This window comes from Lacerta agilis, chromosome 14 (assembly GCF_009819535.1).
Source record: "Lacerta agilis isolate rLacAgi1 chromosome 14, rLacAgi1.pri, whole genome shotgun sequence".
Classification (NCBI taxonomy): Eukaryota; Metazoa; Chordata; class Lepidosauria; order Squamata; family Lacertidae; genus Lacerta; species Lacerta agilis.
In genome coordinates this window covers 23,300,300-23,442,140 of record NC_046325.1, presented here as the reverse complement: position 1 = coordinate 23,442,140, position 141,841 = coordinate 23,300,300, and the positions used below count along the sequence as shown (strand labels likewise).

General features: G+C 41.2%; 13 protein-coding genes across 13 annotated transcripts; 9 read left to right on the top strand and 4 right to left on the bottom strand.

The window, feature by feature from the left end:
* The first annotated feature begins 347 nt into the window (after positions 1 to 347).
* On the top strand, positions 348 to 6,668 carry LOC117057811 (vomeronasal type-2 receptor 26-like). Its single transcript, XM_033168653.1, has 4 exons — positions 348 to 602; positions 3,749 to 3,961; positions 4,377 to 4,503; positions 5,764 to 6,668. The coding sequence occupies exons 1-4, from the start codon at positions 348 to 350 to the stop codon at positions 6,666 to 6,668; spliced, it is 1,500 nt and encodes a 499-aa protein (XP_033024544.1).
* A 4,484-nt stretch (positions 6,669 to 11,152) lies between these two features.
* LOC117057810 (vomeronasal type-2 receptor 26-like) lies at positions 11,153 to 18,111 on the top strand. Its single transcript, XM_033168652.1, has 4 exons — positions 11,153 to 11,263; positions 14,363 to 14,575; positions 15,626 to 15,752; positions 17,207 to 18,111. Exons 1-4 carry the CDS (start codon positions 11,153 to 11,155, stop codon positions 18,109 to 18,111), a joined length of 1,356 nt encoding a protein of 451 aa, XP_033024543.1.
* Positions 18,112 to 20,561: 2,450 nt separating this feature from the next.
* Positions 20,562 to 21,500, top strand: LOC117057809 (olfactory receptor 6F1-like). Its single transcript, XM_033168651.1, has one exon. It carries the CDS (start codon positions 20,562 to 20,564, stop codon positions 21,498 to 21,500), a length of 939 nt encoding a protein of 312 aa, XP_033024542.1.
* A 12,204-nt stretch (positions 21,501 to 33,704) lies between these two features.
* On the top strand, positions 33,705 to 34,649 carry LOC117057808 (olfactory receptor 10A2-like). The gene has a single exon (XM_033168650.1). It carries the CDS (start codon positions 33,705 to 33,707, stop codon positions 34,647 to 34,649), a length of 945 nt encoding a protein of 314 aa, XP_033024541.1.
* Positions 34,650 to 46,900: 12,251 nt separating this feature from the next.
* On the bottom strand, positions 46,901 to 50,280 carry LOC117057807 (olfactory receptor 6F1-like). The gene is made up of 2 exons (XM_033168648.1): positions 50,220 to 50,280; positions 46,901 to 47,724 (listed from the first exon to the last, which is right to left on the bottom strand). The coding sequence occupies exons 1-2, from the start codon at positions 50,278 to 50,280 to the stop codon at positions 46,901 to 46,903; spliced, it is 885 nt and encodes a 294-aa protein (XP_033024539.1).
* Positions 50,281 to 55,365: 5,085 nt separating this feature from the next.
* Positions 55,366 to 56,301, top strand: LOC117059154 (olfactory receptor 6F1-like). Its single transcript, XM_033170702.1, has one exon. It carries the CDS (start codon positions 55,366 to 55,368, stop codon positions 56,299 to 56,301), a length of 936 nt encoding a protein of 311 aa, XP_033026593.1.
* Positions 56,302 to 62,533: 6,232 nt separating this feature from the next.
* LOC117057806 (vomeronasal type-2 receptor 26-like) lies at positions 62,534 to 69,797 on the top strand. Its single transcript, XM_033168647.1, has 6 exons — positions 62,534 to 62,751; positions 63,117 to 63,408; positions 64,534 to 65,391; positions 66,144 to 66,371; positions 68,032 to 68,158; positions 68,887 to 69,797. The coding sequence occupies exons 1-6, from the start codon at positions 62,534 to 62,536 to the stop codon at positions 69,795 to 69,797; spliced, it is 2,634 nt and encodes an 877-aa protein (XP_033024538.1).
* Positions 69,798 to 74,108: 4,311 nt separating this feature from the next.
* On the bottom strand, positions 74,109 to 86,036 carry LOC117057805 (vomeronasal type-2 receptor 26-like). Its single transcript, XM_033168646.1, has 6 exons — positions 85,819 to 86,036; positions 84,869 to 85,160; positions 83,314 to 84,174; positions 82,225 to 82,452; positions 75,823 to 75,949; positions 74,109 to 75,007 (listed from the first exon to the last, which is right to left on the bottom strand). Exons 1-6 carry the CDS (start codon positions 86,034 to 86,036, stop codon positions 74,109 to 74,111), a joined length of 2,625 nt encoding a protein of 874 aa, XP_033024537.1.
* Positions 86,037 to 89,837: 3,801 nt separating this feature from the next.
* On the bottom strand, positions 89,838 to 97,495 carry LOC117057804 (vomeronasal type-2 receptor 26-like). Its single transcript, XM_033168645.1, has 6 exons — positions 97,278 to 97,495; positions 96,342 to 96,633; positions 94,425 to 95,276; positions 93,444 to 93,671; positions 91,761 to 91,887; positions 89,838 to 90,748 (listed from the first exon to the last, which is right to left on the bottom strand). The coding sequence occupies exons 1-6, from the start codon at positions 97,493 to 97,495 to the stop codon at positions 89,838 to 89,840; spliced, it is 2,628 nt and encodes an 875-aa protein (XP_033024536.1).
* Positions 97,496 to 101,232: 3,737 nt separating this feature from the next.
* On the bottom strand, positions 101,233 to 104,693 carry LOC117057803 (olfactory receptor 6F1-like). The gene is made up of 2 exons (XM_033168644.1): positions 104,666 to 104,693; positions 101,233 to 102,182 (listed from the first exon to the last, which is right to left on the bottom strand). Exons 1-2 carry the CDS (start codon positions 104,691 to 104,693, stop codon positions 101,233 to 101,235), a joined length of 978 nt encoding a protein of 325 aa, XP_033024535.1.
* Positions 104,694 to 107,108: 2,415 nt separating this feature from the next.
* LOC117057802 (vomeronasal type-2 receptor 26-like) lies at positions 107,109 to 115,632 on the top strand. The gene is made up of 5 exons (XM_033168643.1): positions 107,109 to 107,414; positions 109,051 to 109,911; positions 110,727 to 110,948; positions 112,364 to 112,490; positions 114,728 to 115,632. Exons 1-5 carry the CDS (start codon positions 107,109 to 107,111, stop codon positions 115,630 to 115,632), a joined length of 2,421 nt encoding a protein of 806 aa, XP_033024534.1.
* Positions 115,633 to 118,441: 2,809 nt separating this feature from the next.
* LOC117057801 (vomeronasal type-2 receptor 26-like) lies at positions 118,442 to 128,388 on the top strand. The gene is made up of 6 exons (XM_033168642.1): positions 118,442 to 118,659; positions 119,059 to 119,350; positions 120,254 to 121,094; positions 121,922 to 122,151; positions 123,463 to 123,589; positions 127,484 to 128,388. Exons 1-6 carry the CDS (start codon positions 118,442 to 118,444, stop codon positions 128,386 to 128,388), a joined length of 2,613 nt encoding a protein of 870 aa, XP_033024533.1.
* Positions 128,389 to 128,994: 606 nt separating this feature from the next.
* LOC117057800 (vomeronasal type-2 receptor 26-like) lies at positions 128,995 to 137,935 on the top strand. Its single transcript, XM_033168640.1, has 4 exons — positions 128,995 to 129,212; positions 130,898 to 131,189; positions 134,868 to 134,994; positions 137,040 to 137,935. The coding sequence occupies exons 1-4, from the start codon at positions 128,995 to 128,997 to the stop codon at positions 137,933 to 137,935; spliced, it is 1,533 nt and encodes a 510-aa protein (XP_033024531.1).
* Positions 137,936 to 141,841: the final 3,906 nt, after the last annotated feature.

The window sequence follows — 141,841 nt, the reverse complement described above, 5'->3', positions numbered from 1 at the left end:
TCGCTGGGGGTTTTGTATCCTCTTCTTAAGAGTGTCAAAAGGTGAAAGTTATAATTCAGAACCAACTTGCTGTATGGTAGGCTCATCCAGTCAATATGCTAAAGAACCTGATAGAATTGGTTTTCACATAGTTTTCAATTTTATGTTCTTATTTTATTTTAATAAAGGGGCCCTAATTTTATCCTATACTGTCTCTCTCTCTCTCTCTCTCTCTCTCTCTCTCTCTGTGTGTGTGTGTGTGTGTTCCTTGACTATTTGTTAATGCATAATATCTAATTGACCTTTGTAAATCTCAGTGTGAACCTCATTGCAGCATAAAGTTTAAACATTTTCAACATGTCCTCGCCATGATTTTTGCCATTAATGAGATCAACAATAACCCACGGCTGTTGCCCAATATCACACTGGGGTTCCATATCTTTGACAACCTATATAACTCAAGAAGAACGTACGAGGCCACCCTGGATCTCCTTTTCAAACAGAAAAATAATATACCAAATTACAAGTGTGGTAGGAAAGATGTATTTTCTGTTATTGGAGGACTCACTTCAGAATACTCCATGCAGATGGCCTCCATCTTAAGTAACTTCAAAATTCCACAGGTATGTGCATGCTTGCTGTTCAGTTATACCCTCTCAATTTTTCCTTTCTTTGGTAAAAAAAGAGGAAAAAGTAATTGGTTCACATAAGTGCTGATTATTAATAGTCTGGGCAGCTCAATGTGTTTGAGAACTGCAGTTTCTTCTTCAGGAACAACCTGAAGATAAATAAAGGATGCAAAAGTAACTATTACTATATATACCAATTACTGTAAAAGTTTGTAGAATAGTTTATATATATGTCAATTAGAAAGAAAATATAATCATAATTTCAAAAAGTAAACATCATTTTGAAAGGTAAACATCAATTTTTGAGCCATGCACATGGCATATCTGCTGAAATCCTGTACCTTCTTATACCAAAGATATTATGGGTTGTTCTATCTCACTTTGACGGCAATAATGTAATTACATTGAATATATCACAAAAAGTAATTAAGTAGAATTAATCTACTACCAACACACTGCTTTTGTTTCAAGACCATATTGCAGATTACACCCACAATAAAACACTGGTTTGCAAGAGCCCTGGGCTTACTTTTATATACTAGATACTAGTTTAACAGAGACAGGTATTGTAAATCTTTATTCAGCAGAGTTATTGATCAACTTTTGAAATGAAGTATCTAGAACATTAAAAGAAAGATTTTTTTTCATTCAGCATTTCCCAAGAACTAAAAAAAAAGACATTTGTGAAAATTTGCACATTTGTGAAAATTGGTATATTAATGGAGGAGACCTTTCCCATTCTTACCGATAACATTGTTTTGTTCACAGATTGTACACACATTGAAAATAACCGTAAGTGTATAGCTCAACTATTGTGTAAACAAATACACAAATTGTACACTTTTTGAATGTCATGTGTGAAGATAGTCATCACCTGGATGGGGTCCTTTGGTTGCAGATGCTTATAAAGGCATTTTTTTAAAAAATCTTGAGTTTTAAAAGAAAATATATGTTTGTTCATTTGTTAGATCACCTTTGACCCATTTGAAGCCACATTGAGTGATAAAAGTGATTTCCCTTTTTCATACTGGACAGCACCAAGAGAAGCCATACATCATGTTGGCATCATCCAGCTACTCCTACATTTTAGATGGACATGGGTTGGCCTCATTGTATCTGATGATGATGCAGGGGAAAGCTTTGTGCACAAGCTTTCTTCTTTGTTTATCCACAACAAAATATGTATTGCCTTCTTGATAAGGGAAATAGTAACTCATTTTTTTCTTAATGGTTACTTGAAACCTGATTGCACTGAAAGAATCATGGAGTTAATGCAAATCTTTATTTCAAGCAATGCCAGTGTGATTATTCTCAAGGTGGATGCTCTGTTGTTGAATTATTTAACACGCTTGATGGAAATAAATGAATTCAAGATGAACACCAATGTAGGGAAGGTTTGGATAATGCCACTTCAGTGGTATTTCAGCACCTTCTTAAAAGGAGAATTGATTGGCAGAAACATTTTCTTTGGTGCGTTTTCATTCTTTGTCCACACAGATACAGTTCCAGGTTTCCATGATTTCCTTCTGAATGTAAAGTTTGATAAAACACTAAGTATGTTCCTCTGTTTATTCTGGCAATTAGCACTGCTACGGTGTGAAAACTGTAGAGAGGGATATTTAGAGGATCTTCCTGCCAACGTTTTTGAGATGGATATGTCTGGTGAGAGCTACAGCATCTACAATGGTGTCTATGCTGTGGCACATGCTTTGCATGCTATATACTTTTCCAGACCAAAAGCTATGTTGCATAAAGTCAATGTGGAGCATGTGAATGTTCACCCATGGCAGGTAAATTAATCACTTTGAGGCTGGGAGTACCTATTTGTAATTCACAGTTTTGAGAAGATGTTGTGGGCACCAGTCACAAAATGGCTACCATGATTATTAGGTAATAGTACAGCATGGCTAACACAGCAAAATACTGGGAAAAGAGAAAGGAACACAAAACTGTATGGGTATATGCCTCCATCGGGGGGGGGGGTGATCTATATCAGCATTCACTGTGCTTGCTGAGAAAGAAAGAAAAATATTTGCCTGTTTTCTCTGTTTAGAACAAAAGGTAGGCTAGGTACCGAATCCTGGTCATTACTTGGAGAGAATCTATATATATAAAACCCAAGTGTCTCTGCGTCCATTCCGTGTGTCCCTGGGTTTGCACTACTGCGCATGTGCCCCACGGACACAGGGATTGGATCGGAGAGACATCGTCCAGAAGCAGCGGTGGCAGTTGAAGCGGTCGTTGAAGCAGAATGCTGGTGCTCCAGAGGACGAGGGGAGGCCGAGAAGGGAGGCCACGCTGCCGCTTTCGCCACTGAAACCAGAGCCCTGAGGCCTAGCGGCCCGGGAGCGGCCCAGAGCAGCCTGCCCTGCAGAGCGCCGGCATTCCGCTTCAACTGCCACCACCACTGCGTCTTTTTGCTTCTTCAGCTCTCCAATTCAGAGCCGGTGAGCAGGAAGGAGCTGTCCCGCCAGAGAGGCCCAGTGCCTTTTGCCCAGCAAACAGCGAGCGAGCAAGGGAAGCGTGCCTCTTTAACCCCCTTGGGGGTGGGCGTGTCCGCGCTGCCGCCGCCGCCGCTGCCACCGCTGCTTCCTGCTCACCGGCTCCGAATCGGAGAGCTGAAGAAGCAAAAAGACGCAGCGCTTTTTGCCTAGCGAGCAGCAAGGGAAGCGTGCCTCTTAACCCCCTCGGGGGTGGGCGTGTCCGCGCCGCTGCCGCTGCTTCCTGCTCGCCGGCTCCGAATTGGAGAGCTGAAAAAGGAAAAACAACGAGCGGGCGCTGGGTGGGGAGAGTAAGCAGCCACCCAACCTCTTCTTATATAATCATCAGGGTAATCAAGGAGCTTTATGCAGCCTGGTGGGGGGGGGCAGCTTATGATCACTACCTTTAAAAAAATATATCTTGCTGTACGTCTGTTGAAGTCCACATATGTTCTAGCGCCCATTATTTTAACGGGTTTAAACCACTAGTTAAATCATAAAACTGCTACCCATAATGTGTGGAAATAAGGTAACAGACAGCTCTGTACTTCACTTCAGGTGTAATTTAAAATGCTTGTAAATGACCGAATGGCATATTGAGGGCATGCATAAACTATGGATACCATTTTATAAAACTCATTTTATTTTCTTCCAATCCAGCTGCATGCTTTCCTGGAAAACATCTGCTTTAACAATGGAGCTGGCCAGGAAGTCTTTTTTGAGCACAAGGATTTGTCCATTGGATATGATATCATCAACTGGGTCACTTTCCCCAATGAGTCCTACCTAAAAGTATTGGTTGGAAGGGTTTCATCAAGTCAGAACTTCAGCATTATCAAAGATGCCATTGTGTGGAATACAAGACTGAAGCAGGTAGGAATCAACTGTGGATGGAGCTGCTATTGGCACTCCTGCTGTGGAACTTTCAGTCTCTTATTTGTCTTTAATAATCTCTGAGCCCCACAGAGGTAGACTGGCGCAATGAAACTAGGTTTCTTTTATACATATTCAGGTTCAGTGTTTCTCCACAGCAGACTGGGTTGCTCATTTGTTGCAGCAAACAGCTGGCAACCGGGCTCCTTCCCGGCTGGCAGGGCTTGGACCTCTGCTTGCTCTGGGAGCCAATCAGCAATCTTGACTAGCTCCTAGGAGTGCAGCCAGGGCACAGAACAGAGGGTAAATTGTGCTCCCTTGGTCTGCGTCCAAGCTATAAAAGGAGATCAGGGCTGTAGGAAGACAGGATTCATGAGATAAATATGGTTGAACTCATACATTTTTTTATGAATAGGTTCCACCACATTCCATATGTGTTGAAAGCTGCCATATTGGACAGAGCAAGATAGTTCAAGAAGGCAAACCACTCTGTTGCTATGACTGTACTGCATGCTCAGAAAACATGATTTCCAACGAGAAGGGTATGTGGCAGTACACAGCTTTGCAAATGGGGGAAAAAATTAAATAGGAGTTTCATGTTTTTATATACTTTGTCAGGACCAGGAAAGGGCAAAAAGCTCTTCCTAACCTATGCAGGCCTCCAAGGAATTTCAATTTGCAATTTTTAAAGATTCACATACTGCAAGACAAAGTTTATATAGGCTGCAAGACAAAGTTTATATAGGCTGACACCAGGTTATGCAGAGAACTGAGGATTTCTCAACATATACATATACATATACATATACATATACATATACATATACATATACATATACATATACATATACATTTCTCAATATATACATATAGAACCAAGGAGTCCCCAATACCTATCCATCTCCTGTTCCCCAGAAACAGAATCTAGGAGTCCCGAACCAGAGCAACCAACCCCGGGCAAAACAAGGGGTTAACATGGACCTATTTGAATTAGTTTGTAGGTAGGTCTTATTTTAATTAGCATACAGCCACCAGAGGAAAGAGGTGTTGCTCCGCTCTCCCTTCTCCCTCTCAGAGAGAGGTGGCTTGGAAAGGAGCAGCTGTGCAGATAGAATGAGTGGCTCTGCTTCTGCCCCTTAACAACACACAAAAAGATGAATCATGCGATGGGCTGCTACCTTCTTCCAGTGGTCAGGGTAGATTTCAGCCTTTTCATTCAGTCCCCCCTCATCAATACATAGCCTACTTCTCCTTCCTCCTTGGTACCCCATCCCCTAACAGGTGCAGATTGCTCTGTGTGATATCATCCAACCTGACAGATAAGGTTATGGAAGTATAAGCATCTCATAATAATAACTTGATTATTGATACATATGTCAAGAAAGGATACGAATCACATTTTGGACCACCAAATATTTCAAACCAGGCTGTGGGATGAGTAAGCTAATGGCTAGGCTGTGGGATGTACCTAGCCCATCCCTCATATTTTTCTTCTCTTATTCTCTTGTTAAATTTATTTCGTCTGTGTGTGTGTGTGTGTGTGTGTGTGTGTGTTCACTATCCATTCTTGCAGGTCACTTTCAGCTTCTTTGCTGAAGACAGCAATTAGGCAAATAATCCTTCCCAACCTTTCTTAAAATGAAACATCAGAGAAGACATTCCTGAATTAAACTTTCTTTTGTACTTAGTATAAACATGTGGATTGAGCCATTTTTGTCCAGCATTAATTAAGCATTATGCCGTTTCTTCCCTTCTGCATAAAGGGTGTCATCTATATGATATATCCTATTCATTCCTTTCAGATGCAACTCATTGTTTCAAGTGCCCAGAAGATCACTATCCAAATGAGAACCATGACCACTGTATCCCTAAGGTTATATCATTCCTCTCCTATCAAGAGCCCTTGGGGATTGTTTTGGTTAGTGTTGCTCTTTCCTTTGCTGTGATCACTTGTTTTGTGATACAAACCTTCCTAAAGAATTGGAACACACCCATTGTCAAAGCCAACAACCAGAACCTCAGCTGTGTTCTTCTCATTTCCATCCTGTTGTGCTATCTTTCTTGTTTGCTCTTCATTGGAAAACCTGGGAAGGTGTCCTGCCTTCTTCGACAAATGACTTTTGGCATCATTTTCTCTGTGGCAGTTTCTTGCTTGTTGGCAAAAACAATCCTTGTGGTCTTGGCCTTCTTGGCCACAAAACCAGGCAACAGGATGAGGACATTGCTGGGCCAAAAAGTGGCTACTTCCATTGTTTTTTCCTGCTCCCTCAAACAAGTGTGTATTTGTACCATATGGGTGTTGACCTCACCACCATTCCCAGATGTTGACATGTACTCACAGGCTGGGAAGATCATACTGGAATGTAATGAAGGTTCCATCACCATGTTCTACTGTGTCTTGGGCTACTTGGGTTTTCTAGCCATGATCAGCTTCACAGTTGCTTTCTTAGCCAGAAAATTGCCTGACACTTTCAATGAAGCAAAGTTTATCACCTTCAGCATGCTGGTGTTTTGCAGTGTTTGGATCTCCTTTATCCCAGGTTACCTCAGCACCAAGGGAAAATATATCGTGGCTGTGGAGGTTTTTGCCATTTTGGCCTCCAATACAGGGCTCTTGGCTTGCATCTTCCTCCCCAAATGTTACATCATTATTTTCAGGGCTGATTTCAATACGAAGATGCTGCTAACCCAAAAAGGATATGATTGATCAGTTTTTGTTTGCTACATGTTTTTTTTTTTCCAGAGGGGGTACCAGTAAAGATTTCTTTACTGAATTTAGTAAACTTTGTAACTGCACGTCGGCTAATAACTTTCCATCGTTAAGCCACTGGGAGAAGGAAACCATGTCATAGTTTAGGTGTCAGGTTAAGCAATGAATTCATACTAGAATGAAATGAAGCCTGTGTTACCATGTTCTAGAATTAGAATTGTCCATTCTCACTGTTGAAAGATACAGCTTTATTGTACCTGAAAATTGCTTAGCACATTCACTGAAGCCATGTTGATAAACCTTGACATGCTGTTATTTTGTTCTGTGTGGATTTCCTTCCAACCTACTTACCGGAACACCAAAAAGGTGGATATATAGTGATAGTGGAAGTTTTGGACATTTTCACTTCCACCAGAGGCCAATTTTCCTACATCTTTCACAATAAACACCAGACTACCCAGCCTGTTTTAGCCCCATCAGTCACCTCAGGTTCAAAGCCAACCCCTCTTCCCTTCCCTTCCCGGAATGTGCAACATGAACAGATATTCACATAAGTGTTGATGGTGTCAGAAGCCCCCTTGAAAGTCCCATTCTGGCTCACATGTGTGCTGCACTCCTCCTTCTCTGTTTGCTCACTCAACTACCAACTGGCCTGCTGCCCCCTGGTGGTCTCCTCTGATGATGGGGGGCCCTTCCTGACCACCTGCAGAGCTGAGCCACTGCCCACCTTGTGATGAGGGAGCCACATTTTCTCCATTGTGCCCTCCCACTCTCCCCCCCCCAGGTCTCCCAGAGCACAGATGAGCTTGGCTGACTTGTGATAGGAACAGAGACTCCACTGCACCCCGTGCCTGCCTTTTCGTGATCTGGGCAATGAGGCAAGCCATTCTACTTCCATGGTTGGTCACAACCAACCAAAGAATAATTGTTTAGTTTTGTAGTTTGGTATATATGATTGTTATTATTTGCATCTTTTGGATATATAGATGATATGTATTGATCTTCCACAACAAGTAAAGACTCCTCAATGCAAACAGTTAACTTGTATGAATTGTAAAGTGACAATATATGGGATAGAGCTGATGTGCTTATCCTTGTCCCCCACCCCCAATATTCTCAGTTAATGTCGGGGGGGGGGGGTATAATTATAAGGCCTGCAAAAGAAGTTTGAAAAAGAGAGGAGCTTTTTTATCATCACCCCCCCCCCCACGGTTTAATAAGAAAAAAGTTTTTCAATGATATTCATGGGAGCAATATTCGAATTGAGACATACCATTGTCACACTTTTTGCACAGCTTCACTATTTTGCCAATAAAATAGAATTAAAAACACCTGTTGCTTCAAACTCCTAACTGTTCAGTTCTCATAAGAGAAAATGCCAAAACACTGCAGTGGAGTCCCATGAGGTTCTGCTCTGCTCAATACCAGTCTGGTTAACATTACTGATGTGTGAAATTGCAGAATCTGTGTTGGCATCTGCTGGATGTAAATTCCATTACTGTTCCTTCATGATATTCCCATTTATTTGGGATAAGGCAATCACATCTTATGGTCAGTAAATAGTTAATGTAAGGCAATGATCTTACACCCAAGAAACTGGTGTAAAGCAAGCGCAGCATAAGGTGACCTGCATACAGTACACCAGGTGCAAAGGGGCTTGCCAGGAAAGAAGGGGCTACTGTTGGCTGAGCTAGCCTGGGCATGGCAGAGGAAAAACAGACCTTCAAAATAGTATTTGAGTTACACCACCCTTTTTCAAAGTCAAATTATTTATTGCGTTAGCATTTAGCCATAGCATAAACCCAACAAAGCAAAACAAACAATGCCGAATACAAACAGCAGAGTACACTTGTCAAATTGACTGCACACATGATGTGTCATAATAAAACTTGAATTACAATAAAACAGAAAGAACTAATATCTAAAACACCCGAGCCAATTATTTAAAATTACTAATTTAACTAGCAAATAGGAACCTGGGGTAAGCTCTGGAGGTTAAACTAAAAGAAGAAGAAGAAGAAGAAGAAGAAGAGGAGGAGGAGGAGGAGGAGGAGGAGGAGGAGTTTGGATTTGATATCCCGCTTTTCACTACCCGAAGGAGTCTCAAAGCGGCTAACATTCTCCTTTCCCTTCCTCCCCCACAACAAACACTCTGTGAGGTGAATGGGGCTGAGAGATTTCAGAGAAGTGTGACTAGCCCAAGGTCACCCAGCAGCTGCATGTGGAGGAGCGGAGACGCGAACCCGGTTTCCCAGATTACGAGTCTACTGCTCTTAACCACTACACCACACTGGCGAGGATGATAATAATGGTCATAGTCTAGGTCACACTCCCTAACAAGGGAGCCCTGAGTTTCAATGCCTGCACAATAAAAATGGCCACTCCGCGAGAGACTTGGGGGTTTGCATCCACTAGTAGGTGTTTCAGACAGTCACCCTTAGAAATAATGGAGGGCGGGATCAGGAAAAGAAGTTTGGGTCTTATTGAATCGTATAGGGGGAAATAAAAGAAGAAATTTAAAAAGTCCTTTATCTCTTTCATATTACAGGGGCAGAAGCGCTGATCAATAGGGATCTTGAAGTGTATACCCTGGAGGAAGGTCGTAGGAAGGGTATGAAAGTGGGCCATGGAGAACCACCACCCATTTTTGCTGACTTAACAGAAAACAGGTTACCAGGTCACTTGACTGACCTGAATCAAAATCGAATCCAGTCTAAATCCTACCCCCCACAGTCCTTAGAGGGACATAAGTATTGGGCAGTGGGAATGGATACAAAATCCCAATGGATCTTGCTTTAGGAATGCACCCAAAATCAGGGATGGACAATATCCTGTACTACAGATGTTGTGGGATTGCTACTCCCATTCACCCCAGCCAGCATGACTATTAATCAAGGATAATGGTAGTTGTGGGTGAACAGCATCTGGAACACCACAAACTCCTCATCCCTGATCTCAATATTGTAAGGAGAACCAACCGTGTTCAGACAGTCTCACAGTGAAGCAGGTGGTACCTTGGTTGTGTCTGTGAAATATTTTCGCTATTTCCCACAAGCAGAGAGTATTATCCTACTCTGTAATTATGCAAAACACTATTATTCATATGTAACCCAAAAAAATGCAACAAAGAATTAAATAAAAGAAACCAGGGGTGGGTAAATGCTGAACTCCTTTGAGTGCTAGTTACAATGTGCTACTTAGAGCTGGGCGTTCGGTGATATATGCAGGAAGGATAAATTGACCACCTACTCTTCTCACTGTATGTAATGTAAAGCATTCATGCTGTTATGGGAAGGCATGTACGTAAATGCTGGTGTTTGCTGTTGCTGTTTTTGTGGCAGCTACAGACCCCCCCTCTTGCCTGTAAGGAAATGACAGGAGAATGCAGAAACACCCAAGAACATTTGTATAAGCCTGGAGAATTAATCATTGGTGGAGTTGTTTCTCTAAAACAACAGTGGGTTTATTTAATTGATTTTAAAGATGTTCCAGACAGAAATCACGATATTGGTTTGTAAGTTTTGTACAGTTTTGTCTACTTCTACAACCGGTTAACAACATTAGATTTGCCAACAATTGCATGGTAGAAGTTTGTCTGGAATTCCAAGAAGTATTCCTTTTCATAACTGAAGTGTCCCTCAGAAAACGTGGATTATCAGTCAAAATCCTGTCACCTGTAGGGAGCAATGTCCAAAAGATTCTCTGTAATGGGTTAGGATTTTGACCTCCCCACCCCCAGTGTTTTCTAGGGAAAGCTCTTCAAAACAGCCCACTTTATAATGTTGGGTCCCATTATATTTGCCCCCACTAAAAAGGAAAGGAAAGAATGAAAGCCAAGCCAATTCACTGCCTTCTCACTGCATGATATGCATAGGGTAATGCATGACTCACTAGGGAAATAAACGAGGCAGGAAGAGAAAGAAGTACAGGGTCTCACAATGGAGTACCCATAGCTTTCTCCACTCCAAACTGGCTGCTCCACTGGCAAGAATGATCTAATGTTAATATATTATGTCCCGCTGATCCAAAGGCAAAAAGCTAATAAATGGGATAAAGTGCTTAATTCTGGTTGCATCTGCCCTGGGTTTACAATGAATTACCCTATCTATTCCCCCTTCGTCTGACTCAACTGAACAATTATAGTGTCAGATATTGAACCAAAATACATTCATTTTAACTTCCCTTTCTCCAGCTAGTAGAAAGTTATTCAGCAGCACTTAAAAAAAACCAACCTGTACTGCTAATAGCAAATTGAACAATCCCAAACTCACCTTTATATATCTCAATGTGAACCTCATTGCAGCACTAACTTCAAATATTATCAACATGTTTTCACCTTGATTTTTGCCATTCGTGAGATCAATGACAACCCACAGCTCTTGCCCAATATCACCCTGGGGTTCCATATCTTCAACAACTTATATAATTTAAAAAGAACATTCAAATCCGTTCTGGATCTACTTTTCAAGCAGAGAAAGAATATGCCCAATTACAAGTGTGACACCAAAAATGTATTATCTGTTATTGGGGGACTCACTTCAGAATATTCCAAGCAGATGTCTACCATTCTAAGCAACTACAGGATCCCTCAGGTATGAACACTCAAGCTTTGTATGAACGATGTCCACTTGCTTTTCAATTATGCTCTATCAATCTTCCTTTTTCATAAAAAGAGTATGTAAAAAATGAGAAGTTGTTTCTCAAAAGTGGAAATAATTAATGGTTAATGGCAATGTGTTAGGATACTGATTAAAAACTAAACTTCTACACATATATTAACACCTAAATATGATTATATTTGCTCTTCGTTACATTCCTACTAGAACCATTTAAAACCATAGACTTAGATTACCTTAATTAATGAGCTACTGCAACAAATACCTTTGGGCTATTTGTGTTGCACAAAGACTAAAGGTAACAGAAAAATATTTACCTGCTAACAAACTCTACATGGTAAAATCAGCAATGCTATGCTTTGGAGTAATTAATTACTAATGAACAGATCTATACAAGAGACTGTTCTTATCCTTTTATACAGGGATGCAACTGTTCTTATCCTTTTATACAGGGATGAGACTGTTCTTATCTTTTTATACAGGGATGCAACACAAGAACCCTAGAGATCTCTCCAGACTTTTTATTATGCACTCATAATGATTTGTGCTCATGATGCAATTGGAGGGATCATACAACATCCCACTTTCAGTACCATTTGTACCTGTAAAAGTTTTGGCGTGGTCACATTGCTTCATTTTCAATCAGTGCACTTCCTGTAATGTCCTGAAATCCTGTAAATTTCCAGGCCACAGATACTCTGGGTTGTTGTAGCTTTTATCCCACTTTTGCTGTGATATTGGGGTCCTATTAGAAGTATAACAGGACAACTAATAAAGCAGCATAACCCCCCCCCCAATATATTTGCATCAAGAACCTGCTGCAGAATACACCTTCAATAAAACACGGGTCTGTGGGAGACCTGGGTTTTCCTTTATCTACACAAATTCACAGACTAGCGTTGTTGAATGTAATGTGTTTCCAGAGTGACCACATGAAATGTGTCCTTGGGTGCAGTTGCTTATTAAGGCAGAGTTCTCTTGCTTTTTGTTTGTTTGTTAGCTCACTTTTGGTTCATTTGAGGCTACAGTAAGTGGCAAAAGCGATTTCCCTTTTTTGTACCGGATGGCAGGAAGAGAAACCACATATCATATGGGGATCATTCAGCTTCTTCTGCATTTCAGATGGACATGGATTGGCCTGGTTGTATCTGATGATGATGCCGGGGAAAGTTTTGTGAGGAAACTAACACCCTTGTTTGCCCAGAACAGTATATGCATTGCCTTCTTGAAAAGAGAAACAATAACTGACTTTATTCTTAACAATTACATGCAATTGAATTACATTGTAAGAATCAAGGACTTAATGCAAACACTTGTTTCAGCTGATGCCAATGTGATTGTTATCAATATGGATGCATTGTTGTTTTCTACTTTAGCACAGTTGATGGAAGCAAATGAAATCAATGTAATGAGCAACATAGGAAAGGTTTGGATAATGCCTCTTCAGTGGGATTTCTACAGCAAACTAAGCGGAAAATTGATTGGCAGAAACATTTTCTTTGGTGCCTTTTCTTTCTCAGTCCACACAAATGCAATGCCAAAATTCAAGGAATTTCTTCGGACTGTAAAGCTTGATGACACTTTAGAGATGTTCCTCTGTTTGCCATGGAAAACTGCATTTAAACTGTGTGAAAGCTGTACAGGAGAGGAGAATTTGGAGGAACTTCCTATAAAGATTTTTGAAATGGAAATGTCTGGTGAGAGCTACAGTATCTATAATGCTGTCTATGCTGTGGCACATGCTTTGCATGCCATATACTTTTCCAGACAAAGAGTTATGTTGCATAAAGGCAAACCTGGGCATGTAGAAGTCCAGCCATGGCAGGTAAAGTGTAATCACTTTAAGGCTGGACAGTGCTTTTTTTCTTTTGTAGAAAGAAGGGCCACTATTCACATTAAAAAGTGGGGGAGGGGCACAGATGGGGGAGGGGCCAGTGCATGGGGGAGGAGTGTGGCCTGATGCCAAGGCTGAGCAGTTAGCTGTATGACACTCCATCACTCACACACAAACCTACTGGGGCACTGCAACCCAGATGAAGAAACCTAACATGGCCATAGCCACCCAGAAAAAAATAGTTCCTAGAATTGTGTTCCACTCCACCAGAAAAAAGCAGTGAGGCTGATGTTGTCTATCTGGAAATTTGAGACCATGCCTTAGGTAACATTCACAAAATGACTGCGATGGTTAACATGGCATAACACAACATTGCAACATAGCAAAACACCAGAAAAAGAGACAGGGATGCAAAACTGGAGGGGCATATTCCCACCACCACTGCCTGACATTGGGCAAAAGAACCTACATTGCCACTCACTGCACTTGCTTGGAAACATATATTCCTCGCCCACCCTTCTTTGTTCAGAACAGAAGGCAGACTAGATGTCAAATTTTGACACCAATGAAATGTGGGCTCATCTAAACAGTGATTTTCAATGTAGCGATTGAGCCTGTGCAAACAGGAACTCAGCAGGAAGAACAAACTAACTGTCATTCACTGTAAATTTTTGAGAATATACCGTATTTTTCTGTGTATAAGACTAGGTTTTCCCCCTAAAAAATAATGTCAAAAATTAGGGGGCATCTTATACATGGGGGCATCTTATAGATGGAAAAATATGCTATTTCCTGAGACCTTTTGCAGCTGCCCCAGGATGTACTGGTACATACACTGGCACTCAACCCCTGGAGAATATAAATTTTTGCTGACTATTTTGTGGCACATTTGTTGCCCTAAGGACTGATAAATTGATGAGGAACTGAGGACAGTCTGCTTTACAGTTCATTTTAACAGTGGTATATCTGTAGAAAGCATGCTGAGAAAGCATGCCGAGAAAATGGATTCCATATTTATATTTCTTTTAGTTTCTCCCAATTGAGCTTCCGGATTAGTTCACCTTCACTGTTATCTTTATTATGTGGAGGTAAAGTGGCAGAAATCTTATGAATTTGATTCCTCTGTGTTTCACTTCAGGTCCAATTTTGAAATGTTTGTAAATGACCAAGTGGAAGATTGAATGTACACAGTAACTATGGATGCCAATTTATAAAAGGTGTTGTGCTGTCTCCCAATCTAGCTCCACCTTTTCCTGGAAAACCTCCACTTTAACAATGGAGCTGCCCAAGAAGTCTTGTTTGAGAACAAGGAATTGTCCATTGGGTATGATATCATCAACTGGGTCACTTTCCCCAATGAGTCCTACATCAAAGTCTTGGTTGGAAGGGTTTTGCCAAGCCAAATGTTCAGCATTATGGAAGATGCCGTTGTGTGGAATCAGAGATTAAAGCAGGTAGGAACAAATTGGGTATCTTAAAGGAATGGAGCTGCTGTCTGGGCCATTTGGCACTCCTGCTGCAGAACCTTCAGTTCATAATTTCTCTTTACTAATTTCCGAGCCTTCCAGAGTTTGACTGGGGTAATGAAATGAGATCTCTGTCACACAAATCCAAATTCACTGTTACTCTGCAGCTGACTGGGTTGCACTCCGAGTGAAGCAAGCAGCTGGGATCCTGGCAGTTTTCCAGCTGACAGGACTTTGGCCTCTTGCTTGCTCTGGGAACCAAATGGCAAACTTGATTAGCTCCTAAGGTCAGAGCTGTAGTGCAGTGCAGGTGGGAAATAGTGCTCCTTGTCAGGGAAATGGTAAATAACCTGTGTAAGGCAATTAATAAAAGAGGCAAAGTGTGGGGCTATATGCACTCTCTAGCACGTCATAGCTCCCAGCAGAGTATTTAAAAATCACAAAATGTGCAGCACAGTGAAGCATTATGAATATAGGCTGCTACATATCTTTAAACATCCCTTATAGTTTGCTTTCAGTGTTTCGCCATTTCTACCCCTTTCAGAAATGTGCATATAAACTTTTTGGTGAAACAAGGATCAAGTATGACTTGAAAACCCAGGGTGTCCCTGATTCCTGCTCATACACCTTGTTAATGTGATTCACCTCCAAAACTTAAGGTCATGACACGAATCACCCCAGTTTACCTACTTATTTGTCATATATATGATTCACAGCCCTATTTTGCGGCATTGAGCACTAATTCTGATGTGAGAATTATGTTTATCACCATAAGCATCATGTTTCAAAATGTTCAGCTTACAAAATTCCAAAACAGGCATAACACCTTAATAAGTCTAGATAAAAAGCAGGATATAAATAAAACACCTGGTTTAAACTTTTTATAATAAAAGCAAGAAGAAATTGCATCACCTCAGCACCACCACTAAAAAGACCCTGACCACATCAGATTTCATGCAAGGACAGAAATGATGGGCTGGCTCATGTTTGAGGACAATATTCATGCACTCTATCCCCCCCCCCTTTTTAAATGAATAGGTGCCACCACGTTCCATATGTGTTGAAAGCTGCCATATTGGACACAGTAAGATAGTTCAAGAAGGAAAACCAGCCTGCTGCTATGACTGCACTCCGTGCTCAGAAAACATGATTTCTAACAAGAAGGGTATGTGACAGTGTACAATATTTTTTTGAAACTTGAGTTTTGTGTTCTATATTTTATCAGGACCACAGCACAGCAGGAAAAAGTAAAAGACCCTTCCTTCTGCAGTGCATTCTTAATTCTATTCAGGTCCCTGAGAAATTACAATTTGCAAGTCAGTGTTTATGCAGAACGGCACTACTGAGGATTTCTCAACATAGCAATAACAACAACAACAACAACAACAACAACAACAACAACAACAACAACATTTCTGTAGTGTATAGGGCTATGCACTGACATACAACACAAATCTCCAATCCAAGGCTCTTGAATCAGGGTTAACCACCTGCTCTACCTTTGAGTATTTTAGGGAGGAACTTATTTTGAATTAGCATATAACAGGGTAGGGGAAGCAGGAAGGAGCTATTGCTGTCTCTCTCCTGCCACCTCCAAACTAGGAGAAGGAGTTCAATTCTCTGACAAGCTTTTTGCATAGCAGCACCCTGCCACATGCAGAATCGGTGCCTCCACTGAACAGTTGCTCAGCAGATGTGCCAATCCTGCTCCTTTACATGTGGCTTGACAGCAGGGAAGCTGCTTGCAGAGAAGCAGCATACACCAGACAAGATTCACATCTCAGTTGTTCAGCAGAGGTGTCAATCCTGCTTTGTGCATAATGCACTTTTGCAAGATGCTTCTCTACAGGAAAGCCACCAACAATGGAATGGCTTTCAGTGGGCACGTTTGACATCTCAGTTGAAAAGCTGTTCAGGAAAGCCCCTCCTCCTGCTTCACAGAGCCATTTGCAGTTCAGTGGTCAACAATGTCCAGGGCTGGATCTACACTGACCTGTTTAATGTCATTTGCTATCATTAGAACGTTGATAGATATGTTGTTTTAAAACATCACAGGGCATACTTATTAATTAATATGTCTTTTACCTTGGTTTTTGCACCAAATGTATGTAATATCCAGCCAAACCATTTTCCTAAATGCTGTTCTTTCCCTACTGCTTCCCACAGGTAGCTCTGCTCTGGCCCCTGGTGTCACATTTTAATTCTTCCTCCCTCTCTCTGCTGCCTGAGGAAACTGGCTCAGTGTGGCTCAGGGGCATGGTGGGCTGACCCTCCTTGGCACAGCCAAACACTTCCCATTCCAAAGGCCATGACAAGCTATAGCCCCAAGGCTTGGGCCCCACCTTACAGCAAGTAGGGAGGTCATTGTCCCACCAATAAGATAATTATTATTTTAGTGATCATTTCTTCAAGTCACCCTGAGCTACCTCACTGAATGTAACCCTCCTTTCTTTAGGCTTTGTTTTGTGCTCAGTATATATTTGGAATTGAGACATCTTCATCTGAACATTTGGATTCAATCATTTTTGTCCAGCATTCACTAGGGATTATGACATCTAATCCTTCCTGCTTAGAGCAAACTGTGTTATTCAAATGATATATTCTCTTTATATCTTTCAGATGCAGTTCATTGTACCATGTGCCAAGAAGATCAATATCCAAATGAGAACCATGACCAGTGTGTCCCTAAGGTTATATCTTTCCTCTCCTATCATGAGCCCTTGGGGATTGTTTTGGTTACTGTTGCTCTTTCCTTTGCTGTGATCACTTATTTTGTGATACAAACCTTCCTAAAGAATTGGAACACACCCATTGTCAAAGCCAACAACCAGAACCTCAGCTGTGTTCTTCTCATTTCCATCCTGTTGTGCTATCTTTCTTGTTTGCTCTTCATTGGAAAACCTGGGAAGGTGTCCTGCCTTCTTCGACAAATGACTTTTGGCATCATTTTCTCTGTGGCAGTTTCTTGCGTGTTGGCAAAAACAATCCTTGTGGTCCTGGCCTTCTTGGCCACAAAGCCAGGCAACAGAATCAGGACATGGCTGGGCCAAAAAGTGGCTACTTCTATTGTTCTTTCCTGCTTTCTCAAACAAGTGTGTATTTGTACCATATGGGTGTTGACCTCACCACCATTCCCAGATGCTGACATGCACTCACAGACTGGGAAGATCATCCTGGAATGCAATGAAGGTTCCATCACCATGTTCTACTGTGTCTTGGGCTACATTGGCTTTCTGGCCCTCATCAGCTTCATTGTAGCTTTCCTAGCCAGAAGCTTGCCTGACACCTTCAATGAAGCCAAGTTTATCACCTTCAGCATGTTGGTGTTTTGCAGTGTTTGGATCTCCTTTATTCCTGGTTATCTGAGCACCAAAGGGAAACACATTGTGGCTGTGGAGGTTTTTGCCATTTTGGCCTCCAATACAGGGCTCTTGGCTTGCATCTTCTTCCCGAAGTGCTACAACATTGTTTTCAGGGCTGATCTCAATACCAAGAAGCTGCTAACCAAGAAAAGGAATAACTGAACATGGGGTGTTTTTCTGTTTTGCTACATTTACATTTTATATACCTTTATATTATTCTTTACTGCAGGAAATTAAATTTGTGGCTTAATATTGGCTACTAAGTTTAAGTTTAAACCATTTGGTCCAGTGAACCATGTGAGAAGTGCCTTTTGGCTGTTAGTTTTACTGATCACATTATACTGGAATCAAATCAAGACTCCACTACCGGTACCATGTTCTGTCCATCCTCACTGTACAAAGTTGTACCTTTACTGCACCTATCATGGTTAGATTGCTAGATGCTGGTGTGTTTATTGTTTGTATTTCTTTTCTAACCAAATTCATGATCACCAGAAAAAGGGAATATACTGAGTTAGTGGAAGTGTTGGTCATTTTTGCTTCTGACACTGGCTAGTTTCTTACACCGTTCTTACCAAAAATTACATTTTTCTTCTATGAAGTGAACTGAATTCCAAGTAACTGATGTCTAAGAGAGGGAGAAAAAGCTTTATTCTACAAGGTTAGGAGGGCTTGTGCATACAAATAAATGTAGATCAGCCACAAGAGGCCTGAAACTCTGAAGGGAGAAACTCTGCTGGGTGATTAAGCTTGAAGATCATAATTATTAGTGGAAATAAATTAAGTAATTGACATTCAACTATGTGATAGTTTTCTTCTTCTTAATATCTTCTCAAGTATATTTGACACTGCTTGTAGTATTCCGAATGCTGGAAGAAAATGAACTTGAATTGAACTGTGAACTGAACTAGTGGGTAAATGTAGGTAAATATGTCCAGACAGTAGTTTTGGCATACATGTCCATCCTTCATCCAAGTAGGAAGGAACTACTATTCCATTCCAAAGGCATATTCCAAGCTTGCAAATGTACTAGAGAAGGGTGTGGACCAGGGCTCTCTCTCTCTCTCCTGATTTTGAAATTATGCAAAGGCTCATTGTGGATTTATCTCTTATATGCCTCTTCTTACCCTTCTTCCCAGCATCCTTTGTATTAGGTACTTGGAAGGAGAAATACATTTAAATTGGATTTAAAAGATGTTGACATTCCATCTTTTTAACTGATTGGCTGAAGCCAAAGTAGTAGAAGGATTACTAACATGACCCTGCAGTGGCAGTGTGCCTGAAAAGTTATGCTGATAGCTTTCTAATTAAATGAAGGAAGCAAACTGAACTGGGAAGTTTGGAATATAAGAGTTCCAAAATGGTGCACCAAGAAATTCAACACAATTCACACTAATTGAATGCTCAAGGACTATTAAAGAAATGACCTCTCTGTTGGGTACGATTTACCCATTGGTGGCATATTAGTTATAATTGGCCACATCTCTCCTTCATATCCTGTGGTCTTTTTCTTCACCTCTTTTAGAATTTCTATATTGAGAGATCTAGATGAAGACAGCAACAAATAAAACATCAAGAGAACAGAACACAAAAATAACTAAATGACCTTTGGTATCCCCCCCCCCCAATCCTAGGAAGGCAAGGTGAAATCTCAAGGTGGCTATGGTTTTAATGAGATAAATATTCATTATTCACCTATCTAGATTACAGATCCCATGGTGTTGTCATGGCCCTCTGTTATACTCTCTGTAGTGAAGGATCTGTGGGAGCCAAGCAATATAAATCCATGGGGATAATAGAATACAAAAAGTTTTTAAGTGACTTCAGGGATTCCCCACTCCCTGGTTTAGTTGTGTAAGAACAGTTAGAACACATTTTCAGAATTGAGAAGAAATCTCAGAGGAATCTTGTTGTTTTTTCTAATATCAATTTTAATTATTTGGCTACCTGCATTTCTGTTAGTAGCATCTGTTTAAGAGGGCACACTTATCCAAGTTTTCCACTAAATAGAACAAATAAGAGAATAAATCCATGTGTGTGTGTGTGTGTGTGTGTGTGTGTGTGTGTTAAGAGTGGAAGAAGAGTATATATGGATGGGTAGATGGAAATCTTTGTGTATTCAAAGTGGTATTTTGTCCATATTGATCCAAACAAATGAAATGGCAAATAGTAAGTAGCTCTACTTTTTAAACAGTTGTTTTAAATACTGTTTAAATGGCTTAAATTGGTTTTTATTGTTGATTTATTGCTCTTTTAATATGAATAGTGGAAGTCACCTTGTGATCTTGGAAAGATGAAATGCGGTTTATAGGAGGAAATGTAAATAAGGAACGAAGAAACAAACAAATAAATCAGCAAGGGTGTTGGGCAACTATCCCATTAGAACCACAACCGAGAAGAGACTTTTCACAGCAGCAACCCACTATACTTTAGATGATAAGATCATCCAGATGAGGGCCTCTGCATCTGACCAAAGTGCAATAGGTGATCCTTCGGAAGGTCTAAAGTCATGTAGATTTTTTCTGTCTGCATACTCCTTATCATCACATTCTTGGTGAATTATCCATGTGTTAATTGGGTGATTTCCTCCCCCCCCCCCAGCAGTTAAACTTATGGAAGAGAAGAATAAAGTAAGAAATGGAACAAAAGTGATGGAATTCATTCTTCTTGGCTTCCCGGGATCTCAGTATTTACAGATGTCCATCTTTATGTTCTTCCTTATCATGTACATATTGTCACTTCTGGGAAATATGTTCATCATTGTTCTTGTAATAGCAAATCGTCGTCTCCATACTCCAATGTACTTCTTCCTATGCAATCTCTCCTTTCTAGAAATATGGTACACAACAGCTTCTATCCCCAAGAGTCTTGCCATCTTTCTGGGGAGGGGCAGAAGCATCTCTTTCACAAACTGCATCATTCAGCTGTACTTTGTGTTTGCCTTAGGGTGCACAGAATACTTCCTCCTGTCTGTCATGGCTTATGACCGATATTTGGCCATATGTTACCCTCTGCGTTACAGCAGTATCATGGATAGCCAGCTTTCTTTGCAGTTGGCAGCTGGCTCTTGGCTGTGTGCATTCCTCATTATTCTTATACCAGCCATCTTGATCACAAGGTTGACTTTCTGTGGTCCCAATGTGATCAATCACTTCTACTGCAACATTGATTCATGGATAGCTATATCATGCACCAGCACCTTTGAGGTTGAGATAGCAGCTTTTGTTATATCCATTGTTGTCATCTTGGGTCCCTGTGTGATCACCTTTCTTTCCTATATATTCATTATCAATACCATCCTGCACATTCCTTCTGCACAAAGCCAGCAAAAGGCTTTCTCCACCTGTTCCTCCCATCTTGCTGTAGTGCTCATTTGGTATGGAGCTACCATCTTTCTCTTTGTCAAACCATCTAATCAGATCTCTTCAGATATGAACAAAATAGTCAGCATCTTGAGCACAATTGTGACTCCAATGCTGAATCCTTTCATCTATACACTAAGAAATAAAGAGGTGAAGGACACAATTAGAAGTTCATTGCACTGGGGTTGAACCCCACCCCACATGAGTTGTGAAATTCAAAAAGGGTATAAAAAGTATGTCACAAACATGTGTATAGACCAGTGGTGAGGATCTTTCAAGGGCCACGTTAGAGCAGTGGTACCTTCCAATCTGGTCCATGGTCTCCAAACCTCTGCCCCACCCCACATGAAAATTTGGCTGTAAAGGGTGAGTGATTTTCTTGAGTGTTGCAGCTGGGAAATAAAGGGTTAACTAGCATGCACTGGTATTAGGGGAGATAGTCCAATTCATGTAAATGAGACTTTATTATAAGTTTACTTGCTGCAAAGGGGGGGGGGTTATCCCTCATTTCAACAAATACCACCATATGCAGCAAATAGGCTTGGGAAATTGTCTGATTCATGATGCTGCTGTGGAGGGCAGTTTGGGGTGGGGAAGGTTATTAACCTTTTGTGTTTCAACAATGCCACTTTCCTGAAAATGATCCTATGGCTATTAGGCTTGCAGAAAATAGTTAAATTACTCAATTGTGCTGATTAGGGGAGGGAATAGGGTATGGAAGAAGATGAAGGGATGAGAGAGAGAAGGGTCAAGTCTGTGTTAAGTATAGTGGTTTAATTGACATGGAAATGAGAATGCCAAAATATGTATTGGTGAAAATGTTTAAGATGGGTATTTTCTATAAGGCTATATTAAAGCCAAGGAGAGCACTCTGAGCTCTTGCTGAGTTAATGATTGTTTTTCTCTGGAAACTAATATGTGAGTGTTGTAACCTTAGATAATGTGATGAATGTATTGAGTTGCAAATCTTCATTTTGAATGGAGTTGCTTTTATGTCTTTTGTCTCAAGGCTTTGTGAAGTCAGGACATGCAAAAGACCCTCTCTGACTGAGAGAGGGAGAAAACATACCTAGGCTAAAATGGATGTTGTGGGAAGAGACAGGCTTTTGTTCCTAGGTCTGTTGGAATTATTTCATATTTCAAAAGCTGCTGAGCCTGTGCTGGAAGCACAAGACATTGTAAGGATGTTTTGGATGTATAATTTACTATACTCTGTTTTGTTTCTGAAGAGTTCTGCTAGTAAAATTTGAAGAAGATTTTCATGGGTCTGGATAATGTTTCATTTCCAAAGGAGTCAGTTTTCGTGCATCCAGTCATTTCAAACTGTGCAATAATAATATTTGCAACAGTCTGTTTCTGCCAGCCAAGCAACTCCATGTCTTGAAGTTGTTGTGGCCAGCTTAGGATGGGGCAAGTTCAGGTTGCCTGGTGTGCATGGCCACAGACTTTATAAGTGTTGTCTGTGCCTCTCAGCATAGCATCAAAGCAAACCAAAAATAATATATCAAAGCAAGCAGATAAATATATGCACATCTGGGAGAAGATAGCTCCATCAGTAGAGCACGAGATTCTTAATGTCAGGGTTGTGGGTTCGAGCCCCATGTTGGGCAAAAGATTCCTGCATTGCAGGGTTGGACTAGATGAACCTTATGGTCCCTTCCATCTCTAAAATTCTATGATTCTCACAGCAGATACCAATTAGTTCCAGGCTTATATTGAATATAAAAGTGGTGTTTACAGGCCTTCCTGGACATTTTCACCATTTGGTTCTACACAGCTGGAAAGGGTGCAGTAACAACTTTCCTGACTATACACAAAGGGACATTAGGTCTCGAAGAGGGCTGGCAAAAGTTGTAGTAAGCTTTTATGAACTCCTCTTCCTTCTTATGTATTTCACCCTTGCCGTTCAACCACTATGGTTTCTCCCATTGGTTTATCTTTATGGGCATGGGATTTAAAGGAAACCTCTGGTTTTGGTGGCATGCCATATATGAACAAAAACAATTGTTAATTTCATTCCAAACTTGAGGAAATTTTCTAGACATTTGGAAGAAACCATTCTGTTCCCAACCTGCATAAATGGAGTGGTCTACCCTGGATTTCTCCCTAAATAAGGGATAGACAATATTTTCTCCTGCAGAATAATATTTTCTCCTCCCAACAACCGCAACCAGCATGACTAATAACCAGGGATGATGGTTGGTAGGCAGTTGTGGAGAACAACATCTGGAAGGTCACAGCCTCCCTATCCCTGGTCTAAATATTGTAAATGAAAGCAATTGTGCTCAGGAAAGCTCACTGTGGAGCAGGCAATATTTTCTCTATTTCCAACAAACAGAGGATATATGACATCAGGGAGGTATTTATCTACTTAGCAATTATGAAAAGCACTATTATTCATTTCCTTAGTCTGCAGCAACAAGAATATTATTTTTTTTATATAATAAGGAGCCTAAATTTTGAGCTCACATGAGAACTGGTTCCAGTGTGACACATAGGGTGGATGGTCTATGCAAGAAGGATAGGGATAAATGTGTTATCTACTGCTACTGCTGTGAGTGTAGTGAAACATTATGTTCTGCAAGTGTAGCATGGGTAGACATGTTTTTAAATGCAGGCACTTGCGGTTGCTACTATTGTTGCAGCTGCAGCTCCCTCCTTTTGCCTGTACAGAAATGACAGGAAAATGCAGAAATACCCAAGAGCATTTGTATAAGCCTGGAGAAGTGATCATTGGTGGCGTTCTTTCTCTAATACAACCTTTGGAGTATTCACCCAATTTCACAGCTGTTCCTGATAGCAATCATGATGGTGCTGTGTAAGATTTGTACAGTTGTTACTAGTAATCATTTTTGCCAGATGGTATTAGATTTGTCAACAATTGAAACTGCTGAACTTCAAGAAGTGCTTTTCATATTGTATTACTGAAGTTAATGGGAAAGCTGTAGCATTAAAATTTGTTCTTGTGATAGATTTATTAAATTGTTGACAAAGAAATGAAAGAGGAGCCTGTTCACTGAATTCCTACTATATGATAAACATTATAAGCATGGGACTAGGGTGGGAGAGAGAAAGCAGTGCAGGGTTCATGAAGAAAGTATCCTGCTCAGCCCCACTCCCCCCATCTCAGTATGAGAGTTCCACATCTACTGTTACAAATCTTCTGTTACAAATTTTAACTCCAGCTGATCCCAAGGACAGAGCACTGAATTTGGGCTGCATCTGCCCCAGATTTAGAATGAAATATTCTCTTCCTTCCCCTCCATTGAACAACTCTACTCACACATGCTGATTCAAAATACATCCCCCCTGATTCACACTTATTTTCTTATCTTAACCCTGATTTATCAAGCTAGAGTGTTTTGTTTTGTTTTGTTTGGCTTTGCTTTGCTTTTTGGAGGAGGATGTCTGACAGCTCTTATTTTATACCTGTGCTACTAACTGCAATTTATGTCATCTCTAATTGATGTTTCTAAGTCTCACTGTCGACCTCATTGCAGCGTAAAGTTAAAACATTATCAACATGTCTTTGCCTTGATTTTTGCCATCCATGAGATCAATGACAACCCACGGCTCCTTCCCAATATCACACTGGGGTTCGATATCTATGACAACCTGTTTAACTTCAGGAGAACATACAAGGTCATCCTGGATCTACTTTTCAAGCAGAGAAAGAATATGCCCAATTACAAGTGTGATAGGAAAGGTGTATTGTCTGTTATTGGGGGATTCGGTTCAGAATACTCTATGCAGATGGCCACCATCTTAAGTAACTACAAGTTTCCACAGGTATATGCATATCAATATATGTGTGAATGTATTCAGCAGTGTTTAGTTTGCTTTTCATTGTTAGTACGTTAGTGTTGTTAATAATGCTTTGTGGATTATAAGTGCTGTAATGCTTTGTGAATGTTATAATATGACTTTTCTTGTGGTTGCTTTATCTGTTTAATCTATTTTTAAAGTTTTTCTGTTAATAGTGTTTTATAGAAGGTGCTTATTCTATTTATAATTTGTTAATTGCTTTATATCATTTATGTTGCAATTGTGATGTTCTACTATGTTATTTTTTAGTGTATGTAAACTGCTTTGTGACTCATGTGAGTGGAAAGCGTCATAGAAATATAATAAATGAAAATGAAATGAATGATGTTCACTTGCTGTTCAATTATATTCTTTCAATTTTCCCTTTATTATAAAGAAAGAAAGGAGTAGTTGGTTCTCAAAAGTGCCAATTATTAATACTTATTGAAGCTCAATGCCTTTGAGAACTGCAATTTCTTCTTCAGGAGCAATCTAGAGATAAATAAATAAAGTAAAAATCAACTATTGACATGTACAAAATACAAATTTTGTAGAATATTCAATACTTAGATTTATCAAATAGAGAAATGATACCTATTTATTTATTTATTTATTTATTTATTTATTTATTTATTTATTTAAAATGCAGCCTTTATTTGGGACCAATATATGGCATTCTTCCTGTGGAAATCCCTTCCATCATTAAGGCAGCCGTGTATTGGGAATTTTTAAAATGTTAGATGTTTTATTAAGCCAGATTTTTTTGGGGGGAGGAGTATAAAGAAAATTATTATTAGGTTTATATACATTTATATTTGTTAGAGTAGAGCCATTTACCCAATGGATTTTCATTATTTCATTGATTTCAATGGATCTACTCTGAGTATGGCTAAAACTGGATATGACCCATTCGTTTTACACACGAAGAATTAAAAAAAAAATTATAAGCTAATATGTTTATAGGACCCTACAACAAATACCTTCAGCTGTTTGTCAAGAAGCATAAGAAATAATAAATGTAAGAGATAAGCTCCAGATTGTTAGCTTTTGGTGCAGTTTCCTATAATGGCAGGGTAGGTTTATTATTATTATTCTTTAGTGTTTTAAAATAATATACCTCTGTTTCTTAGCTCACTTTTGGTTCATCTGAAGCTACACTAAGTGGTAAAAATGACTTCCCCTTTTTGTACTGGATGGCACCAAGGGAAATTACCTATCATATGGGGATCATCCAGCTACTCTGGCATTTCAAATGGACATGGATTGGCCTGGTTGTATCTGATGATGATGCTGGGGAAAACTTTGTGCAGAAACTGACTCCTTTGTTTGCCCAGAACAAAATATGTGTTGCCTTCTTGCAAAAGGGTACAGCAAATGACCTTGCTCTTAAACATAACATTAAAAGAATTATAGTGATGGCACAAACACTTATTTTAAGTCAAGCCAATGTGATTATTCTTGCAATGGACTCTCTCTTATTCCATATATTAGTATTGTCCTTAGAAGGCATTGAATTAAAGAAGAAAGTCCTAATAGGGAAGGTTTGGATCATGCCACCTCGGTGGTATTTCAGTACCTCTCCCAATGGAGAATTGATTGGCAGGAACATTTTATTTGGTGCCTTTTCTTTCTCAGTCCATACAAATGTGGTGTCAGGATTCCAGGAATTTCTTCTGAACATAAAGTTTGATAAAACACTAAGGACATTCCTCTGTTTAGTCTGGCAATTTCCAATAAATCAATGTGAAAGCTGTGGAGGAATGGAGAATCTGGAAGATCTTCATTCACATGTTTTTGAGGTGGATATGTCTGGTGAGAGCCACGGTATCTACAATGCTGTCTATGCTGTGGCACATGCTTTGCATGCTGCATATTTTTCTAGACAAAGAATAATGTTGGATAAAGGAGAAGTGGAACATGTGGATTTTCACCCATGGAAGGTACAGTGAATAAATCACTCTGAGGATGGAATTGGCTATACTTCAAGGGATAATGGGCATGTTTTGAATTTTGAGAATGAGTCAAAGTCACCAGTCACAAAATGGTTTCCATGGGTATTATAGAACACACTTTTGGGTTCAATGGCATCCAAAGGTGCAATTTTGGCTCTCCTACTCCAGGGAATGTCCTTGTGTGATTGTCTGAAGCTGCTGGGGGGTGGTGTGTCTATTTTTTCCTGTTTAGCAAATTGTTGTAGGGAAATTCTCTTAAGATGTTAAGTAAAGTATTGGGGGGGGGGGTAGAATATATTTTTATCCCTCCTCAACCTGATGAAAGAGCTCCGGAGAAAATGGAATTTGCTGACTATTTTGTGACATTTTAGTTGCCCTTCTATCAATTTTGGATTTGCTTTTGTAGGCCAAGGTGACTACCTTTCTTTTATAAATAAAATAAAAACCAAATAACTGACACCAATGAATTCAAACTGAGAGGTTGTAAATTGATATGGAACTAAGGAAAATATTGTTTCCATGTTCATTTTAACAGTAGTTTGTATGTAGATGTCTGAATGGACGAGAGTAAGAAAATTCATTCCAGTTGATAATAATTGTTGTAGTTTCTCCCAATCAAGTTACACAACTAATTCACATTGCTATTCCCTTTCTTGTGAAGATAAAGTGATAGAAATCTTCTGAATTTGTACTTTGGGTCCAGTTTTAAAATGATTCTACATTGCAGAATTGAACAGGCAGAAACAATGGGTTCCATTTTCTAAAATTTATTGCATTGTCTCCAAAACTAGCTCCATCCTTTCCTGGAAAACATCCACTTTAACAATGGAGCTGCCCAAGAAGTCTTGTTTGAGAACAAAGAATTGAGCATTGGATATGATATCATCAACTGGGTCACCTTCCCCAATCAGTCCTACCAAAAAGTCATGGTTGGAAGGGTTTCATCAAGTCAAATGTTCAGCATTATCAATGATGCCATTGTGTGGAATAGAAGATTAAAGGAGGTAGCAACATGTTCCATATCTTAATAGAATGGTGCTACTCTCTGGGTTATCTGCATTGCTGCTGTGAAACCTTCAGTCCATAATTTGTCTTGAATGATCATAGACTGAAGCACTGTATCTAGATAAGTTCAGATAAGGTGTTTCTCTGCAAAGACAGATGCTGAATTCTAGACAAGGCAGGTAGCAGGGAATTGTTTTGGACCCTGGCCAGTGATGCTGGCAATATTTGAGTCTCTGTTGACCCTGTGAGACAATCAGCACCCATGGCTAACTCCTAGGGGCAGAGCTGGGGCATAGGCCTGATGGAACACTGCACTTCCTTAGTTTGTACCATGACTGTAAAAAATGAAGCAGCCTAGGCTGTGACAGCTTAAGCCCTGCTGTCATTGACACACACACACACACCTTTATTACAGCAAGGCTTTAATTCATAAGCCTGACTCGCATATGTCACAACTCAGCCAGGGAGGAAATTGGGCAGAGTCTCCCAAACTGAAGGTATCTGAATAAGTGTGCATGCACACGAAAGCTCATACCAAGGACAAACTTAGTTGGTCTCTAAGGTGCTACTGGAAGGATTTTTTATTTTTTATTTTTTATTTTGTTTCTCCCAAACTGGTATTGTTTGAGGCATAGAGCTGGAAAATAAATGTCACACACTTAAGTTCATTTGGAACCCATCTGATTCTGTGCTATTAGTCATATACCCTTTTGACTGAAGGGAGGCGGGTGGCACTGTGTTCTAAACCACTGAGCCTCTTGGGCTTGCAGATCGGAAGATCGGTGGTTCGAATCTGTGCAATGGTGGTGACCTCAGCTTCTGCCAATCAAGTAGTTACAAAACATACCAGTGCAAGTAGATTAATAGGTACCACTGCAGTTGGAAAGTAAACGGCATTTCTGTGCATTCTGGCACTCATCATGGTGGCCTGTTGCACCAGAAGTGGTATAGTCATGCTGGCCACGTGGCCCAGAAACCTACCTGTGGACAAACAGGCTCCCTCCGCCTGAAATGTGAGATGAGCGCCGCACCCCATAGTCACCTTTGACTGGACTTAACTGTCCAGAGGTCCTTCACCTTTTACCTTTTTGATAAACACACCTCATTCCTTTCTCAATGAACTGCAGGGTAAATCAGTACAGGAATGCATTTCTTAATGTATATGTACACATAATAAAAGTGTAAGGATGTGATTGTGCTGCAGTTTGTTTGACCACTGTAAACTATACTATGATGAGAGGTGGTGGATGGGTGACCCAGGCAAGCTGCTCAGGACCAATGGAAACAGGCTGCAGAAGCCTACCAGGATCAGCCCTGCTTATCTGCCTCATCCACCTGCTCCGGGATCCTGATTCCCAGGATGCATGGGACAACTTTATCCTCCCTGGTTATCTTGGGGACCCACTGCTGCCACATGGGATGAAGACTCACACAGATGGAAGCAGCAGCACAGGAAGGAGAAAGTGGTGGCCAGCCAACCAATCGCAGCTGCTACCCCCTGCATGAGCCAAGCTAACTCTTCAGCACTGCCACTGAAAAGGACCTGTCTGATTTCATGAAAGGATAGGATAGAAAGACCAGCCTCTGAAGCTGATTGTAAGTGGTGGGTCTACAACTCTCATGTGATTGGTCAGGCTTCTGAGGTGAGAAATTATATATTTTTATGAACAGATGCCACCACGGTCCACATGTGTCAAAAGCTGCCATACTGGACACAGTAAAATAGTTCAAGAAGGAAAACCAGCCTGTTGCTACGACTGCATTCCATGCTCAGAAAGCATGATTTCTAACAAGAAGGGTATGTAGCAATATAAAGATATGCACAGGGAAATTTGTTGCATATTGGTGCATACTTTGTACGGAGCACAGCACAGCAACAAAAGGGTTAAAAACTGCTCCTTGTACAGTGTATTCCTAATCCTAAACAGGAGGAACCCAAGAAGTTCATGATTTTAAAGGATTCACATACTGCAAGTCTGTGTTTATATACACTTTCTGTGAGGGGTTAGAGCCATTGCTTTCAGAATAGGTATTGTTCCATCCTGAGACTTCTCTCAATCTGGATATTATAAACAAAACTCCACAAAGCTCTAGAACATGCATTTTATTGAAGTTCACAAGGCACATGTAGAGATATTTACTCACATTCCAGCGTAGGCTGTTCTTTTGTTTTGAATGAATCTAGTTAGGAAGCTCTTCATGAAGTTCGTTATGTTGTTTTCTCTGGAGATTTTAATGGGGTTCCTTATGGAGTTCTGTAAGGAGGAGTGAATTTGCTTCTCTTCCTGGGCTTGCAAGAACTAAACTGAACTAGGTGGCAAAGGACAGAGGGAGGTTTACCCTGCTCTGGGCAGAGCCAATAGAAACTAAAATACTCCTGTGCCTTCATTTCCCAGCCTACTTTGGGGAAAGACACTACCTTCTCTTAAAGGGACAACATTATTCCTTTTACCAATACTAATACGCTGATTTGCTATCACTAAATAACTGAACCAGGGAGGGGAGGCAGAACAGATATTTCTGTGAATAAATGGACTAAGGGAAATAAATATATTGAGACAATTTTGGTCAATACTAATTGTGTGCATATACTGTATATATATTATATTGCAGATGCAGCTTATTGTATCAGGTGTCCAGAAGATCACTATCCAAATGAGAACCATGACCACTGTATCCCTAAGGATATATCTTTCCTATCCTATCAAGAGCCCTTGGGGATTGTTTTGGTTACTGTTGCTCTTTCCTTTGTGTTGATCACTTGTTTTGTGTTACAAACCTTCCTAAAGAATTGGAACACACCCATTGTCAAAGCCAATAACCAGAACCTCAGCTGTATTCTTCTCATTTCCATCCTGTTGTGCTATCTTTCTTGTTTGCTCTTCATTGGAAAACCTGGGATGGTGTCCTGCCTTTTCCGACAAATGACTTTTGGTATCATTTTCTCTGTGGCAGTTTCTTGTGTGCTGGCAAAAACAATCCTTGTTATCCTGGCCTTCTTGGCCACAAAGCCAGGCAACAGGATCAGGACATGGCTGGGCCAAAAAGTGGCTATTTCTATTGTTCTTTCCTGCTCCCTCAAACAAGTGGGTATTTGTATTGCATGGTTGTTGACCTCACCACCATTCCCAGATGCTGACATGTACTCACAGACTGGGAAGATCATACTGGAATGTAATGAAGGTTCCATCACCATGTTCTACTGTGTCTTGGGCTACATTGGCTTTCTGGCCCTCATCAGCTTCATTGTAGCTTTCTTAGCCAGAAACTTGCCTGACACCTTTAATGAAGCCAAGTTTATCACCTTCAGCATGTTGGTGTTTTGCAGTGTTTGGATCTCCTTTATTCCTGGTTATCTGAGCACCAAAGGGAAACACATTGTGGCTGTGGAGGTTTTTGCCATTTTGGCCTCCAATACTGGGCTCTTGGCTTGCATCTTCTTCCCCAAGTGTTACATCATTATATTCAGGACTGATCTCAACACAAAGAACCTGCTAACTGAAAAAAGGATTGGCTGATTTTGCATGTTAATATCTCCATTCATTCATCCAAATGTGTAATTCCTGCAATTTGCTCATTTTTGTGGTATGTTGCTTTTAAACAGTTTTCTAGTGAAGCAAGTGTTAGTAAAGTATTAGGAAAGTAGGGCTGGTAAAATAGTTGACTTTGGGATGTCAGGTTGAATGATGGAACCACACTGGAATAAAATGAAGACTTCATCATCATGTCCTACAGTCAGGTTTCTGGTCATTTGCCGCTTCACTTTTGCTTTTCTAGGTAGGACATCACTTGACATGTTCATTCATACTGAGCCCCTCATCTTAGTCATGCTGGCTTTTTGTAGTGTTTGGATTTATTTGATATGGGACCGCCTCTCCTGGTATGCTCCCACAGAGGTCCTTAAGGTCCACAGATAACAATAGCCCAAGGGTCCAGGGCCCAAAAGAAGCCAGATTATCCTCCACAAGGGCCAGGGCTTTTTCAGTTTTGGCTCCGACCTGGTGGAATACTCTGTCCAATGAGACTAGGGCCCTGCAGGACCTGACCTCCTTCCACAGGGCCTGTAAGACAGAGTTATTCTGCCTGGCCTTTAATCTAGACTGATCCCCTATTCCTTTTCCCCTTCCCTTTTTTTTCTGAAGAAACCCTTCTGGGTCCCCACATTAAAATTCCTCCCTGGTCTCCCTACTGGCCTAGCATGACTAACCTGGCCAGTTAGCCCTGGTGATCCCATTGATGTTTGTTTTTTATGCTGTTTTAAAAGTTTTTTTAATCATTGTTTTAATCATTTCTACACCGCCCTGAGCCTGGTTTTTGGATCGGGAAGGGCGGGGTAGGAAAAAAATTATTATTATTATTATTAACTGCTCACCTGAGCACGATAATAATATACTAATGCTAGTTAAATGAGTTTGTGGGAGAGGGTAATCATTAGTTGCAGAATAGGGTGAACAGCACCAAAGATTGGAAGGATGAGACACACAAGGAAATAAAAATAGAGAGATTTGTTATTTACTTCTCCCATGTAATGGATTATAGAATTGCCACCTTAATTAGCCATATTTAAGTTAAAAAGTCTCACTTATTTAAATGGAAACTGAATGCAACATAATGATTGACCTAATACCACACGCAGGGAACCATTGATATAGCCATGTTTCTGAAATATAATTTCAGCACACTGTTACTTACTCATATTGGCTCTCAACCCTCATCATTAAACTAGTTACAGACTATATTCTCTAGTGCCTTGTTATTAATATTTCTTTCTGTCTCTGCAGAAATAATCTCTGGTGAATCTTGCTTTTAAAAAAAAAAAAAAAAAACAGAGAATGAAAGATGTGCAAACTGACTGACAGAATCTAAAATAATTAAAGCCATTTAGATAAATCCACCCAGACAACAGAAACAAATACCAGGAGTGTAGGAAGGGTATGAAGGAAGATTCTTAAAAGCCATTTCTGAGATGGAAAGTCATGGCTTGAGTCATATTTGAGTGAGATGGACAAATATGACAAAAGTGTGACTTAAGAATCCATCACTTCCTCCCCCAAAAATCCAGAAGATACCCAGATATAATCATTTGAATGAGACACATCAGAAGAAAAGCCCGAATGTGCAGAAGCCAGTTGAGAAAACTAGACAGAAAAGGTGAGGTTTGTTACATATCCCTTGTCCACTCTCTTCACTTCAAATGTAATTGTTTCAGACACAACCCATAACAAAATTTCATACAAGGAAACAAGAGAAAATGAATACTTAACAGCAAACACAAAAATGAATTCACACCCCATGATTAACAATTCAGCAAACTATCTTTTGAAGATTTTTTAAATGGCTGTTTCCAAAAGCGTAGCTGTACAGTATTAGTCCCTTGCAGCAAAACCGGCAGTCTTCTAGCATCTTAACTGCCAACAGATTTTAAAAACGTATTCCGTAATAAATTTCTTGGTATTGAGTAAGCTGCCACAAGACGGTCATATTTGCATTTTTCACAATGGTGAACGGTCTACTGACTTTGACGCATAAATTTGTGATTAAGCAATTCTGTGTTATTGTTTAAAATACTTCTCCCTCCCATAATTAGGATTACCTGATGGAAATTTTTATGCAGCAAAACAGAACAACAACAATGAATCTATTAATTCTCCATGGCTTTGGGGACCTCCAGGAACTTCAGTTTTTTGTTTTTCCGCTGTTTTTAGGAATTTATGGAATAACAATGGTCGGGAATTTTCTTATTTTAATATCTGTATCAGTTGATAAGAAACTTCACACTCCCATGTATTTCTTTATTGGCAATTTATCATTTTTGGAACTCTGGTATACCTCAAACATTACCCCAAAAATGTTGGTGGATTTACTGAGAAAGGACAAGACCATTTCAGTGACAGGCTGCATCATACAGCTATACATTTTCTGTGCCCTGGGAACTGTTGAATGCTTTCTCCTGTTGCTCATGTCATATGATCGGTATCTTGCAATCTGTAATCCACTGCACTATGCCAAATTAATGAATTGGAATTGTTGCCTTAAATTAACTGCTGGCACATGGTTATGGGGCTTCCTGTTAGCTGCTGGGCTGAACATCATTGTATCCACGTCTTTAACACTTTGTGGCCCCAATCAGGTTGATCATTTCTTTTGTGACTTGACACCCTTGTTGAAGTTGTCCTGTTCTGATATCCACCTAGCAGAAGTGGCCATCTTTGTAGCATGCTTTGCTGTGTCGTTAGTTCCTTTTCTTCTAACCATCACATCATACGTCTCTATCATACTGACCATTTTCAAAATTCCATCATCATCTGGAAAGAAGAAAGCCTTTTCCACTTGTAGCTCTCATCTAATTGTAGTAAGCTCCTTCTATGGGACTTTGGGCATCACATATGCAGTCTCTATAGGGACACAGTCAGTAGAATTAAACAAAATACTTTCCTTGTTGTATACTGTTCTGACTCCTATGTTTAATCCCATTGTATACAGTCTGAGGAATAAGGAGGTTAAAGAAACACTAAGATTGTTGTTGAGTAAAGCTTCGGCTTTCATAAACTGGTCAAACGCTACGCAGCAATATTGATAATATTTCCCAAAAAAATGTTGAGGTTGGATTTGCTATAAGTAAACTGCAGCAAAAGGCAGCAACATAGGGCTTGAGACACTGTGTACCAGCTCCACAGGACACATCATACTACAGATGTGGTAAAATCTTCCAATTCCTTCTAGTCTACCTAAATACTTGAGCCTTCCTTAAACATTATTGAGAAACTTTTTCTGAGAAGGGAACTTGCAAATCTACTTTGAAAATCCCATTACCTGCAATCTTGCGACAAAAGTCTGGAAGCTCCCTGATAAATTCTCATAGTCCTATTGAAATTATGTGCTCATAATTTCATTATTTCAAATCATAATGCACTCATCATGATAAATATTTCTAAGTCAATTTATAGGGTGTTGCCACAACACTAGCTTTTCAACAGCGGTGCTGCTGCTCACCAGCAGGGTGAAGAGTGATGTGACAAGGTCTGCAGGACGTGATTGAAGTGATGTGAGTGCAGGGTTGGCCCCACCTGCATGCCTGCACCAAGCTAACCTCCCTGCACCCCTTTTCCTCCTGGAAAGTGGCAGCAACAACACTGCTGGGGAGCTAGCATTGCAGCTCCAGCCCAGAGGGCAAGTTGCTTCTGACTCTTCTTTTATTTCTCACATGGTGTATCTAAAATATCAAGTTTGAATTTTTATGTATAAACTTTGTAATTTATTTTGAAGTACTGAGAAAAATGAATAACAAGCTTACCTTCCCAATGGATGCTCTTGGGATATGGTATACACTGCAGAGCTCTTGATTTACTGGTTTTTGTTTTAAGTAATTACCATCTTTTGTTTCTTTGAAGTATGCACTATTGTGTTGACAGCAATAATATTCTATTTCTTTTTATGTGTTTTGAAATTTAATAAAGCTCCCCTCCTCTCTTCTCCCCCAACCTTTTACTGTATACAACATAAATGTCTCACACTGAATGTAAATCGGATCCTCCTAATTGAGGGTCTGCATTGCACGCAGGCCCAAGGACCCCCCCATTATCCTTGAGGGGTGGGGGATTGAGCGTGGCCCACATGATGTCCCCACGATTGTGCCATGGCCTACCGACCAATCAGGGATGGTGGCATGATGGGGGACATATAAAAGGTGGCTGCTCATTGCTGGAGCTTCACTTGGCTTCGCACAGCTGAACACCCACCCACCTGCCCTGTATGTTAGGTGCTTGCTTTGGCCTTGCTCCGGACTTCGGTTGGTCTCCTGTTTTGGAACAGGGGGCAGGTAGGAATTTTTCCATTTGGCAAATGGGTACTGGCCATTTAGTTTCCACCTACCTCTTTGCAATCGTTGCAACTTTTGTAAGGTTTGGTGGTTAGGCATTGGCTTACTGTGATGTGGGGGAGATGAGGTGTGGCCATTGCCTGCCCCTCCATTGTCCAAGGGTATTCCAGTAAAGGAATCTGTGGGTTTGGATCTCATCTGAAGTTTGATTGAGGGGCTAGGGCCATACCAGGACCCAGCAGGAACCCTGGGGTGAGCTTCAGTTGGCTGCCATCGACGGAGCTCCCTCGTTTGGTTGTTTACCCTGCCAGATTTCCTGCAAGGTGGGCAGGAGTCAGATATAGTTATTGCCAATGCCTAAGCCAATACCACTCACATTTCTGTAATCAATAAAGTTGTGGCCTAAATTTTGCCCATTAACCTTTAAACTAAAATTCCTTGTAAGTGTGTATTTATTTATTCTTGGGGGTGCGCCAGGTCTTGACGTGCAACTGATTTGTAGAAAAGACTATGATCTGAAAATAGAGGCAATGCAGTAATGTTGTAACCCAGGAAAATTGTCGGGGTTTGGGTGCTGGAGCTCCTCGTGCACGGCCTTGGACTGGTTATGCACGAGGTACCAGTTGCGGGGAAAGCGGCCAGCGTTCCGCGTGCTTCTGAGCACGGTCGCCGGCCAAGTCTCACAGTCTGAAGGATGTTGAGTAAGCCAATTGACGACTCCGATGAAGTGTGAGTTCCTAATTGCCTTCTTTAATGAATAGTTGCCTCGTGAAATAAAATATATACCCTGACTCTGAATAGACGGACCAGTTTAAAGAAATTAAAAATTTTACTTTACTCCCCCCTTTAACCCCAAAGGAAGACAGACACCGGTTGTATCTTTAGTGGCTTCGGCAGAACCCGCATAGGCTCGTCCCCTAAGCTAAGTTCTCCTAAGCTTAAAGTCCCTGCGCGCCCAATCTTCCGCGAGGCTAACTAAATAAACTAAAACCGAAATATCTTCCGCGGGCCTAACCCTAGGCTAACCTAAAAGAACCTATCTAAAACTAAAACCGAATGATCTTCCGCGATCTAACTCTAACTAAAGAAAACCCATCCAACCCATCCAGCCCGCTCCTAATCCCTTAAACTAAACTTGACTTCAACTAAAACCCAACTAAAAGAACATAAGAAGAACGTGCCTAAACGGGGTGCCTCTGCCTTTTATTAGGGAACAAACGTGACATCATCAATAATGCCTTAACCAATAAAATCACTGTTGCTGCCCTCCAAAAGGGCGGGAAGCAAGTTTAACGCTCATTAACAACTTTGAACATGACCGGAACTATAAAATAAAGGCGGATTAATCTCGTAAGTGAACCACACTATTCATTCATGCTTTCACTTTCGCTTTTACGCGCAGTTATACCAAAAGTAGACCTCGAAAAACTCATAAAATAACCAAATAAATATGAATCCATGGCGGATCCGTGAAACGTATTCCTACATATCATCTTTCTTTTTTTGTTTTAAATTAAATTAATTTTGATTTAGTTATATAAAAAAGAAGGTTAGAGATATCATAAGCATTTATCTGACACAAACATTACCATTTGTTTTGATATAGACCTCGACATGAAAAGGCAAACGTCGACAATGTCGACAGTGTCCACACCAAAGTCTACATCAAAACTGTGATATAAACACCAGCAAAACCATCAACATCCACCCCCTTCATAAGAGGAAATACTTGTACAATAATGTAGCAATAAAGTCATGAAAATAACAAACCACTAGCCGAACATAAAAAGTGATTGATCCGATACACTGTAAACCTTTTAGGCATATATAAATACTTCAATATGTAGTGTAACACAACAAATCACCTCATAAGCATGTATACTTTCGCGTGCAGCGTAAAACAACAAAGTACTCCCCAAACACAAGAGAGGACCTGATACAGGTCCAAAATTAAAAATAACGGATAACGACTGCCCAAACATAAGAGAGGTCCCGATCCGGGACCCAAAATTAAAGTATAACTAGAGCTGGGGCTACATAGCCTACCCAGACCCCTCCCCCATTTTTTTTAATTTTTATTTGGAAAACTGAAGAAAAATGGATAAGGTAACAGAAAAGGGTTGTGGCTCTGAGGCTACAGAATCGAGGGAACTTTCAGGAAGGTAGATTCTGGACTTACCACAGCGACCACAGGTAACGGGGAACTAGGGTCCGATTCCAGAGAGGGGATTTAAGCCACCTATGTAATGGCTTTCCATCCGTGAGTTGGGATTTAAACCACCTAAGTAAAGGTCTCCCAACCATGAGGAAGGATTTAAGCCATCTACGCAAGGGTTTCCAGCGAAACAAGATGGGATTTAAACCAGCTACATAAGGGTCTCCCATCAACAGCAGGAAACAGAGTGAAGGGAAAAGCTGGAAACCTGGTTTACTGCCAAAGGTAGCATATAGAGGGGGATTTTTCAAAGAAAAAGGGGTACCAATAGGGTAGGATGTCACCAGACTTGACATATATACTCTGAACAAATCCGAGAATGACCAATACTTTGACCAAAGGAAATATTTCAAATAAGGTATATAAGTATTACCACATTTTGAACTACAACTTTTGCAAGCACAACGTGGAGATTTAGGATTATTGAAATAAAACATATATGCATGAATATGTCTATGACTAGAACTGCACAAAGACGATGCTTTGACCTTACATAAACATTTCCATATCATCAAAATTGTGACGCTCTAAATGGAAACCATTTCAGAAAAGTTTCATATATATAAACACCCATATTATTAATTACCAAGCTATATAGAAAACACATGTAACATGCGAGGCGGATATTTCAAGAAGCATACAAAGGTAAATATGCAATTTTACAAGTACAATATAAAGTACAAGACAGGTTTAGAACTGCAAAATGGTGTTGGAGAGGAGGATGAAGACGATGAATGAGTTGCCGGTCGTCTTCTTCTCCGACTACACACGACCATGTAGAAGAAATAGTCCTGGAACTCAGGAAAAGTTCATGGGGCTCAGGAAAGTACTGAAACATCGAGTTCTGAAGAAACAACAATACCTGTAGAAGAAAGGAGGTTAAGCAAGCAAATCAGAGTGATCTGCTAGTGAATGCAGGTAAGGGAGTAACTGGAACAAATCCAGGCAGCCAGGAATCAGAGGGCTGCCCAGAGGCAAACAAAAGGCCTAGGCAGTAGGAGAGTAAGGCAAACTGCCCAGAACTCAACTGGTGCTATTTGTTGAGCACCTTTGAAGAGTTGCTGCATTTGACAGGAAGTTGAGAAGTTAGCGAATAGCTAACAACCAGAGTTAGACATCACGGCTTGCGATGAAAAGGGAGTATCGAATTTCACGCAAAGTTTGTCCAGCGTGTTTCTTGAGTGAAGAATGGAGTTGAACACACAAACAGGTGTGGGAAATAGGGGTTCTTTCCGCAGAAGTAGGGACAGTCCTCCGCTGAGAAGGATTAAGCAACAAGGGCTGTCGTTGAAGATGCAGGCTGGCAAGTACCACGCAGGGTTACATGACTTGATCTTCAGGTGAAGAGTTCCTTGCGGAAGACAGTACTTCTGAGCACAAGGAGGAACCGCCTGAAGAGCCTGTAGTAGAGTTCTTGGTTGATGCAGGAAAAGATACTCCAAAAGAATACCTGGGGAGATGCGGAGCATATTTGCAATCAGGTAGAGAGCAACAGAAAGCAGGTGAAAAGGGTTTGCGGTTTTGGTTGGAAACAGGTATGCTGCAAGAAGTGATGGCAGCAATCTGTAGGCACGGTGAGTACCATTCAAAACCAGCCAACAGAATGCCCATGCAAAAGACAGCACGGAACATAGCAAGGAGCGTCCCACGGTTGATGATTGGATCACTGAGACAAAGGAAAGTTTCAACGGCGTGAGAGCGCTTGAAGATGCTGCTGAACAGAACTTGTAGACAGGAGAATTCACCTTACCAAGCAGTGAAACTTTCCAGGGGAACTTTGCAATAGGCTTATAGCAAAGGACAGTGTTAAGACTATCAAGGGAACGCTCTAAGGTCAATGACTGTGGAGCTTTATCCATGAGGTACTGACGGAGAGTAAAGGGTTGCATGCGATCCTGGTGTAGCAGCTCTTTGATTAGGGCCTCTGCTGCAGCGAGCTTTTCTGACGTCAGCGCCCATTGGTCGACCCATACAGGGGGTCCTTCCTTCCATGTGAGTGGAAGAGCATGTACTGGCGCTGATGCAAAGGCCCACATCAAAAATGCGTATGGACAACAGTTCTTGCTTTAGACAATAAGTCTCTACCCCAAAGGGTGATAGGCACATCCATAACAAGTGGACGGAGCTGCACCATGGAGCCTGAGTCTGACTGGAAGGTAATCGGATGCACGCTCTGGTGGGCGGGTTCGAAACCTCCGACTCCGAAGACTTCCTGGGTGACAGTCGTTGCCCACTGGTCAGGCCAATCCTTTCTGGCGATCACTGTGACATCTGCGCCTGTATCAAGAAGACCCTTGATCTTTCGTCCACCCATTTCTAAGACGAGATGAGGGCGTTCTTCTGTAATCTTGATTAGCGCCATTGCTGCCTGAGGAGGCAGAGAGTCTACAGGAGCTGTAGGTGTGGAAGTAAGCAAATAGAGTCTGGCAATTTCCAAACCTTTTGTTAGGACACAAGGAACAGTTGAAAATCCTGGAATCAGCAATTGCGATGAATCTGTGATTCGAACTAGGCCTGCAGTCAGTGTGACTGTAGCAGGGAGGCGATCCATCCTAGGCAGGATAAGGCAAATCGAAGTGTCTGGGAATGGACCACGAATGGATGTTGGCAATTGCTGAGCAAACCATGGATTTGAAAAGTAACAGTCCTCTGTTAAGAAGAGTGGTATACCTGGGACAGAAGAAGCTTCTTGTTCTTCGTTGGCAGTGTCTGAAGAAATCTTTTTGGCTTCGGGTTTTTTGCACTGCTGAAGTTGGCAACTCTGAAGCTGCTTGGCGTTGAGTTGGCAAACTTGGGGTTCTTCTGTTAGTAAAAGTTGCTGATGCTGTTGAACCTGCTGGCACTCAGTCAGTTGTGCATCAAACTGGCAGGATGGAACTTCTTCTTTGACACAAGGCAGTCGAAGTTGTTGTTCCAGATAATTGCTTGATTGTGGCGGGCTGAGCTTAAAAGCTGGAGGTGACACAAAGGTGTGGACATTGTTAACTGGAGTGATGTTGAAGCTTCCATAAGAGGGAGCTGGCTCACTCACTTGTATTCTTTGGCCACATGGAAAGTGATCATCAGCTGGGTTGCAACTTGAACACTGCTGTTTCACCAAGGGCAAATGTTCTTCAACGATAGGCTGACCTTGATTTGAAGGTGAATAAAGCTCAGGTGTTGCAAGGTTGAGTTCAGTAGGATGTCTTCTCAACGTAGAAGGCAATTCTGCGATCAGAGACTTGACTGTGATTGCTTGCTGTGAAGCGGGGGTGACATCAGCAGGAACTGAAGGGCGGTTAGCAGAAGGTGAACTGAATGCTATGTTCTCTACTGGAACCCTTTGAATAGGTAAGGCAGATGATGAAACCTCTGGAACCTGAATGTTTGATGAGGTCACATCTTTTCTCTGGACATCTGAAGAGTAGATATCTCTCTGGATCACTCTTTTTTCCTGATGACCTGGATAAGGAGTAGCGTTGTTCACCTTTCTGGGATGGTTGACCTTCATGATGTTCTTGAACTTGCACCCTATTGTTTTACCGGGGCCGGGGCGCGGCCCGCAGAACCGTTTCCCTGAACTGGAGATGAGGTAGGTGATGTATTTTGTGGATTCAAACGACAATCATTCGCCCAATGAAATCCTTTTTGACAGATGGGACATCTCTCTGGTGGCTTGGCAGAAGGCCTTGGTGTTGCCGTGCACTGCGACCTGAAATGCTCATCGCCTCCACACCCATAGCACTTCTTGACTGGCGTAGAGCTGTCTTGACGTGGCATCTGTACCGCAGCTGCCAAGAGTTGTGCTTTGTAGGAGTGGGTACCAACATTCTGGCAGACGCGTAGCATCTCAGTCAATGTGGCATCTGGGCGAGCTGCAACTGCTGTTAGGGCATTCTTGCAGTCATCATTGGCATTTTCAAAGGCGAGTTGTTTTGTCAGCATGTTTCTGGCATGACGATCTTCTATTTGGCGTTCCACTGCAACAATCAGGCGATCCACGAAGTCCCCATAAGGCTCTTTTGGACCTTGCCTAACTGCAGCGAATCCTGATACTGAGCTGGCATCTGTGCGATTGGGTAATCTTCGCCAAGCTTTGACTACGATGTCTGCTATGGTGACGAGTGCAGCATCAGGTATGGCTAGCTGTTGATTGAGATTGGAGTAATGTCCTGATCCTGTGAGCATATCTTCTGTGGCGAGTGGCGTTGCGCGTCTGGCTGCTACTTCCTTCCACTCTTGCAGGCACAGAAGAGCATCTGTAGGCGACAGGAAGGTGCGAAGAATCAACTTCCAATCAGATGGCAGAAGTCTACTAGTGGACAATCCTTCAAGTAAACTTCTAGTGTAAGGAGCTTGAAGTCCATTTTCGCGTATGGCTTTTCGCAGTTCACGTAGTGTTTCAAAAGGGATGGCTTGATATCTTGCAGGTTGTCCTCCATTGGCACGAATCACTGGAAAGATGTGCATTGGATCAGCACTAAAGTCTATTTGTCCCAAAGCTGCTTCCAAAGCTTGGGTTCTGCAGATGGGTTGCATTGCTGTTGGATCTGTAGGTGGCATCAGTGAGTTTAAATCTTCTTGATGCTTTCCAAATGGTGAGCCACTAGATGGTGCCAAAGAGTCTTTGACATCTGGGTGCCTTGAAGATGGCTGACTATGAAGACAAGATGGCTGACTTGAAGTTGGATGAAGACAAGATGGCTGACTTGAAGTTGGATGAAGACAAGATGGCTGACTTGAAGTTGGAGCATAAGGTTGTTGGCTCTGTACTGCAAGTCCTGGCATCTGGATCATCATTGTTTGGCTTTGTTCTTGTCTTGGAATCTGCATTGGCATTGGAGGTGCTGAAGGGTTGGTAAATTGCTGTTGTGCTGCTTGCATTGAAGCTTGGATTGCTGTTGATTGGAAATCAGCTTGCTGCAAAACTGGAGCTGCTGGCTTGAGCGCGGCCTGCAGGGCAGCAGGGTTTGCTGGCAAAAAGGCTGCTTGCTGCTGCTGCTGCTGGATCGCTGGCAAAAGCGCGGCTTGCGATGGAGGAAGCGGGACCGTTGCTTGGAGCGAGGTCCGTGGCTGCTGCTGACTTGAGATCGCTGGCTGGTAAAAGGCCTGCGATGACTGCTGAGCGACTGGCGGTGGGGCAGTCCGCGGCGGGGCTTGAAAGGCCGACGGCGTCTGCTGCACCGGCACAGGCGGCAATGAATCTGGCAATGACAAATTGGACAAGGGCGAGTGCGTGTACGACAACGGGGCCTGAACTGGCTGCTGCGAGGGGGCCGAAAATGGCACAACCGCAAGCGGCAGCACAGGGGCACTATTAAAAGCAGTATTTCCCAAATTCACTGTTCCATTAAGCAAAACATTTCTTGGAGCGATTTGTTGAAAGCAGTTTCTTACTTTGCTCCATACTAATTGTACAGGAATTCCGATTTTCGGGTTGGCCATAAATTCTAACCCGATCCTTTCCCATGAAGCTAAATCTTTCGTTCCCTCCCTAGGGACCCAAGGGCAAACTTCCCCAATAGTTTTAACTAAAAGCTCTACTTCTGATTCAGAGACAGGGTGACCATTTCTTTTCAAAAGGTACAATAAATCTTCACAAAATTTAACTTGAGCAGTTGAGAGTGAGGAGCCCATTTTTTAACACTTTTCCAAAACTTTTCCTCCCCCACCCGTAGGCTTCTACTAGGGGACACCGGTCCTACCCGTAGGCTTTAACCGAAAAACCTGGCACCCGTAGGCTTTAGCCAGAAAACCTCCACCCCCACCCGTGGGCTTCTACTAGGGGCTACCGGCCCTACCCGTAGGCTTTGACCGAAAAACCTGGCACCCGTAGGCTTTAGCCAGAAAACCTTTCCCTCCCACCCGTAGGCTTTTTTCGGGAGACACCGGCCCTACCCGTAGGCTTTGACCGAAAACCCTGGCACCCGTAGGCTTTTGCCAGAACCCTTCCCACCCGTAGGCTTTAGGGAAGACCTTACCCTGCCCGTAGGCTTACACTAAACTCCTTGCCGCTCTACCCGGGGACCCCTTGGGGCAAAATACACGCGCGCAATTTCTATTTACACTACTTTGGGCAAGCGGTGGATTCGCGCTACTGCAGCGAAATCCTGGATAAACCGGGCCGTTATACCTCACCTCTCAATGTCTGTTTCCGAGCCACTTCCGATATGTTGCCTTTAACCGGAGTCTTCGTGGAAGCGATTTTCGACTACGCTTTGCCTCACACGGGGCACCACTTGTCGGGGTTTGGGTGCTGGAGCTCCTCGTGCACGGCCTTGGACTGGTTATGCACGAGGTACCAGTTGCGGGGAAAGCGGCCAGCGTTCCGCGTGCTTCTGAGCACGGTCGCCGGCCAAGTCTCACAGTCTGAAGGATGTTGAGTAAGCCAATTGACGACTCCGATGAAGTGTGAGTTCCTAATTGCCTTCTTTAATGAATAGTTGCCTCGTGAAATAAAATATATACCCTGACTCTGAATAGACGGACCAGTTTAAAGAAATTAAAATTTTTACTTTACTCCCCCCTTTAACCCCAAAGGAAGACAGACACCGGTTGTATCTTTAGTGGCTTCGGCAGAACCCGCATAGGCTCGTCCCCTAAGCTAAGTTCTCCTAAACTTAAAGTCCCTGCGCGCCCAATCTTCCGCGAGGCTAACTAAATAAACTAAAACCGAAATATCTTCCGCGGGCCTAACCCTAGGCTAACCTAAAAGAACCTATCTAAAACTAAAACCGAATGATCTTCCGCGATCTAACTCTAACTAAAGAAAACCCATCCAACCCATCCAGCCCGCTCCTAATCCCTTAAACTAAACTTGACTTCAACTAAAACCCAACTAAAAGAACATAAGAAGAACGTGCCTAAACGGGGTGCCTCTGCCTTTTATTAGGGAACAAACGTGACATCATCAATAATGCCTTAACCAATAAAATCACTGTTGCTGCCCTCCAAAAGGGCGGGAAGCAAGTTTAACGCTCATTAACAACTTTGAACATGACCGGAACTATAAAATAAAGGCGGATTAATCTCGTAAGTGAACCACACTATTCATTCATGCTTTCACTTTCGCTTTTACGCGCAGTTATACCAAAAGTAGACCTCGAAAAACTCATAAAATAACCAAATAAATATGAATCCATGGCGGATCCGTGAAACGTATTCCGACAGAAAATCTTTAATAAAACTTAAATAAATAAATACAAAGAATAAAGATTAATTTGAGACACAGGAGCCTTTGCATTTAACTCAAAACATATGTAGGCAGGATAATGCATTGAAAGCCACACAAAGTTTATTTGGCTCATCACAGAGAGCTCAGTGACACACTCCTTCCATTGGCTTGAATAAGCTTCTTCCTTTCTATAACTGTAATTATCATAAGTTTGAAGCCATCATGAGAAGATAAAAGCTGTTTCCATGCATTTGCCCGAACACACAAAGGGTTAAACTAGAGATGGGGCAGGGGTGCACATACAAGGCCTGTAAAGTATAATTAATTAATTGACACTGAAATAAGAATGGCTCTGTGTATTGACGGAAAGGTTTAACATTGGAAAATTCCATTGGAGTATAGTAAGCAAGAAGAGCTCTCTGAGCTGCCTAGATGGGTTGATAATTAAGTATTCTTATTGTTCTCTGGTAGCTCTGATGTGGCGTTTTAACCTTAGATCATATGAGAGGTACTGAGTTACAAATTGGAAGGGTGGTGGCTGAGTCTTTGATCTCAGGTTCTGTGGAAGTAAGGATGTATAAATGAATACAGCTCCAGGAAAAATGGAGACTGTAAGGAGAGACAGACCGCTGATTTTAGATCTGTTTGGAGTATTTCATTTTTTTATTTCTAAGATGCTGAGCCTGCACAATATATTCTATGGAAGTATTTGGATGCATCTTTGATGTTTTTGTTGTTTTGAAGCAAGTTGTGCAAGTAAAGCTTTAATTAAAGTCATGGACCTTGACAATGTTTTATTTTCAAAAGGAGTGAGTTTTTTATGCACCCTGTCACTTCAAACTGTTCAATATTAATATTTGAAATAAAGCCACCACCCAGAGTACCCTAACTGCTGTTTGGGCCCATCAGTACTTTATATCAATCTGTTCTATGCTCAGCTTGTTAATTTCCACAGGTATGAAAGCTCTTCACACTGTTCTGCAGCCATCCCATATGTTATTTGCAAGAATCTGAACTTGCCAGATGCACAGAATATTCAAATAAAGAATTACCCCACTGGAAGGGATCATGAACAGTTTTCTTTGACTTTTCCATGGATCTGTAAGCAGGGGCAGTCTCCTTCCATCTCCTCCATTTCTTTCCATGCCTCTCCCCACCAATGGTAAGTTTTTCATACTTTCAGTTTCCGACTGCTTAACAGCAGACATGGTTCCATGCTGAGACCCAATATTTCCTGAGATGTGGAACAATATTCACTTAGGAATATCCTCATCCAGAGATTCATAATGAATGCACGAGAAAGCACAAAAATCCATGGAAGGGGGAAAAAGATGCACAATTTCTGGGCTGGGATGTGGGATGTGTCCACTCTCCACATATTGGCTATCAATGGGAATGACTAAACTCTGAATACAGCTGATAACACATTCACATCACACTGAAAGTATATGACGCTTCAATGTTTATACCTTATTCACAGGTAGTGTGTGTGTGTGTGTGTGGTACATATGCACATAAGTATGTTTCAGAAGAATCTGTACATTTAAAAAAAAATCTCTATCAGACGTGAAAACAGTTTTTAAATACAAATTTACAGTGCTCTGTGCTTCTCCACTTTCACATGGTATGCCAACGTTCTCTTCACTCAAGTGGCAATATAGGATTTCTAGTCAATAGCTTCCTCAATGCATTCTGGACATCCTTGTTCCTCAGGCTGTATATAATAGGATTAACCATTGGTGTCCCCACTGTATAGAGCATAGAAAAGACTTTGCTTAAATTGGGATACCAGGTTGTCGTAGGTAAACCATACACCACCATCAGTGTCCCATAGAACACTGTAACCACAATGAGATGGGAGGAGCAGGTGGGAAAGGCTTTCTGTTTGCTTTTGGCAGATGGGATCTTGAGGATGGTGGAGATGATTTTATAGTACGATATAATAGTGAGAAGGAAAGGAGAGAAGGATACAAGGATGGAGATAAGGAAAGCGGGGAACCTCACTTTTTGTGTGTCTCCACAGGCAAGTTTGATGACAGGGGACAAATCACAGAAGAAATGATTGATCTTATTAGAAGCACAGAAAGGCAGCATAGAAACCATTATTATGGTGAGCACTGGGGACAGAAACCCACCAACCCATGACCCTATCGCTAGCTGAACGCACACTCTGAAGTTCATTAAGTTTCCATAATGCAGTGGTTGGCATATGACTACATAGCGATCATAGTACATTGCCGCTAGAAGAAAACACTCAGTAACTGCCAATGAGCCAAAGGTGTAAAACTGGAGGAGACAAGCTGAGAAGGAAATAGCCTCATGGGCAGTCAGTATTGTTTTCAGCATCTTTGGAATCACACTGGTGGTGTACCATATTTCTAAGAAAGAGAGGTTTCCTAGGAAGAAGTACATAGCTGTATGAAGGCTGTGGTCAGTCAACACAACCACTGTGATCATTATATTCCCTGTTACAGGTGGGTAGCCGTGTTGGTCTGCCATAGTCAAAACAAAATCGAAAATTCTTTCTAGTAGCACCTTAGAGACCAACTGAGTTTGTTCCTGGTATGAGCTTTCGTGTGCATGCACACTTCTTCAGATACACTGAAACAGAAGTCACCAGATCCTTAAATATAGAGGGGGAGTGGGGAGGGGTATTACTCAGAAGGGTGGTGGGAATGGGTGATAGGCTGATAAGTGTGGAAAACCTGTTGACGACTCTAAACGGCTGCAATTAGTCTTGCAGGGAAAGGCAAGGGGTGAGATGGCTAAAGATGGCTTTGTTATGTATAATGAGATAAGAATCCAATGTCTTTGTTCAAACCAGGTTTCTCCATGGTTTTAAGTTTGGTGATTAGTTGCAATTCAGCCACTTCTCTTTCCAGTCTATTTCTGAAATTTCTTTGTATTAAGACAGCTGGGAGCACTGTAATCAGTTTTGTTGATTACATCCAAGAGGCTCACAGACAACTTTCCAATACCACCTTTTACATAAAATTGGACTCAGACCCCACGGAAGAATACAAAAAAGAACTGAACAAGATTGTTAAGGAGCTACCCCCACACATCCAAGAACAGATCCTCATGAACACACCAGCAGAACCTCGACCAGGAACTTTCTATCTTCTACCCAAAATCTGTTTCAGTGTATCTGAAGAAGTGTGCATGCACACGAAAGCTCATACCAGGAACAAACTCAGTTGGTCTCTAAGGTGCTACTAGAAAGAATTTTCGATTTTGTTTTCATTATATTCCCTGTTAATATTACTATATAGACTGCAAGGAATACCACAACATAGGGATCCTTAGCTCATGAAGGTTTCCTAGTCCCAGCAGAATGAATTCTGCGATCAGTGTATGATTAGGGCTTCCATTTCCATCTGGAAAGAGAAACACACAGGGTATGGGGGAAAGGAAGACCAATAGAGCAAGAAATCCGTTCAGTATAATTTGAATAATTTGATTTGCTATTAATCATATAGTGTCTCAGCAAATCCCTTAGATATTACGATCACATGCAGACATGGGAAAACGCCTTGCTAGGTGCCAGACTACATCAGCCATGTACATAAATACACACATAGGAAACTCACAACTTCCACCCCATACTGAGCTACCTCCAAATGCAATGCTTTAATTATCTCTTATGAGTGAATGACACTCATTCATTTTCATGGTGATCAGAGCTGAAGGAACATCTTTAGTTTTTGCATTAAAGATGACTCCATGGTGTGAGGCAGGTGTCTAGGGCCTCCACGTCTGAACTATGTATTGAATTCCCAATCACTAATGATGTTTTTTGGCATAATATAAGCAGCCTTCTAGGTGTGTCAGAAAGGGGAATCAGGGGAATCGGAATAGATGAGCTTCAGAGGGAATTTTTTCAAGGTCTGTCATTTGGTTCACACAGGGTTTTAGCCAATTAAATTCTACAGAGTGGACTCACTGATATAGATCTAAATTAGTCATGTCTATTAATTTAAAGGAGTGTAGTTGAAATATGACCAGCGTTGGCTCCAAGATAAAGTCTCACATGATTCCACCTTCCTCAATACAATCTGACAAAAATAAGTAGCTTTATGATATTTTCTACATACCGTCTCAACTGTTCTGCCTGTTCAGCTTCATTTTGTTCTACTGCTCTACATTCTTACATGCAGCTGTGTCAGTGATTGCTCCTGAGAAACATCTGTTGGCTCACCTTGTGCCCTTTTATTTTATGCTGAGCGCAACATAGTCACAACAATCTATCATAATTTCTATGACAATCAGCTGCAAAGCTATGGAATTTATTTCCCAGTAGGCACAGATAGGATTCAACTGTAAATTTCACAACATTTTGTCTGGCCATGTAGAGAAGGGGAAGTCAATGTGGTGTCAACCCTATGTTGTTGGACTGGCCATACTGGCAAGGGCCAATGGAAGTTGTTGTCCAACATCTGGGGGGCACTAATTGGCTACCCCTCATCTCTTTTCCCACAATTTTTACAAGAAATATAGGAATAAATTGTTAAAATAATTTGCAAAACCTTATAAAACCATGCTCCCTCATTCAAAGAGGAACTGTACCCTGTAGTGGAAATATGGGGAACCTGTAGTTCTGCATATAATTCTGGACTCCAGCTCACATTAGCCCAACCAGCATGGCCAGAAATCAGGGATGATCAGAGTTGCAGTCCAGCAAATATCTGGATGGCTAAATTGTCATTAATTCTACTCAATATTGATCTAGAATATATTCCAGTGTATAGTTAGCAGAGTAAAAACTTAAACACGTTGCTGGATTACCCCAAAATAGACCAGATTAATTAATTAATTAATTAATCAATATTTCATCCAGCACAGCTTTACTGCTACTGAAGGCGAATGAGCATAATGTTCACAAATCCAATACATTCAGGATTGGCACTGTCCATAAGAAATCCAGTTGCAGCAGACTTAACTTAAACTTACAATAACTTACATGTGTAAACCTTAACACCAAGCATACTACAGAGGTACCTTGGTTTACAACCATTATCCATTCCGGAGATCCGGGTGTAAACCAAAACAGGTTATAACCCAAGGCACGCTTTCGCCAATGGGGCCTCCCCCTCCAAAAAAATTGGTTGTAATCCCCCCCAAAATGGGGGTTGTAATCCCCCCAAAAGGGACACACACTTCCGGGTTTCATGTGGTTGTAATCCAAAATGGTTGTAATCCAAAGCGGTTGCAAACCAAGGTACCACTGTATGTACAGAACACCACACCAGAATGAAAAGAGATACAGAAAGTGAAACTCAGGCTCCTTCTGACCTATTTTTTATAGTCAGCATGAGATAACAGAACCAGTTTAAGCCAGCTGTACTCCGCTTCTCTAAAGGAATAACCCAAATATCACAAACCTTCTGCTTGTTTCTTTCACACAGAGAAGCTTCCAGAACCCTCCAGATCTCTACATATCAGATCAATACTTTGAGTAAATCCATTGAAGCAATGGGGACATAGGTTAGATTTCAGTAGGTCTACTTTAAGCTTAATTAAGTCTGGATGCAATTCAGAGTTGCTGTTTAAAAGTGCTTTAAAGGAAGGAAGGAAGAAGAATAAATTTTGTTTTACCTTTCAAAATATTGCCTCCAAAATGCATCTTGTATCTCTGTCTTGAAAATTATCACAGAGTATTTTATTTCTCTCTCTTCCTGATACTTAAAAACAAATGTGCCACCTTAGGAAATAGAATATAGTATTTAGAATATGACCGAAAAACTGTTTTGATACAAGAAGTGGGAAAAGTAGTTCACTCAGTATTTTATGTGGAGGAAATGGGAGGAGTGATGTGACATCCTGGCAAACCAATAAATGAGGTGCATGCATCACCAATTAAAAACAAATTATATTTGGCAGTACTGTATTGACTTGATTGCAGCAACAATAGGGACTACTTTGAATCACCAGTATATTTCCACTTGGGAATAATTAATTATGAGTCAGTTCAAAGCCTAAGTTACTAAAAAACAAGGAAGGATATAATCAATATTTGATATTTGACATTTCTAGTTGTTGTTGGAGGTTATGAAAGGGCAGGATATTTTGCCCACTTCTTGGGCTGGTTCAATAAAAAAATAAGTCAATTACTTAAACTTAAGTAATTAAGTAAACATCCAACCATCTGTAGCCACTTGGGAAGAAAGAAATGGCCCTTTGAGCTTTTCTCCTCTGTAATAAATTCTGTGTAAACATGTGGTGAAATACATTAAAAATAATGCAGATACAACACGGTGAATGCCACAATGGTTTTAAACCCCTAACAATGAAATTTTAATGTATTCAATTTGTCGTAAAGATTGGTGCTTATTTTGACTTTTTACGTGGTTCATTTCTATGGATCAGATCCTCAGTGCAGGCTGGCATGGTTTAATATTGAAATTGCCCTATAACCCTAGTACATTTTCTATCTGGTCCAGGGCATAAGAGAACAACTGGCACCCTCCCTTCTAACAGTTGCAGAAAAGGTGAAACACTTAACCAGATTGTCCAGGCAAATTTGAAGGTTATCAACTCCCTTAAGGAGGAACTCAACTTCAAACAATGAAGCTAATTTGGGGGGTAAATTTATGATTTGGGAGCCATAAATAAGAATATAAGAAAAGCCTGTTCTCAGAACTTCAGAGATAAGAACTTGTCTCCCCCCAAATAGTAGTGTCTTTCCCTTTTAAACTCAATCTTATCTCAGGACAGCATGACTGAGTAAGGTGTAAGGAACACTTTTGCACCTATGCAAACCCCTTCATTTATCATACAGGAATAAGTGAGGCCCAAAAAAGATATTTAAATTATAGTTTTTTTACAATGGCAAATTAGCAACACACATTTGCTCCAACTGTTTCCTCAGCAGTGCACCGCACTCTCAGTTTCTGTAGATTTATAAAGCTAGAGGCATCCACGCCTTCTGCATATCTCTAGGAGAATTAAGATTTCTTTAGAATAGAATATTTGAATGTATCAATCACTGGGCTCTGCCTACATACAATTAATTTGTAACTGGCTAGTTTGCTTGTGCATTTAGTTCTGTTTTCCTTTTCCTTGTAATAAATCAAATTTCTGCTTGTGTGGAAGTATATGAATGTGGAGAAATCCATACTTGGGATTCCCATCTACAGGTATCCATACTGAATGAATCAAGGTGACAGGAAGGCCCAGTCATCTGCCCATTCAGCCTCAGTACTATCCAGTGTGGTGTATCCTCATCCTGTTCAGACTGAGGGAGACAGCATATCTGCTGCTTCTGCATCAAACACACTCTTGTGGGTGAGGTGGTGGCGGGTCGTCCTTTTTAGGGCTTGGGGGGGTGCCTCCCTCCAACTTCTTTTCCCAGCAGCAGCACCCTCCCCCCCTTTCTCAGTATGACTTTTTATTCGCTTCAGGGCCATGTAGGAATCTTTGGCAGATCCACCTCTGGGTGGGTTGGTTTTTTTCACCTACTACATATTGAATAGTTGGGTCATGGGCATTAGATGGTTAATTAAGTTAATTTGGTATTTTATTCATTCATTTTGGCAAGAAGGAGAGTACAGTAGTTGTGTTTCAGCCTGGTCACCCCCTTAAGGCAGGTGCCACAGAAAGAATGTAGTTGAAAACTTCTCCTCTAGAGGTTGCAATTTGTTCAAGTTTGCTCCTGCACCAATAGTGTTTTCCCTCTGCAAGGATTTTTAATAGTGCACCAGGGAATTAATATGCAATTCACACAAATTGGATGTTCAAGATGTATTAAAGAAAAAAGTCCACTCCAACAGGTCTAAATTATACCATAAGTGACAGATTGCTTAGAATTTGTCCGAGATACTTGGTCTGTCCTTCAAATCCCTTGGTGTACTCCCAGACTCTCTATGTTGAAGGATCTGTAGGAACACAGCAATAGAAAAGGAATAGACCACAGAAAAACTTAAGTAATCCAAGGGATTTCTTAAACGCATAGGTATTTAAGACTTGATGGGGGTATATTTTCAAAGCTGAGGTGAAATCTGAAAGGAGCCGTTGTTTTTAATAAATTAAATATTGCTTATTCAACTACATTAATTTCAGTTACAAACAGCTGTGCAGGACAACATCCTTACCTGAATTTTTAACTGGGTGAGTAGAAAGAATAAGACAGCCAATTAGTAGTTAAAAATAGTAAGAGTGGAAGAATAGTATATATTATAAGTAAACTGATACAAAGAGAGCAGTAAATAGTTGGTAAGTGGCTCTATTTTCCAGTGTGTTTTGGAATATAAACTTTGAGATAATTCAACTTTATGTATTCTCCTGAAGCAGTTCTAGCTTTCTGATAAGGCAATGGGCCGTTAAAGGGAACAAAGGATGGGCCCCTTCCCCATTTAGAAAGACAAAGTATTTGATTAGAAGTAATGTGAACTAGAAGTGATGTGAATGTGAATGGCATGAACCCCTCCATTGTATTCTCATGTACTGTGTGTGACTAATGCATTAAAAATAAATTGGTGAAACTGAACATATCGTTTTGTGATGGATAAGTAAAGAGTACGTTATGAAAGTCAGTTTTTATATACTGTATAAGAGTTCAACTTCATCATATTATGGCAGGAACACATTTTCCCCTCCCTCCAATACTACTTTATAGTAATTTAAGCAATTGAATTTTTTTAATTCTAGAATGTCATTCACATGCTTTCTTTGTTTTTCAAGAGCTTTTAAGATTTTGTTTTTAAGTTCGTTTGGCATGGTTGGTGGTTATATTGTGCACATTTTGGGTTCTGTGCTGTGTGTGGTGTTTTGTAGTGTGTTTGTTTGTGTGTTTGGAGGGGCAGTTATCTCACTTTCATGATACTTTGTGTTTTAAAACTTATTATACATTTTATTTATTGTTCTACACTAAGTTTTATTGTTTTACTTCGTGGACAACATCATATACCTGTATGTGATGATTTAAATCATAAAGAGAATGAAAAAAATATTCTTTCTTTCTTTTTAGAGGCATATGCATAATGTTGAAATCATTGTTGATAGAGGCTTTTTAAAAATCTAATTCTAATTTAACTTTATTTACCGTAATCTAGCAATTGGAAGGAGAAGGCATGTAGCCTGGGGTACTCCATGCAGCTCAGCTTCAGTGGTTTGGCATGCCTATTGGCAGGTGCAGCTGGTTTGCTGGCTATCAGCATTCCGAGATTGGAATAACCTTGGAACAATAATCCCTGTAGACTAAGGTCCAATGGGAAGGCTATTCTTGTTGTCCCACCAATGGTTTAGGCTCACAATATAGTAACATGGAACACAACCTTATCTATAATGAGCCTCCATTTGGAAAGTATTTCATTAGGAGATAGCCACAATGAAGAAGAATCTTTCCACCTTACAAGATAGTGAAAGTCAGTGATATTTTTCTAGAGAAAGAGGTGCTGGAATTCACCATGAATCCCTCCCTCATTCTCTTAGAATGGCTATGGTGATCTTAATACTATTATGTATAAAGTACATTAACTGTTTTACCCCATGAAATAATACTATATTCATATATACTCAGCTCCCAGGTGCTGTTCTGGTACAATCAGCATTTCTTCCCACAGAGGGGCTTAATCGTGGAGCTGTACCATGAAGACTATGCAGTATACAATCAATAGTTTAGAGAAATGGGCAAATCTGTCCCTATATGCCGGTACATATCTCCCAAGGGAAGAACAGAAAGAGGACCTCCAGCGTTCTATTTGCAAATAGAGTTGATGTTGCTTCTATCAAATACACGAGTGATTGTAAAGAGAAAGACTACTTTTGGAATTTATTTGTTTGCTTGTTTATAGTCCTCATTGTGAAGCAGTTGCCTTTGGTGATATATTTGTGTGTGACTTTGCATTTTGCTATTATATCACTACCCTGTGTTTCATTTGTTGAGGAACTCAGTTCGGGCAAGTTCCAGCTTTAAAAAAGCCCCAGTCAGAGTATTTGAGGGGAAAGTCCTGACAGATGGCAGGTTGATGGGAAAGGTGCAGGGGCAGGTTTATGTTGGATATAATATAATATAATATAATATAATATAATATAATAATTTTATCATTTCCTGGTGGATAACGAATCTGTTAATTCAGCTATTTGTTTGAGCAGTTAAAAGAAGATTGATGGGAAATAACAATGAAGGATCGCAAAATGGAACAAAAGTGATGGAATTCATCCTTCTTGGCTTCCCAGGATCTCAATATCTGCAGGTGTCCATCTTCATGCTCTTTCTTATCATGTATGTGATGTCACTGCTGGGAAATGTGGCCATCATAATTCTGGTAATAGCAAATCGTCGTCTCCATACTCCCATGTACTTCTTCCTATGTAATCTCTCCTTCCTAGAAATATGGTACACTACAGCTTCTATCCCTAAGACTCTTGCTATTTTTCTGGGGAGGAGCAGAAGCATTTCTTTCACTGGCTGCCTCCTTCAGATGTACTTTGTGTTTGCCTTTGGATGCACAGAATACTTCCTGCTGTCTGTCATGGCTTATGACCGATATTTGGCCATATGTGATCCCCTGCACTATAGCACCATCATGGACAATGAGTTCTCAAGGAAGCTGGCAGCTGGCTCCTGGCTATGTGGTTTCCTCATTATTTTTATACCAGCCTTTCTAATCACAAGATTGTCTTTCTGTGGGCCCCGTGTGATCAATCACTTCTACTGCAACATTGATTCCTGGATAGTTCTTTCCTGTACCAATACCTATGACATTGAGATGGCAGCTTTTGTAATATCCATCATTGTCATATTGGGCTCCTGTCTGATCACCATTCTTTCCTACATATGCATTATCAGAACTATCCTACGCATCCCTTCTGTGCAAGGTCAACAAAAAGCCTTCTCCACGTGCTCATCCCATCTTGCTGTAGTGCTCATTTGGTATGGCTCCACCATATTTCTTTTTGTCAAACCTTCTAAACGGGCATCCCTAGAAATGACCAAAATTGTCAACATCTTGAACACAGTTGTTACTCCATTGCTGAATCCATTCATCTACACACTACGAAATAAAGACGTGAAGGATGCAATCAGAAGTTCATTGCATTAGGCTTATGATCCCAACTGCCTTAATGGTGGCTGTTGGTGAACGAAAAACAAGGATGACAGGGACAGGGGAAATGGGCTTTACTCACAGTTCATCTTGGTACCTGGCTTTTGCATGGAATATGGGAGGCAGGGAGGTGCTGAAAGCAAAAGCACTTCACCTGGCGAAAGCCCTCCTATGCGTAAATTAAGAAGCAGAGGTTCTCCATTTAATTGGACCTTTAATTGGCTTTAAAGTACAGGTGCATGATGCAAAAGGGTTGCAAAAACATACAGCTAAATATACCAGCTACATGGATCAAAGGTTTGAATTGAGATAAGATTTTCTTTGGCATAAGAGTCAAATGGGGAGAGGGAAGCCACGGTTTGTTTATTCTAAGTTTCTTTTATATATACATGATTCGGCAACCTGGAATAGAAGATAAAAATATATTTACATGGTAGGACGGGACATTGGAATAATGTTGATATTAACAAGCAAAAATATAAACTGTGTGTGATTTGAAATGAAGAAAGGAGGGGAGGGGAAGCTCAAGTATGACTGTTGGAAAGACAGAGTAATCCTCCTCACGTAATCCTTAAAAACAACAGGCAAGGAAAAAGAGGCTGAGATTTATGTGTGCTACTGATGGAATGTAACCTAAGATAAAGTTTAATCAGGCCATAAATCTCTTGCTGGAAGGAAAAGAATTTGGAGGCTGTGAAAGGAGCCTCTATGCTGCAGAGATTATGGGAATTGGAAAGGAGTATTAAGGAGCATGTTCAAAAATTGCCCACCTTTTCCTAGGCTGAGGGGACATGTTTTACTAGTGAGACAGAATGTGTTTTAGCAGACTCAGGGCCATTTTTACTCAGGGTTGCAAGGGGTGCGGTGCACCTGGGCGCCAAATTCTAGGGTGCACCAAATGTATACCTACTGTATATTGCCCCACTCAATCGGTGACTATGAAAAGCAATGGAGCAAAAGTCCCTGCCCCCCCCTGTTGCTCTGTTACTCCATAGCACCAAATACTCCCAAAGAGTCAGGAAACAAAAACAGTTATTTCCACATTGTCAGTACAGGTGAGCTATCCCCCCCAACTTTGAGTTTGCCCCCCCAAAAAGGTCAACAACTTTGGCTTTCCCCCTCCCCAAAAAGCTCAATAAAAGTTTATTTGGGGGTGGCTAAACTAAATTTGGGGACTCTGGGCAGATCTTTGCACCCCAGCGGTGTATTTGCTAAAGACAGCCCTGAGCAGACTGATCCCTGTTCTGAGACATCGAAGCATGGGATGGAGAGCTAAGACCTCTGAGAAACTTCAAGTTCTGCCCCAAGCCATGATGGGAGAAAACCACAGCTGGAAAGTGCAAGAGACAACACGCTATATGGAGAGAAGGAATCACCATGGGTATAACAGTTTTCACATGCAAGTCAGAATAAAGATAATAGTTTGAGTTCCTCACTTGAAGCTTTATAAAGGTGTATATTGTAACATCACAAATGGAAATAATTAATTATGCAGCTGTTGACTAAGGGATTCTTATTGTAACTGAAATGTAACTGATATTAATTATGATTATGGAACACATCGATATAAGATCGGAAATGAACTCAAACTATCATGTGGGGAGCCACTTTAACAGGAGATTGATTGGGACTTTGACAATTGTATAATTGAGGAATTAATTGTTATTGTTATAATTTGGCTATTATTGGGGGTGTATTGGAAAACTAATAAAATTCTTTTTTTAAAAAAAGAAGTTCATTGCATTGAGGTTCAAGAGAAACATTTATTATGTGATAATAAAGGGTATTGAAATAATGCCACAAATAAACTCATGGTGAAGGACTTCTGGACAGAGGGCCATATGAGGCCTTCAGTAGCTTGGATCTGGCTATATGGAAAGGATCCTCCCTCTTCCTAGACCTAGTTTCTGCAATGGTCATAGGGTTGGTTGCCATAAGTTTAGGATATCCCAGACATGTCCTTTTGGGGGCCTACATGCATATCCGGGGGGATTTTTATAATTTTAAGCAAATGTCTGGGTTGTTGTTGTTCAGTCGTTCAGTCGTGTCCGACTCTTCGTGACCCCATGGACCAGAGTACGCCAGGCACGCCTATCCTTCACTGCCTCTCGCAGTTTGGCCAAACTCATGTCAGTAGCTTCAAGAACACTGTCCAGCCATCTCATCCTCTGTCGTCCCCTTCTCCTTGTGCCCTCCATCTTTCCCAACATCAGGGTCTTTTCTAGGGATTCTTCTCTTCTCATGAGGTGGCCAAAGTACTGGAGCCTCAACTTCAGGATCTGTCCTTCTAGTGAGTACTCAGGGCTGATTTCTTTGAGAATGGATAGGTTTGATCTTCTTGCAGTCCACGGGACTCTCAAGAGTCTCCTCCAGCACCATAATTCAAAAGCATCAATTCTACGGCGATCAGCCTTCTTTATGGTCCAGCTCTCACTTCCGTACATTACTACTGGGAAAACCATAGCTTTAACTATACGGACCTTTGTCGGCAAGGTGATGTCTTTGCTTTTTAAGATGCTGTCTAGGTTTGTCATTGCTTTTCTTCCAAGAAGCAGGCGTCTTCTGATTTCGTGACTGCTGTCACCATCTGCAGTGATCATGGAACCCAAGAAAGTGAAATCTCTCACTGCCTCCATTTCTTCCCCTTCTATTTGCCAGGAGGTGATGGGACCAGTGGCCATGATCTTAGTTTTTTTGATGTTGAGGTTCAGACCATATTTTGCGCTCTCTTCTTTCACCCTCATTAAAAGGTTCTTCAATTCTTCCTCACTTTCTGCCATCAAGGTAGTATCATCAGCATATCTGAGGTTGTTGATATTTTTTCCGGCAATCTTAATTCCGGTTGGGGATTCATCCAGTCCAGCCTTTCGCATGATGTATTCTGCATATAAGTTAAATAAGCAGGGAGACAATATACAGCCTTGTCGTACTCCTTTCCCAATTTTGAACCAATCAGTTGTTCCATATCCAGTTCTAACTGTAGCTTCTTGTCCCACATAGAGATTTCTCAGGAGGCAAATGAGGTGATCCGGCACTCCCATTTCTTTAAGAGCTTGCCATAGTTTGCTGTGGTCGACACAGTCAAATGCTTTTGCATAATCAATGAAGCAGAAGTAGATGTTTTTCTGGAACTCTCTGGCTTTCTCCATAATCCAGCGCATGTTTGCAATTTGGTCTCTGGTTCCTCTGCCCCTTCGAAATCCAGCTTGCACTTCTGGGAGTTCTCGGTCCACATACTGCTTAAGCCTGCCTTGTAGAATTTTAAGCATAACCTTGCTAGCGTGTGAAATGAGTGCAATTGTGCGGTAGTTGGAGCATTCTTTGGCACTGCCCTTCTTTGGGATTGGGATGTAGACTGATCTTCTCCAATCCTCTGGCCACTGCTGAGTTTTCCAAACTTGCTGGCATATTGAGTGCAGCACCTTAACAGCATCCTCTTTTAAAATTTTAAATAGTTCAGCTGGAATATCATCACTTCCACTGGCCTTGTTGTTAGCAAGGCTTTCTAAGGCCCATTTGACTTCACTCTCCAGGATGTCTGGCTCAAGGTCAGCAACCACATTTCCTGGGGTGTATGAGACCTCCATATCTTTCTGGTATAATTCCTCTGTGTATTCTTGCCACCTCTTCTTGATGTCTTCTGCTTCTGTTAGGTCCTTTCCACTTTTGTCCTTAATTGTGGTAATCTTTGAACAAAATCTTCCTTTCATATCTCCAATTTTCTTGAACAAATCTCTGGTTTTCCCCATTCTGTTATTTTCCTCTATTTCTTTGCATTGCTCGTTTAGAAAGGCCCTCTTGTCTCTCCTTGCTATTCTTTGGAAATCTGCATTCAATTTCCTGTATCTTTCACGATCTCCCTCGCATTTTGCTTGCCTTCTCTCCCCCGCTATTTGTAAGGCCTCATTGGACAGCCACTTTGCTTTCTTGCATTTCTTTTTCATTGGGATGGTTTTCGTTGCTGTCTCCTGTATAATGTTACGAGCCTCCATCCACAGTTCTTCAGGCATTCTATCCACCAAATCTAAATCCTTAAACCTGTTCTTCACTTCAACTATGTATTCATAAGGGATTTGATTTAGATTGAATCTTACTGGCCCAGTGGTTTTTCCTACTTTCTTCAGTTTAAGCTGGAATTTTGCTATAAGAAGCTGGTGATCTGAGCCACAGTCAGCTCCAGGTCTTGTTTTTGCTGAGTGTATAGAGCTTCTCCATCTTTGGCTGCAGAGAATATAATCAATCTGATTTCGATGTTGCCCATCTGGTGATGTCCATGTGTAGAGTCGTCTCTTGTGTTGTTGGAAAAGAGTGTTTGTGATGACCAGCTTGTTCTCTTGACAGAACTCTATTAGCCTTTGCCCTGCTTCATTTTGATCTCCAAGGCCAAACTTGCCAGTTGTTCCTTTTATCTCTTGACTTCCTACTTTAGCATTCCAATCCCCTATAATGAGAAGAACATCTTTCTTTGGTGTCATTTCTATAAGGTGTTGTAAGTCTTCATAGAATTGATCAATTTCGGTTTCTTCAGCACTGGTAGTTGGTGCATAAACTTGGATTACTGTGGTGTTAAAAGGACTGCCTTGGATTCGTATCGAGATCATTCTATCATTTTTGAAGTTGCATCCCAGTACAGCTTTCGCCACTCTTTTGTTGACTATGAGGGCCACTCCATTTCTTTTACGGGATTCCTGCCCACAGTAGTAGATATGATAGTCATCCGAACTGAATTCACCCATTCCTGTCCATTTTAGTTCACTGATGCCTAGGATGTCAATGTTTATTCTTGCCATCTCATTTTTTACCACATCCAGCTTACCAAGGTTCATGGTTCTTACATTCCAGGTTCCTATGCAATACTTTTCTTTACAGCATTGGACTTTCCTTTTGCTTCCAGGCATATCCACAACTGAGCGTCCTTTCGGCTTTGGCCCAGCCGCTTCATCAGCTCTGGATCTACTTGTACTTGTCCTCCGCTCTTCCCCAGTAGCAAGTTGGACGCCTTCCGACCTGAGGGGCTCATCTTCCAGCGTCATATCTTTTATATGCCTGTTGTCTTTGTCCATGGAGTTTTCTTGGCAGGGATACTGGAGCGGCTTGCCAGTTCCTTCTCCAGGTGGATCACGTTTGGTCCAAACTCTCCGCTATGACCTGTCCATCTTGACCTGTCCATAGCTTGCCTGAGTAATTCAAGCCCCTTCGCCACGACAAGGCAGTGATCCATGAAGGGGAATGTCTGGGTTAGGAGAGGGTAAAAAAAGGTGTGTGCATGACTGGCTCTGGCTCTGTTTTGAGCTCTGTTTCAGGTGCCTCAGGCTCTGTTTTGGGCTTTGGCATGTCCGGTTGTGGGTTTGTTTTTGATTCTGACATGGGCAGGTGAGCTAAATTAGGCTCAAGTACAGTGCAGGTGTTGACGACTCATTGATTAAGCACTGGAACAGCCCTTGAGTACTTTAGAGACAGAAACACAAGGAAATGGGAAGCTGAGTGTGATGAGTTGTATGTCAAGAATTGGACCAGCTAACCCAGCATTAGTTACTATGGCAAGGATTTGAAACAGAGGCTTCCTGACTTCATTTTGACTAGAGGTACTGGAGGTACTTCTTCTTAATCTGTGAGTTGAACAAGAATGCAAGAAATCAATAGATATTACTCCCAAGTTAAGTATTGTACATAGGATTGTAGTCATGAAACATGGCTGATCAGGGATATAGATCCAGGTCTCCTCAGGCAATTTCCAAGATGCTAACTCCACCATACTACATTTTGGAGTCCCAGTTGGCTACAGGGTTTGTTATGATGAGCTCCTGACTTCAAAATTCACCACTACACCACTGGTCCCTTATTATCTAACCAAAGAGAATTCAAAAATGACAGTTCTGAATATGTGACAAACACATTTTCTCCAGCATTTCCCCAGGGAATACCTAGCACTTAATGAATAACTACTTTCCTGTTTGATTATTAAGAGAACTATAATTAAATCTGCTGCTTCTCAAAAATCATTGTGGATTTTCAGTTATAACTGTCAAAAAATACTATAAATCTAATTAGAATACTGTAGATAGGATCTGGTATCCACAGGTATGAGCTTGGAGACGCCCAAATTGCAGCATCTCAGAAAACTAAATTACCGTTCAAATGAGACAATTTTCATCTTGGATCTGCTACTCATAGTATTGCCAGAAAAATAGTCGTTTATGTGTAGAATAAAGATTGTATTGTATTAAGGATGGTAGCTTTAGTAATCTTGCTGCTGGAACTGTATCCTTACATGGTATGTCAGGCTCACATTGCAAAATGCAGGCTCCAAGGACCTCATCGTCCACTTCACATATATCATCAGCCAGGAGATTTCATCATCGGTGGCATTGTTTCCCATGGTGGCTTCTTATCCACTTCAGCAAAATTCATGGAGGAACCTCCACCAGTACTGCCTGAAGAACTTGTGTAAGGACTCAGCCTCTCATGATCAATCCCATAGCAGCAACTTCAGAACAATGGCTGATGCTGCAAATGTCAACTCAGTTATCTTTGATTTAAATAAACCATACTGATCTGAAAACTCACATGAATCAGCTGTGAATAAAGGGAATAACACAGAAGCTCCCATTTATGGGATATATACCAAGAAATTTGGAATCCAGTGAAAATATACTGATCCCACAATGGAAAGTAAATTCCATTGTGCTCTTTTAGGTTTAGTTCTAGGTAGGGGTGTATAGCTGAACTCAATATGATTAATTTCTTAGTAGACATTTAAATGTTCCAAGTGTTGAAGATACTTCTAAAACAATCTGCAACTCTCATTCTAGGGTGGTGCCCAAGGCTTACCAGCACATCCTGGCGATGACATTTGCAGTTAAGGAGATCAATGGATGCTCCCACATTTTACCCAATATCACCTTGGGCTTCCACATCTATGACAGCTATACTAATGCAAGGAAGACGTATCTTGCCACACTGATACTTTTATCCAAACTGGAGAAATGTGTCCCCAACTATGTATGTGATATTGAAAATAATCTGACAGGAGTTATTGGGGGACTTGACTCTGAAATTTCCTTTTATGTGGCAACAATTTTGGATATCTATAAGATTCCACAGGTAGGACACTTATGTGCAATACTTCTACTAGAATGCATAGAGGAAAAGAAGAGGCTAGGTTCCCAGCACCAATTCAGGATGTATGTCCCCCACTCCAGCAAGGACCTTGTTATCCCTAGCATTCCTTGTCGGAGAGGGAGCTTTCTGGTATCCACCCTTTCATTTCTACTGTGCACTTTAATGAAAACACTGCTTTGCAGTCAATTTGCATGGGAGGGGAGAATAATTCATTCTATATTTCAGCTCCCTCCCCTTTCCAGGAGAATGATATCCCAAAGTCCACTGTTGGGATAATGGACTTCTACCTTACCACCTATGTTTGGGTATTCAGTATTTTCTACTTAGTGAGTAAGGCATGTGCATTCAGTCTCTCTCTCTCTCTCTCTCTCTCTCTCTCTCTCTCTCTCTCTCTCTGTGTGTGTGTGTGTGTGTGTGTGTGTGGAGCTTTCAGGATTCAAACACACAGGTAACTGGCACTAAAATCCTTCTCTCTCCTCACTACGCCATCCCCCAAAAGTAATGGGTTTGGGGAAAATTAAACACATAATGAAGTTGTGCTAAGTAGCAAAAACAATCAAGCTTTGGTGGAAAGGAGTAGTAGTAGTGAGCAGGTGGTTCACAATTGAAATATGTTTTCAGAAAAAAGTGTGAGGAATTGTGGAAAAGGGAGGCAGAAATCTCAGTTTTGCTCTGGGCTGGGATCTGTGCATTGTGAAGAAGAAAGAAGAAGATCTAGAAAAATGAACCCCCAACTTACAATTCTGACAAAACTAAATAAAATCCAATGCACGGGTAGCTAATTCTCCTACTGGGGCCTGATGTGCCCGTCCCATCAATTTTATTCAACCCCCAAGACCTACCAAAGTCAGCAATGACTCACAAAAATCTAAATAAATAAATAAATAAATAAATGACACAGTGCCTGTCCCCACTCATCAGATCAAATGCTTAACAAGCAGGAATGGGAAATGATCCCAGTTTTCAGATCATATGAATGTGTGTATTTTGTATAAGTGAAAGACAGCATGCAGCCAACAGAATTCATCATATAATGTACATGAATAGTTTGAAAAACAACTCTGGAAAATATATTTTGTCTCTCCCCTTCTTCCATTTCCTCTTTAGCTTATTTATGGCTCTGCTCCAGTGATGAATGATAAAACCCCAGGGCTTCCCTTCTACCAGTTGACACCCCAGGAAGACCTTCAATATCAGGGAACTATCTCTTTATTTCTGCATTTCAAGTGGACATGGATTGGGGTCATTGCAGTGGACAATGACAATGGGGAAAGATTTGTGCATACAGTAGTTCAATTGTTTTCTCAAAATGGCATCTGTTTTGCCTTCACAGAAAGAATTCCCACTTTTAGTTTCATCTCTGAATTTGATGACATGCTACAACAGGGGGCAAAACTACGTGACAAAATAATGAGCAGCAAGGCTAATGTAGTGGTGAACTATGGAGACTCTTACTCCATGGCACTTTTTAAATGGCTTCCATACCTATCAGAACACGATAGGACAAATAATGTAAAAAGTAAAGTTTGGATAGCAACAGCTGAGATTGAATTCACTTCCTTTGTCTATCAAAGAAACTGGGATTCAGGACTATTCAATGGTGCTATATCGTTTGAAATTCACGTCAGTGACCCACCAGAATTTCATGAATATGTTGAGCACAGAAACCCTTCCAACACAGATGGGGATGGCTTTATCAGGGACTTCTGGCAACATGCTTTTGATTGTGTATTCCCAAATATCACTGCAGACCAAGTGGAGGGGAACATTTGCACAGGAGAAGAGAGGCTGGAGAACCTTCCAGGATCATTTTTTGAAATGAGTATGACAGGCCATAGTTACACTATCTACAGTGCTGTCTATGCCATGGCCCATGCTTTGCATGCTATGTCCACATCCAGACACAGACACAGAGGAATGGCATATGGAGAGAGAGTGAAGAATCAGAATCAACGGTTTTGGCAGGTAACGTGTTGCACCTCCTCAGCTTGGAAGAGCACTGTTACTTTCTTACAATGTATGGGTTTCCAAATACTGCCTGCTTGCTCTTTCCTGTCAGGGTTCAAAAATTTGGGCATATGGAATATGAGGAGGATCTGAATCTATAATTTTGTGGACAGATGATGGATGTGTCTTTGTTTCCCAGATGAAAGGGAAATGATGGCTGTCTCCCAGTTTGAGCAGAAACCCCCCTGTACATGATAAAACATTTGCATAGGAGATATTTTGTGGCCCATTGAGATGCCATTTCACTAACAGTCATGAAGCAGTCCATAGAGATGAGCAGCCTTCTTGCTATTCCAGTTGTTGTGGCAACTGCTCCATAGAGTGCAAACCTGGGAGCAGCTATGTAGCTGCTATATTGTTGGGCATAGGCATCCAGAGCTGTAGAAGCGACTGCGAGATATTTGACAATAAATAATTATCAGTCATGTGCATTCCTTTGGCTGTGAAACAGCATTGACAGCCTGCTAATTTTTCCTCAGAACAGAGGGGTCACACACCACTGTTCTGTCTGAGGGATGGAGCAGAGAGAGAGAGGCCTGACAGAAAGAATGAGAGAAAAATATTTATGTGAGAGAAAACTGGTTGGCTTTATACATGCTTGACCCTGACTCCACTCACTGTAGGTTCTGGGCACAGAGAAAATTGATTGCTCAGCCCTGTATTAGACTGCAACCTTTTCTAAACACCTGTCTTTCTGGATTTCAATTTAGCTCCACCACTTTCTGAGAAGTATCTCATTTAACAACACTGCAGGAGATGTGGTATCCTTCAACAAGAATGGGGAGGTAGCATCTAGCTTGGATATTATCAATTGGATTATATTCTCCAATCAATCCTTTCATAGAGTGAGAATCGGAAGGATAGTTCCTGTAGTTCCTGCAGATCAAGCATTCACCATTGATAAAGATGCAATAACTTGGCACCGCTGGTTTAACCAGGTAAAATCCAAGTGACAGGCATTTAGCAAAAGGTCCAATAATAAAGGAACACTGATGTTCTATCCTGAAGTTTAAAACTGATTACATTTGACAACAATGAACACTTGTGAAATACTTGCTTTATTTTGAAATGAGGACTTAGTGTGGACCAAGAAAGGATAAAAAAAATGAATATTGGATAAAATGTGACTGAAAGGGTGAGACAAAGGATATGAGTGAGTGGGTGGAGGAATGTCCTAAACACCCACATTCCTGGAGGTAAGCCCCACTGGTGCAAACAGTCCCAAAGGCAATGCTAGACACTCCAAAAGGTCAAATACTGGTTCAGGTCCAATACAACAAGCAAAGTCCAGAGTCAATAACAGTAAGGCCAGGTTCTTGCCTCTGCAGGAGACTCAGGGTCAGAAAACCTGGAGTCAGTCCTGAGATCAAAGTCTATAGACAGCCAAGCTATGTTCCATCAACATAGTGCTACTTCCTTGCTTCACTTTCATTCCTTCCAATCTTGATTGTTGATCTGGGTTTGCTCCAGCTGAGCAATTGTATGTCTCCACCTGATGAGGCATGTGATCCTCACCTGCTCTGAGCCTCATCCGTCTGAGTGACCACAAACTTCCTCCCAGAACTAACAAGGCTCATGATGTGTACCTGGTCAATTAGTGAGCTGGGCTGTGTTGCCTTGCCTGTCTCAGTCTTCTAGAGTGTGTTTCCCACTGCTCCTGATGCTTCAGAGCCTGCTGTGTTCATAGAGGTGTGTTCTGGTTATGGTGATCTGTTCTTTCCCCCTTGCTGCCATGGACTTGCTGCCCCTTGAACATCCCCTACTGTCCTGTGAGTACTTCCTAAGTCTCCAACCTCTCCTGCTGAATCTTCAATTTGTACTAGTTGTGGCTAATACTCCTTTCCGGGATCCTCTTCCCCTTCCTCGGTGTCCTGATATATCACAACAAGAAGGCAATAGGGGATGAAATGAGACAAGAGGTAGAAACTGAGAGTTGACAGCAGGAAGTACAGAGGAGACAACTAGAGTTGATAGAGGAGCTGAAAAACAGAAAAGGGGAGGGCTCTTAGTGAAGGTGTAGATAGTGGAGGAAGGGAAGGACATGGATGAGCTGAAGAGACTGGTGCAGGAGTCATGGCACACACTGGTATTTACTGCCATTTTCCTTATTTATTTACATATTACTTTTGTATACCGTCTGCACATCTAAGCTAACTTCCCACTGTGATTGATGCACATTTTTATGAATAGCTCAGTTCAGTTCTTTGAATTAAAAAAAACTGGCTCAATGAACACATTTACTTAATATGCATATTTTCTCTCAGAATACATACTTAATTACATATTTTGATCAAAGAACCACAGTGTGTTGGATTGTTAACTTCACATTCTGATGGTATGGATCAGAACGTTTTGTATTAGAATTTACAGAGACTGAATTCATCAAATGTCCCCAAATGACTTCCTCCTCCTCAGACAGTGGCTGTTGAGGCTAGTTTTGGCAATTTCTTCTACAGTGTCCAGTGCCCTCAAGGGGGCCAATTCATACCCTACTGAAATGCTGTGTCACTTTAGAAACACAAAGCTGGATCCAGCACTTGAGAGATTCCAAACACCTTATTTTATGTTTATTATTCTGCTCTTTCATTTACGAATTAGGCCTGTCCTCTTTCGGCCTGTACTGAAAGTTGCCAACCTGGATCGAGCAAGAAAGTGAAAGAAGGAAAGCCATTTTGCTGTTATGACTGCATCCTATGTCCAGAGGGCAAGATTTCAAACCAGGAAGGTAAGAGACAGAGATGATTGCACAGTCAATTGCACTTAGTTTCCTCATACACGATGGGGATCTAAATCTAGCCATGGCTAACAAGTTATTTTCAAAGTGGCTGTTATAGATAAGAGTGTAATGCTGTGATGACCAGAGCCAATAATCACAGCAGGGTGGGGTGGGCTATTGTATTCAGACTGCAGTAATATGGTACTGGGGAATGCATTCCAAAGCCTGAATACCTAATGGGTGCCCAAGAATTATTTTTATGCACCATGCTTAGATCAAGCCATCAGGAGTTTATATCATCTTACATGCCGATTGGTTACAAAGCATTGATGTATACATTGCTATAGAATCAAGTGCACACTATTCAGCTTTTTCTACTTGTTCTTTCGTGATAATACCATCTATCTTCTGCTGCTGCTTCCTTATTTTGAAATCTAAGGTCAGGTTTCTCTCTCCCTCTTTCTCACAAAACTGAGAATATGGTCAATTGTTATTCATCACAGTCATGGGATGCTTTTTGCATACGCCATCTAGCTTACCACACCCTTGCCATTATAGCCCACTATCATATTATAGCACCACATAGTTCCAAAGCAATTAAACAAGTCCCCATGACAATTAATAGTATTTTCCAATTGGAATAGATACAATATTATTATTTTTCCAAGTGTGAGGGAAAATATTTCTGGGACTGATAGTATATATGTGAGCTAAGGTTAATACTTTTCTTTTCCCAGATATGAATGACTGTACTAAATGCTCAGATGAAAACTATCCAAGCAAGGAACGAGATATATGTATTCCCAAGGGCATCAGCTTCTTGTCGTATGAAGAACCTTTAGGCATCAGTTTAGCTATATTTGCTCTTTCTTTTGCTTTCATCACAACTCTGGTACTGGGAACGTTTCTGAAGAACCACAAGACTCCCATTGTCAAAGCCAACAACCAGAATATCACCTATACTCTCCTTGTCACCCTCTTGCTATGCTTTCTTTGTGCTTTGCTGTTCATTGGCCAACCTAGAAAGATGACATGTCTCCTGCAACAAGCTGCTTTTGGCACCATCTTTTCAGTGGCTGTTTCCTGTGTACTGGCAAAAACTGTCACTGTGATTCTGGCTTTCACAGCCACAAAACCAGGATCCAGAATGAGAATGTGGGTGGGGAGATGGCTGGCCAACTCCATTGTCATTTCCTGCTCTTTTATTCAAGCAGGCATCTGTACTCTTTGGTTGGCAATCTCTCCCCCATTCCCAGATGTTGACAAGCACTCAATGCCTGAGGAAATTATACTAGAATGTAATGTGGGGACTGTGGTTATGTTTTACTGTGTCCTTAGTTACATGGGCCTTCTAGCAATAATTAGTTTCACAGTGGCTTTCCTTGCCAGGAAATTACCAGACATTTTCAATGAAGCCAAATTTATTACTTTCAGCATGTTGGTATTTTGCAGTGTTTGGTTGTCCTTTGTTCCATCCTACCTGAGTACTAAGGGGAAATACACAGTAGCTGTGGAGATCTTCTCTATCTTAGCCTCCAGTGCTGGCCTATTAGGTTGCATCTTTTCCCCCAAATGTTATATTATTTTGTTGAGGCCTGAGCTGAATAATAGGGAACAGATAATAAGCATTAACAAAATGAAGCATTAAATATCTCTTTTTTCTCTTTTTGAATAAATGGAGCAGTAGTTCTAGTGGAATCTTCACGTGTGTGTTTGTTTTATAATAGAAGCATTTTAAGCTTGATTTTTAATCAACAAGGCTCCCAGAGTAGCTAGCAAAGATCAGCAGTAAGAAAGTCCTTTCCCTCAGGTTTACAATATGTATATTATATTTTAAAAGCACTCTCAAAGCTTCATTTGAACCTTGTGTATTGATGGTTATGTTTGCTCTTGATTTTATTGGGACACTCACACTTGATGCTGTTTATACTGCTTCAGAATTTAACCCCTACAATATTTTGTTGCTGATCCACACTTATTATTTCTTGTTTTCTTTTCTTGGTCTTGATCATCCCATCCCCAGATATCCTTTGCCATGGGAAATAGGTTCAGGAACCATTGGAGTGTTGGGTGAGATACTCTCCACTAGGAGAGTGGTTTGTTAGCAGAGAATCACAAGGAACAGACTCCATTTGAAGATCTCTCCCTCATCACAGTTGATCAGGAATATGAAGATGAGCAGCAAAGTCAGTCCTCTGGGAATATGCAGGTAACCTTGGAAGAGACAGCACATGGAAGAATCCCAACCAAGCCTATGAAGAGGCGTGTAGTGGTGATAGGGGATTCCCTACTGAGGGGTACAGAAGCAGTGATCTGTGGGCCTGACAAGATGTCTCGAGAGGTGTGCTGTCTCCCTGGGGCCAAGATCAAAGATGTAACAGGACAGCTGCAAGGAATCATAAAACCCACCGACAAATACCCCTTCCTTTTGGTCCATGTGGGAACCAATGACACTGCAAGCCATAGCCTCCAGAAGATCAAAAGTGATTATGAGGCTCTGGGCAGGAAGTTGAAGCAATTAAATGCACAAATTGTCATCTCATCTGTCCTCCCAGTTGAATGACATGGCCCAGGGAGAGGGGGGGAAATAGGGGAAGTGAACAACTGGCTTCGCAAATGGTGCAAACTGGAATGGTTTGGATTCTTAGATCACGGTCTGCAGTTTCTTGAAGATGGACTTCTGGCAAGTGATGGGCTGCACCTCACAAGGGTTGGAAGGAATGTTTTTGCCATGAAACTCAAATCCTCATCAGGAGGGCTTTAAACTGACTTATGTGGGGGAGGGAGACAGTGGTCCTGACGGTAGGAGTCTATCAAGTACTGAAGATGATCATCCAAATGTCAAGGACCAAATGGAGCAAACAGCACGCAGACCTAGTGGTGGGAGGAAAATATCCTTAAATAAGAGCCATGGGGAAATGATCAATGGTCTTCAATGTCTGTATACTAATGCACAGAGCATGGGAAATAAACAAGATGAACTTGAGCTCTTGGTACAGAAAACTAAATATGACATAATAGGCATCACTGAAACCTGGTGGGATGAGTCTCATGATTGGAATGTAGTAATAGAGGGATACAATCTATTTCAGAGAAATAGACCAAACAGGAAAGGAGGAGGAGTAGCGTTATATGTCAGGGGTGTGTATACCTGTGAAGAGATCCAGGATTTGAAACTCCAAAGCCAAGTTGAGAGTATCTGGGTCAAAATTAAGGGAGAGAAAAATAACAGTGATCTCATTGTGGGAGTTTACTATAGACCCCCAAGCCAAACTGAGGACACAGATGATGCCTTCCTGGAACTGATGGCCAAGCATTCAAAAGGAAGTGAGATAGTAGTAATGGGGGATTTCAACTACCCTGATATTTGTTGGATGTCAAACTCAGCCAAGAGCATAAGGTCGAACAGATTCCTCACTGGCCTTGCAGACAATTTCATTGTCCAGAAAGTGGGAGAAGCAACAAGAGGATTAGCCATTTTAGATGTGGTCCTAACCAATAGTGATGACCTGGTTAGTGGGGTAGAAGTGGCAGGATCATTAGGTGGGAGTGACCATGCTCTACTGGAGTTTATTATACAGCGGGAATGAGCAACCAAGCATACTCAGACTCAAATTCTAGACTTTAAGAAAGCCGACTTCAGAAAACTTAGGGAAATGCTGGGTGAAATCCCATGGACAGAAATATTAAAAGGGAAGGGACTTCATGATGGTTGGGAGCTTGTTAAAAGGGAAATATTAAAAGCACAACTTCAGGCAATACCAGTGAGACGGAAACATGGAAGGTGCCTAAAGAAGCCAGGGTGGCTATCTAAAGAACTTTTAATTGAGTTAAGATTTAAAAGGGATATGTACAAAAAATGGAAAAGGGGGGAAAGCACCAGAGAGGAATTCAAACAAATAGCCAGCACGTGTAGAGACAACGTCAGAAAAGCTAAAGCACAGAATGAACTCAGGCTTGCTAGATAGGTTAAAAGCAACAAAAAGGGCTTTTATGGGTATGTCCATAGCAAAAGGAAGAACAAGGAAACAGTGGGGTCACTTAGAGGAGAAGATGGTGAAATGCGAACAGGGGACAGAGAAAGGGCAGAACTCCTCAATGCCTTCTTTGCCTCAGTCTTCTCCAAGAAAGAAAACAATGCCCGACCTGAAGAATATGGAGCAGATGATTCAGCAGGGGAAACACAGCCCAGAATAAGTAAGGAGGTAGTACAGGAATACTTGGCTAATTTAGATGTATTCAAGTCTCCAGGGCCAGATGAACTACATCCAAGAGTATTAAAAGAACTGGCAGAGGTGATTTCAGAACCACTGGCAGTAATCTTTGAGAATTCCTGGAGAACAGGCGAAGTCCCAGCAGACTGGAGGAGGGCAAATGTTTTCCCTATTTTCAAAAAAGGGAAAAGAGAGGACCCAAACAATTACCGCCCAGTCAGCCTGACATCAATACCAGGAAAGATTCTAGAGCAGATCATTAAGCAAATGGTCTGTGAGCACCTAGAAAGGAACGCTGTGATCACTAAAAGTCAGCATGGGTTTCTGAAAAATAAGTCATGTCAGACTAACCTGATCTCATTTTTTGACAGAATTACAAGCCTGGTAGATGAAGGGAATGCTGTGGATATAGCCTATCTTGATTTCAGCAAGGCCTTTGACAAGATGCCCCATGATATTCTTGTAAAGAAGCTGGTAAAATGTGGGCTAGACAATGCTACCATTCAGTGGATTTGTAACTGGCTGACTGACCGAACCCAAAGGGTGCTCATCAATGGCTCCTCTTCATCCTGGAGAGATGTGACTAGTGGGGTGCCACAGGGTTCTGTCTTGGGCCCAGTCTTATTCAACATCTTCATCAATGACTTGGATGATGGGCTTGAGGGCATCCTGATCAAGTTTGCAGATGACACCAAATTGGGAGGGGTGTCTAATACCCCAGAGGACAGGATCACACTTCAAAATGACCTTAACAGATTAGACAACTGGGCCAAAGCAAACAAGATGAATTTTAACAAGGAGAAATGTAAAGTACTACACTTGGGCAAAAAATAAATAAAAAAATGAAAGGCACAAATACAGGATGGGTGACACCTGGCTTGAGAGCAGTACATGTGAAAAGGATCTAGGAGTCTTGGTAGACCACAAACTTGACATGAGTCGTGATGCAGCAGCTAAAAAAGCCAATGCAATTCTGGGCTGCATCAATAGGAGTATAGCGTCTAGATCAAGGGAGGTAATAGTACCACTATATTCTGCTCTGGTCAGACCTCACCTGGAATACTGTGTCCAGTTCTGGGCACCACAGTTCAAGAAGGATACTGACAAGCTGGAGCGTGTCCAGAAGAGGGCAACCAAAATGGTAAAAGGCCTGGAAACAATGCCTTATGAGGAACGGCTTAGGGAGAAGAGAAGGTTAAGGGGTGATATGATAGCCATGTTCAAACATATTTAAAAGATGTCATATAGAGGAGGGTGAAAGGTTGTTTTCTGCTGCTCCAGAGAAGTGGACACAGGGCAACAGATTCAAACTACAAGAAAGTAGATTCCACCTAAACATTAGGAAGAACTTTCTGACAGTGAGAGCTGTTCAGCAGTGGAATTTGCTACCAAGGAGTGTGGTGGAGTCTCCTTCTTTGGAGGTCTTTAAGCAGAGGCTTGACAGCCTTCTGTCAGGAATGCTTTGATGGTGTTTCCTGCTTGGCAGGTGGTTGGATTGGATGGCCCTTGTGGTCTCTTCCAACTCTATGATTCTATGATTCTATGAAAAAAGCTCTTTCCACAGCAGCTACCTGCCTTACAAGACAGTGAGTGTATTTTGGCCAAAAGGCCTTGCACATAGCACGTTGATGGTACAGGTGTAGGGACAGGTTTACACTGAATATACAGAGCTGGAAGGGACCTTGGTGGTGGAATCTGCTATCCACAAACCAATGGGCAGCCTGGTTGATTACTAGATACATATCCTATGCCCTTCTTGTTAGCATTTCCCTGTTGTTCAAGTCAGGTCTTAACACAACAATATAACAAATTGGGGAAAAAATGCAACCTAACAATCCAGCACTAGAGGCTAAGATACAAAAGATCTCCACTGCTACCATGTATTTGCCTTTAGTGCTCAAGTAACTTGGAACAAAAGATAACCAAACACTACAAAAGACCAACATGCTGAAAGTGATGAACTTGGCTTCATTGAAACTGTCAGGTAACTTCCTGGCAAGAAAAGCCACTGTGAAACTCACAGCTGCCAGGAAGCCCATGTAGCCAAGAGCAGAGTAAAACATAATCACAGAGCCCTCGTTACACTCTAATATAATTTCTTCAGTCAGGGAATGCATGTCAACATCTGGGAAAGGGGGAGATGTTGCCAGCCACACAGCACATATGCCTGCTTGAATAAGGGAGCAGGAAAGAACAATTGAGTTGGTCAGTCTTTTCCCCATATACTTCTTCATCCTGGAACCTGGTTTGGTGGCCATGAAAGCCAGAACCACAGTAATGGTCTTTGCCAGCACACAAGAAACAGCCACTGAAAAGATGATGCCAAAAGCAGTTTGTCGGAGGAGACACGTCACCGTCTTAGGTTGGCCAATGAACAATAAAGCACAAAGGAAACAGAGCAGGAGGGAGATGAGGAGAGTATAGGTGAGGTTTCGGTTGTTGGCTTTGACGATGGGAGTGTTGCGGTTCTTCAGAATTATTCCCAGCACCAGTGCTGTGATCAAACCAAAGGAAAGAGCAAGGAAGGCTAAACTAATGCCCAAAGGCTCTTCATAAGTCAAGAAGCTTATATCCTTGGGAATGCATGTATCTTGCCTTTTGCTAGGATAGTTTTCAGCTAAGCATTTATTACAGTCACCCATATCTGGAAGAAGAAAGATGTATTCTGAGTTCACATAGTTGCCATCTATATCAACAGCACAATGTAACTGTTACCCTTACACAGAGCTGTTCAAATAAGATGATAGAGGCAGCATTGATATGATAAAAAGTGTGCAAGGGTGAGTGTGACTGCTTAAGGTCTACATGGATCTAAAGAAGCATCATAGTTTGGGATGATGCAGGGATAAAAATGATATGGTAAACTATTTGGGATCATGTGTGCTAAATCTGGGAATGATGTCATAACTCAGTAGCATTTATGTCCAATGCAGACTGACTTAAATACACACAGGCCATAATATCAGCCTGCTTTTTACCTGCCGATTCACTTATGCAAATATGAAGACTAATTCCCAAAGCTTGCAATATACTCCTCAGATTCAGATATCTGAATAGCAAGAGCTTTCCCCCTTCCTTCATTATTGTGCTTTGCTAGTCAGTGGCCACCATTTTGGGGCATGAACCATGCAGAGAGGAAAGGGGAGCTAGATTGAAAAATCAGAGAGCAGGAGAGATCAAACAAAACCAGTTTTTCCTTTGTCTCTCTTTTGCTGTTTGGCTGCAGCCATCATAAGAACAAACCATGGTGGAAGGAGGAAAGAGATAACTGATTCCCGTAAGTATCAGTAGAAATCATGGACTCATTGATTAAATGCTTGCCTAATGTATGATTTCCAGGGAACGCTTGTGGGTGGTAGGTAGGACTGGCATTTACACTAAAATTTCTTACATTTATTTCAATGGAAACTAAGTGCAAATAATTGAGAGTGGATCCAGCATTCTATGTTTATCTCTTACCCTCCTTGTTTGACATCTTCCCTTCTGGACATGGGATGCAATCATAGCAGCAAAATGGCTCCCCTTCCATCACTTTCTTGTAAGAACCAGGTTTGCAACTCTCAGTACATACAGAAAGAGGCTGAGCCTAATCCATAAATGAGAGAGCAGAATGATAATGAAGAGAACAGTGACTGGTGAATCCTTCAGGTTCTGAGTCCACTTGTTTGCGGAGAGATAGAAAATACCTAGTATGATATACTATATATAGATAAATTACAGGTAGGTAGCCGTGTTGGTCTGCCATAGTCAAAACAAAATAAAAGCTCATACCAAGAACAAACTTAGTTGGTCTCTAAGGTGCTACTGGAAGGAATTTTTTATTTTTTATTTTGTTTTTATATATCGATAAAGCAGTCTTAGGGCTACACCCATTCCCAGTTCCAGCAGCCACTACCATAGGAGAATGATCATGTTTAGAAATATTCGATAAATTCAGTCTTTGTGAATCCAGTACAATATGTCTTGATCAGCATCTAGTGGACTAATGCAGCACTGTTAAAATAGATTAAAACGGGGATTTAAATATGCATTCAGAATATTTCTCTTAATTCATATTTTAAAAAAATTAATGAATGAAAGTTTAATGATCAAAAGGTGGTAGAGAAAGCGAGAGAAACGTTAAAAGAATACTTTGATTTAGACAAAGGAACGGACATTAATACTGTGTGGGATGCAAGCAAGGCAGTTTTAAGAGGTTTCCTGATCATGCAAAATAATATTAAAAAGAAAGAAAGAGAAAGGAGAAAAAAGGAAATAGAGAAATCGCTATTAGAGAGGGAGAACCAATTGAACACAAATCCAGAGAATAAAGATCTGAAACAAAATATTAAAACTTTACAGACCCAATATTCAATGCTAGTAAATCAAGAATTGGAATGGAAAATGAAGTGGATAAAACAAAACAAAAAATTGAATATGCGAATAAAACAGGGAAATTGCTAGCCTGGCAATTGAAAAAAGGCAGAGACAAAACACTATAAATAAAATTAGGAAAGAGGGCAAGATAACAGGGAAAATCAAATATATTGAAGAAGTATTCCTAATTTTTTATAAAGATTTATATCAAAAGGGACAGGAAGATGAAGAAGGAATGGATGTATATTTAAAGAGTCAAAGAATAAGAAAAATTTCGAAGGAAGATCAAGAGAAAATGAATGCACCAATCGAAATCTCGGAACTGCAACTAGCAATCCAAAGTCTGAAAACAGGCAAGGCTCCGGGTCCAGATGGTTTGTCTGCGAAATACTACAAAGAACTGGCAGGTCAATTGAGCACAACTTTACTAGAAGTAATGAACAATACCTTATCGAGGGGACAACCTCCAAAATCATGGAAAGAAATGTTCATAACGTTGATACCAAAACAGGATACAGACCTATTAGATGTTAAAAATTATCGCCCAATTTCTTTATTAAATTTGGACTATAAATTATTCACAAACATTTTGGCAACAAGATTTTAAAAAGTCTTAAACAAAATGATACATAAAGACCAATCAGGCTTTCTATCAGATGAAGAACAATGTAAGGATCATCGTGGATTTAATTGAGTATTTATAAATGAAGATAAATAAAAAGGCAGTGCTAGTATTTATAGATGTGGAGAAGGCATTTGATAACGTGTCCTGGAAATTTATGGAAAAAACTTTAGAAAATATGGAAGTAGGAGGAAATTTTTTGAGAGGAATTAGGGCAATATATGGAGAACAAATGGCAAAGTTGATCATTAATAATACATTAACAGAAAAATTAAATATAACAAAGGGTACGAGACAGGGGTGCCCCTTATCTCTGCTACTATTTATATTGGTGTTGGAAATTTTAGCAAATAAAATAAGAGATATGAATGTGATAAAAGGGATTAAAATAGGGAAGAAAGAGTTCAAACTTAAAGCATTCGCTGATGATCTGGTGATAACACTGGAAGATCCACAGGAAAGCCTGGGAGCAATGCTGTATGAAATAGAGAAATTTGGAAAATTAGCGGGATTTAAATTGAATAAGGAAAAAACAAAAATGCTGACAAAGAATATGAGTAAAACTGAAAGTGATGAGTTACAAAAAAGATATGATGTGGTGGTCAAACAGATAAATTATCTTGGCGTCAACTTAACATCTAAAAATATAAATTTATTCAATGATAATTACATACCGATCTGGAAGGAAATCAAGAGGGATATAGATGTTTGGGGAAGACTGAAACTGTCATTATGGGGCAGGATAGCAGTAATAAAGAGACTTCCGGCGGCGACGCCATTCCGGGTGGTCGTGGGCTGCTTCAGCTGTGAAGCGCCCAGTCCATCCCGGGGGTTGGAGCCCCGCTACTGCAAAGCGGGGCTCCGATGGGGTGCGGGAAGAGCGTCCCGCACCCTGGGCTCCCCGGCTGTGCCCGTTGTGGCTCCGAACCCTTCCCTCGCTCCCCCTGTAAAGGGGGAGTGGGGGTGAAGGGACTACGGAGCCGGGCTATAGGGGACATGCCCCAACCGGGATGTAAATGCGGCGACAAATCCCGAAATGAGCGTTGAAGTTCTACCTGTGATGCATGGATTTGAAGAACCCGGTGGTTGTGAGTACTTGATTGGACTAGTTATTATGCTTTTTAGACGACCCGGGGGAAGGAGAAAGGCAGCCTGCCTCCCTCCCTTCGGATGAAAGAAGCTAACCAGTTTGAGTGACTGCTGCTACAGAACTGGTTACAAAGTATCTGAACTTTGATGAGTGAGACTGTTACAATTTCCCTTTTGGGAGTAAATTTGTGAAAGATATCTCCGTTTGAAGTGTCGGTCTTTGCACTCTGGCTTCAAGAAAAATGGCGATGAAAAGCTTAAACCGAGGTGAAAAACAACTCTCACAAAAGGAAGAACATAGAGACAGGAACTGTAATTTGACACTCACTCCCTCCCCCTCTTCCACTATGTTGAACTTTGTCTTCGAACTTGTTTTGAACTCTGGATTAACGGATGAACAAAGGCTCACTGAGCTGAGACTGGAACTTCTTTATCGGAAAGTGAAAGTCTTGTGTGGGGATCTGAAAAGAAATTTACTACCCACAGAGGAGGCTTTTAAAAATTTTGACACTTTGGAAGGAAACCTTGGCAAGGAGCTGAGAGGGTTGCTTGAAGGATGGAGAGAAATGACAGGGCGACTCCGGGAAAAGGGTTCGTTTTTGGGGGGTGGCAGCCCCAAGACGATGATAAGATTTGTTATATCCAGACCCCGAGGTGTGAGCTCGGGGGCAAGGGACAAAGAATTAAGGTATTTACAAGAAGAAGAAGAAGAAGAATGGTTTAAAGGAACGGAGCAGCCGAAAGAAGATGAGTTGGATACCCTGAAGCTTGCTGCAAGGAGCGTTCTGAACTGTGCCTGGATCTGTGGTTATTTGGGAAAAGACGGCAATTGGGAATTTGGCTCTGGTGTCACTAGGAGAAAGACAATGGATAGAGGGGGAGTGGGGTGAAGTATTAAGTAAAATTTAAAATGGTTTGTTATGGTATTCTGAAATCGTAGGGTGAAGACCGTTAGTTTTATTTAGCTTTTTTGTTTTTAAATAAGAAAGGAGATATTTGAAGCTTTATGTTACTAGCAGCAGGTTAAAGGATAGAGGAGTAAGTATAGAATTTGATAAGAATAATTTATGAAGATTTATGATGATGTATTATGATGATGATGTATTATTAGTAAAACTAGTATAAGATGAAATATAGACTAAGTTGAGTAAGATGATTGCTGTATTTTATATATATAACTGTGTTTAACTTTTAGAAGAAGTGGTTAAAAAATAGATCAAGGATATAAAACCGAAGGTGAAAAAGCAGGGGAAGTCAATGGTCAAGATTTAGAAATAGGAATTTTTTTTTTTTTCAGGAGAGATTTTAATAAGAAAACTTGGCAATGTTTGTATTTGTTTTATGAGTGTATTTGTTTTGTATTTGTATAAATGTAGGTGTGGGTGTGGGTATATGTTGTTATAAGAAAAAACGTCAATAAATTCTTATTTAAAAAAAAAAGGATAGCAGTAATAAAAATGAATATATTACCAAGGTTATTGTTCTTATTTCAAATGTTGCCAGTGATTAAGGGTACAAAAATATTTAAAGAATGGCAGAAAGTTTTATCTACATTCATTTGGCAAGGAAAATGGCCGAGAATCAAACATAAGTTATTAGTAGATAAAAGAGAAAGAGGAGGGTTTGGGCTACTGGATTTGAAGATTTATTACGAAGCGGCATGTTTAATCTGGTTAAGAGAATGGATAATACTAAAAGATACAGATATCCTAGATCTAGAAGGGTTTAACAACAGGTTTGGGTGGCACTTTCACCTTATCTCGCCAGAGGTAGGCGTGCCACCCAAACCTGTTGTTAAACCCTTAATCACATGCGTTAAGAAAACCATTATATGAAGTATGGGAAAGATACAAAAATTTTCTAGAAAGAAAAACACCAAGGTGGCTATCCCCAACAGAGACTATGACTGTGAAAAAGACAAACATGGAGGAGAATTGGATTACCTATAACGATTTACTGGTAGATTCAGAGAAAGGGTGGAAGATGAAATCTTATGAGGTTGTGATGGATAGAATGACAGGATGGATACAGTATCACCAGGTGTATGATGTATTTAATGAGGATAAAAGGAAAATTGGTTTTGAAAAAAATAAGTCCAAATTTCAAATTGAGATAGTAGAAGGAAATGAGAAATTATTGACAAAAATGTATGAATTCTTATAGGAGTAGTACACAAAGGATGAATTAGTAAAAGAAGCAATGATAAAATGGGCGATTGATTGGGTTATAATATTCAATTTGATAAGTGGCATAAATTATGGAATAATTCTATCAAATTTACAACATGTGTGGTGTTAAAAGAAAATTTGATGAAAATGATGTACTGCTGGTATATCACACCGACAAAACTAGCAAAAATGTATAGAATAGGAAATAAGAAGTGTTGGAAGTGTAAGACCCAGGACGGGGACTTCTATCATATGTGGTGGGGTTGTGAAAAGGTAAATCAATATTGGGAATCAATATACAATGAGTTGAAAAAGATGTTACAATATACGTTTCATAAAATACCAGAAGCCTTCTTATTAGGTATGGTTGGACAGGAAGTTGCAAAAAAAGATCAGAGGCTGTTTCTATATGCCACCACAGCAGCGAGAGTGTTGTTAGCTCAAAAATGGAAAACACCGGAACTACCAACAATTGAAGAGTGGAGAGTAAAACTACTAGAATATATAGAATTAGCCAAAATGACAGGAAGGATAAGAGACCAAAGTAACCAAAAGGTTATAGGAGACTGGAGTAAGTTTATTGGATTTTTTAAAAACCATTGTAAAAATATAACACCAACAGGATTTGATGAAATACTTGCAGTGTTATAATATATCTAGTCCTAAAATTAAAAGAAGGCATGTAAACTATTGGAAACATGAGAACAAACAAAGCGTAAGAATGGAGAGAAGTTAAAAAACCAAAGTCGGAGGGGAGGGAAGTCACAATACTCGGCGGAGTATAAGTACAGATAGGGACAAAAATAATGACAAAGAAATGTATTATGTTCATAATTTTTTATCTCTGTTTATCTCTTTTTCTTTTGAAATTTTTGTTTGATTGTAACGTTGAAAAAGCATAATAAAAATATTGGGGGGGGGCATTATTTTAAAAATCAGATTTATGAGGAAATGGACCTATGGCTTAAAATATGCATATGTGACAAAAACTGGCAAAATAAATTAGTTCCATGGGTAGTATACAAATGTAGTTAATAACTGAAAAATAAAAACCAGTACAAGTAAAACCAGAAAGAGTGGCTGGTGGGGAGGGCTGTCAAATATCAGTCATTCTGGCAATGCTTTCACTGTCGCTTATTGGAAGGGAGAGTGGAAGACAGTGGAAAAGTTGCCCCAACCAACACATACCCTTTGCCAGTGCACTTACAGTGCTTTGACCTTTCTTCTGTATTACCCCTCCTCCTATCTCACCCAGTAATGCAGTTGCATTGCTGTTGGGAGGCCAGGTATGCTGTGTCACCTTTACCTGCCAACCACTCCTGTAAGAATGATATATTCCATATCTCCTGCTCAAGCCCATTCACCACTTCTCTTTCTTTCTCCTCTTCTATTGCTCCTCTAAAAACAACCTGATCATGTCTGCTCTCAGCTAATCTTTTTATTCTTCGCCCCTTTATTGCACATCAACCTGGACATAATTAATAAATAGTAATCTTCTTTCAATCAAAAATCTTTTTGTGGGTGTGCACGATTGCCAAATTGAAAGCAGTTCTAGGCATAAGGAGAGATCATCAGTGCTCATTCAATCCCAGAAAACCTTTGAAGTAGCTGACAGTTGGACTGTACCTGGTTAAATAAGCTGGGCCAAATTATGACATCATCATCAATGGTAAATGCTTGACCTGGAGAACCCTGTGGATCCATCCTTCCAACTCTCACTCTCTGAAAGGATTGATTGGATAATATAACATAGTTGATAACATCCAAGCCAAATAGTACCTCCCCATCTGGGTTGAAGGAAATCTCATCCTCTGCAGTGTTGTTAAATGAGACACTTCTCAGAAATTGGTGGAGCTAGATTGGAAAAAGAAAATCAGTAGTTTCAGGAAAAAAGGTAGAGATGGTGAAACTTGTTTCCAGGAAAGGGTTTTGATACATAGGAAAAACTCTTAAGCCTCATCAAATGGTGAGTGCAGATCCCAGTGCCAATGGAGCATGGTAATTATGTCAGATGGGAGTTGGTTCGTGCACACTTCCGCAAGGCCATCCTATCTGACCTAGACAGTTCCTCTCTGTGCAAGGTTGATATTCTACTGTTATCTCCAGATGCAGACTCTTATCTCCAGACTCTTAGTCATAGCTTACACAGTAAGGAGTGTAATGCAGATCAAAGTTCACAGCAAAAGCCTCCATAAGAAAGAGTTCTTTTATACTTCTGGACTAACAGTACATTCAGGTAAATATATACAGGTTAGCTAATTAACCCCTTCATTCTGAGGAAGGATCTGGAGGATGGGGGCTGCTAAGGGACTGGGGCAGATGCCTCCAGCCATTATCGTCTCCTGGTTGTTATTAGTTTGGCATCTCAGCTGGCTTTGTGGGATCTTCCATACAAACACTTTGTCATGAAAAACAGGATACTTTCTGTGTGAACGATCCCATGACCATATTCTTTTTTTCTCCAGAAAGTGCCAACTTTGTACAGCCAGAATTTGCAAGCATCACAATATGCCACAAATCAACCAGACTACCGTAACTATAATTCTCCCCCTCCTCCTTTGTGTGGGAAGTCATGATTCAGCATTGGTTTTCTCATCCTCTTTGGAAAACTAAGTTGCAAAGAGCAGGCTAGAAGCATAGAGGAAGACCAGATGTCGGGAGGAAGTAACACCCAATGTGTTCTGCTCTGCCACTTAAGGATCTTCAACTCCTTACCTTCCAGAACTTGTGGTTCTGATTCCTCTGCCTCATTTGGTGCACCATTGCTCTCTGTTCATGCTTGACTGAAGACATCTCATGTAAAGCATGGGCCACAGCGTAAACAGCGTTGTAAATACTGTAACTATGGCTCGTCATGCTCTTTTCAAAAAAATCTGCAGGAAGGCTCTCCACCTTCTCCTCCCCAGTGCAAACATTCTCTTCCACCTTGCCAGCCATGGAATCTGGAAATTTACAGCCAAAGGCCTGTTCCCAGAAGTGCTTGATAAAACTATCTCCATCTGTAATGGATGGATTTCTGCTCTTAACATATAGATTAAATCCTTCTGGGTCATTAAAGTGAATTGTGAAAGAAATAGAGCCATGGAACATTTCTGAATTCCAATTCCGCTGAAATGCAAATGAAGTGAATTCAATCTGGGCTGTTGTTATCCATACTTTGCCATTCATGTTCAGCGTCATCTGCTCTTGTCCTGATAGAAAGGGAAGCCATCTAAACAATACCATGGAATAAGATTCTCCATAGACCACCACTGCATTAGCTTTACTGCCCATAATGCTATCATGTATTTTTGCTCCCTGTTGTAACATGTCATAACTTTCACTGGCATAACTATATTTGGGGAATCTTTCTAGAAAGGCAAAGCAGATGCCACTCTTTGTAAACATTGGAAGCACAGTTTGCACAAATCTTTCTCCATTGTCATTATCCACCACAACAACCCCAATCCATGTCCATCTGAAATGTAGAAGCAAAGAGAGAATTCCTGCAAACTGGTGGCGTTCCTGGGGGGCCATCTGGTAGAAGAAAAGTCCTGAAGTCTTATCATTCACCACTGGAGCAGGGCCATATGTGAGCTAAAGAGAGATTGGAGAAAGTGTGAAAGCTCTCATAAATTATACAACAGATTGAACTAGTTATATCCATTTACATATGTTACTATGGGAATCTTTAGAAGAACCCTGAAAGGCATTTGAACTTTACAAGAGGGCTTGAGAGAATGGTCTAGGTCATCAGCTTTCAGAGAGCATTCGTTATCACATATGCCATGACATTATGCATGGCCATGCGCTGAGCATCCTTTGTCTTTTGTACCTGGGTTCTGCCAGGGCCTTGCCCTCTGGAAGAGGCTGCCTGCCAGGCAGGGGACCCAAACTGAAGTACGTCAAGAAAATTGGTTTCATCCAAGAGTGCAAGCAAATTGTACAAGCAAGAGTACACGCAATTTGCAGTCACCAGAGGGTCACTGCAATAAACACAGGAACCTTTGAAGCTGCCTTATACTGAGTCAGACATGAATCTCACTTATATTGCTGGAGCATTGTGTTCTGATTATAATGTCTTCCCTCTTTCATGAATGAATTGTAAGAAGGGTTTTTTATTAGCCTGGGTATAAGAGAGAGGGGGGGAGAGAATAATTGTTGATCTGATTATTTCTAATGTGTCTAATTCTCCTTCCAACACACAAAATAAAATCTGGAAAGATCAAGAAAGTATGAAAATGGCATTGGATTCTCATACTCCACATGGAAACAGACAAGAGTTTCCTACCTGTGGAATCTTATGAATATGCAAAATAGTTGCCACATGAAGGGAGATTTCAGAGTCAAGCCCCCCAATGACAGCTGTCAGATTATTCTGGATGTCACATATATAATTGGGGACAAATTTCTCCAGTGTTGATAAAAGTAGCATTGTGGTATGATACGTCTTCTTTGCATTGTCATTGCTGTCATAGATGTGGAAGCCCAGGGTGTGATTGGGTAAGATGTGAGGGTTTTCATTGATCTCCTTTATTGCAAATACCAAGGCCAGGATGTGCTGGTAAGCCTTAGGCACCACACTAGAACAAGAGTTGCAATCTGTGTCAAAATACTTCATACTGGTAAGCCCCTTATATTTCAACTCAGAAGATAATCAGTTTGCATTTAGTGGGATTTACTCCAATGAAAGTGATTGTGGGATAAGTGCTGCAAGTTCTGGAGGCTCTGGAGAAGAATCCTCCAGTGAAGCAATGTCATCAATGATTAACTCTCATGACTGATGATAGTGTGGGTACTGCATTCTGAATTTAACAATATGGGGTTCAGTAGCGTTTATTCCCTGATAAATGGGAATAAGATTTTCAGGAAGTTAAAAATACCACAAATGGACTGGTATTAAAAAAATTTTTTAAATAATTTTTATTTTACTTTAAAAAAGCAATAACAACTATTTAAAGGTGGTATTTCAGATACACAAAATTGATATTCCTTTAGATGAAGCATTATTCATTCTCTTGTGGAGAAATGGGAGATTATTTTCTTCATTATTTCTTTAAAAACATTAATTTAAAAGCACACACCTCTCCATTTTCAGTCAGAAATGGATCATATCATTCAAAGCGAGCTGTTTCCAAATAAGTGTGCATATGTTTGCAGCCTCAGCAGGTGTTTTGAGGCTGATAATTCAAGTGACATGAGAAATAGAAATAAAAAACCAAACAATAATTATGTTCTTACAGAAGCTCTTCAGGCGACGCTGGTGGGGGATCTTCAGTGAAGGCTGTTTGACTGGAGTAGTAACCACCATGAGTAACTATGCCACCAATAATAAAATCTCCTGAGTGGTGATATGTGTGAACTGGATGGTGTGGATCCTGCACCCTGCATTTTGCCACGTGGGCTTTGCATATCTTGTTAGGAAACATTGCCAGCAGCAACACTACCAAATCCGCCATCCTTAGAACAAGGGGAAATCTTCCTTATGCACAAATATTTCCCTATTCTCTTCTGCAACACTCTCATTACTTTTACACTGTCTCTCTTGAATCTAGGAGCATCCAATATCAGATAAGTGGATCCCACACCTTTTAAATGGTACTGAGTATGCTTATAACATCTTCCACAGGTTTTGCTGTGAGTTTTGCCAGTGTTCACTTCAACTCCATAAGGGCTTTGGAAAGCAGAATTAATTACAGTACTTTTGATCATGAGACAGGAAGATAATTATTAAGTCAGAATGGGAGGTTCCCTGTACTGTAGAACTGCTGTTACATTTCCAATAGTATCATTTTGAATTCTCTTCTTTTAGATAATATGGGAACAAGGGTATAGTAGTGTATTTTGATGTTAGGAGCTCATTTTAACAGCTGCTGTAGCCAAAAGGGACTCCCTAATGGAGAGTGGTGTACATAGAATGTTCAAACTAGGCTGCAGAGACCTGGGTTCACATTATCAATAAGCCCTTAAGGCATTACAGTACTACAATACTGTTCATAATAGTTGTCTGGGAGTAAGGCCCACTGAATTTGGTGGTTCTTATCTCAGCATAGTTTTACACATTTCAACATGTAAAGCACAATAATTTTTTTTTAAGAAAAGATCTTTAGTGAGCTAAAATGTGACCTTAAGGTTTTATTTAAAAATACAAACTAGTTGGTATTAAAAAAAGAAGTTACCCCATAAACTGCTAGTATAAAGAAGGAATACTATCAAAGGAAATGACACCTTCTCTGCTTGATTGTTATCTTTAATTTGTGATTTCCACTTTGCTGCTCCTTCACAAGGAACAGTAAAAGCTGAAAGGCTCATTATATTCTCATTATCACAGAGACTCTGTCAGGGGCGTCTTAGCCATAGATGCTAGTGTGTGGGGCGCCACCGTGCCACGTTCCGGAGGGCACCTCCACCAGCAGCGCCGCCCTCGCCCGCCTCTTCTTGTGCCGCGGGCGCCATCGTGGGGAAGCCGGCGGTGAACCTCCCATTGGCGCGGCAGCCAGGGCTCCCTGGATGGCAGCGCTGGGCATCTGCTTCAGCCTAGCAGGCGGAGGCGGACTGCAACTGTCAGTGTCCCCATCTTTCAGTCCACCCCCTCCGGCTGCCCGCCATGCCTGGCCCTGTCTGGCAAAGCACAAGTCCAGCGTCGCCGGCATCAGTCCTGCCCATGGCAGGCGAGAAGCAGAAAGCACACCATGGTGGTGTCGGGGGGAGCGTTGCCTCGGAGGAGCTGATGCAGCAGCAGCTGATCCGCCATTGACCAAGCCCAGCAGCTCCTGCAGGCCGCCCACTGGCAGTTTAAGGTGGGCCACGGAGGGGCCCGAGGGAGAGGGGCTCCGGCGGGGGGCTGAGCCACCTCTTGGGTTGGGAAAGGTCTAATATTGGGGAAGGGGGGAGAAAGCAATAGGTGTTTTGGGTTTGTAGGATCAGAGCAGGATTCAGCCCTTGGGGTAGGTGCAGAGTGACTGTGCATGGCGCTCTTGCATGGGCCACTTTGCGCATCTCAGAGCTGGGTTAAATGGGTGTGCCTAGCCAGGGAGAAAGCAGTCCTTCCTCCTCCCCAGCTAGTCGGGCCTCATCCACTCCCGAACCGGTTTACGTGGCCTCATGAAGTAACAGGTGTCCAAGACTGGTCTGGGATGGGGGAGGTGCAAGAGAAAGGCGAGAGGAAAGTTCCGACAAGAAAAGCCCAGTGTTTCCCATGAATGCACAATAACTTGTCATAAAATGCAGGTCACATTCCAGCAGCACCCTGCAGAATTCCAGCTACAGTATCTGCACCCAGCAACCCTGCAAAGTAGTCTAAGGGGGCCCCACACCTGTGATGCCACTCTTGCTGATCCAGCCTTTCTCAGCCCCAGGTTCCCTGATGATGCTGGACTACAACTTCCATCTTCCCTGACTGCTGGTCCTGGTAGCTAGGGACGATGGGAGTTGTAGTCCAACAACAGCTAAGGACTCCAGTTCGAAGAAGACCAGCGCTGATCAGTGCCTGGATGGGGGACCAGCTGGAGACCTCAAATGAGGCTGCTGCCTTAGGTTCCATGATGGAAGAAAGATGGGATATAAATGCAAGAAAGGTGAAATAAATAAAATAAAGAGAGCCAGTGTGGTGTAGTGGTTAAGAGCAGTAGACTCGTTATCTGGGGAACCGGGTTCGTGTCTCCACTCCTCCACATGCAGCTGCTGGGTGACCTTCGGCTAGTCACACTTCTCTGAAGTCTCTCAGCTCCACTCACCTCACAGAGTGTTTGTTGTGGGGGAGGAAGGGAAAGAAGAATGTGAGCCGCTTTGAGACTCCTTCGGGTAGTGAAAAGCGGGATATCAAATCCAAACTCTTCTTCTTCTTCTTCACCTGTACATCTCCCTCCCCACGAAAAAAAAATGCCTTGCAAACCCCACCAACAGAAATTCCAAAGCTCATGAACTTTGTTCTGGCTTCTGCTAGAAGCTACTTGCTTTTGGAGGAAGTGTGTTTGTTTGCGGGGAGGGAAGGAAGGAAGGGAATTCAAATATTGAGTCTTCAGTTTGCTCAGAGTCAAAGAGCAAAGGACACATTCTAACACCTGGGGATTTTTTTTTTCTATTGAAGGTCTATCCTCCCATTAAAATCCTGCTCTAAGCAGGACTGAGATTATCCCCCTCCCCACCTTGCAGGGTGGGGGCTCCCTTGTATTCCATCACCACCTCCCTACTGTGCACAGGGGGAGGGGGCCCTCCTTCCTCCTGCCACAGAGTGCCTTTATTCATTCTTTCAATTGCTGTCTATCCCACCTTTTACTTCCAAGGAGCTCAAGATGGCATACATGACTCTCCCTTCCTCCTTTAACCCCCACAACAGCCTTGTTAGGTCAGCTAGGCTGAGAGAGGCAGTGGCTGGCTCAAGATGTGAGAGCTTCCTGACCTAAGTGGGGATTTGAACCCTGGTCTCTCAGGGGTGCCCCAGTGAGTGGGGGAGCTGCGCGGCTTTGCCAGCGGCCGCCCTTTTCCCTCCTGCAGGCCGCCAGCTGTGCCCCATCAACCATATGGCTGGTGGGCATGCAGCTTGCTTCCCAAGCCCCCGCGGGAGGAGTGCGATCCCTGCAGAGGCTTAGGATGGAAGCTGCACCCTGCCAACTATATGGCTGGCAGATGTGCAGCTTCTTTCCCAAGCCCCCGCAGGAGGAGAGTGATCCCTGCAGAGGCTTGGGTCAACAACTCTGGGAAACGGGGGTGGGGTGGAATCTTTGCACCACTGCACCGGATATGCTTAAGATGGCCCTGGACTCTGTTGTTACCTGTGTACTGTAGCAGATGATGTTATCATTTGTGTTCTGAAACACACACACCCAAAGCTGACCTCTGTTGGTTCCTGAACCTATTTCCCATGACAAAGGATAACTGGGATTGGGATGATCAAGACGAAGAAAAGAAAACAAGAAATAATAAGAGGACAAGTGTGGATCAGCAACAAAATATTGTAGGGGTTAAATTCTGAAGCAGTATAAACAGCATCAAGTGTGAGTGTCCTAATAAAACCAAGAGCAAACATAACCTTCAATACACAAGGTTAAAATGAAGCTTTGAGAGTGCTTTTAAAATATAATGTGCGTATTGTAAACCTGAGGACAAGGACTTTCTTACTGCTGATCTTTGCTAGCTACTCTGGGAGCCTTGTTGATGAAAAAGCAAGCTTAAAATGCTTCTATTATAAAACAAACACACATGTGAAAATTCCACTAGAACTACTGCTCCATTTATTTAAAAAGAGAAAAAAGAGATGATTAATTCTTCATTTTGTTAATGCTTATTATCTGTTCCCTATTATTCAGCTCAGGCCTCAACAAAATAATATAACATTTGGGGGAAAAGATGCAACCTAATAGGCCAGCACTGGAGGCTAAGATAGAGAAGATCTCCACAGCTACTGTGTATTTCCCCTTGGTACTCAGGTAGGATGGAACAAAGGACAACCAAACACTGCAAAATACCAACATGCTGAAAGTGATAAACTTGGCTTCATTGAAAATGTCTGGTAATTTCCTGGCAAGGAAAGCCACTGCGAAACTAATTATTGCTAGAAGACCCATGTAACTAAGTACACAGTAAAACATAACCACAGTCCCCATATTACATTCTAGTATAATTTCCTCAGGCACTGAGTGCTTGTCAACATCTGGGAATGGGGGAGAGATTGCCAACCACAGAGTACAGATGCCTGCTTGAATAAGGGAGCAGGAAATGACAATGGAGCTGGCCAGCCTTCTCCCCACCCACATTCTCATCCTGGATCCTGGTTTTGTGGCCGTGAAAGCCAGAGTCACAGTGACAGTTTTTGCCAGTACACAGGAAACAGCCACTGAAAAGATGGTGCCAAAAGCAGCTTGTTGCAGGAGACATGTCATCTTTCCGGGTTGGCCAATGAACAGCAAAGCACAAAGAAAGCATAGCAAGAGGGTGACAAGGAGACTATAGGTGATATTCTGGTTGTTGGCTTTGACAATGGGAGTCTTGTGGTTCTTCAGAAATGTTCCCAGTACCAGAGCTGTGATGAAAGCAAAAGAAAAAGCAAATATAGCTAAACTGATGCCCAAAGGTTCTTCATACGACAAGAAGCTGATGCCCTTGGGAATACATACATCTCGTTCCTTGCTTGGATAGTTTTCATCTGAGCATTTAGTACAGTCATTCATATCTGGGAAAAGAAAAGTATTAACCTTAGCTCTCATATATACTATCAGTCCCAGAAACATTTCCCCTCACACTCGGGAAAAAATAATACAGTCGTACCTCGACTTACGAGCAACTTGACTTAGGTAATTTTCAAGTTGTGAACGGGTCCCAGAGCTAAAAAAAAGGGCTGCCGCTTCCGAAATTTTGGAATTACGAAGGGAAAGTGGCAGCACGATACCTCTACTTACGAAGATTTTAATGCGGTTTTTTCGACTTGTGATGTTTTTCTCAGACACTAGATGGCGATCTTCGACTTACGAATATTTCGACTTCCAAAAGCTCTTTCGGAACCCATTCTTTTCGAAAGTCAAGTGACCACTGTATTGTAGCTATTCAAATTGGAAAATACTATGAATTTTTGTGGGGACTTGTTTAATTGCTTTGGAGCTCTGTGGTTCTATAATATGATATTGGGCTATAATGGCAAGGGTATGGTAAGCCAGATGAGGAATGCAAAAAGCATCCCATGACTGTAATGAATAACAATTGACCATATTCTCAGTTTTGTGAGAAAGAGGGAGAGAGAAACCTGACCTTAGATTTCAAAATAAGGAAGCAGCAGCAGAAGATAGATGTTATTATCACGAAACTGAAGAACAAGTAGAAAAAGCTGAATAGTGTACAAATAACTTGATTCTATAGCAATGTATACATCAACGCTTTGTAACCAATTGGCATGTAACATGATATAAACTCCTGATGGCTTGATCTAAGCATGGTGCATAAAAATAATTCTTGGGCACCCATTAGGTATAAAGGCTTTGGAATCCATTCCCCAGTACCATATTACTGAAGTCTGAATACAATACCCCACCCCACCCTGGTGTGATTATTGGCTCTGGTCAGCACAGCATTACACTCTTATCCATAACAGCCACTTTGAAAATAACTTGTTAGCCATGGCTAGATTTAGATCCCCATCATGTATGAGGAAACTAAGTGCAATTGACTGTGCAATCATCTCTGTCTCTTACCTTCCTGGTTTGAAATCTTGCCCTCTGGACATAGGATGCAATCATAACAGCAAAATGGCTTCCCTTCTTTGACTTTCTTGCTAGATCCTGGTTGGCAACTTTCAGTGCAGGCCGAAAGAGGACAGGCCTAATCCATCAATGAAAGAGCTGAATGATAATCATAAAAACAACACATTTGGAATACCTCAGGTGCTGAACCCTGCTTTGTGTTACTAAAGTGACACAGCATTTCAGTAGAGTATGAATTGGCTCCCTTGAGGGCACTGGACACTGTAGAAGCAATTGCCAACCCTAGTCTGAACAGATACTATCTGAGGTAGAGGAACTCATTTGGGGATGTTTGATGAATTCAGTCTCTGTATATTCTAAGAGAAAATATGCATATTAAGTAAATGTGTTCATTGAGCCAGTTTTTTTAAAAAAATTAAAGGAATTGAACTGAGCTATTCATAAAAATATGCATCAATCACAGTGGGAAGTTAGCTTACTTGTACAGATGGCATACAAAAGTAATATGTAAATAAATAAGGAAAATGGCAGTAAATACGAGTGTGTGCCATGACTCCTGCACCAGTCTCTTCAGCTCATCCCTCTCCTTCCCTTCCTCCACTGTCTACACCTTCACTACCAGCCCTCCCTTTTTCTCTTCTTCAGCTCCTCTATCAACTCTAGTTGTCTCCTCTCTACTTCCTGCTGTCAACTCTCAGTTTCTCCCTCTTGTCTCATTTCATCCCCTTTTGCCTTCTTGTCGTGATATATCTGGACACCGAGGAAGGGGAAGAGGACCCTGGAAAGTAGTGTTAGCCACAACTGGTGCAAATTGAAGATTGGGCAGGAGAGGTTGGGCAGTTAGGAGGTACTCACAAGACAGTAGTAGGGAATGTTCAAAGGGCAGCTGACAGCCCATGGGAGCCAGGGGAAAAGGACACATCACCAGAACCAGAGGTCCCTCCATCTCTATGGACACAGCTGGCTCTGAAGCATCAGGAACAGTGGGAAACACACTCTAGAAGACTGAGACAGGCAAGGCAACACAGCCCAGCTCACGAATTGACCAGGTGGACATCATGAGGCTTCTTAGTTCTCAGAGGAAGTTTGTGGTCACTCAGACGGATGAGGCTCAGGGCAGGTGGGAATCACTTGCCTCATCAGGTGGAGAGACACAATTGCTCAGCTGGAGCAAATCCAGATCATCAGTCAAGATTGGAAGGGATGAAAGCAAAGCAAGGAAGATGCTCTATATTGATGGAACATGGCTTGACTGTCTATCGACTTTGATCTCAGGACTGACTCCAGGTTTTCCTACCCTGAATCTCCTGCAGAGGCAAGAACCTGGCCTTTGCTTGTTGTATTGGACCTAGACCAGTATTTGACCTTTTGGGCTGTCTAGCATTGCCTTTGAGATTGTTTGCATCAGTGGGGCTTACCTTCAGGACAGGCCTTCACCCACTCATACCCTTTGCCTCACCCTTTCAGTCACATTTTATCCTATCTTAATTTTTTTTTTATAAAAAAAAATCCTTTCTTGGTCCACACTACCAGTACATCCTCCTTTAAAAATAAAGCAAGTATTTCACAAGTGTTCATTGTTGTCAAATGAAATCAGTTTTAAACTTCAGGATAGAACATCAGGGTTCGTTTGTTATTGCGGCTTTTGGTAAATGCCTGCGACTTGGATGCTACCTGGTTAAACCAGCGGTGCCAAGTTATTGCATCTTTATCAATGGTGAATGCTTGATCTGAAGGAACTACAGGATCTATCCTTCCGACTCTCACTCTATGAAGGGATTGATTGGAGAATATAATCCAATTGATAATATCCAAGCTAGATGCTACCTCCCCATTCTTGTTGAAGGATACCACATCTCCTGCAGTGTTGTTAAATGAGATACTTCTCAGAAAGTGGTGGAGCTAAATTGAAATACAGAAAGACAGGTGTTTAGAAAAGGTTGCAGTATAATACAGGACCGAGCAATCAATTTTCTCTGTGGCCAGAAACTACAGTGAGTGGAGTCAGGGTCAAGCATGTACAAAGGCAACCAGTTTTCTCTCACATAAATGTTTTTCTCTCATTCTTTCTGTCAGGCCTCCCTCTCCCTGCTCCATCCCTCAGACAGAACAGTGGTGTGTGACACCCCTGCTCTGAGGAAAATTTTGCAGTCTGTCAATGCAGTTTCACAGCCAAAGGAATGCACATGACAGATAATTATTTATTGTCAAACATATTGCAGTCGCCTCTACAGCTCTGGATGCCTATGCACAACAATATAGCAGCTACATAGCTACTCCCAGGTTTGCGCTCTATGGAGCAGTTGCCACAACAACTAGAATAGCAAGAATGCTGCTCATCTCTGTGGACTGCTTCATGAGAGTTAGTGAAATGGCATCTCAATGAGCCACAAAATATCTTCTATGCAAATGTTTTATCATGTACAGGGGGGTTTCTGCTCAAACTAAGAGACAGCCATCATTTCCCTTTCATCTGGGAAACAAAGACACATCCATCATCTGTCCACAAAATTATAGATTCAGATCCTCCTCATATTCCATATGCCCAAATTTTTGAACCCTGACATGAAAGAGAAACCTGACAGTATTTTGGAAACCAACACATTGTGAGGGAGTAACAGTGCTCTTCCAAGCTGAAGAAGTTCAACCCGTTACCTGCCAAAACAGTTGATTCTGATTCTTCACTCTCCCTCCGTATGCCTTTCCTCTGTGTCTGGATGTGGACATAGCATGCAAAGCATGGGCCATGGCATAGACAGCACTGTAGATAGTGTAACTGTGGCCTGTCATACTCATTTCAAAAAATGATCTGGGAAGGTTGTCCAGCTTCTCTTCTCCTGTGCAAATGTTCCCCTCCACTTGGTCTGCAGTGATATTTGGGAATACACAATCAAAAGCCTGTTGCCAGAAGTCCCTGATAAAACCATCCCCATCTGTGTTGGAAGGGTTTCTGTGCTCAACATATTGATGAAATCCTGGTGGGTCACTGACGTGAATTTCAAAGGCTATAGCACCATTGAATAGTCCTGAATCCCAATTTCTTTGATAGACAAAGGAAGTGAATTCAATATGAGATGTTGTTATCCAAACTTTACTTTTTACATTATTTGTCATATCGTGTTCTGATAGGTATGGAAGCCATTTTAAAATTGCCATGGAGTAAGATTCTCCATAGTTCACCACTACATTAGCTTTGCTGCTCATAATTTTATCACGTAGTTTTGCCCCCTGTTGTAGCATGTCATTAATTTCAGGGATAAAACTAAAATTGGGAAGTCTTTCTATGAAGGCAAAACAGATGCCATTTTGAGAAAACAATTGAACTACTGTATGCACAAATCTTTCCCCATTGTCATTGTCCACAGCAATGACCCCAATCCATGTCCATTTGAAATGCAGAAGCAAAGAGATAATTCCCTGATATTGAAGGTCTTCTTGGGGTGTCAACTGGTAGAAGGAAAGCCCTGGGGTTTTATCATTCATCACTGGAGCAGAGCCATAAATAAGCTAAAGAGGAAATGGAAGAAGGGGAGAGACAAAATATAATTTCCAGAGTTTTTTCAAACTATTCATGTACATTATATGATGAATTCTGCTGGCTGCATGCTGTCTTTCATTTATACAAAATGCACACATTCCTATGATCTGAAAACTGGGATCATTTCCCATTCCTGATCTGATGAGTGGGCACAGGCACTTTGTCTATTATTTATTTATTTATTTATTTTTTAAAAAATCTTTCTCATTGCCGACTTTGGTAGGTCTTGTGGGTTGAATAAACTTGATGGGAGGGGCACATCAGGCCCCAATAAGAGGGTTAGCTACCCTTGCATTAGATTTTATTTAGCTATGTCAGAATGGTAAGTTGGGGATTTATTTTTCTAGAGACTCTCCTTTTTTCTTCATGATGCACAGATCCCAGCCCAGAACAAAACTGAGGTTTCTGCTTCCTTTTTCCAAGATTCCTCACACTTCTTTTTGAACCCTTATTTCAATTGTGAAGCAGCTGCTCACTACTATTACTCCTTTCCGGCAAAGCTTGATTGTTTCTGCTACTTAGCACTACTTCATTGTGTGTTTAATTTTCCCCAAACCCATTACTTTTGGGGCATGATGTGGTGAGGGGAGCGAAGGATTTTAGTGCCAGTTACCTGTGTTTGAATCCTGAAAGCTACACACACACACACACACACACACACACACACACACACACACACTGAATGCACATGCCTTACTCACTAAGTAGAAAATGCTGCATACCCAAACATAGGTGCTAAGGGAGAAATCCATTATCCCACCAGTGGACCTTGGGGTATCAGTCTCCTGAAAAGGGGAAGTGGTTGAAATAGAGAATGAATTATTCTCCCTTCCCATGCAAATTTACTGCAAAGCAATATTTTGATTAGAATTCATAGTAGAAATGAAAGGGTGGATCCCTCTCCTACAACGAATGCTAGGGATAAGAGGGTCCTTGCTAGAGTGGGGGACATACATCCTGAATTGGTGTTGGGAACCTAGCCTCTTCTTTTCCTCTATGGAATCTAATAGAGGTATTGCACATAAGTGTCATACCTGTGGAATCTTATAGATATCCAAAATTGTTGCCACATAAAAGGAAATTTCAGAGTCGAGTCCTCCAATAACTCCTGTCAGATTATTTTCAATATCACATACATAGTTGGGGACACATTTCTCCAGTTTGGATAAAAGTATCAGCGTGGCAAGATATGTCTTCCTTGCATTAGCATAGCTGTCATAGATGTGGAAGCCCAAGGTGATATTGGGTAAAATGTGGGAGCATCTGTTGATATCCTTAACTGCAAATGCCAACGCCAGGATGTGCTGATAAGCCTTGGGCACCACCCTAGAATGAGAGTTGTTTGAGAAGCATCTTCAACACTTGGAACATTTAAATATTTACTCAGAACTTAATCCTATTGAGTTCAGCTGGGTTTACTACTGCACTAAATGTAAAGATATAGGGACCCTTGACCGTTAGGTCAAGTCATGGACAACTCTATGGTTGCGGTGCTCATCTTGCGTTACTGGCCGAGGGAGCCAGCGTACAGCTTCTGGGTCATGTGGCCAGCATGACTAAGCTGCTTCTGGTGAACCAGAGCAGCGCACGGAAACACCATTTACCTTCCTGCCGGAGCGCTACCTATTCATCTACTTGCACTTCGTGCTTTCGAACTGCTAGGTTGGCAGTTTACTGCACTACTAGAATGCCAATCTATACACCCCTACCAAGAACTAAACCTAAAAGAGCACAATGGAATTTACTTTCCATTGTGGGATCAGTATATTTTCACTGTATTCAATATTTCTTAGTATATATCCCATAAATGGGAGCTTCTGTGTTATTCCCTTTATTCACAACTGATTTATGTGAGTTTTCAGATCAGTATGGTTTATTTAAATCAAAGATAACTGAGTTGACATTTGCAGCATCAGCCATTGTTCTGAAGCTGCTGCTCTGAGATTGGTCATGAGAGGCTGAGTACTTACACAAGTTCTTCAGGCAGTACTGGTGGAGGTTCCTCCATGAATGTTGCTGAAGTGGATAAGAAGCCACCATGGGAAACAATGCCACCAATGATGAAATCTCCTGGCTGATGATACATGTGAAGTGGACGATGAGGTCCTTGGAGCCTGCATTTTGCAATGTGAGCCTGACATACCATGTAAGGATACAGTTCCAGCAGCAAGATTACTAAAACAACCATCCTTAATACAATACTATCTTCATTCTATACAGAAACCACTATTTTTCTGGCAATACTATGAGTAGCAGATCCAAGATGAAAATTGTCTCATTTGAATGGTAATTTAGTTTCCTGAGAAGCTGCAATTTGGGCGTCTCCAAGCTCAGACCTGTGGATACCAGACCCTTTCTATTCTTATTAGATTTATAGTATCCTTTGACAGCTATCACTGAAAATCCATGAGGATTTTTGAGAAGCAGCAGCTTTAATTATAGTCTTCTTAATAATCAAACAGGAAAGTAGTTATTCATTAAGTGCTAGGTATTCCCTGTGGAAATGCTGGAGAAAATGTGTTTGTCACCTATTCAGTACTGTCACTTTTGAATTCCCTTTGGTTAGATAATAAGGGACCAGTTGTGTAGTGGTGAATTTTAAAGTTAGGAGCTCATCATAAAAAACCCTGTAGCCAAGTGGGACTCCAAAATGTAATATGGTGTAGTTAGCATCTTGGAAATTGTCTGAGGAGACCTGGATCTATATCCCTGATCAGCCATGTGTCATGACTACAATCCTAGCAAATCAACAACAAACCTAGGTTACGTAGAAGCATTCACAACCACACACAAAAAACGTAACCAGCTGTATCAAAATAATACTTATGTAATATAATTTTCTCTGTATCAAAAGTTCCTCACAGACATAGTGTACATGCAAAACAGGGTTATTATTCTGGAAAACCTCTTGTTTGGATTACTTGGACCACACGAACACAGAGACATATGTGGATAAGTTCATATCTGGGACTTTGTGAACGATATCGTTTATTGGGACTTTTATTCACTCTGTTACTACGTTACTTTGCTGAACTTTGTTGATCTCTACATGTAGACTATGTCTGTGAGGAACCTTTGATACAGAGAGAAATATATTGCATGAGTATTATTTTGATACTGCCGGTTACGTTTTTTGTGTGTGGTTATGACTAAAATCCTATACACAATACTTACATATTTTTTGCTCCATAATATGCACTTTTTTCCTCCTAAAAAGTAAGGGGAAATGTCTGTGTGTCTTATGGAGCGAATGCATGGTCCCTGGAGCCAAATTGCCCAGGGAGGAAAGGCAGATCCTGCTTTTTCTGTTTCAGAAAGAGCTAAAGGCTAACAAGAGGGAAAGAGAGTGTTGAAAAGAACCCGCTCAACAGCTGATTGCAAGAGATCAGGAGGGAGATAAGGGAGCTAACTCCCTTCCTGCCCTGCCCAGGCCCCTTTCATAGTAGTTCCTTTGCGAGGGCTAAGGATCCTGGGAAATTGAGTTTTTCAGCCATTTGGGGCTTTCTGTTACTTTTCCTCTTGCTTTCTATTACTTGCTGGTGCTTACTGGTCTGTACTGGTTTGTACTGGTGCTTACTGGTTTGTACTGGTGCTTACTGGTTTGTACTGGTTCGCTTTCCTCTTGCTTCCTATTGCTTGCTGGTGCATAGTGGTTTCTACTGGTGCTTACTGGTCTGTACTGGTTTGTACTGGTGCTTACTGGTTTGTACTGGTTCGCTTTCCTCTTGCTTCCTATTGCTTGCTGGTGCGTACTGGTTTCTACTGGTGCTTACTGGTCTGTACTGGTTTGTACTGGTGCTTACTGGTTGTACTGGTTCGCTTTCCTCTTGCTTCCTATTACTTGCTGGTGCGTACTGGTTTGTACTGGTGCTTACTGGTCTGTACTGGTTTGTACTGGTGCTTACTGGTTTGTACTGGTTCGCTTTCCTCTTGCTTCCTATTGCTTGCTGGTGCATACTGGTTTCTACTGGTGTTTACTGGTCTGTAGTGGTTTGTACTGGTGCTTACTGGTTTGTACTGGTTCGCTTTCCTCTTGCTTCCTATTGCTTGCTGGTGCATACTGGTTTCTACTGGTGCTTACTGGTCTGTACTGGTGCTTACTGTTTTGTACTGGTTCGCTTTCCTCTTGCTTCCTATTGCTTGCTGGTGCGTACTGGTTTCTACTGGTGCTTACTGGTCTGTACTGGTTTGTACTGGTGCTTACTGGTTTGTACTGGTTCGCTTTCCTCTTGCTTCCTATTGCTTGCTGGTGCATACTGGTTTCTACTGGTGCTTACTGGTCTGTACTGGTTTGTACTGGTGCTTACTGGTTTGTACTGGTTCGCTTTCCTCTTGCTTCCTATTACTTGCTGGTGCGTACTGGTTTCTACTGGTGCTTACTGGTCTGTACTGGTTTGTACTGGTGCTTACTGGTTTGTACTGGTTCGCTTTCCTCTTGCTTCCTATTGCTTGCTGGTGCGTACTGGTTTGTACTGGTGCTTACTGGTCTGTACTGGTTTCTACTGGTGCTTACTGGTTGTACTGGTTCGCTTTCCTCTTGCTTTCTATTACTTGCTGGTGCGTACTGGTTTCTACTGGTGCTTACTGGTCTGTACTGGTTTGTACTGGTGCTTACTGGTTTGTACTGGTTCGCTTTCCTCTTGCTTCCTATTACTTGCTGGTACGTACTGGTTCATACTGGTGCTTACTGGTTTGTACTGGTTTGCTTTCCTCTTGCTTCCTATTACCTGCTGGTGCTTACTGGACTGTACTGGTTTGTACTGGTGCTTACTGGTTTGTAAGCAATGCTTTTCCCCCTTTGCAAAAGCTGCACAAATCTGAACTGATCCTCAAAAAAGCAGGGCTTTTCCCTTTGCAAAAAAAGCTGTAAAACTTTGAGCTGATTCTCAAAAAAAAAACAAAACATGGGTTTTAGAGGAGGAAAACCAGAAAAATATTTTTTTTTTTCGTTTCCTCCTCTAAAGACGAGGTATGCCCTATGGTCCGGAGCGTCCTATGGAGCGAATAATACAGCACTTGGGAGTAAGCTCTGTTGAATTCCATGAGCTTATCTCTGATCGCAAAGTTGTACAAGACTTGTAAAAGATATAAAGGAGAAAATACCATTAAAGTAAACAAAATGCTGTCTCTGCTTTATTATCATCCCACATCTTCAGATTTCACTATACTATACGAATCACAAACAACAGTGAAACTTGGAAGCTTACTGTAGTTACTGCTTCATTAACGTCCGATAGCAAGGAGCATCTTGTGCTCTGGGAGATGATGACAAATCTGCTGTTGTACAGCACAGCAAGGGAGAGTAGAGTTTGGAATTACCCAAGACAAGGGAAACCAGCAAACAAAGAAACTGCAAAAAAATAGTATATAACAATATTTTTATTTAAAAATATTTCCAGATCCCTTTCCAAACAATGTTCTTCTCTCCCTCACACAGCCAACATTCTGATAATACTTCTTGCATTCTTGTTCAACCCACAGCTTAAGAAAAAGTGGACACTTCTAGACTGAGAGTAAAATGCACATGCTTTGTAGGGGGAAGATCCTTGTTTTGATTTCCAGTACCTCTGGTCAAAATGAAGTCAGGAAGCCTCAGTTTCAAATCCTTGCCATAGTAACTAATGTTGGGTTAGGTGGTCCACTCCATCACATAGCCTACAACTCATCACACTCAAGTTGCATGACAGGCTGCCTATAAGGATCACTTATGAGCATTATAGATTACCACTGGTTGTAAAACAAGGGAAATGAGGTAACTAAACGTTTCAAAAAGTAGATTTTGTAAAGAAATAAATGGTGCTTATATAAGTATGTTGAAAATATCCTACATACCTATATATCTGCCAAATATGGTAGACATCATTTTAAAATACAAATTAGCAGAAACTTTGTGGTTCTCCACATTCAAAGTGTGTGTCAAAGTTTTCATACACATGCCAGTGCAGGATTTCTAGTCAACAGTTTCCTCAATGCATTCTGGACATCCTTGTTCCTCAGGCTGTATATAATAGGATTGACCATTGGTGTCCCAACTATATAGAGCACAGAAAAAACTTTGCTTAAGTTGGGATACCAGGTTGTTGTAGGTACACCATACACCACCATCAGTGTCCCATAGAACACTGTAACCACAATGAGATGTGAGGAGCAGGTGGAAAAGGCTTTCTGTTTGCTTTTAGCAGATGGGATCTTGAGGATGGTGGAGATGATTTTACAGTATGACAGAATGGTAAGAAGGAATGGAGAGAAGGATACAAGAGAAGCAATAAGGAAAGAAAGGATTCTCACCAGTCGTGTGTCTCCACAGGCAAGTTTAACCACAGGTGCCAAATCACAGAAGAAATGATCAATCTTATTAGAGGCACAGAAAGGCAGCACAGAAACCATTGGCATGGTGACAAATAAGGAAATAAACCCACCAACCCATGACCCTATCGCTAGCTGAACGCACACTCTGAAGCTCATTAAGTTTCCATAATGCAGTGGTTGGCATATGGCTACATAGCGATCATAGGACATTGCTGCTAGAAGAAAACACTCAGTAACTGCCAGTGAACCAAATATGTAAAACTGGAGGAGACAAGCTGAGAAGGAAATGGCCTCATGGGCAGTCAGTAATGTTTTCAGCATCTTTGGAACCACACTTGTGGTGTACCATATTTCCAAGAAAGAGAGGTTTCCCAGGAAGAAGTACATGGGGGTATGAAGGCTGTGGTCGGTCAACACAACCACTGTGATCATTATATTCCCTATTAATGTTACTATGTAGATCACAAGAAATATCACAAATGTAGGGGTTCTTAGCTCATGAAGGTTCCCGAATCCCAGGAGAATAAATTCTGTGATCACTGTTTGATTTGGGCTTGCATTTCCACCTGAAAAACAGATACACAGTTGATGAGGTAGAGGAAGACAAGCAGAGCAGGGTATCTGTTTAACATAATCTGAATAATTTTAATCTATATAATCAAATGGAATGTACAATCATATTGAGCAATACGAAAACTCCTTTCCAGTTAACTGTCTTCATAAACCATTTGCACATTTAGTTATGTAAGAAACTCACCTCCATTGTTCTTCTGGTGAGTGGCAGCTGGGCTGCTTCCAATAAGTATTTCCTAGTATAAAATTTGCACATTTGTACATTCTGCAAAATTTAAATATTTTAATATGTAGAGCAGGGGTAGCCAACATGGTGCTTTCTGCTGTTATTGGATCACAACTCCCATCATCCTGACCACTGACCATCCTAACAGGGGGTGATGGGAAATTATCTAACCCTAATATAGAGCCTATAATCTGGACTGGATGAATCCCAAACCGGAATTAAGATTGCCGGAAAAAATATCAACAACCTCAGATATGCTGATGATACTACCTTGATAGCAGAAAGTGAGGAGGAATTAAAGAACCTTTTAATGAGGGTGAAAGAGCAGAGCGCAAAATATGGTCTGAAGCTCAACATCAAAAAAACTAAGATCATGGCCACTAGTCCCATCACCTCCTGGCAAATAGAAGGGGAAGAAATGGAGGCAGTGAGAGATTTCACTTTCTTGGGTTCCATGATCACTGCAGATGGTGACAGCAGTCACGAAATTAGAAGACGCCTGCTTCTTGGGAGAAAAGCAATGACAAACCTAGACAGCATCTTAAAAAGCAAAGACATCACCTTGCCGACAAAGGTCCGTATAGTTAAAGCTATGGTTTTCCCAGTAGTAATGTACGGAAGTGAGAGCTGGACCATCAAGAAGGCTGATCGCCGAAGAATTGATGCTTTTGAATTATGGTGCTGGAGGAGACTCTTGAGAGTCCCATGGACTGCAAGAAGATCAAACCTATCCATTCTCAAAGAAATCAGCCCTGAGTGCTCACTAGAAGGACAGATCCTGAAGTTGAGGCTCCAGTACTTTGGCCACCTCATGAGAAGAGAAGACTCCCTAGAAAAGACCCTGATGTTGCGAAAGATGGAGGGCACAAGGAGAAGGGGACGACAGAGGATGAGATGGTTGGACAGTGTTCTCGAAGCTACTAACATGAGTTTGGCCAAACTGCGAGAGGCAGTGAAGGATAGGCGTGCCTGGTGTGCTCTGGTCCATGGGGTCACGAAGAGTCGGACACGACTGAACGACTGAACAACAACAAATCTTTAATTCCTCAAACTTTCCCAGAACCATTGGACAAAATTCATAGACTCATAGAACTGTAGAGCTGGATAGTATCCCAAGGGTCATGTAGTCCAGCCCCTCACAATGCAGGAATCTCAACTGAAGCATCCATGACAGATGGCTATCCAACCTCTGCTTAAAAATCTCAAATGAAAGAAAGTCTACCACTTTCAAAGAGAGTATGTTCCTGTGTCAAACAGCTCTTGCCATTAGAAAGTTATTCCTTATATTTAGTCAGAATCTCCTTTTTTGTGACTTGAAGCCACAGGTTCTGGTCCTACTCTGTGGAGCAGGAGAAAATGAGCTTCTCTACCTTCCATGTGACAGCCTTTGAGATATTTGAGGGTGGCTATCATATCTCCTCTGGGTCTCCTCTTTTCCAGGTCCAACATAAACAACTCTCTCAACCATTCCTTACTAGGCTTGGTTTCCAGACCCTTGATCTTATTAGTTGCCCTCCTCTACACATGTTCTAATTGTTATATTTTTAAAATATATATATATTTCTAAAACCAAGTCTCTGGTGCTCTCTCATCCAAAGAGAAACTAGACCTGATTGTGCAAGGACCCTGCTGCTCTCCTGATCCACTCACAGTGACCCTTTCCCAGGGAGCAAGAGCTAACCTATGAAGTTGAACAAAGCAGACAGGATTTCAATGGCTCTACTTAGCATGACTAAGGGAACAATCCTATGCACAGGAAGCTTGTGTGAAGCAAGCCCAATGTAAACTGAACTGGCAAAAAGTACATCAGATCCAAACTCTGTTCATGGGCAGGGCTGCTTCTGGCTGAGCCAGTCTAAATATGGCAGAAGGGAAAGATGCCTTTCTTGCTGGCTTAATGTACACCAGGTTTCCAGGACACATGACAGGGTTTAAAATCCAGCCTAAGTTTCCCTTCCCTCTAGTCCTACAGTCCCCATCTGTTTCACGACCTATGCCAATTTAAGATGCCCCAGGCTCAACTCAGATGACTGGATCCCAGCTTAGATTGAGATACGGATGGGGAAATAAGCTGGTGTAGCCTGGCTGTTCTGGGAACCTCCCAGCTCAACCAGAGATCTGCTGGATCCCAACTCCACTCATGTTGGTGGATCCTGCTGTAGAATTGAGTCTGGATCCAACTCAAGGTTTGTCTTTTTGAAATATTTAAAGGAAAGGCAGCTAAATACCGGTAAATGAATTTTGTTTTACCTTTCAACACATTGTCTTCTAAATGCATCTTGCATGTCTTGGTTATATATCTATCACAGGGTATTTCAGATTCCCACCTATATACAGTAGGGGTGTGTGTGTGTGTGTGTGTGTGTGTGTGTATCCCAGTTGGGGGAAAACTAGTTCCCGTGGTGCTTTATTCTGAGAGAGTAGCTAAAATGATGCCTTCTTGGCAAACCAATAAATAAGCAAATTGTTGAACTAATTAGTAGCAAAATATTTATATTTAACTGTGCCATAATAATTTGATTGCATGAACAATAGGGATTAATTTGTATAACTAGCCTATTTCCAGTTGGGAATATTTACCTATGAGTCAGGTCAAAGTTCTGGTAGCTAAAAAATAAGGGAGAACAAAATGGACCCCCCCCCTTTTTAAATGGCACAGTCAACATTGTGACAATCAGAAAACATAATTGCCTTTAAATCTGTAGCTATGCAGTTTTAACATATGGTATTTAACGTATGGTATTTAACGCATGGCATGGTATGGTATGGCATGGCATGGCATGGCATGGCATGGCATGGCATGGCATGGCATGGCATGGCATGGCATGTTGTTATTCCTATATCTGCATTTGATAAAAGCAGACACACACACCAACAACCTAGAACTCACTAGAAGATTGTACATTTTGAAGCAATGAGCAGATACACTGGGTGAGCTTTGACACCTAAGAAGTTGGTGGGTCATCTCAGATATGAATGGAACAGAGAGTAAGAGAACAATCCTTACCACCTTTTGGATGGTTTGGATAAATCTTATTTATTATAGTAACAGGGCACAGCTGTTGCATTACTTTGTTTTATTAATATTTTAAATGCATCCCCATTTTAGCTTCTTTTCAGCTTATATCCTGTGTTTGTAGTTCTTCTGTGAAGTATAAGATACAGTAGTCACTTATATTATTCATGTCTACTATACATCAACATGTGATCCACACAACATGTATTTTTAATCTTTGTTGGAAGCTGCCCAGAGTGGCTGGGGAAACCCAGCCAGATGGGTGGGGTAGAAATAAATTATTATTATTATTATTATTATTATTATTATTATTATTATTATTATTATTATTCCCAACTCCTAGAGGCAATGGGGGCTTCAGCCCCCCACAACCAGGCCCCCACAAAGTTCATGGGCATTCACATTCAAATGGTGTGTGTGTCAACACACCTGATGTGATCTGCTAATTCTACCCTTTTGTGTTTGTTTTATTCATTTATAAACTAAGTGCAAAATTACTAAAGCACATTTTAAAGAAGGAGACATGATTGAATTTTTGGGCTTCTTTAGGAGGAAGGGTGGTATATACATTTAATACACAAATAAATAAATTCATCTGTCTCCAGACTGAGGCCTTGTATTTCTGGTGTCTGATCCTTCCTGTAAGTCCCCAGAAACATTTACATTCTATAATTTCCTATCCAAATAGGTGCATGGCCGGAGGCCCTTTTCAGATGTGGCAAACATGTTTTCTTGTGCAATCTCTAAGGGAATTTCCAACTTTCAATTCTTGATGCCATTCATTATCATGAGCATTGCAATTAGTTTCTGCATGTCAAAAATAAAAAGCAAACGAACAAGCCAAAAAGTCATACATGTAGTCATAGTTACATTTATTATCACGATGAGCATTATAATTAACTGCTGCTTGCCAAAACAAAAAAAACAAAACAAAAAAGGAACTTAGCTGTGGTTTCTGTGAATTAAATTAACAATATATACTGTGAAGGATGCTATAAGTATATCCTCTAGGACTTAGAGGGAGGGCTAGCAACTAAAAGGAGGCATTTATTCACCAGTATAATCCTCATGTCTTTTTATTTGCAATTGCAGACTTAAAGACAGTTTGAACGTTCAGATTAGGCCATTGCAATCTTGCAGCCTGTTGGGACTGTTTTATAGACTTCAACAGGAGAATCTGCATGTAGACCGAAAAATTGAACATTTGCTGGGGATAATGGTTCACTTGGTGTTATGGATGCTCATACTGCTTCCTCACATAACATGCAAGGCTCACAATCTTAAATGCAAGGCCTGGTATCCACACCCTCCATTCCACAAGTACCACCAGTCAGGAGACCTCCTCATTGGTGCTGTTGTTTCCCATGGTGGCTTCATCTCCTTCTCACCAGATTTCATGAAAGAACCCCCAAAGCCACTGATGGAAGAATTTTTGTAAGGGTTTAAATTTTTACTTAATATTGGCTTCATTTATCTTAGAAGCAGAATGATTGGTGGTAAGCAAGCCTTTGGCCGATTGTCATCTGATGCCCTTTTCAAAGGTCTTGTGGCAAGGGGGATTATTAGGTTGACTTTTGGTTTTGGTTTTATTATGTATTCTGTGTTTTTTTTTTAAATATTGTGATTATATGTGCATATTGATGATGATAAATTGTAGAATATCCTTCTGATAAAAAAATGTATCATTCTAGAGTTTTGCCCAAGAATTACCAGCATATTGTTGCCTTGGTCTTCGCAGTGAAGGAGATTAATGAAAACTCTCAGATCCTACCCAACGTTACCTTGGGCTTCCATATCTATGACAACTATTACAATGCTATGTGGACCTACTATTCTACAATGCTGCTCATATACAGCTTGGAGAGATTTTCCCCAAACTACAACTGTGATCTACGCAATAAGCTAACTGCAGTAATTGGTGGTCTGGACCCCCAAATTTCTTCTAATATGGGCATTCTCTTGGATATGCACAAGATTCCACAGGTAAGATATGCAAATAAGAGTATGACAAGTTTACAGTTCCTTCACAACTCCTTAGTCGTAGTTGGGTGCAATGGATGAGTTTGAAGGAAACAAATGAACCTTATCTTACGTGTTAGTATCATCTGTGGAAGAGGGGTGTTATTGTTTTATTTTGTTTTTCTCCTCATTTTTATTGTGCATTTTGTGTTTTGTACATGTATTTTTATGCAGTGAACCACCCTTCAGATGAAGGGTTGAATACAAATTTAAATCAACATCACCCTCATCATTTCTAGGTGCTAGCCCTATTCTTTGGATGAGAGCAAGTTTGCTACTCTCTTTCTCTTTTATTATGGAAATAATAGGAGACTTCATTATGGAAGAAGTGACTAAGCAGAATTTCACATGGCACAAGGGGCCATTCAGATTGGGAAGTGCATCCTCATTTTAATGGCAGTGCCACCTGCAACCTCTTATTTTTTTATATATTCATGCCATCTACCTTCCCACTTTTTGGCAATATGGGACTAGGCAATTGGACTGTACAGGTTGTAAACTGGAATTTCTGGAGTATTGTTAAATTGACGTTAGGATTTTGTTTGCTTGTTTTTGCCTACTCCACATTACCCTCTACTGATACAGATTAGCTTTATGAATTTGTCTGTTTCATTTCCTAAACTGGTAAGTGGATTTGATCATCATTAAGCACCCAATGTTTCTATGCTTAGGTATGAGCACTCCTTCCACTGCCAACCAGCTTAGAAGGCTGTTTAGTCTGGTGCTCTTTCTGGCCTTCTGAATGCCCCCTGTGTAACATGCATCAACAGTGGTGGGGTACACCAGTCAAGTCAAAAACTCCCAGGGATCCCATTTAATGAGAGATGGGAAACTGCTTCATCCCATGCCATTAAACTGATGGAGTTTAGCTGGAGTGGTTTTGCACAGGTTGGTGTTTTCACCAGTCTGCAAAGATTCAACCTGGTTGCACTTAATTATGTTTGGTTAAACTTAATAATTATAACCCCAACTGGCCACCTGATTCTCCCTCCTGCTGTGCAGAAAAACGCTGTCTGTATGGCCCATTCATAACCTATAAATGCCACATTCTCATTGACTATTAGTTCAGTATTTTAAGAGTTCAAAGTACTTAATTGCTTTGTTTTCCCCTCAGAATGTTTGCTGTGAATTGATTCATGAATCTCAATGAGATTCTTCGGGACTACATTTTATCGTAATGCACCCCACACTGTGAATAGCTCTAGGGGGAAAAAAGTCATTCAGGAAGCTTCTAAACCAGCTGTTTATTGAGCAATGAATATTATATATCTGTAAAAAAAAAAAAAAAAACCCTGCATGGAGCTTATACAACATTGCCTCTTTATTAAAAATATTTATATCTCATCCTTCTTCATTTCACTTAATAAAATTCTGATAAGTATTCTAAAAATGCATCACTTTCAGACAGATAATAAAACAACTTTAAAATTGAGACACCTGCATACAGTTCACTAACTTTGCAAGTGAAATGGCTGTCAGAGTAGAAATGACATGTGTCAATAGTGCCAATTTCTCTAGCACTAATGGGTAAAGAATGGGAGCTTAAACCACCAAAAGTGATTTTTTTTATCTTCAACCTCATCTTCACTTGTATCCTTAGCTAACATACAGCCCTGCTCCGGAGATGAACTATAAAACTCCAGGCCTTTCATTCTACCAGATGGTCCCTAAGGAAGACCTTCAGTATGATGGGATTCTCCATCTGCTTCTGCACTTCAGGTGGACATGGATTGGGACCGTTGTTATGGATACTGGCAATGGAGAAAGATTTGTGCAAACTGTGCTTCCAACATTTCCCCAGAAAGGTGTCTGTATTGCTTTCATAGAAAGAATCCCCATTCCAACTTTTATCACAGAGATGATCAACAAGGTGGCTCGCGGAAAAGAAATAAATGATAAGATAAGAAACAGTAAAGCCAATGTAATTGTGGCTTACGGGGAATCTTATTCTTTGCCATTTTTTAGATTTTTGTCATTTCTGTCAGGTGTAGACCACATGGCAAACAAACCGAAAGGCAAAGTATGGATAACAACAGCCCAGATAGAGCTCAATTCATTCTCCTTTCAAAGGTATTGGGATGTAGAAACTTTAAATGGTGCAATAGCCTTCTCATATCAGTTTGATGATGTGCCAGGATTTCACCAGTTTGTTGAAGGCAGAAACCCTTTCAGCACTTCTAGTGATGGTTTCATCAGGGACTTCTGGCAACAAGCTTTTGACTGTGCATTTCCAAATACAACAGTGGGTGAGGTGCCTGAGAATATTTGCACAGGAGAGGAGAAGCTGGCAGACCTTCCGTTACTCTATTTTGAAATGAGCATGACTGGCCATAGCTACAGTGTCTACAATGCAGTTTATGCTGTGGCTCATGCATTACATGCCATGTCTTCTTCAAGACTGAAAAACATAGCAATACTGGATGAAGGGGATCTGAAGCTTCAGAATCAACCATTTTGGAAGGTAGTTAGCTGAACATCCTCATGGGGTGTAGTTAGACTAATCTGAGAAGTAAGCTGTCTCCCTATACTCTTCCAGTCCTTATGGTTATATCTTCCTTAGACTTTCTAAAAGCTAGAACCATCATATTTAATTCAACCATCCAGCTGTCTCTACTTTCTTATTCATTGTGTTTGTGCTGAACCCAAAAAGCTTTGTAACCTGTACAGAAATCCACATTTTGAAGCTACATTGTTTATATTCTTATAAAAGTTTGCACCTCCATCTGGCTGCAAAAGTGGTCCAGGCAGGATTGCTTTTGTGTGGGGACAGAAAGACTGGCATGCAGCCACTCCAGTTTCTGATGCTAAAAAAATTCAGCAAGGGTGGGGCAGAGGTATTTAAGGTGATGCTTTCTGCCTCTTTGTCCTCTTTCTTTCTGAGCACAGGATGCAACCTGCCCTCCCAGTCTGAGTTTAACTGGTTGCCATATTTGGGGGCAAGAAGGATTTTTTTTTTTTGTACTTTTCTGTGATTGGCTTACATAGGCATTTTCCCTCCTCCTATTCCATACTGTCATGCCAAGCTGCCACAGTTAGTGGTGCATACTGGATATTTATGTTGATAGGTTATGTTGGTGATGGGTGGAAAAGGTAGAAAGTTTAACATGTGGTCAGTAGGGTCTGGAACCTGTGTCACTCAGTCTTGAGGGGGCATGAATGGGTTTCTAAAGAAGCTCAATAACTTTGCAAAAAAAATTAACAAATGCTCGAATTATGAGACAAATACAATTTCATGACCTACCTGCAGCTTTTTCTAAATCTTTATATTTTCAATAGCTCCATCACTTTCTGAGACAGATCTCATTTAACAACAGTGCTGGACAGAAGATTTCCTTTGACCAAAATGGAAAGTTAGTAGCTGGATTTGATATCGTCAACTATTTAGATCCTTCAAATATATCTAAAGTAAAGATTGGGAAGGTTGATCCTAGGGCCCCTTCAGAACAAGTATTAACCATCAGTGAGAATGCCATCACATGGCACAACTGGTTCAATCAGGTAGGATCCAGTTAATAACAGTTTAGGAACTATTTGTTCCTTGAATTACTGAATGTCAGTAATGATACACAAAATCAATTTCCTGAGGTATTGCTCAAATGAAGATACTTTATATAAATTTGTAAAAGTTTATATACTTCATAACACTATGCCTGGCATGGAGAAAATGGATAGCGGACAGTTTTTCCTCCTCTCACATAATACTAGAACCCGTGGATGAAACGGAAGATCAAGACAGATTTAAGAAAGTAATTCACACAGTGCATACTTAGACTATGGAACTTATTCTCACCGGATGGTTTCAAAGTGGATTGGACAAATTCTTGGAGGTTCAGGCTAAGAATGGCTATTAGTAATGATGGCCATGTTCTGCCTCCACAGTCTGAGGCATCTGGATAGCATGGAGTGGAGTGAAAAGTGTTCCTGTTCTCAGGTCCCCCTTGCAGGTTTCCCACAGGTAATTGTGCGAACAGATGCTAGACTAGATGGGCCATTGGCCTGATCCAGCAGGCTCCTCTTATGTTCCTGTGCCTTTACTTGAGAAATCTTGCTTCATTGATGTTTCTTGTTCCTTCTTCTCAAACACATTTCAAAACATCTTCCATCTTTTCTTTAACCACTTACAATATAAAGAAAGCAAACTCAGAGTTCTGAGGTAAAAAATACAGTGAGTTTGTAGATAGAATCATAGAATTGTACAGTCGGAAGCAACCACAAGGGTCATCTAGGCCAAACTCCTGCAATGTAGGAATCTTTTGCCCAATGTGGGGTTTGAACCCATGACCAGAGCTGTCAACCTACCTTCCAATTTCAACTCATATTTTCATTATTTATCTTAACAATTTTATCAGGTCATCCTCAACAATCCAAACATGAAGCACTGAATTCCAGGAATAACTAGGCAGCCTTTTTAAGACTATAAGAACTTACAAAACTCATTTGAATCTGAATTGATACATTAAGCACTAGATGGCATTATAACTAATATATATATTTTCCTCTAATATACATGAAATCTCCTCTACACCCACATTCCTTGTACTTTACTTTTTTTTTTTTTACTGCTTTCCAGCATATATTTTCCAAGTCCATTGGTGTATATTTTGTAGAAGAAGGACAACACTTGTGTTAATGGTTGAAAGAATGGACATAGATGGGTAGAACAAGATGAATTTCAAATGCTAATCCTAATTTTCCAGTTTGATAGTGATAATTGGACATGCATTTGTGGGACTGGAGTCACATAACATGGTCCCAAGACTTCAAAAGCATGTTAGCATACGATGGAACCATGCATGACCAGCAGCCATTCTGCTTCTGAAAGATAAATCTGAAAATGAAAAGCCCACCTCAAAGCTTTAAAGGTCATCAAAGTGAAGATTATTAATTTTTGTCCCATTTGCTTTATGAATTAGACACAACCTATTTCTGAATGCGTGGAAAGATGCCATCCAGGTTCTAGCAAGAAAGTGAAGGAAGGGAAGCCATTTTGCTGCTACGATTGCATCTCATGCCCAGCAGGAAAGATTTCGCATGAGGAAGGTAAGGCCGATATTGTATAGGTTTATTAATTAAATGAATGCAGTCTAGAGGGATAAGTTTGTAAAGACCACTTTATGTAGAGATAGATAAATTTTCTATGTTGCACTTCACCATATGGCTACAGGGTCATGTAAAATATAATGAAATATGTCAATACACACTTCTAGAAATCAGTTAAAATGTTAATGCAGAATAAACTCACCATAAACTAAAATAACAGTGGATAACCTAAGATAACTAAAGGTACAACTAAATCTCACCCCCACCCCAAAAACCCACCTAGAAGAATAGTCATAAAGACACCAGCATTATTTCTCTACATTTTTTAAAAAAATGTGTTGGCATATTTTGGTAGGGGTCGGTGCTGCACAGGAAAACACTGAAAAGGTATAAATCGACATATGATATTTAAATATATGTGCAATAATTCGACCTTGTGTCTGGCGAGGCCCACCACCATGAGGTCTGGGGAGAACTTCTGACACCAAAAGATTCTGTTAGGTTTGATGCTGTCGCGAGTCCTAGCAAAACCACTGGCATACTTCTGGAAGCCTGTGCCACACTGGAAGTGTGGCCTGGCTCCTGAAGCACGTCAGTGGCCACAGCATGCTTCTAGGCCTTGGCAGAGGCCCTGCAGATGTGGTGGTGGAGGAAGCAGGACATCACAGATTGACATAAGAAGCCGGTGCAGCTTCTGTCAATCAGTGTCATCCCATACAAATTGGGACTGTTGATGGATGTGTCATGTTGGTCTCCTACTAAAAGTGAACCAGAAAATATCACCCTTGTGTCTGGAAAGAACATGTATGTTCTTCTGCTGTTTTTCTTGAACATGGTAACATCATAACCTTGTTTCTTTGTTTGTTTACACAAAGTAACATGAAACAACTTACAACAACAATGCCACTTCCACACTTGAGTGGAGGGAAATTTGCCACACTCCATTTCCCCCAGGAAAGGAGACTCAAGTGGTCTCTTCCTGAAAAGGAATTGTGGGTGGCCCTGCAGAGGCCCTGCAGATGTGGTGATGGAGGAAGCAGGACATCACAGATTGACATAAGAATTGTCATCCCATACAAATTGGGACTGTTGGTGGATGTGCCATGTTGGTCTCCTACTAAAAGTGAACCAGATAATATCACCCTTGGGTCTGGAAAAAACATATTTTCTTCTGCTGTTTTTCTTGAACATGGTAACATCAAAATCTTGTTTGTTTGTTTGTTTGTTTACACAAAGTAACTTGAATCAACTTACAACAACAATGCCACTTCCACACTTGTGTGGGGGAAAATTTGCCACACTCCATTTCCCCCAGGAAAGGAGACTCAAGTGGTCTCTTCCTGAAAAGGAATTGTGGGTGGCCCACCTTAATGTGTGCAGCAATCATAGAGAGGGGGAGCAGGCTTTTGAGCCGTGATCCTCCCTGAATGCTGCAGGCTTCTCTTTGGAGATCCCCCCCCTCCTTCCCAATGCAGTGTAGGCTTGCGTTAGGTGGTCATATCACAGCTGAATAAGAATTTGGGAGGGAGCCCATAATTCACCTTAATATTTCTCTTTTTTGTCTACTTCATACTGTTTAGTTTAGTTTAATTGTCTGTTAGTCGAGAGAGAAAATACAAGTCAACAGAGGTGGGATAAATAACTGAGGAAGTATTGGGTTAAGGGCATTCTTGAGTCACTTTATGCTGCCTTGATTGGGGTCCTTGGGTGTGCCCTTTAGGCTGGAATGCACGATGGGGTGAATGCTAACCTGATGGGGCCAGGGTGTGCTTCTCAGGTCACCTACCAAAGGTTATTGGAGTTTTCTTTCCAATCTTTTACTCCAAGGTGACAGGTGTCTCCTGTAAACATATCCAGGAGTAGGAAGTGACATGTTTCCTTCTGTCTTAGGAAACTTTTCCGCTCAAGCTATATTTTGGTTTTGCTAGCTTTAATTTTGTTTTTAGATATATAATCTCGGATAATTCTGCGTCCTCAGTCTTCCTTTGGGTATATAGGCAAATACATAACACCTACCTTAAAATCAGCATTAAACTATGAGTAAAATCTAAAATGTAGGCACCATGACTATGGAGCTGAGTAAGTGGATAACTATCATTTGGGGCTTTGTTCCAGATGTATGCCACTAACACAGACATACTTGAAGAGTGATGTACATTTAATAACTCTGAGAGGAAGAGACGTAGATATGCTTATGGGTTGAATATAAGATTGACAGAGACTCGTTTCTTTTTCAGACATGGGTGACTGCTTTAAATGCCCAGATGAACACTATCCAAACAAAAACCAGGATGCATGTATCCCCAAGGAAATAAATTTCTTGTCTTATGAAGAACTATTGGGGGTCACTTTAGCCTCTTTTTCTATCTTCTCTTCAGTTATCACAGCTCTGGTACTAGGAATCTTTATAAAGCACCATGACACTCCCATTGTCAAAGCCAACAACCGGGACTTGACCTACACTCTCCTCCTCTCCCTCCTGCTCTGCTTTCTTTCTGCACTGCTATTCATTGGTGAACCTCAGAAGGTAACATGTCTCCTTCGGCAAACTGCTTTTGGCATCATCTTCTCAGTGGCTGTTTCTTCAGTGTTGGCAAAGACTATCACTGTGGTTCTGGCTTTTATGGCCACCAGACCAGGATCAAGAATGAGAAAATGGGTGGGGAAAGGACTGGCCTACTCTGTTGTCCTTTCCTGCTCCTTTATTCAAGCAGGCATCTATACGGTGTGGCTGGCAACTTATCCCCCATTCCCAGATGTTGACATGCACTCAATGACAGAAGAAATCATCCTAGAATGCAATGAGGGGTCTGTGGCAATGTTCTACTCAGTCATTGGCTACATGGGCTTCCTGGCCATGGTTAGTTTCACAGTGGCTTTCTTTGCCAGGAAGTTACCGGACAGTTTCAATGAAGCCAAGTTCATCACTTTCAGCATGTTGGTCTTCTGCAGTGTTTGGTTATCCTTCATTCCTTCTTATATGAGCACCAAAGGAAAATACATGGTGGCTGTGGAGGTTTTCTGTATCTTAGTCTCCAGTGCTGGGTTGCTGGGCTGTATCTTTTCCCCAAAATGTTATCTAATTTTGTTGAGGCCAGAACTGAACAATAGGGAACAGCTAATAAGACAAAATATTTCTTGAATGTGTCCATGAATTCTTCTGTAATCTGCAGTGCCCAGCACAATATGTGTACAGTATGTCCTAGAATATTTCTAGATTTTTTTCCCCTTGCAGCATTTGTTGCATGTAAATTTTCTTTTCAGCTCTCCAATCACGCTCTAGCAGTTTGTTACTAGATCTCGTCATATGTACACCCATGCCCATGAACCCATATCTGATATACATAAGACCTTTATTCTTTTTATTGTGTGTTGTTGTTTCCTTTATTGTGGGTTATGGCTTGTTCCAGTAGATGTATAGAAGGCAAGCGTGATGGACCTCTTTCTTCCTGAGCGTCATATTTCATTCTGGACAACCTTCTGAAAGGCAGGTATCAGTCCCTCTCTGTCCATCCAAGGGATGAAGAAGCCCGGTCAAACTTTAGGGAAACATTTCAGATAGGTAAAACCACCCAAGGAATGTGTAAAGCAGCACTGGCATATGATGTGGCCAAGGGAAAGCCTTAATAGAGAGGTGGGGGGGGATCACCCTTAGCCCTCAGGTCTGAGGTGCACCACCCCTGTTCTAAGAAGTCATCCATAATTTGTAATAGCCAGGTGAAGTTTGCTTGCCTTTTGTGCTCATTGTCACAACTACAAAGATGAATAATACAATTCATAGGATCCCGAAATCTCCACTAGCAAGGATGTTTCTTGAACAACCCATTTGGCTTTAATTTACAGTGGTGCCTCGCAAGACGAAATTAATTCGTTCCGCAAGTCTTTTCGTCTTGCGATAATTTCGTCTTGCGAGGCACAGTTTCCCATAGGAACGCATTAAAATGTAATTAATGCGTTCCTATGGGGAAAAAAGTCTGGGGGCGCCGGTTGGAAGCGGCGCCGGCCGATCGTGCCCGCCATCTTGGGTGGACTGCGCATGTCCACCCATGATGGCGGGCGCGATCAGCCAGTGCCCCTTCCGACCTGCACCGGACCGTGCCGCGTCACATTTTAAGGCTGCAGCGGGCGAACAGCAGCTTTAAAACGCGGCGCGGCGCGGCTCCAGCCGGCTTACAGTGGTACTGCGCAAGACAAATTCGTCTTGCGAAGCACGGCCATAGACGAATTCATCTCGTGAGTCAACGAAAAAATCACAAAACCCTTTCGTTTTGCGAGTTTTTCGTTGTGCGAAGCATTCATCTTGCGGGGTACCACTGTATAGTGTAACAGTTGCTTATTGAGCCAATAAACTAAAGTCCAATATCTGACAGAGCTTCCATGCTTTTTGGTAGCCTCTTCTTAATCGGAAATCAAGGTAGCAAGATGCAGCCATCAGTCAATAGTGATGCAGTTCCCCTACCTATTCCATGGCAAAGTTTCACCACCAGATGTGGCCAAAGCATCTACAGTTCTAAAACTGGACAATAGGCAGTTTGAAATAATTCTACATATTTTCTTCCAGGAATGCCTGTATGTGCATGGTTACACTGCTGGTATACTGTAATTGAATGAGTATGTGTACCCTCTACTTCTGCAGTTGCCTCTTTGGCTGTCTATAAAACAACAGACCGAGTGGTGATACAATGACTACTGCAATGGAAACAAGATAATATCACCAACAATAGTGCATTAAATAAAGAGTTCACTTGTAATTGTTCAAGATAACATCTATTTTGGAAAGAGAAGAAATGAACTCTGAACCACTGATATATTACGAGTACAAGTGAACTCTTAATTTACTGTGTTTGCTATTGTTTAAGATAAAACCGATTTGGGAAAGAAACTACTTTTGTCATTCTTATGGACGTTTATGGTTTGTTTAAAGATTATTGCATATCTAGCATGTTTTATTTATGTATGGAAGTGCTTTTACCTTATGCTGGTCTAGGACCATAATAAAGATTTGGAATTTGGAATATACAGTTTACGTATGTTACTTTAAGTCATGTATGAACTTATATGAACACTTTTCCCTAGTATATGAATTATTTGTACACATTGCTTAGCTGGAGAGCTTAAATATGAATATATATATTAAAGATTTCTTGATTTACAAAAGTATTTGCAGTGTCTCTCTCTTGTATTTTTTACATGTATCATTTTTACAAATCAGTTTCATTTCTTGAGACATTGGGAGGAAAAGGGGGAAATATATATTATATTTACTTAATATATGTAGGGTTTGATGTCAGAATTGCTTGTGTGCATTACATATATTTATTTATTTTTTTAAAAAAAAACAACAACTGGAGAAATGTGAATTTCAAAAGGTGGCTATGTTTTAATTTGTGTATTGTTTTGGAAAGTGCAAATTTTGCAAATCTGCCTTAAAATGTGATGTAAAGAACTTCTCCAGTCAGGCATTTAAAAGCTCAAGTGCATATTCCTAGTCGGATAAGTAAAAAAGAAAACTTCTATTCAGATGTGATAAACATGTTTTCTTTTGCAATTTCTCAGGGAATTCCCAATTTTGAATTCTTGATGCCATTCATTATCATGAGCATTGCAATTAGTTGCTGCATGTCAAAAATAAAAAGCAAACGAAGAAGCCAAAAATCTATGTAGTCGTAGTTACATTTATTATCACGATGAGTATTATAATTAACTCCTGCTTGCCAAAACAAAAAACAAAAAAGGAACTTAGCTGTGGTTGGAGGGAGGGCTAGCAACTAAAAGGAGGCATTTATTCACCAGTATAATCCTCAGGTCTTTTTATTTGCAATTGCAGACTTAAGGAAAGTTTGAACGTTCAGATTAGGCCATTGCAATCTTGCAGCCTGTTGGGACTGTTTTATAGACTTCAACAGGAGAATCTGCATGTAGACCGAAAAATTGAACTTTTGCTGGGGATAATGGTTCACTTGGTGTTATGGATGCTCATACTGCTCCCTCACATAACATGCAAGGCTCACAATCTTAAATGCAAGTCCTGGTATCCACACCCTCCATTCCACAAGTACCACCAGTCAGGAGACCTCCTCATTGGTGCTGTTGTTTCCCATGGTGGCTTCATCTCCTTCTCACCAGATTTCATGAAAGAACCTCCACGGCCACTGATGGAAGAACTTTTGTAAGGGTTTAATTTTTTTTAAATACTTAATATTAGCTTCATTTATCTTAGAAGTAGAATGATTGGTGGTAAGCAAGCCTTTGTCCGATTGTCATCTGATGCCCTTTTAAAAGGTCTTGTGGCAGGGGGGATTATTAGGTTGACGTTTGGTTTTGGTTTTATTATGTATTCTGTGTTTTTTTATTGTGATTATGTGTGCATATAAGGGAAGTTTTTAATGTGTGATATTTTTGTATTTGATTTCTGTTGGAAGCTGCCCAGAGTGGATGGGGAGATCCAGACAGATGGGTGGGGTACAAATAATAATAATAACCATCATCATCATCATCATCATCATCATCATATTGATGATGATAAATTGTAGAATCCTTCTGATACGAAATGTAACTCTCATTCTAGAGTTTTGCCTAAGAATTACCAGCATATTGTTGCCTTGGTCTTCGCAGTGAAGGAGATTAATGAAAACTCTCAGATCTTACCCAACGTTACCTTGGGCTTCCATATCTATGACAACTATTACAATGCTATGTGGACCTACTATTCTACAATGCTGCTCATATACAGCTTGGAGAGATTTTCCCCAAACTACAACTGTGATCTACGTAATAAGCTAACTGCAGTAATTGGTGGTCTGGATTCCCAAACTTCTTCTAATATGGCCATTATCTTGGATATGCACAAGATTCCACAGGTAAGATGCAAATAAGAGTATAACAAGTTTACAGTTCCTTCACAACTCCTTAGTCGTAGTTGGGTGCAATGGATGAGTTTGAAGGAAACAAATGAACCTTATCTTACGTGTTAGTGTCATCTGTGGAAGAGGGGTGTTATTGTTTTATTTTGTTTTTCTTCTCATTTTTATTGTGTATTTTGTGTTTTGATCATGTATTTTTTATGCAGTGAACCACCCTGAGAGCTTCAGATGAAGGGTGGTATACAAATTTAAATCAACACCACCCTCATCATTTCTAGGTGCTAGCCCTAATCTTTTGGTGAGAGCAAGTTTGCTACTCTCCTTCTCTTTTATTATGGAAATAATGGGAGTAAGCAGGATTTTACATGGCACAAGGTATGAGCGCTGATTCCACTGCCAATCAGCTTAGAAGGTTGTTTAGTCTGGTGCTCTTTCTGGCCTTCTGGATGCCCCCTGTGTAACATGTATCAACAGCGGTGGGGTACACCAGTCAAGTCAAAAACTCCCAGGGATCCCATTTAATGAGAGATGGGAAACTGCTTCATCCCATGTCATTAAACTGATTATTATATATATGTAAAAATGGAAACCTGCATGGAGCTTATACAACATTGCCTCTTTATTAAAAATATATTTATATCTCATCCTTATTAATTTCACTGAATAAATCTCTGATAAGTATTCTAAAAATGCATCACTTGCACACAGATCATAAAACAACTTTAAAATTGAGACACATTCACACAGTTCACTAACATTGCAAGTAAAATGGCTGTCAGAGTAGAAATGACATGTGTCAATAGTGCCAATTTCTCTAGCACTAATGGGTAAAGAATGGGAGCTTAAACCACCAAAAGTGATTTTTTTTATCTAAAACCTCATCTTTACTTGTATCCTTAGCTAACATACAGCCCTGCTCCGGAGATGAACTATAAAACCCCAGGCCTTTTCTTCTACCAAATGGTCCCTAAGGAAGACCTTCAATATGATGGGATTCTCCATCTGCTTCTGCACTTCAGGTGGACATGGATTGGGACCGTTGTTATGGATACTGACAATGGAGAAAGATTTGTGCAAACTGTGCTTCCAACGTTTCCCCAGAAAGGTGTCTGTATTGCCTTCATAGAAAGACTCCCCATTCCAACTTTTATCCCAGAGATTACCAGCATGGTGGCTCGCGGAAAAGAAATAAATGATAAAATAAGAAACAGCAAAGCCAATGTAATTGTGGCTTGCGGGGAATCTTATTCCTTGACGTTTTTTAGATGGTTGTCATTTCTGTCAGGTGTAGACCACATGGAAAAGAAACCCAAAGGCAAAGTGTGGATAACAACAGCCCAGATAGAGCTAAATTCATTCTCCTATCAAAGGAATTGGGATGTAGAAACTTTCAATGGTGCAATAGCCGTCTCATATCAGTTTGATGATGTGCCAGGATTTCACCAGTTTGCTGAGGGCAGAAACCCTTTCAGCACTTCTAGAGATGGTTTCATCAGGGACTTCTGGCAACAAGCTTTTGACTGTGCATTTCCAAATGCAACAGTGGGTGAGGTGCCTGAGAATATTTGCACAGGAGAGGAGAAGCTGGCAGACCTTCCGGTCATCTTTTTTGAAATGAGCATGACTGGCCATAGCTACAGTGTCTACAATGCTGTTTATGTTGTGGCTCATGCATTACATGCCATGTCTTCTTCAAGACTGAAAAACATAGCAATACGGGATGAAGGGGATCTGAAGCTTCAGAATCAACCACATTGGAAGGTAGTTAGCTGAACATCCTCATGGGGTGTAGTTAGACTAATTTCAGAAGTAAGCTGTCTCCCTATATACTCTTCCAGTCCCTATGTTATATCTTCCTTGGTCTTTCTAAAAGCTGGAACCATCATATTTAATTCAACCATCCAGCTATCTCTACTTTCTTATTTGTTGTGTATGTGCAGAACCCTAAAAGCTTTGTAACCAGTACAGAAATCAATATTTTGAAGCTACGTCTTTTATATTCTTAGAAAAGTTTGTTCCTCCATCTACTGCAAAAGTGGTCCAGGCAGGATTGCTTTTGTGTGGGGACAGAAAGACTGGCATGCAGCCACTCCAGTTTCTGATGCTAAAAAATTTCAGCAAGGCGGGGGCAGAGGTATTTAAGGTGATGCTTTCTGCCTCTTTGTCCGCTTTCTTTCTGAGCACAGGATCCAACCTGCCCTCCAAGTGAGTTTAACCGGTTGCCTTATTTGGGGGCAAGAAGGATTTTTTTTTTTTGTACTTTTCTGTGATTGGCTTACATAGACATTTTCCCTCCTCCTATTCCATACTGTCATGCCAAGCTGCCACAGTTAGTGGTGCATACTGGATATTTATGTTGATAGGTTATGTTGGTGATGGGTGGAAAAGGTAGAGACTTAAACATGTGGTGAGTAGGGTCTGCAACCTGTATCACTCACTCTTGAGGGGGCATTAATGGGTTTCCATAGAAGCTTAATAACTTTGCAAAACAAATTAACAAATGCTCGAATTATGAGACAAATGCAACTTCATGACCCACCTGCAGCTTTTTCTAAACCTTTATATTTTCAATCCAGCTCCATCACTTTCTGAGACAGATCTCATTTAACAACAGTGCTGGACAGAAGATTTCCTTTGACCAAAATGGGAAGTTAGTAGCTGGATTTGATATCATCAACTATTTATGTGCTTCAAATATATCTAAAGTAAAGATTGGGAAGGTTGATCCTAGGGCCCCTTCAGAACAAGTATTAACCATCAGTGAGAATGCCATCACATGGAACAACTGGTTCAATCAGGTAGGATCCAGTTAATAGCAGTTTAGGAACTATTTGTTCCTTGAATTACTGAATGTCAGTAATGATACACAAAATTAATTTCCTGATTAATTTATAAATTATATAATTTGTAAAAGTTTATATACTTCATAACATTATGCTTGGCATGGAGAAAATGGATAGCGAACAGTTTTTCCGCCTCCAACATGAAACTAGAGCCTGTGGATGAAACTGAAGATCAAGACAGATATAAGAAAGTAATTCACACAGTGCATACTTAGACTATGGAACTTATTCTCACCGTATGGTTTCAAAGTGGATTGGACAAATTCTTGGAGGTTCAGGCTAAGAATAGCTATTAGTAATGATGGCCATGTTCTGCCTCCACAGTCTGAGGCATCTGGATAGCATGGAGTGGAGCAAAAAGTGTTCCTCTTCTCAGGTCCCCCTTGCAGGTTTCCCACAGGTGATTGTGTGAACAGATGGTAGACTAGATGGGCCATTGGCCTGATCCAGCAGGCTCCTCTTATGTTCCTGTGCTTTTACTTGATAAATCTTGCTTCACTGATGTTTATTGTTTCTTCTTCTGAAACACATTTCAAAACATCTTCACCTCTTTTCTTTAACCACTTAAAATGTAAAGAGAGCAAACTCAGAGTTCTGAGGTAAAAATATACAGTGAGTTTGAACATAGAATAATAGAACCATAGAATTGTACAGTCGGAAGTGACCAAAAGGGTCATCTAGTCCAAACTCCTGCAATGCAGGAATCTTTTGCCCAATGTGGGGTTTGAACCCATGACCAGAGCTGTCAACCTTCCTTCCTTCCTTCTTCTTCTTCTTCTTCTTCTTCTTCTTCTTCTTCTTCTTCTTCTTCTTCGCACTGGGAAACGCCATAGCCGTATTTTCCTCTAATATACATGAAATCTCCTCTACACCCACATTCCTGGTAATTTATTATTTTTTTTTTTTTACTGCTTTCCAGCATATATTTTCCAAGTCCATTGGTGTATATTTTGTAGAAGAAGGACACCACTTGTGGTAATGGTTGAAAGACTGGACATAGATGGGTAGAACAAGATGAAGTTCAAATGCTAATCCCAATTTTCCAGTTTGATAGTGATAATTGGGCATGCATTTGTGGGACTGAAGTCACATAACATGGTCCCAAGACTTCAAAAGCATGTTAGCATACGATGGAACCATGCATTACCAGCAGCCATTCTGCTTCTGAAAGATAAATCTGAAAATGAAAAGCCCACCTCAAAGCTTTAAAGGTCATCAAAGTGAAGATTATTTTATTATTATTGTCCTATTTGCTTTATGAATTAGACACAACCTATTTCTGAATGCGTGGAAAGATGCCATCCAGGTTCTAGCAAGAAAGTGAAGGAAGGGAAGCCATTTTGCTGCTACGATTGCATCTCATGTCCAGAAGGAAAGATTTCACATGAGGAAGGTAAGGCCGATATTGTATAGGTTTATTAATAAAATGAATGCATTCTAGAGGGTAGGTTTGTAAATACTACTCAATGTAGAGATGATGACGACGACGACGACGACGATGATGATAATAATAATAATAATAATAATAATAATAATAATTTATTTATATCCCACCCTTCCCTGCCAAACTGGGCTCAGGGCAGCTAACACCAATAAAATCACAACAAAAACATAGAACAATTCATTAAAATACGGATTAAAATACAATTTAAAATTAAATCTGAACTGCAGCCTTATTTTTAAGTAGCCCACCAATCACACCAAAAGAACGCAACATCAGGGTTAAACTGAAACCAACCCAAAGGCTAGGTGGAACAGCTCCGTCTTGCAGGCCCTGCGGAAAGATGCCAAATCCCGCAGGGCCCTGGTCTCTTGTGCCAGACTGTTCCACCAAGTCGGGGCCAGTACTGAGAAGGCCCTGGTGTTAGGGCGCCAACAAGTTGGCGTGCTGAAGTGCAGCGGTCAGTCAGATAGGCCAAGGTCGAACAGTCCGGGTCAGAAGCCAGCCGAAGTCAGGTATCAGTTTGGGGGTCAGGAGAAGCCGAAGTCAGAACAGTCCAAGTCAGGAACCAGCCAAGTCAATCAGGGAAAAGCCAGGAACCAGGAACAAGCCAAGGGTCAGGAACAAGCCAGGAGTCAGGAACAAGCCGAGGGTCAGGAACAAGCCAGGAGTCAGGAACAGAACGAGCAAGAGCAACCACGCACTCAGCATGTCAGTTGCAGGTGCTAGTGAAGGGAGCATTCAGCCTTTGTTAAGTAGCTGGCCTGCAACCACGTCTCTTACGAGCTACAGCTGCCTCTAATTGTTCCCTGCGTCTCTCAGCTCTACGCTCTACAGCTGAGAAGGGAGGAGGGGAAGGGCTGTTGCTCTCTTCACAAGGGCCTGATTCTGGCTCGACTTCCTCCTCCTCCTGTTCTGGTCTTTCCCCCTCTCCATCTGACTCTTCCTCTTCCAAGGAGTGCCGCCACCAGTCTTCTCCAGGTACGAACTCCTCCATTTCCCCAGGTTCTTCCGTGGGTGCAGCCTCACCAGGGGGGGCTTGCCACCACTCCTCCTCATCTGGCTCAACCCTGACACCTGGCCCTAGTTGAAGCCAACCTAGCATCCTTGTGGCTCGGGACCTCCAACAAATTATTATTTGAGGACCTTAAGGTCCTACCCGGGACATACCAGGAGAGGCGGTCCCTTAGGTAGATAGATTTTCTATATTGCACTTCACCATATGGCTACATGGCCATGTAAAATATAATGAAATATGTCAATACGCACTTCTGGAAATCAGTTAAAATTTTAATGCAAAATAAATTCACCATAAACTAAAATAACAGTGGATTACCAAAGATAACTAAAGGTATAACAAATTGAACTAAATCTCGCCCCCCACCCCAAAAAAACCCACCTATAAGAATAGTCATCAGCATTATTTCTCTACATTTTTTAAAGAAGTGTTGACATATTTTGGTAGGGGTTGGTGCTGCACAGGACAGCACTGAAAAGGTATGAATTGACATATGATATTTAAGGTACGTATAGTTAAAGCTATGGTTTTCCCAGTAGTAATGTATGGAAGTGAGAGATGGACCATAAAGAATGCTGATCGCCGAAGAATTGATGCTTTTGAATTATGGTGCTGGAGGAGACTCTTGAGAGTCCCATGGACTGCAAAAAGATCAAAATTATCCATCCTTAAAGAAATCTGCCCTGAGTGCTCCCTGGAAGGGTAGATCCTGAAGTTGAGGCTCCGGTACTTTGGCCACCTCATGAGAAGAGAAGACTCCTTGGAAAAGACCCTGATGTTGGGAAAGATGGAGGGCACAAGGAGAAGGGGACGACAGAGGATGAGATGGTTGGACAGTGTTCTCGAAGGGACTGGCATGAGTTTGGCCAAACTGCGGGAGGCAGCGGAGGATAGGGGTGCCTGGTGTGCTCTGGTCCATGGGGTCATGAAGAGTCGGACACGACTGAACGACTGAACAACAACAACATTTAAATATATGTGCAATAATTCGACCTTGTGTCTGGCAAGGCCCACCACCACGAGGGCTGATGAGACCTTCTGCCACCACAAGATTCTGTTAGGGTTGATTCTGCCGCGAGGCCCAGCAAAACCACTGGCATACTTCTGGAAGCCTGTGCCACACTGGAAGTGCACTGGAAGTGACCACAGCATGCTTCTAGGCGTTGGCAGAGGCCCTGCAGATTTGGTGATGGAGGAAGCAGAACATCACAGATTGACATAAGAAGCCGGGGCAGCTTCTGTCAATTAGTGTAATCCCATACAAATTGGTAGTGTTGGTGGATGTGTCATGTTGGTCTCCTACTAAAAGTGAATCAGAAAATATCACCCTTGGGTCTGGCAAAAAAGTATGTTCTTCTGCTGTTTTTCTTGAACGTGGTAACATCATAACCTTTTTTGTTTGTTTGTTTGTTTGTTTGTTTGTTTACACAAAGTAACTTGAAACAACTTACAACAACAATGCCACTTCCACACTTGAGTGGGGGAAAATTTGCCACACTCCATTTTTCCCAGAAAAGGAGACTCAAGTGGTCTCTTCCTGAAGAGGAATTGTGGGTGGCCCACCTTAATGTGTAGAGCAATCATAGAAAGGGGGAGCAGGCTTTTAAGCCTTGATCCTCCCTGAATGCTGCAGACTTCTCTTTGGAGATCCCCCCCTCCTTCCCCATGCAGTGTAGGCTTGCGTTGGTCATTTCGGAGCTGAATAGGAATTTGGGAGTGAGCCCATAATTCACCTTGATATTTCTCTATTTTGCCTACTTTGTACTGTTTAGTTTAGTTTAACTGTTTGTTAGTGCAGAGAGAAAATATAAGTCAAGAAAGGTAGGATAAATAACTGAGGAAGTATTAGGTTAAGGACACTCTTGTGTCTCTATATGCTGTCTTGATTGGGGTCATTGGGTGTGCCCTTTAGCACAATGGGGTGAATGCTAACCTGATGGTTCCAGGGTGTGCTTCTCAGGTCACCTACCAAAGGTTATTGGAGTTTTCTTTCCAATCTTTTACTCCAAGGTGACAGGTGTCTCCTGTAAACATATCCAGGAATGTGAAGTGACATGTTTCCTTCTGTCTTAGGAAACTTTTCCGCTCAAGCTATATTTTGGTTTTGCTAGCATTAATTTTGTATTTAGATGTATAAACTCAGATAATTCTGCGTCCTCAGTCTTCCTTTGGGTATATAGGCAAATACATAACACCTACCTTAAAATCAGCATTAAACTATAAGTAAAATCTAAAATGTAGAGACCATGTATAGGGGTGTGTGTGTGTGTGTGTGTGTGTACACACATTGCAGCTCTCCAGCTAAGCAATGTGTACAAATAATGCATATACTAGGGGGAAGTGTTCATATAAGTTCATACATGACTTAAAGTAACATACAAAAACTGTATATTCCAAATTCCAAATCTTTATTACGGTCCCAGACAAGCATAAGGTAAAAGCACTTCCATACATAAATAAAACATGCTACATGTGCAATAATCTGTAAACAAACCATAAAGGTCCATAAAAATGACAAAAGTAGTTCCTTTCCCAAATCGTAATCTCAGATAATTCTGTGTCCTGAGTCTTCCTTTGGGTATATAGGCAAATACATAACACCTACCTTAAAATCAGCATTAAACTATGAGTAAAATCTAAAATGTAGGCACCATGACTATGGAGATGGATAAGTGGATATTGTCCTTAGTCATGAACAATATTAATTGCTTTGTTCCAGATGTATGCAACTATCACAGACAAATCATTACTGGAACCTTTGAGAGGAACAGACATAGATATGTTTATGGGTTGAATATAAGATTGACAGAGACTCGTTTCTTTTTCAGACATGGGTGACTGCTTTAAATGCCCAGATGAACACTATCCAAACAAAAACCAGGATGCATGTATCCCCAAGGAAATAAATTTCTTGTCTTATGAAGAATTATTGGGGGTCAGTTTAGCCTCTTTTTCTATCTTCTCTTCAGTTATCACAGCTCTGGTACTAGGAATCTTTATAAAGCACCATGACACTCCCATTGTCAAAGCCAACAACCGGGACTTGACCTACACTCTCCTCCTCTCCCTCCTGCTCTGCTTTCTTTCTGCACTGCTATTCATTGGTGAACCTCAGAAGGTGACATGTCTCCTTCGGCAAACTGCTTTTGGCATCATCTTCTCAGTGGCTGTTTCTTCAGTGTTGGCAAAGACTATCACTGTGGTTCTGGCTTTTATGGCCACCAGACCAGGATCAAGAATGAGAAAATGGGTGGGGAAAGGACTGGCCTACTCTGTTGTCCTTTCCTGCTCCTTTATTCAAGCAGGCATCTATACGGTGTGGCTGGCAACTTATCCCCCATTCCCAGATGTTGACATGCACTCAATGACAGAAGAAATCATCCTAGAATGCAATGAGGGGTCTGTGGCAATGTTCTACTCAGTCATTGGCTACATGGGCTTCCTGGCCATAGTTAGTTTCACAGTGGCTTTCTTTGCCAGGAAGTTACCGGACAGTTTCAATGAAGCCAAGTTCATCACTTTCAGCATGTTGGTCTTCTGCAGTGTTTGGTTATCCTTCATTCCTTCTTATATGAGCACCAAAGGAAAATACATGGTGGCTGTGGAGGTTTTCTGTATCTTAGTCTCCAGTGCTGGGTTGCTGGGCTGTATCTTTTCCCCAAAATGTTATCTAATTTTGTTGAGGCCGGAACTGAACAATAGGGAACAGCTAATAAGACAAAATATTTCTTGAATGTGTCCATGAATTCTTCTGTAATCTGCAGTGCCCAGCACAATATGTGTACAGTATGTCCTAGAATATTTCTAGATTTTTTTCCCCCTTGCAGCATTTGTTGCATGTAAATTTTCTTTTCAGCTCTCCAATCACAAATGTGATGTAAAGAACTTCTCCAGCAAAGCATTTAAAAGCTCAAGTGCATATTCCTAGTTGGATAAGTTGAAAACTTTTATTCAGATGTGATAAACATGTTTTCTTTTGAAATTCCACGGGGAATTCCTGCATTTGAATTCATATCACACTCCCCTTTATTTTTAAATTTTATCATTAATTTCTAAAATCTACTGCACAATTACAGTTTCCCCTTAGAGAATTAATAACACAAACTGAGGATGGCACAAAAATTCCCTCAAGCAATCACAGGTATGATGAGGAACTAGGAATAAGCATGCATACACCAGTCTTATCACTTTACTTATACCTTATATCTTGGACTTTATAAGTCAAGCATATCATCAGACTGAATGAGCATCTAAGTCAAGTCACTGTAATCACAGAGAATATCATGATAATGAGGCAGGTGGAAATATAGGAGACGTAGAGTGAAAGGTGGTGAGCAATATGATAGTATTAGTTGTCTTCCTGCTAATACTACTTTCTCATATTGCATCTGAGGACCACTATGTTAAATATAGTGTCCATGCTCCACACCCTCCACTTCAAAAATATCATCAGTCAGGTAACATCGTAATTGGTGGGATTGTTTCTCTCAGTTTCATCAGTGTTAATTCAGTAACCTTCACAACAGAACCTCCAGCACCTTCATTTGAAGATCTTTTGTAAGGAGCTAATTCTTTCTAACTTTTTGTTGTTTCATTGTTTTGTTTTGTTTTGTTAATTGGTCTTAGTCTTAGAAGCTGCAGTCTCATAAAACATGTTTTCTTGGACTGTAGAAAAAGCTAATACATTTAAGGAAAGCTGCAGAAAGAAGCAAATTTCACAGGAGAAAGAAAAATGGATTACCCCCAAAAGAGTTCTGGGCCTCCACATTGAAGGAAGGGAGTTAGCTTTTTTCCAGATTGAATCAACTGTATTCATTTTGTCCACCTGGAAGAAGATGCACTGGTAACATAGTCCCCTCACCATTGTGACAGTATTGGTCCAAATATGCCTCTTCAAATATGACTTCTAATGTTACTATTATTGTTAAAATTTGATGATGTGAGATTCTATCATTTGTTACATTTCTTTTGAACTTAAGGTGGAAAAAAGAGCAGGAAGAAATGTTAGCTCTTCTTTCCTTTACAAACTCCATCTCTACCCCATGGTTCCTTTCTTTCATCATATACATGCTGTCTCCACTTGCACTTTTGTTGCCTGTTGAGGTCCCCAAGCCACACACCCCCCAATAAATTCACACTTCAGACATAAATTTTGTTTGGGTTTTGGCAATAATTTAGGCCACAGCTTTATTAAATACAAATTATGTGAGTGGTTGCGCAGGCATTCGTTCTGACTAGCTGTCGACGGGACAGAGCTAACCACCGGTCAGCAATGGCAGTTCCCATCTGGGGAGACATATGGAGGCTGGGGGTGGAGCCCTCCCTCTCCCCGGAGGTTCCCAAGGGCTCTTGCGTGGCCCTGTCCCCCTACTGGGGATTCGGACAAAATCATGTCGAGCCCCTGGATTCCTTTAACGGAATTCCCTACACACCATCATCATTTGGAGGGGCGACCACCCCTCCAGTAACTAACACAATAACCAATGCCTAACCGCCAACCTTACAAGTTGTGACTAGTTGCTACGGCAGTAGGTAAAAACCAAATGGCAACAGCCAATCAGCCAAATGGAAAAAATTCCTACCAGGCCCCTGCCCCAAAAGCAAACGACCCCATGACAGGCAGTTGCAAGGTCAATGCAGAGGCCTAAGAAAGAGGGAGGGTGGGTGAGTGATCCAAAGCACGCAGCCAAGAGAAGGATCACTCTGCGTGCAAGATAATATATAGGACGCTGGGCTGTCCATCACAAATTGCAACATATAACTCTCCCCAGCAACACCCCAGGGTCCTATCAAAGCTGTGGCCAGCCAACTATCCTGTCCAGCTGCAAGGGAGGTGGCTTGCCAGCCCCCACAGCAACACGTGCTCTCACTGAGGAGAACCCGATTTGTGCTTCTGATATTTCTGTTACTTGGCTTCAAACACAGCAGTGTTTATTTGTTTCATTTTATTTACATTACCACAACTATATTAATGTATCCCATATACATACTGAAGTAGACTCATTTCATCTTTCTTTTTTCTTTGCAAGACTGTGCTTCTTTGAAAAAATATTCATAATCATAGTAATATATCTTATCAATACCAATATTTTGAATATAAATACTCATATTGTTGATTGTTTAATTTTTCCTACCTCAAAAAGCATATAAATAATACAGATGAAGAAGATGCAGAAGAAAATGGCAATAATTTATTAAGGGAAGAATATATGTCTCATTGTAGTTTTTTAATCTTGTCCTAGTCTTGTGCCTAAAAATTACCAGCACATCCTGGCCTTGGCATTTGCAGTATGGGAGATAAATGAAAACCCTCAGCTATTACCAAATGTCACCTTGGGTGTCTACATCCATGATAGCTATTTCAATGCGCAGAGGACCTATCATGCTACTATGCTACTTACATCCACATTGGAGATATTTGTCCCTAACTATTTATGTGACACCCATAATCATTTGGTAACAGTCATTGGAGGACTAGATTCGGATATTTCTCTCTTTGTGGCCACTGTATTGGATACCTACAAAATTCCACAGGTAAGGTATATGTGCATATGAGTATTACAAATAATAGTAGTAAAATGAACAGCTTGTGAGCACAAATGCTTTTTTCACATTCTATGAGAATGTGCACATAATATTTCCAAGAGGAAGAAATTAGGCTTATGTGACGGTCAGCATTTAACTATTTATTAGATGTGTATCCCAACCCTTCTCCCATGGGAGACCAAGGTGGCAAACATCAGAGAGTAGAAATAATATAAGTTAAAATAAAATAGAAAATACTTTTTTAAAAAATTAAAAATTAAAAACATACTCCCCAACCCACAATGCATTGAATGGCTCTCCAACAGGAGATAGCTCAAAGGAGTGCGGCCGCGATTGTAAGAAAATCCAAGAATTTAGGAGCTGCCAAAGAAAAATGCCTCTCCCAGATAATCATTTCCAGCACTCCGGAGTTGGCAGGAACTACGAAAACATTATTATTATTATTATTATTATTATTATTATTATTATTATTATTATTATTATTCACACACATGTCCTCTTTCATCTTCAGCTAACATTCAGTCCTGCACCAGTGATGAATGATAAAACCCCAGGCCTTTCCTTCTACCAGATGGTCCCCCAGGAAGCCCTTCAGTATGAGGGCATTCTCTCTCTGCTTCTGCATTTCGGATGGACGTGGATTGGGGTCATTGTTATGGAGAATGATAATGGAGAAAGATTTGTACAAACTGAACTTCCAGTCTTTTCCCAGAAAGGTGTTTGTTTTGCCTTCATATTGAGAATCCCCACATTTTCTTTTATCACTGAATTTATGGACATCATAGAAGATGGGGTCAAAATAAATGATAATATGCTGGGCAGCAAAGCAAATGTAATAGTGATCTATGGAGAATCTTATTCCATGCCATTTTTAGATGGCTTCCTTTTTTATCTGTTGAAAATAAATTAAGGGGGAAAGTTTGGATAGCAACAGCCCAGGTGGAGATCAGTGCATTTCACTATCAAAGGCATTGGGATGCAGAACTATTCCATGGTGTTATTATCTTCGGATATCAGTTCAGTTATTTACAGACATTTCACAAATTTATTAAGAACAGAAATCCTTTAAACACAATAGAAGATGATTTTATAAAGAAATTCTGGGAGACCGTATTCAGCTGTGTCTTCTTAAATACCATTGGGAATGATGCGGATGGAGATATTTGCACAGGAGAAGAGAAGTTGGAGAGCCTCCCTCTCCCTTTTTTTGAAATGAGTATGACTGGGCACAGCTACAGCATCTATAATGCCGTCTATGTAGTGGCCCATGCTTTACAAGCCATGTTGTCATCCAGAAGGACATATGACACAGTGTTAGCCAGAGGGAGACCCGAACTTCAGAATCAACCATTATGGCAGGTAATTTTCCACACATTCTCATGTGGTAGCACACCATATTTTGAGGGTAACCAATGAAACTAATCTGTCCATAAACTCTACCTATGCTCATAGTTTCAGCTTTCTTTCTCTGCCTACTGCATAGAAATGAAATAATAGGAAATGCTTCAGTCAGCCTCCCTCCCCACCCCTCTTTTTGGTATTATGGATTCTCATTTTCTGATTTGTGTAGTAGGATGGATTTTTTCGGCCAATTTTTGTTCATCCCCAATAGAGTAACATTTTATTATGCTACTAGTGGTTTAAACCCGTTAAATTAACGGGCGCTAGAACATATGTGGAGGGGGCTGAAGCAAAGTTTTTGTTTTTTTTTAATTTAAGACAGGCATGGTAGCTTCTCCCCAAATAGAAGAGCAGCCTTCCACACACACAGCGTCCCTTCGCCACCCAAAAGCAAATGCCGAGGACGTGTCTCTCTGTTACGCTCAGCGAGGCCGCCGCCGCCAGTCTCGCCTCAGCCGGCCTCCCTCCCTCGCTGCCGGCTCTCCTCCTACTCCGCCAGCTGCCTGGGCTAGACCCGGAAAGAGGAGGAGGAGGGCGGCAGTAGCAGCAGCGGGAGGGTGTCGGTTGCTGGTCCAGAGAGGAGAATTTTTAAAGGCTCCTCTTGCCCGCTTTTTTACCTCAGGGGGGAAGGAGATGAAGGAGCCGCTGCGCTTCCGGAGGCCTTTAAAAAAAAGTAATAAAAACCACTTCACACAGACTTGCAGCTCAGGACTCTCTCCCCCCCCCCCCCAGTTTCCCCTGCAATTGATTTTTCACGCAAACATCCCGGCTGGCGGGGAGGGAGAGCCTGCGCCTCGAGACTGGACTGAGGCAAGCAGGTCCAGGTGGCGCCGGCGCCGCCGCGTTGTTTGCGTGAGGGGTTGAGGAGGCCGAGCAGCAGCAGCAGCGGAGGCGGGTGTCTGCTTGCCTCCCTCTCCGGAGTCGCCGCGGCTTTCGGAGACGCGGGTTGTAGGGAGGAGAGAGAGCAGGAGCGATGCGGCTGCTGCTGCGACAGCCTGTCTTGACTTAGACCCGGTGGGGAGGGAGCAGCCGCTGAGGTGTGCATGAGAGCGGGACTGCGAGCCAGGCTCATGCGGGGCAGGTGAGGGGCCGAGTGGGAGGAGGAGGATGACAACGACCACAACAGCCGGGAGCCTTTTATTGGCCGTCGCATGCGTTGGGCTCTTCAGCCTCCGGAGCGCCGGGCTCCGCGGGGCGGGCTGTTCTGCTGGCTGCCCAAACCTCGACTTCAACTGCCGCCGCCGCCTCTCCCCACCTGATGTCTCTGCGCTCCAATCCCTGTGTCCGTGGGGCACATGCGCAGTAGCGCAAACCCAGAGACACACGGACTGGACGCAGAGACACTTGCATTTTATATATATAGATTGCCTTCAGAATGCAATCAGGAAAATGCAGGTCAGGAGTTTTACAAATTCTTCTAAGGTGTCCATTTTAAGTTCAACATTTTACACACTATTATACAAATGCTTTTTTATTCATTTATCTTTTTTATCTAGCTCCATTACTTTCTCAGAAGTGTTTCGTTTAATAACAGTGCTGGAGACCAGATTTCTTTCGGTCAAAGTGGGAAAATAATAGCTGGGTTTGATGTTATAAACCTGATCGTTTCCTCCAACCAATCCTTTCATAAAGTGAAAGTTGGTAGGTTTGACCCTCTGGCTCCTCCAGACAGAGTGTTAACCATCAATGACAAGGCCATAAGATGGCACAGCTTGTTTAACCAGGTAAGAACTGACTGTCAGCGCCTTGCAAACTGTTTAATACTTTAATGAGTTTTAAGTCACTATTCTGACCTTACTAAATGGAGTAAAATTAAATTTTAGCTGTAAACTAACTTAAGTCCCTTTTGGATTCATTTGTGAGGTCTAGGTCACTATTCTGACATGATCTATATTACAGCTCTATCCTATAAATCACAGATTTCAGGAACTGTTCTATGGCATAATGCACCACAATGAGCAGAGTTAGGATCTAGTGGATCTCTAGGTGAACTGGAAGGTTCCTGGCATGGTAATTTATCCCAATTGTTCCCTTCCTTTGAAAATAACAATTATGTTATACCCACATGTGCAATAACTTTTTGTAAACGGGGGTGTTTTTCAATCAAGCAGTGAATACATTTTATGAAACAGATAAATATGCTCCAGCTATTTATAATTTCTCAGAACGTAATGGCTTAATTATTCTCTAAGAAACAACTAAAAGTCCCCAAAATCTTAAGGATACCAAGTTCATTTTTCTTGACCTTTTTCATTTCTGGATTAGGCACAACCTTTTTCTGTATGCACTGAGAGTTGTTATCCTGGTTATAGCAAGAAAGTGAAGGAGGGGGAGCCATTTTGCTGCTATGATTGCATCCCATGTCCTGAAATGAAGATTTCAGCTCAAAAGGGTAATACATAAACACACACACTTTACAGGTTTCCAATATCAGATTAGAAAAGTATAGTTCTGAGGGACAGACAGTGTGGTTTGTTTTTATTCAATGTTTTAAACATGATAAAACAATTTGACAGTAAGAAGATATTTCAGATTACTCTGATCTCTATGGTTACCGTTTTTATTTGATCAGCATCTTTTTCAGTTAATTTTTGGCTGATTCTGAATGTTTCATCAGTGGTTTTTAACTCCCTTAATCTCTAATATCATTTTCCTTCAATCAACAGTCCAGAGGTACAGATAAACTGCAACCTATTGTTGCAGGTTCCACTTAAAGACATGTAATATTACTCAGGTACAAAAACTGGTTCTTAGCCATTTTAATGGATGGGACAAGGTCACATTCCATCCTTCAGTGTTTTCAGACTAGCACATGAATAACTCACAGGGTGCACTTCCAGCTTCCACCATTAAAATTTCCCTGTAGAGTTCTTTCTTGGCACACGGTTAAAAGCAAAATCTTTTCTCAAATTCAACCTCTTTTCCACATATGTTTGGCTGCAGCTCATTCTTCTCCCTCCACTGCATTGCATGGCAATGTCCCTCCCTCCCCATGAGAAATAATGACACTTGACACATTATATCAGATTTTAATGGGCGTAAAGGCCACAACTTTATTGGTTACGGCTGTTGAGCGGTATTGGCTTAGGCATTGGACCCTAACAGACTATATCCAACCCCAACCCGTGTGTTGGAAGTCCGGGAAGGGTTAATCACCAGTAAGGAGCCCAGTGATGAACATCCACTGGAACTTCCCCTGTGATCACCGTTAGGGGCGTGCCTTAGGCCCTAACCTCCCTAGGCTTCAGATGGGGCCACGCCCCCGGAATCCTTTAACGGAATACCCTTCAAAATGAGGGGCAGGTGATGGCTGCTACCTCCCCTCCTCATCTCTCTAGAAATTTTCCAATGCCTAACTGCCAAAACCAAAGTTATGATGAGTTGCTACAAGGTAGGCAAAAAAAAACCTTGGCTAGCCCAAGTGGAAAAAGTCCTACCAGCCCCCCTGGCCAACCAAGGCGACCAACCGAAATCCATAGCAAGGTCCAGAGCTAAACCTAAAGAGCGGGTGGGTGGGTGAACCAGTGCAGCTGGGAAGCGGGGCGAAAGATGGAGGCTTCCCACCCGTCTCCTGCTTAAAGGAAGCAGGACACGCCCCAGGCTGACCAGATTGGTCGGCGTGTGTGCAATGCAGCGGGAATCCACCAATCGCACAGGGGCTGAGCTCTCAGCCCCTGTACGCATGATCGGGTCATGACGCCTGCAACTCCACTTCCCACTTAAGGAGGGCTATGAAGAATAACCACCATTGATTGTGGGTGTGGCCGGAAACCTTAAAATATGTCCTTCTAAGTGAATTCCAGAATTTACCTCTTCCCCTAGTATCGTAAAAAGAGTGCACCTTTCATATGTTGATTTTTTTTAAGCTTCCTTGCAAACTCTCTAAAGGTCAGATTCATATGCTTAAGAAAAGTTACAGTACATAGGCAGTAAAACATAGCTTAGTTACAAAGTAGTGAAAGTTCCTAAATTATTGGTATATTAATACAAGAATGTATTATGAGAGCATGCAGTTAAGCAGCAGCAACCAACTCAAACATCTTCACACATTGAGCTTCTTGGTTAGACTTGGTGGAGAGGGGGATAGACTTGATTACCATTCCCCCCCCCAAAGGTAAGAGGAAATGACCTAGCTAAGCCTGGCAGGACAGCTTACTCTATGATATTAACCCCTTCACATGTTACTTAGACTTAAGCATAGTGGTTACAGGAGACTGATTATCTCATAGTGCCTCCATTACATATCTTTAGGTGCCAGGTGAAAACATTCCTCTTCAATTAGGCTTTTCTCTGATTAAGCAATCTGAGGTTGGCATTTCTGTTGTTATTATGTTGTGTATTATGTGTTTTTATGTTGTACCCCAGCCTGTAATCTTTGGATGAAGGGCAGTACATAAATTTAATAAATAATAACAATAAGTTACCTTTGCTTTTCAGATATGCATGACTGTTATGACTGCATGGACACAACCTATCCAAACATGGAGCATGATTTTTGCATACCCAAAGCCAGGACATTCTTATCTTATAAAGAACCTCTGGGGATCAGCTTAAGCCTCTTTGCACTTTCCTTAGCAGTAATAACAGCTCTGGTGCTGGGAATAATTCTGAAGAACCACAACACTCCCATTGTCAAAGCCAACAACCAGAACCTCACATACATTCTCCTGATTTCCCTTCTGCTTTGCTTCACTTCTGCATTGCTTTTCATTGGCCATCCTGAACCGGTGACATGTCTTCTGCGACAAACTGCTTTCAGCATCATCTTCTCAGTGGCTGTTTCTTCTGTGCTGGCAAAAACTATCATGGTGGTTCTGGCATTTATGGCCACAAAGCCAGGAAGCAGGATGAGAAAATGGGTGGGGGAAAGCCTGGGCAACTCCATTGTTGCATCCTCTTCCTTTGTGCAAGCCGGCATTTGCAGTGTGTGGCTGGCAACCTCTGCCCCATTCCCAGATGTGGACATGCACTCAGTGACTACAGAAATTATATTAGAATGTAATGAGGGATCTGTCATTTTATTTTCTTGTGTCTTGAGCTATCTTGGCTTCTTGGCTATTGCCAGTTTTGTTGTGGCTTTCTTTGCTAGGAAGTTACCGGACAGTTTCAATGAAGCCAAGTTCATCACTTTCAGCATGTTGGTCTTCTGCAGTGTGTGGCTATCCTTCATTCCAGCTTATCTGAGCTCCAAGGGCAAATACATGGTGGCTGTGGAGGTCTTTTCTATTTTAGCTTCCAGTGCTGGGTTGCTGGGTTGCATCTTTGCACCCAAATGTTATATCATTTTGTTGAGGCCTGAGCTGAATAACAGGGGACAGCTAGTAAGAAGATAAGACCAAATAGCATGCTTTTTGTTACAGTCTGTGGTCTGGATGCATGTGTGTACGCATGCACACACTTTTCTGATATGTTTCCCTTTCTGGAGCTGTTTAATATACATTTTGCTCCAAATTATCCAAGCACTTACTAGTTTGAAATACATGTGAAACTCAGAATCAACTTTTTATAAATGTATGTACAGAAGGTAAGTCATACAGACTTACATACCTGTATGTACAGAAAGTATTTTTAAGTCAGACACATTCAAGAACCATACAGCAACACAGAAATGAGGATCAGAGTAGGCTTAAATGGAGGTATGATGAATGCTTTTAAAACATTGTGAGGATTAAAGTAAGTTTGCATTCTGGCTCCCACTCTTTTTAACTTTATGGTAATAGTTTTTTTTTTTTTTTAGACAATGCAAATTCCCCATCTTCCGTAAATAGGAACAAAAAGATTTCGATCTTGATGTATGCAGATGATTTGGTGTTTCTCTCTATTTCTCTATTGCGGCTCAAAAATCTCTTGGGGGTGTTCAATGCATACTGTAAACAAGGAAGCCTATCTGTAAACTACAGAGAGAACAAATTTCTAGGGTGACTGCTTCTAATGAATTCTGAATTCTAAACGAAATAAGTTGTGCTTTCCCAATGCAAGTCAATGTGAGGACCAATCATTATGATTTCTGAATTTTAATTCCGGGTTCATGTGTCTGTCCTGTCCTGTTTCTGCATTAAAAAAAAGAAATAGGCACAAAAGTAGCATTTATTTTATGTGTGTGTGAGAAAGTCCAGCTATGTCCTCTCTCCAGAAGCTCTGGAGCCGACTGAGGACTCCCAGGTAGGTTACACCCTCTATTGTGCCAAGAGGGCGGTCCTGACACTTACCTGGTCTACTCCCCTGGCTATGACTGCCCAGTAGCAATTGGTTCACTAAGGTGAGTTAGGCAGGAACCTCAGGTTTGCAACTTGGGGAGGCAGTCCAGGACTGCTTACCTGGGAATCGCGTAGGATTGGGGGTGCTGCGCACGGCCATGCAAATAGTGCCCTCCTTCTGATGTAGAGAGTGGTTGTTGTGTTTATTTGCTTGTGTGTAATATTTCCCATATGTGTGTGTGTGTGTGTGTGTTTGTGTGTGTGTGTGTGTGTGTGTGTGTGTGTGTATTTTGATACCCCTTTTTTAACAACAACAAGAAGAAGAAGAACAACAAAAACCTTAACTCCATTTGACCATTCAGGAATGGGGAGGGGGGGCACTACTGGAAAACTAAGCTGTGAGCTGCACATCAGATCAGAGTTGTTAGGCAAAAAAAAAAGGAGCAAAGTAAAACTTCTGTCCAGGTGTGACAAACATGATTTTCTGAAATTATCTGCAATTACACAACCTTGACTTTGTAATTATTATCCTTTGTAATTTTATTGGAAAATAAAAAGTGAAAAATTAATAGTGCACAGAGCGAGACAACAAACAAAAGAAACAAAAAGTAGTACCCATGTCGAAAACAAATCAGAAAAAAGGCGGAAAAGTAAAAAAAAAATGTAAAACCTCTGTCCAATTGTGACAAACAAGATTTTTTGAAATCTTCTACAGTTCCACAGAGGAAACCCCCACTTTGACCTTGTAATTATTTTCCTTTGTTATTATAAAGTAGACTGTAATTACTCTGACACATGTAAAACTACCGGTACATGCAATTATTAGTGCTGGAGACTGCAAAAGATTTTATATATGTGTCATGTTAAAAAATATGGCTCAGGACTAACAATATTCATTCTTCCTGTTTAAGATCTATTGCAGACTGACAAGTATTCAAATCAGCCTTTGAAACTTGCAGGCAATATATTGATAGAGTAGTCAGTGGGAACACAATTAAGTAAGTCTAATGAAGGTTTGTCCTTACACTCAGGATGGTGATATTTGTGATGTTGCTGCTGGCATTGCTTCTTCACATGGCATGCAAGGCTCACATTGTGAAGTGTCATGTCCATGATCCACACCCTCCACTTCACCAGTATCACCAGTCAGGAGAACTCATCCTTGGTGGCATAGCTTCTCACAGCTTCATTGTCTCCAAAGAATTATCCTTCACTGAAGAACCCCCACCAGCATTGGTTGAAGAACTTCTGTAAGGGTGTTTGTTTGTTTTTTTATCTTAAATTTTCATCTTCAAAGCCAAAATTTAGACTTGGTATGCTACTCATCAAGCGATTTTAAAATCTCTTTAAAGGTACCTCTGTGGTCATAATTCAGAAAACATTCTGAATTTTAAGTAGATTGGAAACACCAGTACTCGAAATATGAATCTTACTAAGATGTAGTAGTAGTAGTAGTAGTAGTAGTAGTAGTTGGCATCTGTCTGCCTTGAGGGACAATAGTGTGTGCCTCTGAGAGTGAAGTCAAACTGCTGGAGAATCAAAGCATTTTCCAGGGCTGCAGAGACTGGTAACTTGTAACTGCTGCCTGTATTGTTGCTGTTTTCTTTGCTAGCAGCACCAAAGTGACTATTCTGGGGGCGCAATCCTGGGAAGTGTTTGGAGGTCCTATGCTGCAAAGACAACAAGACCCCACTCTCAGTCTCGCTGATTTGGTCCAAAGGAAAGCACAGCAATACATTTGTCATCAACTTGGCTGCAGGAATTGCCAGAAGAAGGCATGCAAGAAGCCTTCCATCCATCTTAGGGACTCCTCTCCAAATTCATCTAGGGTGAAGACTTTTCCTTGCGGTTTACTCCCAATGCCTTTCTCATGAATTTGTGTAGCCAAAAGGCAGCAGATATTTAGGATCACTTTTCCTTCTCCTAGATGGGCTGCCTTCCAAGATTTACAACATCCACCTGCCCCTCATTTCCCTCTACAGTATATGGTAGTGGTGGTTGTTAATAATTTTATTTATCACCCATCTTTCAGTGTAAGGTCCCAGGGTTTGTGACAACATTAAAACAACATTAAAAACAATTTGAAACAACCCACCACACAATTTTAGAAAATCAATATGCAAAATTTGGTGTTCTAATACTACCTACTTCTATTACATGTCACGTTTCAAATATTTACCCAATTACTTGCAGCAAAATCTGGGTGCCACTCCCAGCTGAGGGAATATGGGATTGCAACTTTCTTGAAGGTGAGAGTTGGATTTCATATAATATTGAGGAAAGCTATGTTGAAATACATTAACAGGATGCATTTGATTATAACCTGATGAATGTTCCAGGTCATGACTAATTTGAAATTGCTTTATGCATTGCATTGGTTAATTGTAATGTTATGTATTACATTGGTTAATCATTTCATTTTAAGTAGGGCACCCTAGACTACTACCACAAATGTGGTATAAGATAATGGAAAAGATTTAGACAATGTAGGATATGATGTAGATTTCAATTCTCATTCTAGCGTGGTGACTAAGAATTACCAGCACGTCCTGGCCTTGGCATTTGCAGTAAAGGAGGTCAATGAAAATTCTCAAATCTTACCCAATACCACTTTGGGCTTCCACATCGTTGACAGTTATTTCGTTGCAAAGGGAACATATCATGCCACACTGCTCCTTACGTCCACCACAGAGAGATTTGTTCCCAACTATAAATGTCACACTCAGAATAATTTGATAGCTGTCATTGGGGGTCTTGACCCCCTAACTTCTCTTCATGCAGCAACAGTCTTGGATATCTACAAAATTCCACAGGTATATAAGTCATTGTGCTGTGCATGATAGATTTAAGGGTGTTTTCTCCTCATGCTTGTACTGCCTGCAATATTTCACTTTGTAGTTCAGGGGCTAAAATATGTGGACTAGTGTTGTGTAGGCTTTCATAACTTAAAGGTAAAGGGACCCCTGACCATTAGGTCCAGTTGTGTCCAACTCTGGGGTTGTGGCGCTCATCTCCTGTTACTGGCCAAGGGAGCCAGCATAC

What these genes read in the sequence shown, in the direction of transcription:
- LOC117057811 (XM_033168653.1), top strand. Translation starts at nt 348, where the DNA reads ATGATTTTTGCCATTAATGAGATCAACAATAACCCACGGCTGTTGCCC. An exon ending in GTAACTTCAAAATTCCACAG is followed by an intron (nt 603 to 3,748) that starts GTATGTGCATGC and finishes CTTCCAATCCAG; the next exon opens with CTGCATGCTTTCCTGGAAAA. An exon ending in GGAATACAAGACTGAAGCAG is followed by an intron (nt 3,962 to 4,376) that starts GTAGGAATCAAC and finishes TTTTATGAATAG; the next exon opens with GTTCCACCACATTCCATATG.
- LOC117057810 (XM_033168652.1), top strand. Translation starts at nt 11,153, where the DNA reads ATGCCCAATTACAAGTGTGACACCAAAAATGTATTATCTGTTATTGGG. An exon ending in GCAACTACAGGATCCCTCAG is followed by an intron (nt 11,264 to 14,362) that starts GTATGAACACTC and finishes CTCCCAATCTAG; the next exon opens with CTCCACCTTTTCCTGGAAAA. An exon ending in GGAATCAGAGATTAAAGCAG is followed by an intron (nt 14,576 to 15,625) that starts GTAGGAACAAAT and finishes TTAAATGAATAG; the next exon opens with GTGCCACCACGTTCCATATG.
- LOC117057809 (XM_033168651.1), top strand. Translation starts at nt 20,562, where the DNA reads ATGGAAGAGAAGAATAAAGTAAGAAATGGAACAAAAGTGATGGAATTC.
- LOC117057808 (XM_033168650.1), top strand. Translation starts at nt 33,705, where the DNA reads ATGAATCTATTAATTCTCCATGGCTTTGGGGACCTCCAGGAACTTCAG.
- LOC117057807 (XM_033168648.1), bottom strand. Translation starts at nt 50,280, where the DNA reads ATGGATAATGGTTGTAAACCAAGGTACCTCTGTAGTATGCTTGGTGTT. An exon ending in TGGTGTTAAGGTTTACACAT is followed by an intron (nt 47,725 to 50,219) that starts GTAAGTTATTGT and finishes CACCTGTAACAG; the next exon opens with GGAATATAATGATCACAGTG.
- LOC117059154 (XM_033170702.1), top strand. Translation starts at nt 55,366, where the DNA reads ATGGGAAATAACAATGAAGGATCGCAAAATGGAACAAAAGTGATGGAA.
- LOC117057806 (XM_033168647.1), top strand. Translation starts at nt 62,534, where the DNA reads ATGGTAGCTTTAGTAATCTTGCTGCTGGAACTGTATCCTTACATGGTA. An exon ending in GTACTGCCTGAAGAACTTGT is followed by an intron (nt 62,752 to 63,116) that starts GTAAGGACTCAG and finishes CTCTCATTCTAG; the next exon opens with GGTGGTGCCCAAGGCTTACC. An exon ending in GGCACCGCTGGTTTAACCAG is followed by an intron (nt 66,372 to 68,031) that starts GTAAAATCCAAG and finishes TTTACGAATTAG; the next exon opens with GCCTGTCCTCTTTCGGCCTG.
- LOC117057805 (XM_033168646.1), bottom strand. Translation starts at nt 86,036, where the DNA reads ATGGCGGATTTGGTAGTGTTGCTGCTGGCAATGTTTCCTAACAAGATA. An exon ending in AGAACCACAAGTTCTGGAAG is followed by an intron (nt 82,453 to 83,313) that starts GTAAGGAGTTGA and finishes TTTCCAATCTAG; the next exon opens with CTCCACCAATTTCTGAGAAG. An exon ending in GAAGATGTCAAACAAGGAGG is followed by an intron (nt 75,008 to 75,822) that starts GTAAGAGATAAA and finishes TTCTTCTTCCAG; the next exon opens with ATATGGGTGACTGTAATAAA.
- LOC117057804 (XM_033168645.1), bottom strand. Translation starts at nt 97,495, where the DNA reads ATGGTTGTTTTAGTAATCTTGCTGCTGGAACTGTATCCTTACATGGTA. An exon ending in ATATCTATAAGATTCCACAG is followed by an intron (nt 95,277 to 96,341) that starts GTATGACACTTA and finishes TTTCCTCTTTAG; the next exon opens with CTTATTTATGGCTCTGCTCC. An exon ending in GGCACCGCTGGTTTAACCAG is followed by an intron (nt 91,888 to 93,443) that starts GTAGCATCCAAG and finishes TTGATGGATTAG; the next exon opens with GCCTGTCCTCTTTCGGCCTG.
- LOC117057803 (XM_033168644.1), bottom strand. Translation starts at nt 104,693, where the DNA reads ATGCATTTAGAAGACAATGTGTTGAAAG. An exon ending in AGAAGACAATGTGTTGAAAG is followed by an intron (nt 102,183 to 104,665) that starts GTAAAACAAAAT and finishes TCTGTTTTTCAG; the next exon opens with GTGGAAATGCAAGCCCAAAT.
- LOC117057802 (XM_033168643.1), top strand. Translation starts at nt 107,109, where the DNA reads ATGTATCATTCTAGAGTTTTGCCCAAGAATTACCAGCATATTGTTGCC. An exon ending in ATATGCACAAGATTCCACAG is followed by an intron (nt 107,415 to 109,050) that starts GTAAGATATGCA and finishes TTGTATCCTTAG; the next exon opens with CTAACATACAGCCCTGCTCC. An exon ending in GGCACAACTGGTTCAATCAG is followed by an intron (nt 110,949 to 112,363) that starts GTAGGATCCAGT and finishes TTTATGAATTAG; the next exon opens with ACACAACCTATTTCTGAATG.
- LOC117057801 (XM_033168642.1), top strand. Translation starts at nt 118,442, where the DNA reads ATGGTTCACTTGGTGTTATGGATGCTCATACTGCTCCCTCACATAACA. An exon ending in ATATGCACAAGATTCCACAG is followed by an intron (nt 119,351 to 120,253) that starts GTAAGATGCAAA and finishes TTGTATCCTTAG; the next exon opens with CTAACATACAGCCCTGCTCC. An exon ending in GGAACAACTGGTTCAATCAG is followed by an intron (nt 122,152 to 123,462) that starts GTAGGATCCAGT and finishes TTTATGAATTAG; the next exon opens with ACACAACCTATTTCTGAATG.
- LOC117057800 (XM_033168640.1), top strand. Translation starts at nt 128,995, where the DNA reads ATGATAGTATTAGTTGTCTTCCTGCTAATACTACTTTCTCATATTGCA. An exon ending in CCTTCATTTGAAGATCTTTT is followed by an intron (nt 129,213 to 130,897) that starts GTAAGGAGCTAA and finishes ATCTTGTCCTAG; the next exon opens with TCTTGTGCCTAAAAATTACC. An exon ending in ATACCTACAAAATTCCACAG is followed by an intron (nt 131,190 to 134,867) that starts GTAAGGTATATG and finishes TTTCTGGATTAG; the next exon opens with GCACAACCTTTTTCTGTATG.